At 42.6% G+C, this 144,179-nt stretch overlaps 1 protein-coding gene across 1 annotated transcript; it reads left to right on the top strand.

Annotated features, from left to right (window-relative positions):
- Positions 1-33,179: 33,179 nt before the first annotated feature.
- LOC148454024 (transcription factor COE1-A-like) lies at positions 33,180-116,665 on the top strand (the record flags this gene model as incomplete). The annotated part of the gene is made up of 5 exons (XM_088461334.1): positions 33,180-33,552; positions 112,930-113,086; positions 114,249-114,312; positions 115,921-115,976; positions 116,592-116,665. Coding segments are annotated over exons 1-5 (479 nt in total), but the record flags the coding sequence as incomplete, so codon positions are not given.
- Between the last annotated feature and the right edge of the window lie 27,514 nt (positions 116,666-144,179).

Below are 144,179 nucleotides of genomic sequence, written 5' to 3'. Positions count from 1 at the left end.
GTATCACAGTGTTAGTCACTGTTACAGTATTAGTCAGTATCACAGTGTTAGTCACAGTTACAGTATTACAGTCAGTATCAGTGTTAGTCACTGTTACAGTATTACAGACAGTATCACAATGTTAGTCACTGATACAGTATTACAGTCAGTATCACAGTGTTAGTCACTGTTACATTATTACAGTCAGTATCACAGTGTTAGTCACTGATACAGTATTACAGTCAGTATCACAGTGTTAGTCACTGTTACAGTATTACAGTCAGTATCACAGTGTTATTCACTGTTACAGTATTACAGTCAGTATCACAGTGTTAGTCACTGTTACAGTATTACAGTCAGTATCAGTGTTAGTCACTGATACAGTATTACAGTCAGTATCACAGTGTTAGTCACTGTTACAGTATTACAGTCAGTATCACAGTGTTAGTCACTGTTACAGTATTACAGTCAGTATCACAGTGTTAGTCACTGATACAGTATTACAGACAGTATCACAGTGTTAGTCACTGTTACAGTATTACAGTCAGTATCATAGTTAGTCACTGTTACAGTATTAGAGTCAATATTACAATCAGTATTACAGTATTAGTTTTACAGTTTTAATATCAGTCAGTATTAAAGTTTTACAGTCAGTATTACTATATTAATATCAGTCAGGATTAGTCACTGTTACAGTATTACAGACAGTATCACAGTGTTAGTCACTGTTACAGTATTACAGTCAGTATCAATGTTAGTCACTGTTACAGTATTACAGTCAGTATCAGTGTTAGTCACAGTTACAGTATTACAGTCAGTACCACAGTGTTAGTCACTGATACAGTATTACAGTCAGTATCACAGTGTTTGTCACTGTTACAGTATTACAGTCAGTATCGCAGTGTTAGTCACTGATACAGTATTACAGTCAGTATCACAGTGTTAGTCACTGTTACAGTATTACAGTCAGTATCACAGTGTTAGTCACTGTTACAGTATTACAGTCAGTATCGCAGTGTTAGTCACTGATACAGTATTACAGTTAGTATCGCAGTGTTAGTCACAGTTACAGTATTACAGTCAGTATCACAGTGTTAGTCACTGTTACAGTGTTACAGTCAGTATCGCAGTTAGTCACTGTTACAGTATTACAGTCAGTATCACAGTGTTAGTCACTGTTACAGTATTACAGTCAGTATCACAGTGTTAGTCACTGTTACAGTATTACAGTCAGTATCACAGTGTTAGTCACAGTTACAGTATTACAGTCAGTATCACAGTGTTAGTCACTGTTACAGTATTACAGACAGTATCACAATGTTAGTCACTGATACAGTATTACAGTCAGTATCACAGTGTTAGTCACTGTTACAGTATTACAGTCAGTATCACAGTGTTAGTCACTGATACAGTATTACAGTAAGTATCACAGTGTTAGTCACTGTTACAGTATTAGTCAGTATCACAGTGTTAGTCACTGTTACAGTATTAGTCAGTATCACAGTGTTAGTCACTGTTACAGTATTACAGACAGTATCAGTGTTAGTCACTGATACAGTATTACAGTCAGTATCACAGTGTTAGTCACTGTTACAGTATTACAGTCAGTATCACAGTGTTAGTCACTGATACAGTATTACAGTAAGTATCACAGTGTTAGTCACTGTTACAGTATTAGTCAGTATCACAGTGTTAGTCACTGTTACAGTATTAGTCAGTATCACAGTGTTAGTCACTGTTACAGTATTACAGACAGTATCAGTGTTAGTCACTGATACAGTATTACAGTCAGTATCACAGTGTTAGTCACTGATACAGTATTACAGTCAGTATCACAGTGTTAGTCACTGTTACAGTATTACAGTCAGTATCATAGTTAGTCACTGTTACAGTATTAGAGTCAATATTACAATCAGTATTACAGTATTAGTTTTACAGTTTTAATATCAGTCATTATTAAAGTGTTACAGTCAGTATTACAGTATTAATATCAGTCAGGATTAGTCATTGTTACAGTATTACAGACAGTATCACAGTGTTAGTCACTGTTACAGTATTACAGTCAGTATCAATGTTAGTCACTGTTACAGTATTACAGTCAGTATCAGTGTTAGTCACAGTTACAGTATTACAGTCAGTACCAGTGTTAGTCACTGATACAGTATTACAGTCAGTATCACAGTGTTAGTCACTGTTACAGTATTACAGAAAGTATCAAAGTGTTAGTCACTGATACAGTATTATAGTCAGTATCACAGTGTTAGTCACTGTTACAGTATTACAGTCAGTATCGCAGTGTTAGTCACTGATACAGTATTACAGTCAGTATCGCAGTGTTAGTCACTGTTACAGTATTACAGTCAGTATCGCAGTGTTAGTCACTGTTACAGTATTACAGTCAGTATCGCAGTTAGTCACTGATACAGTATTACAGTCAGTATCACAGTGTTAGTCACAGTTACAGTATTACAGTCAGTATCACAGTGTTAGTCACAGTTACAGTATTACAGTCAGTATCACAGTGTTAGCCACTGATACAGTATTACAGTCAGTAACACAATATCAGTCACTGTTACAGTATTAGTCAGTATCAGTGTTAGTCACTGTTACAGTATTACAGTCAGTATCAGTGTTAGTCACTTTTACAGTATTACAGTCAGTATCAGTGTTAGTCACTGTTACAGTATTACAGTCAGTATCATAGTTAGTCACTGTTACAGTATTACAGTCAATATTACTTTCAGTATTACAGTATTAGTTTTACAGTTTTAATATCAGTCAGTATTAAAGTGTTACAGTCAGTATTACAGTATTAATATCAGTCCGGATTAGTCAGTGTTACAGTATTAATGTCATAGTATCACATTGTTATACAGTGTTATAGTCAGTATTACAATATTAGTGTTACAGTATTAATGTCACAGTATCAGTGTTACAGTATGAGTGTTATGGAATTAATGTCACAGTCAGTGTTACAGGGGCCTATTCATCAACACTAAAATAAAATTTTTAAGGACATTTTCATTAATTACCATTATTTTAGTACTCATGAAGAGACTTAACACAGGAGCTATCACTGATATCACCTGGGTAAGTCCCCCTGCGTTAATTTCCACACTCCCCATACATGAGTACGTTAGTACATTAGTACGTTAGTATGGGGATATGGAAATTATGGTATTCATCAAATTCCGAAAATTATGTAATTTCAGAATTTGATGGAGGTACTATCCGCCACTGTTAGGTGGTGAATAGCAGGTAACACTTACCTGTGTCAGCATGGGCAGGTCCCCCGGCGTCTCCCTGCGGCGCTCTGGTCCGTTCTCTGGCTCCGGAGGCTGCTCTGACACGTGTTCTCCCAGCTGAACACAATAAAGCGTGCGCAGCACAGATTCCAGCTGCGGTAAGTTAGAGCAGACAGGGAAAAGTATCTATTTCCCAAAAAGCTGTCATCGCAACAATGACAGCTTTTCGGAATAGATAGTTATGGAGAGGAGGCATGATGAATTCCTCCGGTAATTAGGTAGAACTCTATGCGAGTTCTATACCTAATTACCTCCATCGACTTTTTTAGGTATGATGAATAGGCCCCACAGTCAGTACTACAGTTTTACAGTCAGTATTACAGTATTAGCGTTACAGTACTACAGTCAGTATTACAGTATTAGTGTTACAGTATTAGTCAGTATTACAGTATTAGTGTCACAGTCATCATTACAGTATTAGTGTTACAGTCTATATTCCAGTGTTACAGTCATTATTACAGTATTAGTGTTACATTATTAATGTCACAGTATCAGTGTTAGCCAGTGATACAGTATTAGTGTCACTGTGTTATTGACACAGTCAGTATCACAGTGTTAGTCAGGTTACAGTATCATGGTGTCATGGTTAATATCACAGTGTTAGTGTTACAGTATTGCAGTCAGTATTACTGTGTTAGTGTTACAGTAGTAATGTCACATCCAGTATCACAGTTTTAGTGTTACAGTATTATAGTCAGTATTACAGTATTAATGTCACAGTATCACAGTGTTAGTCAGCGTTACAGTATTACAGTCAGTATTACAGCATTAGTGTTACTGTTACAGTCAGTATCACAATGTTAGTGAAGTTACAGTATTAATGTCATGGTTAATATCACAGTGTTAGCATTACAGTATTGCAGTCAGTATTACAGTATTACTTTCACAGTCAGTATCTTAGTGTTACAGTATTACAGTCAGTATTACAGTATTAGTATTACAGTATTACTGTCACAGTCAGTATCACAGTGTTAGGTTACAGGATTAATGTAAAGGGTTAATATCACAGCTTTAGTGTTACAGTAGTAGTCAGTATTACAGTATTAATGTCACAGCTAGTATCACAGTGTTAGTCAGTATTACAGTATTATTGTTACAGTAGTATAGTCAGAATTACAGTCACTATTACAGTATTAGTGTTACAGCATAACTGTCACAGTCAGTATCATAGTGTTACAGTACTATCGGCAGCATTACAGTATTAGTGTTACAGTATTACTGTCACAGTCAGTATCATAATGTTAGTCAGTGTTACAGTACTATAGTCAGTATTAGTCTCACAGTCAGTATCATAGTGTTAGTCAGTGTTACAGTATTTTAGTCAGTATTAGTGTCACAGTATCATAGTGTTAGTCAGTGTTACAGTATTATAGTCAGTATTACAGTATTAATGTTACAGTATTACTGTCAGTCAGTATTATAGTGTTAGTCAGTGTTACAGTATTAGTGTTACAGTATTAGTCAATATTAGTGTTACAGTCAGTATCATAGTGTTACAGTATTAGTGTTACTGTCACAGTCAGTATCACAGTGTTACAGTATTATAGTCAGTATTACAGTATTAGTGTTACAGTGTAACTGTCACAGTTAGTATCATAGTGTTACTCAGTGTTATAGTATTATAGTTAGTATTACAATATTAGTGTTACAATATTACTGTCACAGTCAGTTTCATAGTGTTACAGTATTACAGTGTTAGTGTTAAAGTATTACTGTCACAGTCAGTATCAGAGTGTTAGTCAGGTTACAGTATTATAGTCAGTATTACAGTATTAGTGTTACAGTATTGTAGTCAGTATCATAGTGTTACAGTCAGTATTGTAGCATTAGTGTTACAGCATTATAGTCAGTATACAGTATTAGTGTTACAGAATTACAGTCAGTATTACAGCATTAGTGTTCCAGTATTATAGTCAGTATTACAGTATTAGTGTTGCAGTATTATAGTCAGTATTAGTGTTAGTCAGTATCATAGTATTACAGTATAAGTGTTTTACAGTATTACTGTCACAGTCAGTATCATAGTGTTACAGTATTATAGTCAGTACTACAGTATTATTGTTACAGTCAGTATCATAGTGTTAGTCAGTTACAGTATTATAGTTAGTATTACAGTATTAGTGTTACAATATTACTGTTACAGTCAGTATCATAGTGTCACAGTATTACAGTGTTTGTGTTACAGTATTACTGTCACAGTCAGTATCAGAGTGTTACGGTATTATAGTCAGTGTTACACTATTAGTGTTACAGTATTATAGTCAGTATTACAGTATTATTGTTTCAGTATTACAGTCACAGTCAGTATCAAAGTGTTACAGTATTATAGTCAGTGTTACAGTATTACTGTCACAATCAGTATCACACTGTTACAGTATTAGAGTTCCAGTATTATAGACAGTATTACAGTATTATACTCAGTATTAGTGTTACAGTATTACTGTCACAGTCAGTATCACAGTGTTAGTCAGGTTACAGTATTATAGTGAGTATTACAGTATTAGTGTTACAGTATTAGTCAGTATCATAGTGTTACAGTATTACAGTCAGTATTACAGCATTAGTGTTACAGTATAACTGTCACAGTCAGTATCATAGTGTTAGTCAGTGTTACGGTATTATAGTTAGTATTACAATATTAGTGTTACAGTCAGTATCATAGTGTTACAGTATTAGTCAGTATTACAGCATTAGTGTTACAGTGTAACTGTGACAGTCAGTATCATAGTGTTATTCAGTATTACAGTATTATAGTTAGTATTACAATATTAGTGTTACAATATTACTGTCACAGTCAGTTTCATAGTTTTACAGTATTACAGTCAGTATTACAGTGTTAGTGTTAAAGTATTACTGTCACAGTCAGTATCAGAGTGTTAGTCAGGTTACAGTATTATATTCAGTATTACAGTATTAGTGTTACAGTATTATAGTCAGTATCATAGTGTTACAGTCAGTATTACAGCATTAGTGTTACAGCATTATAGTCAGTATAACAGTATTAGTGTTACAGTATTACAGTCAGTATTACAGCATTAGTGTACCAGTATTATAGTCAGTATTACAGTATTAGTGTTACAGTATTATAGTCAGTATTAGTGTTACAGTCAGTATCATAGTATTACAGTATTAGTGTTTTACAGTATTACTGTCACAGTCAGTGTCATAGTGTTACAGTATTATAGTCAGTATTACAGTATTATTGTTTCAGTATTACTGTCACAGTCAGTATCATAGTGTTACGTTATTATAGTCAGTGTTACAGTATTAGTGTTACAGTATTACTGTCACAGTCAGTATTACAGTATTAGAGTTACAGTATTATAGTATTATACTCAGTATTAGTGTTACAGTATTACTGTCACAGTCAGTATCACAGTATTATAGTATTAGTGTTACAGTATTACTGTCACAGTTAGTATCACAGTGTTAGTCAGGTTACAGTATTATAGTGAGTATTACAGTATTAGTGTTACAGTATTACAGTCAGTATCATAGTGTTACAATATTACAGTCAGTATTACAGCATTAGTGTTAGAGTATTATAGTCAGTGTTACAGTATTGTTGTCAGTATTACAGTATTAGTGTTACAGTATTACAGTCAGTTTCATAGTGTTCCAGTATTATAGTCAGTATTACAGTATTAATGTTACAGTATTATAGTCAGTATTACAGTACTATACTCAGTATTACAGTATTAGTGTTACAGTATTGCTGTCACAGTCAGTATCACAGTGTTAGTCAGGTTACAGTATTATAATCAGTATTACAGTATTAGTGTTACAGTATTACAGTCAGTATCATAGTGTTACAGTATTACAGTCAGTATTACAGCATTAGTGTTACAGTATAACTTTCACAGTCAGTATCATAGTGTTAGTCAGTGTTACAGTATTATTGTTAGTATTACAATATTAGTGTTACACTCAGTATCATAGTGTTACAGTATTACAGTCAGTATTACAGCATTAGTGTTACAGTATAACTGTGACAGTCAGTATCATAGTGTTAGTCAGTGTTACAGTATTATAGTTAGTATTACAATATTAGTGTTACAATATTACTGTCACAGTCAGTTTCATAGTTTTACAGTATTACAGTCAGTATTACAGTGTTAGTGTTAAAGTATTACTGTCACAGTCAGTATCAGAGTGTTAGTCAGGTTACAGTATTATATTCAGTATTACAGTATTAGTGTTACAGTATTATAGTCAGTATCATAGTGTTACAGTCAGTATTACAGCATTAGTGTTACAGCATTATAGTCAGTATAACAGTATTAGTGTTACAGTATTACAGTCAGTATTACAGCATTAGTGTTCCAGTATTATAGTCAGTATTACAGTATTAGTGTTACATTATTATAGTCAGTATTAGTGTTACAGTCAGTATCATAGTATTACAGTATTAGTGTTTTACAGTATTACTGTCACAGTCAGTGTCATAGTGTTACAGTATTATAGTCAGTATTACAGTATTATTGTTTCAGTATTACTGTCACAGTCAGTATCATAGTGTTACGTTATTATAGTCAGTGTTACAGTATTAGTGTTACAGTATTACTGTCACAGTCAGTATTACAGTATTAGAGTTACAGTATTATAGTATTATACTCAGTATTAGTGTTACAGTATTATTGTCACAGTCAGTATCACAGTATTATAGTATTAGTGTTACAGTATTACTGTCACAGTTAGTATCACAGTGTTAGTCAGGTTACAGTATTATAGTGAGTATTACAGTATTAGTGTTACAGTCAGTATCATAGTGTTACAGTATTACAGTCAGTATTACAGCATTAGTGTTACAGTATAACTTTCACAGTCAGTATCATAGTGTTAGTCAGTGTTACAGTAATATTGTTAGTATTACAATATTAGTGTTACAGTCAGTATCATAGTGTTACAGTATTACAGTCAGTATTACAGCATTAGTGTTACAGTATAACTGTGACAGTCAGTATCATAGTGTTAGTCAGTGTTACAGTATTATAGTTAGTATTACAATATTAGTGTTACAATATTACTGTCACAGTCAGTTTCATAGTTTTACAGTATTACAGTCAGTATTACAGTGTTAGTGTTAAAGTATTACTGTCACAGTCAGTATCATAGTGTTAGTCAGGTTACAGTATTATATTCAGTATTACAGTATTAGTGTTACAGTATCATAGTCAGTATCATAGTGTTACAGTCAGTATTACAGCATTATAGTCAGTATTACAGTATTAGTGTTACAGTATTAAAGTCAGTATTAGTGTTAGTCAGTATCATAGCATTACTGTATTAGTGTTTTACAGTACTACTGTCACAGTCAGTATCATAGTGTTACAGTATTATAGTCAGTATTACAGTATTATTGTTACAGTATTACTGTCACAGTCAGTATCATAGTGTTAGTCAGTGTTACAGTATTATAGTTAGTATTACAATATTAGTGTTACAATATTACTGTCACAGTATTACAGTGTTAGTGTTACAGTATTACTGTCACAGTCAGTATCAGAGTGTTAGACAGGTTACAGTATTAATGTCACAGTGTTAGTCAGTGTTACAGTATTATAGTCAGTATTACAGTATTAGTGTTACAGTATTATAGTCAGTATTACAGTATTATTGTTTCAGTATTACTGTCACAGTCAGTATCAGAGTGTTACGGTATTATAATCAGTGTTACAATATTAGTGTTACAGTATTATAGTCAGTATTACAGTATTACACTCAGTATTAGTGTTACAGTATTACTGTCACAGTCAGTATCACAGTATTACAGTATTATTGTTACAATATTTCTGTCACAGTCAGTAATTACTGTCACAGTCAGTATCACAGTGTTAGTCAGGTTACAGTATTATAGTCAGTGTTACAGTATTAGTGTTACAGTATTACAGTCAGTATCATAGTGTTACAGTATTACAGTCAGTATTACAGCATTTAGTGTTACAGTATTATAGTCATTATTACAGTATTAGTGTTACAGTATTACAGTCAGTATCGTAGTGTTACAGTATTATAGTCAGTATTACAGCATTAGTGTTACAGTATTATAGTCAGTATTACAGTACTATACTCAGTATTACAGTAATAGTGTTACAGCATTACTGTCACAGTCAGTATCCCAGTATTACAGTATTATTGTTACAATATTACTGTCACAGTCAGTATCACAGTATTACAGTATTATTGTTACAAAATTACTGTCACAGTCAGTAATTACTGTCACAGTCTGTATCACAGTTTTAGTCAGGTTACAGTATTATAGTCAGTGTTACGGTATTAGTGTTACAGTATTACAGTCAGTATCATAGTGTTACAGTATTATAGTCAGTATTACAGTATTATACTCAGTATTAGTGTTACAGTATTACTGTCACAGTCAGTATCACAGTATAACAGTATTATTGTTACAATATTACTGTCACAGTCAGTAATTACTGTCACTGTCAGTATCACAGTATTACAGTATTATTGTTACAATATTACTGTCACAGTCAGTAATTACTGTCACAGTCAGTATCACAGTGTTAGTCAGGTTACAGTATTACAGTCAGTGTTACGGTATTAGTGTTACAGTATTACAGTCAGTATCATAGTGTTACAGTATTATAGTCAGTATTACAGCATTAGTGTTTCAGTATTACAGTTTTATAGTCAGTATTACAGTATTAGTGTTGCAGTATTATAGTCAGTATTACAGTATTAGTGTTACAGTATTAATGTCTGTGTTAAGCTGGGTACACACTAACCGATTTTTTGCATGAATTGGTGTATTCTGAGTTCTGACACATCGGAACGACAAATCGTGCAGTGTCCATGAACAGTAATGATAGCAATGCTCAGTCCCGAGTGTCTTTGGTCATATCCTAAGTTCTTCCCTACATGCAGTAAGATCTGGCAATCTCATTAACGATTTGGCGCAGATTGTTTGTGTTTTGGCAATAACAATCGATCAAATGATACATCGTCCGACCCGTAGGATGCGGCATCACTGTACTGGCATTGTGTGCAGCATCATGAGTGAGACCTGCAGCAGCAGCAGCAGGAGGAGCACACCCGATCAGCAGGCCCCATTCTTCAGTATTATTGGGTATGTGTGTACACGGTGCTGCTAGCCACCACTGTTTTTATTCCACTGTCCCCCAAATGTGTATTATAGGCTAATGACCCCCAAATGTGTAGTATACACTACTGACCCCCACATGTGTATTTCATTCAAACACTTGCTTGACACTGCTGTTTTATTTACATTTTTAAAAATTTTTTACTATGATCTTTTTTTTTTATTTTTTTAAACAATGACCTTTGTGAAAATTTTTCTTGTTTTGGCACTATTTAATACTCCTTAATTTTACCTACAGTAAACATTTCAAAGGCAATTATATACATATTAAACATTTAGACACAAGTAAACCAATTAAAACTTTATTAAAAACAAAATAAATAAAAACATACAACTCAAAATTAAAAACACTATAACTATTATCTCAACATTAAAAACACTATAACTATCTCCAAACTTTACAAAAAAAATTAAACAAAAAAATAAATAAAAACAACTTCAACATTAAAATCATATAAAAACTGCATTAATAACTTTTTCTTTTTTTAATTAAGTTTTAAGGCCCCCATTGATTACGGACTACACCAGGGGCCAAAAAACTGGCCACCGTCATTACTGGGGATAGCTAGATATCAGTTTGTATTTTTTGTTTATTTTGAGAGAAATGTATTTTAAAAAAAATGTCCCTTTAATTAAAGTTGTTTTTTTTTTAATTATTTTCTCATAGATATGACTTTGGACAAGGACCGAGAGTTAGCATTAGGCTTCCTTGAGTTGTATCGGGAGATGGAATGTTTTTGGAGGGTCAAGAGTCGCGACTACTCCATCAAGCAGAAAATGTCGTGGCACTGTAGGAATTGCAAACAAAAAATATGGTAGTTGCTCAAATCAGCTATAATGACATACCACAGGTGCTTGTAAAGGGCGGGGTTTACACTGAGCACAGAAAAAAGGTATTTTCCCTCCAGCACACTGTAGCAAAATCAAAAATACTTAAATCCTACATAATAATAGAGATTCAGAGGTATTAGTTACATACATTTGCAAATATATGAATAAGTGCCAGGCCAATTGTCAAGGCTCCTCTATACTGGCGTCCCTAACATTTAGGGATTCACGTCCGAGAAGCAAGGCACCCCAAAAAATTCTAGCCAAGGACCTTCCCCAGGGCATCACACAAAACGGGGAAAAAAAGGTGATAGTGAAGTGTAAAGGATAGGTGTGTAAGGATAAGTGTTAATAAAGTGTGAAAGAATTAAAATGACATAAATAATATACAAACAATTAGAGAAGTGATAAAAATATTCTATGTGAATTAAGTGGTGATGCCATGAGAAAGGTCCAGCCAGAACAACCCCAGGGGCCCCACTCCCAAACGCTCACTGTAGGAATTGCCAGATTTCAGGAAGCCATACCACAGTGCAGCATCTGTGGATTGGGTCCATAAAAAGATCAAGAAGCTACGCAAAGTGTTTCATAAGGAACACAAAAAGAGTGAAGACTCCAAGAAGTCTGGAGCAGGGGCAGAAGACATGTACCACCCCACCTTGTGGTACTATGACCCCCTCAAGTTCACACTGGAGCAAGACCCAGAGCACCCATCCCTTTGTCGATGGCAGAGGGTAAGGCAGCAGAGGAGGCCGAAGATGTCGGTGAAACATCTGAGGCAATTTGGTGAGTAGAGACACATTGCGGACACACCATGCTAAATGTTTTTGAGAAAACACATGTCAGGTAGCCCCCAATTGTCCACTCCACTTTATCTGAGATAGTCCTCCTGCCATGGCACTGCCCCCACTCCATTAAAATAGGCCAGGTATTACTCCCTGACCTGTTTTACCCGTGTATTGAAGTTCAGGTGCTGCCACAGATGAGAATTGAAGCATCTCCTCTGACTGGTCTTTTTCTTCTGGCATAGCTGTGCTAGATGTCCTTTGCTGGGTAGTTTTGCAGCGGAGAAAGTTGTGCAAGAGACAGCACACCAAGAGGACCGAGTCAGTCTTGTCCATGTGCCGGTTGATGGCCGCGTGGAAGTTGCGGAAGCGATTGCTGAGGATTCCAAAGACATTCTCCACAATACGGCATTCCCTGGAAAGCCTGTAATTGTAGATCTGTATCTCCTTGGTCAGTCCCCTTTGTGCCTATGGCTTCATGATGTGCTCATGTAGTGCGAACGCCTCGTCAGCGACAAACTCAAAATTTAGCTTGGTTTCCTCACAGTCGGCAATTAAGGGTCATGGAGGTGAGCCTCTCGTAGAATGCTGTATGTTTGAAGGACCCATCATCCGAAGCACGGCCATTCTTGCCAACATCAACAAAGATTAATTCATAATTGCCATTCACCAATGCCATGAGAACTATACTGAAGTACCCCTTATAATTGTAGTAGTAAGATCCGGTTTTGGCAGGTGGGGTTTTGCGGATATGTTTCCCATATCGATGGCTCCCCCGCAGTTAGGAAATTCCAGCGCTGTTCGAATTCCTCAGTAATGGTTATACACCACTCCACGTTTGTATGGAACTAAAAATAATAAAAATTGGTTAAAATATGATCTTTTTTTTTTATTTTTGTTTTTTTCTCAAGAGGCTCCCACCCCAGACCTGGACTTGGCGGATACCCCAGACCTCTCACTAGCCTGATAGGTGAAAGCGAGGGGGAATCCTCACTGCCATTTTGCCCACCACCCCCCAAAAGACAGCATCGCAAGCCCAAGAGCCAGCCGCAAACGGCGGACGACTTCCTACACAAGGCCGAAATGGACCCTGATATGCAAAGTGAGTTCAAGAGGCTTCTCTATGACCTAGTGATCCGGGATGAAAAAGCGACGCCTCACTCCGGAAACCTATGACACCTGCCCCTCCCACTAGAGTAATGACTCCCACCCCATCACAACATACTTCCCCACCCACCTACCCGTCGACCTCATCACAGGCAATATATAGTGCCTTACTAGAGGTAGAGGAGGAGACTCCTAAATTTTATAATTTGTAAATAATTTTTGTACCCCAATTATCAACAAGTTTTATCATCCCCTATAGCTACTCTATGATATATGGTGCTTTTGTCGCAGATTGAACTAGGGCCCTCATTCAGAGCCGTTCGCTATTTGCGGTCGTTCGTTCAAAAACAAGGTGTGGCTATTCAAATGATCCGTTCGCAAATTGCAGTCTGTTCACACCTCTAAGTCTGAACGAGCGAGCAAAACATACGCTCGTTTATTTGTTAAAAACGCCCCCTGGCCGCTCGCACCATACGTCATGTCCGCTATTTATAAGATTAATCGAGTACATCGACCAGCGTATGAACTGCTCGCTATTCTTGTGGTTGGTGTTTGCTACCACAAATTTGCGAGCAGTTCTGGCTATAAAATAACCCAGTGACGTGGTCAATGACGCTGCTGTATTAATTATGCACACCCATAATACGCCCGTTTTGACCTTTAAGCACGCCTGCGTTCGGATCTCCACTCCCCATTTTCAAGCACCTTCCCCTGTTACCACCCACATACGCCTCATTCTGTCACTCAAAATAGCAGGCACTCGCTATATAGCGTACAAACGATTTTTGCCCGCACTGACTGGTTCGCGCATGCGTACTAAAAACCGTATGCATGCGCAGATGTGCAAACATCGCTCGGAATGAGCGTACTGCCGCTAGCGAGCGGCTCTGAATGAGGGCCAAGGTCAATAGACACATGTTGTAAGGGCAGGTTGATGGGGCCGGGACCACAATTTGCACTTAAGGCATGTTTTTATTGACCTATTCAAATCAGCGCCAGAAGCACCGTATATCATAGAGCGCCATAGTTCTGGGACTGATAAACCTTGTTGATAATAGTTTTACTATTGTATTCGTGTTTATATTGTAAAGTTTTTTACATTTAATATTTCAAGCTTTATCAAAAAAAATGCAGCCATGTCGGCAGTAACATTTTCACAGTATTAAGGTGTTTTTACACTTTCATTTAAAAAAAATGTCTATGTTTAAAAAATATAAATTAATCTTAATAGAAAACTTTTTTTTCCTTTCTCAAGAAATAAAATTGTGGAGTGTTTTCTTACCATGCAATACTGGTACTGCCGCACATTCACAATAGCTTTGCAGGTCTCAGGGATGATGAGGCCCCAAAGCCTGAGGGGAGATAAGGGACCCAAACTTCAGGTCAGCCAGGGACCTTCCTGTAGCCAGGAACCTCAGGGTAGCCACCAGCCTCTCCTCAGCAGGGATGGCCCTCCTCAGCCTAGTATCCTGCCTCTGGATATAGGGGGTCACCAGACGCAGCAACTCCTGGAAGGTGCCTTCAACCATGAGCAGGAAGTTGCGGTAGTCATCCGGATTGTTTTCCCGAATCTCCATCAGCAGCGACATGTGAGAGCGAGTAACCCTCTGCAGTGGCCACTCCTTGGTCCAGCAGGCTGGCAGAACTCTGGGCCTGATTCAGAGCCGCTCGTAAGCGGCCGCTCGTTCGCTACGAGCGATGTTCGCACAACTGCGCATGCGTATGGGTTGTAATACGCATGCGCCAACCAGTCATTGCGGTTGGAAATCGAGCGCTCGCAAAACATCGAGTGCCTGCTACTTTGAGTGACAGGATGAGGCGTTTGTGGGTGGTAACAGGGGAAGGTGCTTGAAAACGGGGAGTGGTGATCCGAACGCAGGCGTGCCAAATGGTCAAAACGGGCATTTTAAGGGTGTGCATAATTAACAAAGCAGCATCATCGGCCACGTCACTTGGTTGTTTTTTAGCCTGAACTGTTCGCATGATTGCGGTAGGAAAATCCAACCACAAGCACTGCGAGCAGTTCAGACACCTTTCGGTGTACTCGATTAATCTAATAAATAGCGGAGATGACGTAGGATGCGAACGGCCAAGGGGCGTCTTTACAAAATAGCGAGTGCATGTTTCGTTCGCTCGCTCACACATAGAGGCGTCAACAGACCGCAAAGCGCGAGCGCTCAATTTAAATAGCCGGCCCCTTTTTCTGAACGAGCGAGCGCAAATAGCGCCCGGCTCTGAATCAGGCCCTCTGTACGGATAAGGATCCATCAGCACAATAGCAATGTACAGCGTTCAGCACGTATACACCAAACCTCACTAGTCACAGAGCAGAAGTGCGCAGAGCTAAAATGGCGCCTGCTTTATATACCCTCTAGTGTTAGTCCAGCACATTATTTAAATTTTGCAGAAAACTTTAAGATAATCGTCAGGTGTTTTGGTAATCATTAACGACAAATGATATATATATAGTTAGGTCGTTGGTAAGATTGCACAGTTTTATGCACTATATCGTTTGTCCGGGAGTGCCAGGGAGTTGCCTGGCAGGTCAAGGGAAATCATTGACAACATTGCATCGTTTGCGAGTCGTCTAGTGTGTAGTCACCTTTAGTGTTACTGTATTACAGTCAGTATTACAGTATTAGTGTTACAGTATTAATGTCACAGCCAGTATCACAGTGTTAGTCAGTATTACAGTATTAGTGTTACAGTAATAATGTCACAGCCAGTATCAGTGTTAGCAAGTGTTACAGAATTAGTCAGTATTACAGTATTAATATTTCAGTATTAATGTCACAGCCAGTATCAGTTAGTCAGTGTTACAGTATTAATATTACAGTATTAATGTCACAGCCAGTATCAGAGTTAGTCAGTGTTACAGTATTAATGTCACAGCCAGTATCAGTGTTAGTCAGTGTTACAGTATTAATGTCACAGCCAGTATCACAGTGTTAGCCAGTGTTACAGTATTAATATCACAGCCAGTATCAGTGTTAGTCAGTGTTACAGTATTAATGTCACAGCCAGTATCAGTGTTAGTCAGTGTTACAGTATTAATATCACAGCCAGTATCCGTGTTAGTCAGTATTACAGTATTAATATCACAGCCAGTATCAGTGTTAGTCAGTGTTACAGTATTAATATCACAGCCAGTATCACAGGGTTAGTCAGTGTTACAGTATTAATGTCACAGCCAGTATCCGTGTTAGTCAGTGTTATTCAGTGTCACAGTATTAATGTCACAGCCAGTATCACAGTGTTAGTCGGTGTTACAGTATTAATGTCACAGCCAGTATCAGTGTTAGTCAGTGTTACAGTATTAATGTCACAGCCAGTATCAGTGTTAGTCAGTATTACAGTATTAATGTCACAGCCAGTATCCGTGTTAGTCAGTGTTACAGTATTAATATCACAGCCAGTATCAGTGTTAGTCAGTGTTACAGTATTAATATCACAGCCAGTATCCGTGTTAGTCAGTATTACAGTATTAATGTCACAGCCAGTATCACAGTGTTAGTCAGTGTTACAGTATTAATGTCACAGCCAGTATCAGTGTTAGTCAGTGTTACAGTATTAATGTCACAGCCAGTATCAGTGTTAGTCAGTGTTACAGTATTAATGTCACAGCCAGTATCAGTGTTAGTCAGTGTTACAGTATTAATATCACAGCCAGTATCAGTGTTAGTCAGTGTTACAGTATTAATATCACAGCCAGTATCCGTGTTAGTCAGTATTACAGTATTAATGTCACAGCCAGTATCACAGTGTTAGTCAGTGTTACAGTATTAATGTCACAGCCAGTATCAGTGTTAGTCAGTGTTACAGTATTAATGTCACAGCCAGTATCAGTGTTAGTCAGTGTTACAGTATTAATGTCACAGCCAGTATCAGTGTTAGTCAGTGTTACAGTTTTAATGTCACAGCCAGTATCCGTGTTAGTCAGTATTACAGTATTAATGTCACAGCCAGTATCAGTGTTAGTCAGTGTTACATTATTAATGTTACAGCCAGTATCAGTGTTAGTCAGTATTACACTATAAATGTCACAGTCAGTATCATAGTGTTGCAGTATTATAGTCAGTATTACAGTATTAATGTCACAGCCAGAATCAGTGTTAGTCAGTGTTACATTATTAATGTCACAGCCAGTATCAGTGTTAGTCAGTGTTACATTATTAATGTCACAGACAGTATCAGTGTTAGTCAGTGTTACAGTATTAATGTCACAGCCAGTATCAGTGTTACAGTATTAATGTCACAGCCAGTATCAGTGTTAGTCAGTGTTACAGTATTAATGTCACAGACAGTATCAGTGTTAGTCAGTGTTACAGTATTAATGTCACAGACAGTATCAGTGTTACAGTATTAATGTCACAGCCAGTATCAGTGTTAGTCAGTATTACACTATAAATGTCACAGTCAATATCATAGTGTTACAGTATTATAGTCAGTATTACAGTATTAATGTCACAGCCAGTATCAGTGTTAGTCAGTGTTACAGTATTAATGTCACAGCCAGTATCACAGTGTTAGTCAGCGTTACAGTATTAATGTCACAGCCAATATCAGTTTTAGTCAGTGTTACAGTATTAATGTCACAGTCAGTATCAGTGTTACAGTATTAATGTCACAGCCAGTATCAGTGTTAGTCAGTCTTACAGTATTAATGTCACAGCCAGTATCAGTGTTAGTCAGTATTACAGTATTAATGTCACAGCCAGTATCAGTGTTAGTCAGTATTACAGTATTAATGTCACAGCCAGTATCAGTGTTAGTCAGTGTTACAGTATTAATGTCACAGCCAGTATCAGTGTTAGTCAGTGTTACAGTATTAATGTCACAGCCAGTATCAGTGTTAGTCAGTGTTACAGTATTAATGTCACAGCCAGTATCAGTGTTAGTCAGTATTACACTATAAATGTCACAGTCAGTATCATAGTGTTACAGTATTATAGTCAGTATTACAGTATTAATGTCACAGCCAGTATCAGTGTTAGTCAGTGTTACAGTTTTAATGTCACAGCCAGTATCACAGTGTTAGTCAGCGTTACAGTATTAATGTCACAGCCAATATCAGTTTTAGTCAGTGTTACAGTATTAATGTCACAGTCAGTATCAGTGTTACAGTATTAATGTCACAGCCAGTATCAGTGTTAGTCAGTGTTACAGTATTAATGTCACAGCCAGTATCAGTGTTACAGTATTAATGTCTCAGCCAGTATCAGTGTTAGTCAGTGTTACAGTATTAATGTCACAGCCAGTATCAGTGTTACAGTATTAATGTCACAGCCAGTATCAGTGTTAGTCAGTATTGCAGTATTAATGTCACAGCCAGTATCCGTGTTAATCAGTGTTACAGTATTAATGTCACAGCCAGTATCAGTGTTAGATAGTGTTACAGTATTAATGTCACAGCCAGTATCAGTGTTAGTCAGTGTTACAGTATTAATGTCACAGCCAGTATCAGTGTTAGTCAGTGTTACAGTATTAATGTCACAGCCAGTATCACAGGGTTAGTCAGTGTTACAGTATTAATGTCACAGCCAATATCACAGTGTTAGTCAGTATTACAGTATTAATGTCACAGTCAGTATCAGTCAGGCTACAGTGTTACAGTATTATTGTGAGTATTACAGTATTAGTCAGTATTATAGTATTAGTGTTACAGTGTTAATGTCACAGCCAGTATCACAGGGTTAGTCAGTGTTACAGTATTAGTCAGTATTACAGTATTAGTCAGTATTATAGTATTAGTGTTACAGTGTTAATGTCACAGCCAGTATCACAGGGTTAGTCAGTGTTACAGTATTAATGTCACAGCCAGTATCACAGGGTTAGTCAGTGTTACAGTGTTAATGTCACAGCCAGTATCACAGGGTTAGTCAGTGTTACAGTATTAATGTTACAGTCAGTATCAGTCAGGCTACAGCGTTACAGTATTAGGTGCTTATTTATTAATAAATGTGGCCAGCCGCCAATAATAAGGGTTCATTGCCACAATTTGCTGCAATAAGGAATCCTTATATATGTCTCCTAATAATATTAGTAGTAAGTCTCTGTGGGAGGAGCCTTTCCTGGCGATCAGTGAAGGTCTGTGATCACTTTACTTTCTATATCAGCCAGCTGCACTGACTTGGTTGGCGCATATGCGAGCGGGCAGCCGAATGTAGTCCAAAGGCTACAATGGGCTAACACCATTTAAAGATGGCGTTAGCTGATAGAGTTTGGTAAATCTGACTGCAAATATTATTTGATACATTGTACCCTCGGTGTCACAGTCACTATTACTGTATTACAGTCACTATCACAGTACTAGTAAGTGTTACAGTAATAGGCCCGAATTCAATATGTTTCACAGCCGCGATACTTTTTCGACTGGTGGACTTTTGTTTTATTTTCTGGAGAAGATAACTAGTTCTAGCAAATTTGGGGTACCTGAAAATGGTGGGTAGCTTATTTTAAAGTTGTTAAAGTATCATTTAAAAATACTTAAAAAATCCATCTGCCGCAAACACCTGCAATCAAAAAATCACCTGGGGCATACTCGGGGACCCCCCTTGAATCTATTTAGCTAGTTTTTAACTTTGTCCCCCAACTATTTTTTTTGTCACCCCCAAAATGAAAGTAATTTTTTGGGGTGTTCTTAAGTCTTTTTTAAAAAAAACTTGATGAAGTTTACCTTCGGGGGACTGTCTTAAGGGTGCTTGGGGGTTTCCATAACGTTGCACCCCAAAAACCCAATTCTGCACTATTTTCCACCTGCTATTCATAAGCGAAATGTTTTTGCCTATTACATTGCATTGACTTTCCGGAAAGTCTTTCAAATTGAATAGGGCACTACTTTTCCACCTAGCGAAATAACGTCATCAGCGAAACTTTTTCGCCGATATCGGCTTTTCGCTCCAATTTGAATACAAGCCTCAGTGTTAGAGTCAGTATCACAGTGTTACAGTACGAGTGTTGGAGTCAGTATCACAGTGTTACAGTATTAGTGTTAGTCAGTATCACAGTGTTACAGTATTAGTGTTAGAGTCAGTATCACAGTGTTACAGTATTAGTGTTAGAGTCAGTATCACAGTGTTACAGTATTAGTGTTAGAGTCAGTATCACAGTGTTACAGTATTAGTGTTAGAGTCAGTATCACAGTGTTACAGTATTAGTGTTAGAGTCAGTATTACAGTGTTACAGTATTAGTGTTAGAGTCAGTATCACTGTGTTACAGTATTAGTATTAGTCAGTATCACAGTGTTACAGTATTAGTGTTAGAGTCAGTATCACAGTGTTACAGTATTAGTGTTAGTCAGTATCACAGTGTTACAGTATGAGTATTAGTCAGTATCGCAGTGTTACAGTATTAGTGTTAGTCAGTATCACAGTGTTACAGTATGAGTATTAGTCAGTATCACAATGTTACAGTATTAGTGTTAGAGTCAGAATCACAGTGTTACAGTATTAGTGTTGGAGTCAGTATCACAGTGTTACAGTATTAGTGTTAGTCAGTATCACAGTGTTACAGTATGAGTGTTAGTCAGTATCACAGTGTTACAGTATGAGTGTTGGAGTCAGTATCACAGTGTTACAGTATGAGTGTTGGAGTCAGTATAACAGTATTACAGTATTAGTGTTAGTCAGTATCACAGTGTTACAGTATGAGTGTTAGTCAGTATCACAGTGTTACAGTATGAGTGTTAGAGTCAGTATTACAGTGTTACAGTATGAGTGTTAGTCAGTATCACTGTGTTACAGTATTAGTGTTGGAGTCAGTATCACAGTGTTACAGTATTAGTGTTAGTCAGTATCATTGTGTTACAGTATGAGTGTTGGAGTCAGTATCACAGTGTTACAGTATTAGTGTTAGAGTCAGTATCACAGTGTTACAGTATTAGTGTTAGAGTCAGTATCACAGTGTTACAGTATAAGTGTTAGTCAGTATCACAGTGTTACAGTATTAGTGTTAGAGTCAGTATCACAGTGTTACAGTATTAGTGTTAGTCAGTATCACAGTGTTACAGTATTAGTGTTAGTCAGTATCACTGTGTTACAGTATTAGTGTTAGAGTCAGTATCACAGTTACAGTATTATTGTTAGTATCAGTGTTACAGTATTATTGTTACAGTCAGTACCACAGTGTTATAGTATTAGTGTTAGAGTCAGTATCACAGTGTTACAGTATTAGTGTTAGAGTCAGTATCACAGTGTTACAGTATTAGTGTTAGAGTCAGTATTAGTGTTACAGTATTAGTGTTAGAGTCAGTATTACACTGTTACAGTATTAGTGTTAGAGTCAGTATCACAGTGTTACAGTATTAGTGTTTGAAACAGTATCATGGTGTTACAGTATTAGTGTTAGTCAGTATCACAGTGTTACAGTATTAGTGTTAGAGTCAGTATTACAGTGTTACAGTATTAGTGTTAGAGTCAGTATCAAAGTGTTACAGTATTAGTGTTAGTGTCAGTATCACAGTGTTACAGTATTAATGTTAGAGTCAGTATCACTGTGTTACAGTATTAATGTTAGAGTCAGTATCACTGTGTTACAGTATTAGTGTTAGTCAGTATCACTGTGTTACAGTATGAGTGTTGGAGTCAGTATCACAGTGTTACAGTATGAGTGTTGGAGTCAGTATCACAGTGTTACAGTATGAGTGTTGGAGTCAGTATCACTGTGTTACAGTATGAGTGTTAGAGTCAGTATGACAGTGTTACAGTATGAGTGTTGGAGTCAGTATCACTGTGTTACAGTATGAGTGTTAGAGTCAGTATGACAGTGTTACAGTATTAGTGTTAGAGTCAGTATCACAGTGTTACAGTATAAGTGTTAGTCAGTATCACAGTGTTACAGTATTAGTGTTAGAGTCAGTATCACAGTGTTACAGTATTAGTGTTAGTCAGTTTCACTGTGTTACAGTATTAGTGTTAGTCAGTATCACAGTGTTACAGTATGAGTGTTAGTCAGTATCACTGTGTTACAGTATTAGTGTTAGAGTCTGTATCACTGTGTTACAGTATTAGTGTTAGAGTCAGTATCAGTGTAACAGTATTATTGTTACAGTCAGAACCACAGTGTTATAGTATTAGTGTTAGAGTCAGTATCACAGTGTTACAGTATTAGTGTTAGAGTCAGTATCACAGTGTTACAGTATTAGTGTTAGTCAGTATCAAAGTGTTACAGTATTAGTGTTAGAGTCAGTATTAGTGTTACAGTATTAGTGTTAGAGTCAGTATTACACTGATACAGTATTAGTGTTAGAGTCAGTATCACAGTGTTACAGTATAAGTGTTAGTCAGTATCACAGTGTTACAGTATTAGTGTTAGAGTCAGTATCACAGTGTTACAGTATTAGTGTTAGTCAGTATCACAGTGTTACAGTATTAGTGTTAGTCAGTATCACAGTGTTACAGTATTAGTGTTAGTCAGTATCACTGTGTTACAGTATTAGTGTTGGAGTCAGTATCACAGTTACAGTATTATTGTTAGTATCAGTGTTACAGTATTATTGTTACAGTCAGTACCACAGTGTAATAGTATTAGTGTTAGAGTCAGTATCACAGTGTTACAGTATTAGTGTTAGAGTCAGTATCACAGTGTTACAGTATTAGTGTTAGTCAGTATCACAGTGTTACAGTATTAGTGTTAGAGTCAGTATTAGTGTTACAGTATTAGTGTTAGAGTCAGTATTACACTGTTACAGGATTAGTGTTAGAGTCAGTATCACAGTGTTACAGTATTAGTGTTTGAATCAGTATCACGGTGTTACAGTATTAGTGTTAGTCAGTATCACGGTGTTACAGTATTAGTGTTAGAGTCAGTATTACAGTGTTACAGTATTAGTGTTAGAGTCAGTATCACAGTGTTACAGTATTAGTGTTAGTGTCAGTATCACAGTGTTACAGTATTAATGTTAGAGTCAGTATCACTGTGTTACAGTATTAGTGTTAGAGTCAGTATCACAGTGTTACAGTATCAGTGTTAGTCAGTATCACAGTGTTACAGTATGAGTGTTGGAGTCAGTATCACAGTGTTACAGTATGAGTGTTGGAGTCAGTATCACTGTGTTACAGTATGAGTGTTAGAGTCAGGATGACAGTGTTACAGTATGAGTGTTGGAGTCAGTATCACTGTGTTACAGTATGAGTGTTAGAGTCAGTATGACAGTGTTACAGTATTAGTGTTAGAGTCAGTATCACAGTGTTACAGTATAAGTGTTAGTCAGTATCACAGTGTTACAGTATTAGTGTTAGAGTCAGTATCACAGTGTTACAGTATTAGTGTTAGTCAGTTTCACTGTGTTACAGTATTAGTGTTAGTCAGTATCACAGTGTTACAGTATGAGTGTTAGTCAGTATCACTGTGTTACAGTATTAGTGTTAGAGTCTGTATCACTGTGTTACAGTATTAGTGTTAGAGTCAGTATCAGTGTTACAGTATTATTGTTACAGTCAGTACCACAGTGTAATAGTATTAGTGTTAGAGTCAGTATCACAGTGTTACAGTATTAGTGTTAGAGTCAGTATCACAGTGTTACAGTATTAGTGTTAGTCAGTATCACAGTGTTACAGTATTAGTTTTAGAGTCAGTATTAGTGTTACAGTATTAGTGTTAGAGTCAGTATTACACTGTTACAGTATTAGTGTTAGAGTCAGTATCACAGTGTTACAGTATTAGTGTTTGAATCAGTATCACGGTGTTACAGTATTAGTGTTAGTCAGTATCACGGTGTTACAGTATTAGTGTTAGAGTCAGTATTACAGTGTTACAGTATTAGTGTTAGAGTCAGTATCACAGTGTTACAGTATTAGTGTTAGTGTCAGTATCACAGTGTTACAGTATTAATGTTAGAGTCAGTATCACTGTGTTACAGTATTAGTGTTAGAGTCAGTATCACAGTGTTACAGTATCAGTGTTAGTCAGTATCACAGTGTTACAGTATTAGTGTTAGAGTCAGTATCACAGTGTTACAGTATTAGTGTTAGTCAGTATCACAGTGTTACAGGATTAGTGTTAGAGTCAGTATCACAGTTACAGTATTGTTGTTAGTATCAGTGTTACAGTATTATTGTTACAGTCAGTACCACAGTGTTATAGTATTAGTGTTAGAGTCAGTATCACAGTGTTACAGTATTAGTGTTAGAGTCAGTATCACAGTGTTACAGTATAAGTGTTAGTCAGTATCACAGTGTTACAGTATTAGTGTTAGAGTCAGTATCACAGTGTTACAGTATTAGTGTTAGTCAGTATCACAGTGTTACAGTATTAGTGTTAGTCAGTATCACAGTGTTACAGTATTAGTGTTAGTCAGTATCACTGTGTTACAGTATTAGTGTTAGAGTCAGTATCACAGTTACAGTATTGTTGTTAGTATCAGTGTTACAGTATTATTGTTACAGTCAGTACCACAGTGTTATAGTATTAGTGTTAGAGTCAGTATCACAGTGTTACAGTATTAGTGTTAGAGTCAGTATCACAGTGTTACAGTATTAGTGTTAGTAAGTATCTCAGTGTTACAGTATTAGTGTTAGAGTCAGTATTAGTGTTACAGTATTAGTGTTAGAGTCAGTATTACACTGTTACAGTATTAGTGTTAGAGTCAGTATCACAGTGTTACAGTATTAGTGTTTGAATCAGTATCACAGTGTTACAGTATTAGTGTTAGTCAGTATCACGGTGTTACAGTATTAGTGTTAGAGTCAGTATCACAGTGTTACAGTATTAGTGTTAGAGTCAGTATCACAGTGTTACAGTATTAGTGTTAGTCAGTATCACTGTGTTACAGTATTAGTATTAGTCAGTATCACAGTGTTACAGTATTAGTGTTAGTCAGTATCACTGTGTTACAGTATTAGTTTTAGTCAGTACCACAGTGTTACAGTATTAGTGTTAGTCAGTATCACAGTGTTACAGTATGAGTGTTGGAGTCAGTATCACAGTGTTACAGTATGAGTGTTGGAGTCAGTATCACAGTGTTACAGTATGAGTGTTGGAGTCAGTATCACTGTGTTACAGTATGAGTGTTAGAGTCAGTATGACAGTGTTACAGTATGAGTGTTAGAGTCAGTATCACAGTGTTACAGTATAAGTGTTAGTCAGTATCACAGTGTTACAGTATAAGTGTTAGTCAGTATCACAGTGTTACAGTATTAGTGTTAGAGTCAGTATCACAGTGTTACAGTATTAGTGTTAGTCAGTTTCACTGTGTTACAGTATTAGTGTTAGTCAGTATCACAGTGTTACAGTATGAGTGTTAGTCAGTATCACTGTGTTACAGTATTAGTGTTAGAGTCAGTATCACTGTGTTACAGTATTAGTGTTAGAGTCAGTATCAGTGTAACAGTATTATTGTTACAGTCAGAACCACAGTGTTACAGTATTAGTGTTAGAGTCAGTATCACAGTGTTACAGTATTAGTGTTAGAGTCAGTATCACAGTGTTACAGTATTAGTGTTAGTCAGTATCAAAGTGTTACAGTATTAGTGTTAGAGTCAGTATTAGTGTTACAGTATTAGTGTTAGAGTCAGTATTACACTGATACAGTATTAGTGTTAGAGTCAGTATCACAGTGTTACAGTATAAGTGTTAGTCAGTATCACAGTGTTACAGTATTAGTGTTAGAGTCAGTATCACAGTGTTACAGTATTAGTGTTAGTCAGTATCACAGTGTTACAGTATTAGTGTTAGTCAGTATCACAGTGTTACAGTATTAGTGTTAGTCAGTATCACTGTGTTACAGTATTAGTGTTGGAGTCAGTATCACAGTTACAGTATTATTGTTAGTATCAGTGTTACAGTATTATTGTTACAGTCAGTACCACAGTGTTATAGTATTAGTGTTAGAGTCAGTATCACAGTGTTACAGTATTAGTGTTAGAGTCAGTATCACAGTGTTACAGTATTAGTGTTAGTCAGTATCACAGTGTTACAGTATTAGTGTTAGAGTCAGTATTAGTGTTACAGTATTAGTGTTAGAGTCAGTATTACACTGTTACAGTATTAGTGTTAGAGTCAGTATCACAGTGTTACAGTATTAGTGTTTGAATCAGTATCACGGTGTTACAGTATTAGTGTTAGTCAGTATCACGGTGTTACAGTATTAGTGTTAGAGTCAGTATCACAGTGTTACAGTATTAGTGTTAGTGTCAGTATCACAGTGTTACAGTATTAATGTTAGAGTCAGTATCACTGTGTTACAGTATTAGTGTTAGAGTCAGTATCACAGTGTTACAGTATCAGTGTTAGTCAGTATCACAGTGTTACAGTATTAGTGTTAGAGTCAGTATCACAGTGTTACAGTATTAGTGTTAGTCAGTATCACTGTGTTACAGTATTAGTGTTAGAGTCAGTATCACAGTTACAGTATTGTTGTTAGTATCAGTGTTACAGTATTATTGTTACAGTCAGTACCACAGTGTTATAGTATTAGTGTTAGAGTCAGTATCACAGTGTTACAGTATTAGTGTTAGTGTCAGTATCACAGTGTTACAGTATTAATGTTAGAGTCAGTATCACTGTGTTACAGTATTAATGTAAGAGTCAGTATCACTGTGTTACAGTATTAGTGTTAGTCAGTATCACTGTGTTACAGTATTAGTGTTAGTCAGTACCACAGTGTTACAGTATGAGTGTTGGAGTCAGTATCACAGTGTTACAGTATTAATGTTAGAGTCAGTATCACTGTGTTACAGTATTAGTATTAGTCAGTATCACAGTGTTACAGTATTAGTGTTAGTCAGTATCACTGTTACAGTATAAGTGTTAGTCAGTACCACAGTGTTACAGTATTAGTGTTAGAGTCAGTATTACAGTGTTACAGTATGAGTGTTAGTCAGTATCACAGTGTTACAGTATGAGTGTTAGAGTCAGTATCACAGTGTTACAGTATGAGTGTTAGAGTCAGAAGGCTTTTTTTGCATATATGCATAAGTGGTGAAGAATAGCATTTTGTTTTATTTTCTGGAGAAAATAACTAGTTCCAGCAAATTTGGGGTACCTGAAAATGGTGGGTAGCATATTTTAAAGTTGTTAAAGTATCGTTTAAAAATACTTAAAAAATCCATCTGCCGCAATCACCTGCAATCAAAAAATCACCTTGGGCAAACTTGGGGACCCCCCTTGAATCTATTTCGCTAGTTTTTAACTTTGTCCCCCAACTATTTTTTTTGTCACCTCCAAAATGAAAGTAATTTTTTGGGTGTTCTTAAGTCTTTTTTAAAAAAAAACATGATGAAGTTTACCTTCGGGGGACTGTCTTAAGGGTGCTTGGGGGTTTCCATAACGTTGCACCCCAAAAACACAATTCTGCACTTTTTTCCACCTGCTATTCATAAGCGAAATGTTTTTGCCTATTACATTGCATTGACTTTCCGGAAAGTCTTTCAAATTGAATAGGGCACTACTTTTCCACCTAGCGAAATAACGTCATCAGCGAAACTTTTTCGCCGATATCGGCTTTTCGCTCCAATTTGAATACAAGCCTCAGTGTTAGAGTCAGTATCACAGTGTTACAGTACGAGTGTTGGAGTCAGTATCACAGTGTTACAGTATTAGTGTTAGTCAGTATCACAGTGTTACAGTATTAGTGTTAGAGTCAGTATCACAGTGTTACAGTATTAGTGTTAGAGTCAGTATCACAGTGTTACAGTATTAGTGTTAGAGTCAGTATCACAGTGTTACAGTATAAGTGTTAGAGTCAGTATCACAGTGTTACAGTATTAGTGTTAGAGTCAGTATTACAGTGTTACAGTATTAGTGTTAGAGTCAGTATCACTGTGTTACAGTATTAGTATTAGTCAGTATCACAGTGTTACAGTATTAGTGTTAGAGTCAGTATCACAGTTACAGTATTGTTGTTAGTATCAGTGTTACAGTATTATTGTTACAGTCAGTACCACAGTGTTATAGTATTAGTGTTAGAGTCAGTATCACAGTGTTACAGTATTAGTGTTAGAGTCAGTATCACAGTGTTACAGTATTAGTGTTAGTCAGTATCTCAGTGTTACAGTATTAGTGTTAGAGTCAGTATTAGTGTTACAGTATTAGTGTTAGAGTCAGTATTACACTGTTACAGTATTAGTGTTGGAGTCAGTATCACAGTGTTACAGTATTAGTGTTTGAATCAGTATCACGGTGTTACAGTATTAGTGTTAGTCAGTATCACGGTGTTACAGTATTAGTGTTAGAGTCAGTATCACAGTGTTAAAGTATTAGTCTTAGAGTCAGTATCACAGTGTTACAGTATTAGTGTTAGTGTCAGTATCACAGTGTTACAGTATTAATGTTAGAGTCAGTATCACTGTGTTACAGTATTAATGTAAGAGTCAGTATCACTGTGTTACAGTATTAGTGTTAGTCAGTATCACTGTGTTACAGTATTAGTGTTAGTCATTACCACAGTGTTACAGTATGAGTGTTGGAGTCAGTATCACAGTGTTACAGTATTAATGTTAGAGTCAGTATCACTGTGTTACAGTATTAGTATTAGTCAGTATCACAGTGTTACAGTATTAGTGTTAGTCAGTATCACTGTTACAGTATTAGTGTTAGTCAGTACCACAGTGTTACAGTATTAGTGTTAGAGTCAGTATTACAGTGTTACAGTATGAGTGTTAGTCAGTATCACAGTGTTACAGTATTAGTGTTAGTCAGTATCACTGTGTTACAGTATTAGTGTTAGTCAGTACCACAGTGTTACAGTATTAGTGTTAGAGTCAGTATTACAGTGTTACAGTATGAGTGTTAGTCAGTATCACAGTGTTACAGTATGAGTGTTAGAGTCAGTATCACAGTGTTACAGTATGAGTGTTAGAGTCAGAAGGCTTTTTTTGCATAGATGCATAAGTGGTGAAGAATAGCATTTTGTTTTATTTTCTGGAGAAAATAACTAGTTCCAGCAAATTTGGGGTACCTGAAAATGGTGGGTAGCATATTTTAAAGTTGTTAAAGTATCGTTTAAAAATACTTAAAAAATCCATCTGCCGCAATCACCTGCAATCAAAAAATCACCTTGGGCAAACTTGGGGACCCCCCTTGAATCTATTTCGCTAGTTTTTAACTTTGTCCCCCAACTATTTTTTTTGTCACCTCCAAAATGAAAGTAATTTTTTGGGTGTTCTTAAGTCTTTTTTAAAAAAAAACATGATGAAGTTTACCTTCGGGGGACTGTCTTAAGTGTGCTTGGGGGTTTCCATAACGTTGCACCCCAAAAAAACAATTCTGCACTTTTTTCCACCTGCTATTCATAAGCGAAATGTTTTTGCCTATTACATTGCATTGACTTTCCGGAAAGTCTTTCAAATTGAATAGGGCACTACTTTTCCACCTAGCGAAATTACGTCATCAGCTAAACTCTTTCGCTGATCACTGTTTTTCGCTCCAATTTGAATACAGGCCTCAGTGTTAGAGTCAGTATCACAGTGTTACAGTATTAGTGTTAGTCAGTATCACAGTGTTACAGTATTAGTGTTAGAGTCAGTATCGCAGTGTTACAGTATAAGTGTTAGTCAGTATCACAGTGTTACAGTATTAGTGTTAGAGTCAGTATCACAGTGTTACAGTATTAGTGCTAGTCAGTATCACAGTGTTACAGTATTAGTGTTAGTCAGTATCACTGTGTTACAGTATTAGTGTTAGAGTCAGTATCACAGTTACAGTATTATTGTTAGTATCAGTGTTACAGTATTAGTGTTAGAGTCAGTATCACAGTGTTACAGTATTAGTGTTAGTCAGTATCACAGTGTTACAGTATTAGTGTTAGAGTCAGTATTAGTGTTACAGTATTAGTGTTAGAGTCAGTATTACAGTGTTACAGTATTAGTGTTAGAGTCAGTATCACAGTGTTACAGTATTAGTGTTTGAATCAGTTTCATGGTGTTACAGTATTAGTGTTAGTCAGTATCACAGTGTTACAGTATTAGTGTTAGAGTCATTATTACAGTGTTACAGCATTAGTGTTAGAGTCAGTATCACAGTGTTACAGTATTAGTGTTAGTGTCAGTATCACAGTGTTACAGTATTAATGTTAGAGTCAGTATCACTGTGTTACAGTATTAGTATTAGTCAGTATCACAGTGTTACAGTATTAGTGTTAGTCAGTATCACTGTGTTACAGTATTAGTATTAGTCAGTATCACAGTGTTACAGTATTAGTGTTAGTCAGTATCACTGTGTTACAGTATTAGTTTTAGTCAGTACCACAGTGTTACAGTATTAGTGTTAGAGTCAGTATTACAGTGTTACAGTATGAGTGTTAGTCAGTATCACAGTGTTACAGTATTAGTGTTAGAGTCAGTATCACAGTGTTACAGTATTAGTCAGTATCACAGTGTTACAGTATTAATGTTAGTCAGTATCACGGTGTTACAGTATTAGTGTTAGAGTCAGTATCACAGTGTTACAGTATTAGTGTTAAAGCATTAGTCAGTATCACAGTGTTACAGTATTAGTGTTAAAGCATTAGTCAGTATCACAGTGTTACAGTATTAGTGTTAAAGCATTAGTCAGTATTACTCTGTTACTTTATTAGTCAGTGTTACAGTATTAGTGTTATAGTTTTACACTCACTGTTACTGTCAGAATTAGTTTTACAGTGTCACAGTGTTACAGTATTAATGTAACAGTATTGTAGTGTTATAGTTTTACAGTATTACAGTCAGTGTTACTGCATTTCAGTGTGACAGTCAGTGTTAGCAGCGTTACAGTTAGTGTCACAGGCAGTATCACAGTATTAGTGTTATATTCAGCATTGCAGGCAGTGTTACCATACAACAGTGTGATAGTGTTAGTCGGTGATAGTGTTACAGGTCATTGTTACAGTATTATAGTTTTATAGGCAGTGTTACCATACAACAGTGTCACATTGTTAGTCGGTGTTAGTGTCACAGGCAGTACTACAGTGTTACAGGTCATTGTTACAGCATTATAGTGTTATAGGCAGTGTTACCATACAACAGTGTGACAATGTTAGTTATGATAGTGTTACAGGCAGTGCTACTGTGTTACAGGTCATTGTTACAGTATTAGTGTTATAGGCAGTGTTACCATACAACAGTGTGACAGTGTTAGTTGTGATAGTGTTACAGGCAGTGCTACAGTGTTACAGGTCATTGTTACAGTAATATAGTGTTACAGTCAGTGTTACCGTACAACAGTGTGACAATGTTAGTTGTGATAGTGTTACAGGCAGTGCTACAGTGTTACAGGTCATTGTTACAGTATTATAGTGTTATAGGCAGTGTTACAGTATTATAGTGTTACAGTATTATAGGCAGTGTTACCATACAACAGTGTGACAATGTTAGTTGTGATAGTGTTACAGGCAGTGCTACTTTGTTACAGGTCATTGTTACAGTATTAGTGTTATAGGCAGTGTTACCATACAACAGTGTGACAGTGTTAGTTGTGATAGTGTTACAGGCAGTGCTACAGTGTTACAGGTCATTGTTACAGTAATATAGTGTTACAGTCAGTGTTACCATACAACAGTGTGACAATGTTAGTTGTGATAGTGTTACAGGCAGTGCTACAGTGTTACAGGTCATTGTTACAGTATTATAGTGTTATAGGCAGTGTTACAGTATTATAGTGTTACAGTATTATAGGCAGTGTTACCATACAACAGTGTGACAATGTTAGTTGTGATAGTGTTACAGGCAGTGCTACAGTGTTACAGGTCATTGTTACAGTAATATAGTGTTACAGTCAGTGTTACCATACAACAGTGTGACAGTGTTAGTTGTGATAGTGTTACAGGCAGTGCTACAGTGTTACAGGTCATTGTTACAGTAATATAGTGTTACAGTCAGTGTTACCATACAACAGTGTGACAATGTTAGTTATGATAGTGTTACAGGCAGTGCTACAGTGTTACAGGTCATTGTTACAGTAATATAGTGTTACAGTCAGTGTTACCATACAACAGTGTGACAATGTTAGTTGTTATAGTGTTACAGGCAGTGCTACAGTGTTACAGGTCATTGTTACAGTAATATAGTGTTACAGTCAGTGTTACCATACAACAGTGTGACAATGTTAGTTGTGATAGTGTTTCAGGCAGTGCTACAGTGTTACAGGTCATTGTTACAGTAATATAGTGTTACAGTCAGTGTTACCATACAACAGTGTGTCAGTCAGTGTTTCAGTATAGAAGCACCAGTACATCTCCCATGTCACTGCCAGGTAGCGGTACACAGAGGGGACAGGTTAGAGGGGGGATATGGTTGGGCAGTGAGGGGGTCACTTAGATGATAGGGATATGGTTATGGGGGAGCAACTGACAGTGGGGATATGGGAAATGAGCAGTGAGGGGGTCACAGTGGTGACGGGGGAGGTACAGGAGGAGGGAGGAGGTGATACTGGGGATACGAAAGAGGACTGATCTGGGAGACATGCCGGGCTGTGGGATGCAGGAGAATGCAAGGGTGAGAGAGTACAGGAATGGAAGAGACTGCAAGCGAGAGTGAGAGAGCAGAGATGGAGGAGAGTGCAAGGGAGGGAGAGCAGAGATGGAAGAGATTGCAAGGGAGAAAGAGAGAGAACAGGGATGGAAGAGACTGCAAGTGAGAGTGCAGAGATGGAGGAGAGTGAGAGAGCAGAGATAGAGGAGAGTGCAGGGATGGAAGAGACTGCAAGTGAGAGTGCAGAGATAGAGGAGAGTGCAGGGATGGAAGAGAGTGCAAGTGAGAGAGTAGAGATGGAGGAGAGTGAGAGAGCAGAGAAAGAGGAGAGTGCATGGATGGAAGAGAGTGCAAGTGAGAGTGCTGAGATGGAGGAGAGTGAGAGAGCAGGGATGGAGGAGAGAGAGCAGAGATGGAGGAGAGTGAGAGAGCAGGGATGGAGGAGAGAGAGCAGAGATGGAGGAGAGTGAGAGAGCAGGGACGGAAGAGAGTGCAGGGATGAGTGCAGGGATGAAGAAGAACACATGAGAGGAGGGTGTATGTTACGGGAGAGAAAGAGGGGGGGGGGGGAGTCAGCTGTACTTCTCACTCCCCTTATGCCTCCCCTGGGACAGTTGCCTCCCAGCCTCCTGCCGGAGGATCTCTCAGCCTCAGTCCTGCCCTGCTCTGCGTGAGAGGCGCATCCTCCGCCAGGCGCACCTTCTGGATGGTACCCGGATACTTGTGCGCCCCGGGATAGTCCTCTGTGCGCCCCGGGATAGTCCTCTGTGTGATCCGGGATAGTCCTCTGTGCGCCCCGGGACTCTCACTTGTGCGACCCGGGATAGTCACCTGTGCCCTGGATACACCTGCACCGCTGCACACCGGGGGCTACGCCGCGCTCCGGGATCCGGGAGTTGTGGCTGCTGTTTGTTCTCATGTTCTCCATCCAGGACACTCTCTCCAGGGGGGGACTCAGCATGAAGGAGGAACCTCTGTCTGCCGGACTCTCCCGGTCCTGGATGCAGTCTACAGGGATACTGGACTCCAACACCGCAGCGCAGAGGTAAGACCCCTTCCCCAACGTCTGCAGAGCCCCCCATACTGTGCATCATACAGAGCCTTCACACAATGTACATCTGCAGAGCCCCCCATACTGTGCATCATACAGAGCCTTCACATACATCTGCAGAGCCCCCCATACTGTGCAGCATTCCAAGCCCTGGTACTGTACTTCTCTGATTACTGTGACTTTCTGTAACTTCTGGCAGTACAAGTGTATGACTGTGATACAGCTTTCACAGCAAGGAGCCAGGGTCATAGACTGACATTAATAGTCCCATCCAGGACTAACACAGGACACGCGGACCCAAGACCACCACAGGACATGTTCCACTGACACTGAGTGGTCTATTTAGTAAGCATTGGATGGAGATAAAGTAGACAGATGTAAAGTACCAGCCAACCAGCTCCTATCTGTCATTTTTCAAACAGACTGTGACATGGCAGTTAGGAGCTGGTTGGCTGGTTCTTTATCTAAAGCTTAGTAAATAGACCCCTGAGACCCAAGACCATCACAGGACATGTCCTACTGACAAAAAAAGCCCAGGACTGTCACTACTGACACTGAGACCCAGGATTATCACAGGTCATGTCCTACTGAGTCTGAGACCAGTATTATCACAGGTCATGTCCTACTGACACTGAGACCCAGGATTATCACAGGTCAAGTCCTACTGACACTGAGACCCATGATTATCACAGGTCATGTCCTACTGAGACCCAGGATTATCACAGGTCAAATCCTACTGACACTGAGACCCATGATTATCACAGGTCATGTCCTACTGAGACCCAGGATTATCACAGGTCAAGTCCTACTGAGACTGAGACCCATGATTATCACAGGTCATGTCCTACTGAGACCCAGGATTATCACAGGACATGTCCTACTGACACTGAGAGCCAGGATTATCACAGGACATGTCCTACTGAGACTGAGAACCAGGATTATCACAGGTAATGTCAACTGACACTGAGACCCAGGATTATCACAGGTAATGTCCTACTGACACTGAGACCCAGGCTTATCACAGGACATGTCCTACTGACACTGACCCAGGATTATCACAGGTCATGTCCTACTGACACTAAGGATTATAACTTGTATGTCCTACTGACACTGAGAATCAGGACTTCACAGCATGTGTCCTACAAACACTGAACCAGGACTACCACAGGACATGTCCCACTGACACTGAGCCCAAGGATTACCACATGCCATGTACTACTGACACTAAAGCCCAGAACTATCACAGGACATGTCCTACTGACACTGAGACCCAGGATTATCACAGGTCGTGTCCTACTGAGACTGAGAACCAGGATTATCACAGGTCATGTCCTACTGACTGAGACCCAGGATTATCACAGGTCATGTCCTACTGACACTGAGACCCAGGATTATCACAGGACATGTCCTACTGACACTGAGAGCCAGGATTATCACAGGACATGTCCTACTGACACTGAGACCCATGATTATTACAGGTCATGTCCTACTGACACTGAGACCCAGGGTTATCACAGGTCATATCCTACTGACACTGAGACCCAGGGTTATCTCAGGACATGTCCTACTGACTCTGAGACCCATCGTTATCACAGGTCATGTCATATTGACCCTGGCTAAGGACTATGACTTGTATGTCCTACTGACACTGAGAAACAGGACTTCACAGCATGTGTCCTACAAACACTGAACTAGGACTACCACACGACATGTCCCAATGACACTGAGACCAAGGACTACCACATGCCATGTCCTACTGACACTGAAGCCCAGGACTATCATAGGACATGTCCTACTGACACTGAGAACCAGGACTGCCACAGGACAAGTCTTACTGACTCTGAGACCCAGGACTGTCACAGGACAAGTCTTACTGACACTGAGACCCAGGACTGTCACAGGACAAGTCTTACTGACACTGAGACCCAGGGCAGGTCATTCTGACACTGAGACCCAGGGCCTGTCATTCTGACACTGAGACCCAGGATTGTCACAGGATATGTCCTACCGACACTAACCCAGGATTATTACAAGACATTGAGAAACAGAACATGTCCTACTGACACTAACCCAGGACTATCACAGAACATGCCCTAATGACAATGAGAAATAGGACATATCCTACTGACACTGAGACACGGGACTTACACACCATATGTCTTACTGATTTTAAAACCCAGGACTGTCACAGGACAAATTCTACTGACACTGAGACCCAGGACTGTCATGAACAAATCCTACTAACACTGAGACCCAGGACTGTCATTGGATAAATCTCACTGACACTGAGACCAAGGATTATGATAGGATCTGTCCGACAGACACTAAGACCAAGAACTATCACAGAACATGTCCCACAGACACTAAGAACCAGGACTATCACAGAACATGTCCTACTGATACTGACCCTGGACTACCACAGAACATATCCTACTGATACTGACCCTGGACTACCACAGAACATGTCCTACTGATACTGAGACACGAGACTAGCATAGAACATGTCCTACTGATACTGACCCTGGACTATCACAGAACGTGTCCTACTGATACTAACCCTGGACTATCACAGAACGTGTCCTACTGATACTGACCCTGGACTACCACAGAACATGTCCAGAGACATGGGACTAGCACAGAACATGTCCTACTGATACTGAGACATGGGACTAACACAGAACATGTCCTACTGATACTGACCCTGGACTATCACAGAACATGTCCTACTGCATCCAACTCAAGGACAAGCACAGGACATGTCCCACGGACACTCAGACTCAGGACTACTATGTGCCGTGATATGTGCCTCTCAGAAATCAGACCGTGCATTTTATTGTTAGATTTTATTTTTATTATTGTGTACATTGAAGATACTGGAATAGAGATGGGAAGCAGAGGAATAAGAAGTGTGTGTAAAATGCCATGAAATGATTCCGTGTGTCACGTAGTTATTGGCGTTTGTAGGCTGTGCAGGTATTTTCCAGGTGCCAGCAGCAGGCAGGTTGGTGCTATGGAAGTAACGGTCCGTGAGCCTGATTCAGATTTGGGAATAGAGTAAGATAGAGCTCTAGCCTCCTGGCCAGCGCGGTCTCCCCAAGTTGGAGGGGTGAAATCACTGAGGGGTTCCCATTACTTTCCTGGATGCTCCATGTGTACTAAACAGCTGCTGAATCATCCGAGCATCTCAGGGGAAAGTCACCGCCAGGACCGCGTCTATCATAGAGGCAAATGCCTGAGGCAGCAGCCGTTAGTGCGCTCCATACAAATGGTCTGAATGATTTTGATAGTTAACTTTTTGTTTTTCTAATTAGTTTATTGGAATTTTCCAACCATGCTGGTGTTGGATAAAAGGACGTGACCGTTATCCCTCAGCGCAGCGCACACAAGGATATATACAGATATATATCTGTAAGGACTTGTGCGCAGAACTTTAACTTCTCCAACATTTGGCTTCTGCCGTTTTACTGTCCTTACTTCTAGAATAATCCATTTCTCCTACAACAGTGTGACCATCAGAAGCCAGTAATCCCAGTAATGGGCACACATTGGAGGTGACGCCGCAGATAGTGCTGGGATCATTGTCACCCACAGACATAAAGGGATTTTACCAGCCGGGTGTAATTATTTCCAAGGGCAGCGCAATATGAAAACTCTCTCTTTCCATCCTATCTGAGATTGATCCCACTGGGATGGCGTAAATCCGGCCTCGTGTTCTCCCAGTAACATGACAGCCTCACCATCTGGCTAGTCTCATTGTATCATTAATTGTTGCTTAATTGTCTTGGCCTCCTGACTACAAAAACATGGGCCCGTTAGAAACAGCAGCATATTAGTATTGTTTGCAGGCTGACACATTACAATAAACAGACTTTAATAATTAGCCCACAGCAAGCAAACACACGGTCCTCAGGACGGCTGTCTATCTGATCTCCTCTGTCACAATGCGGGCCGGTCAGAGCCAACATGACATACAGAATATCTATACATAATTGTATCCAGCTATATATATATATATATATATATTTATATATATATATTATTACACTCCTAAATCCCATCTCATTCACTGCTACATGCTTCAATATTTTACAGTCGTTTTTACATTTAGATGTTATCAGTCCATACATTCATCCTCATGTTAGTACATTTGTGAGATATTATAAATAGGGAAAATCAATCCTAAAAACTGTTGGTACACAAACAATATACACAATATACACTACTGTATGTATTAGTAGAAAAAAATTATAAATATGTGGCTGCTTTATTCATATATTTATAGGCGGATAAAGTAACAAGTAAAGGAACATGGTAATATTATACATAGAATAAGGAGAACATTTCTTTTGTGCTTAATCAGTAAAATAAGCATTCACTTTCTGTTTGAAATATTATTTAAAAAATTATATATATAAAGCACTAATCCTCGGCACTCACCATTCCTAGATTTGGGGTGCAACATGGTGTGTGACCAAATTGCTTAAATAGAAATCACCTCACCTTGAAAGGTAAAGTTGCTGTGAGCTTTAAACCAGAGACCATACCCCGAGTATAACACTAATGTGATGGCTATGTCCATGTTATAATTCTGAACAATAGAGTAGGGACTTGCAGTAAAGTGGGGTCCCGTGATGGGGGCTGCAAGCTTACATGCATCGATCAATTCATGAACCAAAACCCCACTGTTTATTATTATTGTTAGTTATTATGGTGAGTGCAGAGCCCCTGTGATATATATATATATATATATATATATATATATATATATATATATATATACATTAAATGTAAAAAAAACAAAAGTTTGGGCATTCCTTTCTGTGTGGTAGACGGATGAATCAACACACTTATACATTATAACTGAGAAAACAGGGAAGATAATTAAAATTAAATAAATGTTTTCATATGAAAAAATATATAGTTTGGGAAAAGAGAAAAATTTGCTAAAAATCACAAACAGGAGAATTTTGTATCACCGGAAATAACAGGAGATTTATTATCAGAATAGGAGAGAGAAATACTGACACATTCAGTTACTGCTATAAAAGCCAAATAAAACCTTAGTATAATCATGTCTCTGCTCACTCATGATAGACAGAAGAATAATGAATACTAATAATAATATGTATAATAATAATGTAGCACATGTCTTTTATATAACTGTAGGTAGTGTGCAGATATGATACCTATACACAGCAAATAATAAAATGTGTGCGCACTGTCTGTGAGCGTGGCTCTTGGACTGGACCCAACAATCAGCCTGAGCTGCGCCATTACAGGGGCACAGGGGGGTGCTCTGAGCATTCGCTCTCTGTCAGTAAGACCCTGATACTGACAGCGCTTTGCTAATCATGGTCCCTTTGCATTGTGCATAATCTGCCAATAACAAGTGATAGAGAATATAAAGTCATATCCTTTAATGAAGAATATTCATAATAATATTATATTTTAGCCCTTTTTTGGTTAATTGAGGTCAGGCACAAGTTTCTTTTGTGGTGCTGGCAAACTGGTGGCAGCCGGTGGGACAGATCACATGTGTCGTCTCTCCTGGTCCTCTGGCTGAGATTGGAAGGTTTCACTTTTATTCAGTTTGCATATGAGGGGAACGGGATGTAGTTATGAGACCGCCGGCCGCAAAGTGGTCTCAATACGACACCCGAATACAGACAAGGGACTTAAGACAGGTGTCGAAATACCGACGCCTACAGTATCTTAATGACAATGCCGGAATGCCGAAGGACGCTGGACCGAACGAGGAAAGCCACGGGGGAGTTAGGTTTAGGGAGTGTAGCAGGGTTAGGCTATGGTGGGAAGTTAGGGTTAGACACCCCTAGATGGGGGGTTAGGGTTAGGCACCTCCCGGGAGCATAAGGTTAAGGGTGCGGTAAGGGGGGGTTAGGGTTAGGCACCCTCGGGAGAGGTTAGGGTTAGGCATCACTAAGGGAGGGTTAGGGGGGAGAGGGGTAGGAATTGGGTACTTACCTGCCCTGTTGGAATCAGCTCATGTCATTTTTTAAGCAGAGCCTGTAAAGTGAGAGGAGCTGATTGGTTGGTACTTTGTCTCTCTCCAAGGCTTAGTGCATCTTCCCCGGAGTGAGGATTAAATTCCCTAATTCTGGAGTCTCCTGCGTTTTACACTCCGAGGGTTGGATCAGCTGCAGACAGCGGAGCAGGGAGGTGAAGGGTCAGATATGAGTAAAGAGACAGACGCGGTTCTATTGAGATTAGACCCATTAACCAATCTGAGACACTGAGGAACATGCAGAAGAGTGAAATGGAGAAACCGAGACACCAACTTCAGGACAGAACTATGTCTGACATTGAGAGACATGATTCAAACAGGCCATCCTGTAACCCTATCAGTGACTCCCATCTATGCCATCCTGTACCCCTATCAGTGACTCCCATCTATGCCATCCTGTAACCCTATCAGTGAATCCCATCTATGCCATCCTGTAACCCTATCAGTGACTCCCATAAATGCCATCCTGTAACCCTTTCAGTGACTCCCATCTATGCCATCCTGTAACCCTATCAGTGACTCCAATCTATGCCATCCTGTACCCCTATCAGTGACTCCCATCTATGCCATCCTGTAACTCTATCAGTGACTCCCATCAGTGCCATAGCTATCAGGACTTGGGCAACACAAGTGACTCCCATCAATGCCATAGCTATCAGGACTTGGCAGTGCCAGTGACTCCCATCAATGCCATAGCTATCAGGACTTGGGCAGTGCCAGTGACTCCCATTAATGCCATAGCTATCAGGACTTGGGCAGTGCCAGTGACTCCCATCAAGGCCATAGCTATCAGGACTTGTCCGATTTCACTGCTTTATTCACATCATAAACATTTATTTTTATTCTGCTACCTTGTGGTGGAAAAGAACATAATTTATAATCACTGGCTTCATTACAGCACAAAGGGTTAACATACTCACAAAGAACTCTGAACTTATTTCAAAAACCCTTAAACTTAACTTTTACAGAGAGCTGCAACATTACTATAATACATAGGGTTAACTGCTTTACAAAGAGCTGCAATATTACTATAATAATACAAAGGGTTAACTGCTTTACAAAGCTGCAATATTAGTATAATAACACAAAGGGTTAACTGCTTTACAAAGAGCTGCAATATTACTATAACACAAAGGGTTAACTGCTTTACAAAGAGCAGCAACATTACTATAATAACACAAAGGGTTAATTGCTTTACAAAGAGCTGCAATATTACTATAATAACACAAAGGGTTAACTGCTTTACAAAGAGCTGCAACATTACTATAAAAACACAAAGAGTTAACTGCTTTACAAAGAGCTGCAATATTACTATAACACAAAGGGTTAACTGCTTTACAAAGAGCTGCAATATTAGTATAATAAGACAAAGGGTTAACTGCTTTAGAAAGCTGCAATATTACTATAACACAAAGGGTTAACTGTTTTACAAAGCGCTGCAACATTACTATAATAGCACAAAGGGTTAACTGCTTTACAAAGAGCTGCAATATTGCTATAATAACACAAAGGGTTAACTGCTTTACAAAGAGCTGCAATATTACTATAACACAAAGGGTTAACTGCTTTACAAAGAGCTGCAACATTACTATAATAACACAAAGGGTTAACTGCTTTACATAGAGCTGCAATATTACTATAATAATACAAAGGGTTAACTGCTTTACAAAGCTGCAATATTAGTATAATAACAAAAAGGGTTAACTGCTTTACAAAGAGCTGCAATATTACTATAACACAAAGGGTTAACTGCTTTACAAAGAGCTGCAACATTACTATAATAACACAAAGGGTTAACTGCTTTACAAAGAGCTGCAATATTACTATAATAACACAAAGGGTTAACTGCTTTACAAAGAGCTGCAACATTACTATAATAACACAAAGAGTTAACTGCTTTACAAAGAGCTGCAATATTACTATAACACAAAGGGTTAACTGCTTTACAAAGAGCTGCAATATTAGTATAATAACACAAAGGGTTAACTGCTTTACAAAGAGCTGCAATATTACTATAACAAAGGGTTAACTGCTTTACAAAGAGCTGCAACATTACTATAATAACACAAAGGGTTAACTGTTTTACAAAGAGCTGCAATATTACTATAATAACACAAAGGGTTAACTGCTTTACAAAGAGCTGCAATATTAGTAAAATAACACAAAGGGTTAACTGCTTTACAAAGAGCTGCAATATTACTATAACACAAAGGGTTAACTGCTTTACAAAGTGCTGCAACATTACTATAATAACACAAAGGGTTAACTGCTTTACAAAGAGCTGCAACATTACTATAATAACACAAAGAGTTAACTGCTTTACAAAGAGCTGCAATATTAGTATAATAACACAAAGGGTTAACTGCTTTACAAAGAGCTGCAATATTACTATAATAACACAAACGGTTAATTGCTTTACAATGCGCTGCAATATTACTATAATAACACAAAGGGTTAACTGCTTTACAATGCGCTGCAATATTACTATAATAACACAAAGGGTTAACTGCTTTAGAAAGAGCTGCAATATTACTATAACACAAAGGGTTAACTGCTTTACAAAGCGCTGCAACATTACTGTAATAACACAAAGGGTTAACTGCTTTACAAAGAGCTGCAATATTACTATAATAACACAAAGGGTTAACTGCTTTACAAAGAGCTGCAATATTACTATTATAACACAAAGGGTTAACTACTTTACAAAGAGCTGCAATATTAGTATAACACAAAGGGTTAACTGCTTTACAAAGAGCTGCAATATTACTATAACACAAAGGGTTAACTGCTTTACAAAGAGCTGCAACATTACTTTAATAACACAAAGGGTTAACTGCTTTACAAAGAGCTGCAATATTATTATAATAACACACAGGGTTAACTGCTTTGCAAAGAGCTGAAATATTACTATAATAACACAAACGGTTAATTGCTTTAGAGAGAGCTGCAATATTACTATAACACAAAGGGTTAACTGCTTTACAATGCGCTGCAACATTACTATAACAACACAAAGGGTTAACTGCTTTAGAAAGAGCTGCGTTATTACTATAACACAAAGGGTTAACTGCTTTATAAAGCGCTGCAACATTACTGTAATAACACAAAGGGTTAACTGCTTTACAAAGAGCTGCAATATTACTATAATAACACAAAGGGTTAACTGCTTTACAAAGAGCTGCAATATTACTATTATAACACAAAGGGTTAACTACTTTACAAAGAGCTGCAATATTAGTATAACACAAAGGGTTAACTGCTTTACAAAGAGCTGCAATATTACTATAACACAAAGGGTTAACTGCTTTACAAAGTGCTGCAACATTACTATAATAACACAAAGGGTTAACTGCTTTACAAAGAGCTGCAACATTACTATAATAACACAAAGGGTTAACTGCTTTACAAAGAGCTGCAATATTACTATAACACAAAGGGTTAACTGCTTTACAAAGAGCTGCAACATTACTATAATAACACAAAGGGTTAACTGCTTTACAAAGAGCTGCAATATTACTATAATAACACAAAGGGTTAACTGCTTTACAAAGAGCTGCAATATTACTATAATAACACAAAGGGTTAAATGCTTTACAAAGAGCTGCAATATTACTATAATAACACAAAGGGTTAACTGCTTTATAAAGAGCTGCAATATTACTATAATAAAACAAAGGGTTAACTGCTTTAGAAAGAGCTGCAATATTACTATAACACAAAGGGTTAACTGCTTTACAAAGCGCTGCAACATTACTATAATAACACAAAGGGTTAACTGCTTTACAAAGAGCTGCAATATTACTATAATAACACAAAGGGTTAACAGCTTTACAAAGAGCTGCAACATTACTATAATAACACAAAGGGTTAACTGCTTTACAAAGAGCTGCAATATTACTATAATAACACAAAGGGTTAACTGCTTTACAAAGCGCTGCAACATTACTATAATAACACAAAGAGTTAACTGCTTTACAAAGAGCTGCAATATTACTATAACACAAAGGGTTAACTGCTTTACAAAGCGCTGCAACATTACTATAATAACACAAAGGGTTAACTGCTTTACAAAGAGCTGCAATATTACTATAATAACACAAAGGGTTAACTGCTTTACAAAGAGCTGCAATATTACTATAATAACACAAAGGGTTAACTGCTTTAGAAAGAGCTGCAATATTACTATAACACAAATGGTTAACTGCTTTACAAAGCGCTGCAACATTAGTATAATAACACAAAGGGTTAACTGCTTTAGAAAGCTGCAATATTACTATAACACAAAGGGTTAACTGTTTTACAAAGCGCTGCAACATTACTATAATAGCACAAAGGGTTAACTGCTTTACAAAGAGCTGCAATATTGCTATAATAACACAAAGGGTTAACTGCTTTACAAAGAGCTGCAAGATTACTATAACACAAAGGGTTAACTGCTTTACAAAGAGCTGCAACATTACTATAATAACACAAAGGGTTAACTGCTTTACAAAGAGCTGCAATATTACTATAATAACACAAAGGGTTAACTGCTTTAGAAAGAGCTGCAATATTACTATAATAACACAAAGGGTTAACTGCTTTACAAAGAGCTGCATTATTATATAACACAAAGGGTTAACTGCTTTACAAAGAGCTGCAATATTACTATAACACAAAGGGTTAACTGCTTTACAAAGAGCTGCAACATTACTATAATAACACAAAGGGTTAACTGCTTTAGAAAGAGCTGCAATATTACTATAACACAAAGGGTTAACTGCTTTACAAAGTGCTGCAACATTACTATAATAACACAAAGGGTTAACTGCTTTACAAAGAGCTGCAATATTACTATAATAACACAAAGGGTTAACTGCTTTACAAAGTGCTGCAACATTACTATAATAACACAAAGGGTTAACTGCTTTACAAAGAGCTGCAACATTACTATAATAACACAAAGGGTCAACTGCTTTACAGAGAGCTGCAAATTAAGTCTAGTAATACTAAGGGTTAACTTGTTTAAAGAGAGCCGCACCATTATTGTAACCACACTCTAGCTGCATACACACACGATTCTGTTACCAACAATTTGATGAGCGATTTTATGAACGATTATCTGTCAGATTTTTAAAAGTGTAATGAACAAATTTTTTGAAGTACAAATGAGTTTTGCATATTTCCTTAATGAAAATCGTTGAGTTGGTCAGTCTGACTGAACTACAAACTACAAACGTGAACGCGCATGAACGATAATCGTTCATTGTTTTAACTTAGACAGTGAACGATTTTTTCAATGATTGAACGATAAACAAAATCGTTAACGATAATCGATCAAAAAATCGTTGTGTATGCATCTTAATGGTTAACTGATTTACAGAGCACTGCGCCATTACTATAATCACACTAAGGGTTAACTATTTTACAGAGAGCTGCAACATTATTATTAAAGCAATAAATGGTGAGTGTTGTACAATAAGGGTTACCTGTGTGCCAGAGCTTAGTAACATTATAAGGTTTACCTGTGTGCCAGAGCTTAGTAACATTATAAGGGTTACCTGTGTGCCAGAGCTTAGTAACATTATAAGGGTTACCTGTGTGCCAGAGCTTAGTAACATTATAAGGGTTACCTGTGTGCCAGAGCTTAGTAACATTATAAGGGTTACCTGTGTGCCAGAGCTTAGTAACATTATAAGGGTTACCTGTGTGCCAGAGCTTAGTAACATTATAAGGGTTACCTGTGTGCCAGAGCTTAGTAACATTATAAGGTTTACCTGTGTGCCAGAGCTTAGTAACATTATAAGGGTTACCTGTGTGCCAGAGCTTAGTAACATTATAAGGGTTACCTGTGTGCCAGAGCTTAGTAACATTATAAGGGTTACCTGTGTGCCAGAGCTTAGTAACATTATAAGGTTTACCTGTGTGCCAGAGCTTAGTAACATTATAAGGGTTACCTGTGTGCCGGAGCTTAGTAACATTATAAGGGTTACCTGTGTGCCAGAGCTTAGTAACATTATAAGGTTTACCTGTGTGCCAGAGCTTAGTAACATTATAAGGGTTACCTGTGTGCCGGAGCTTAGTAACATTATAAGGGTTACCTGTGTGCCAGAGCTTAGTAACATTATAAGGGTTACCTGTGTGCCAGAGCTTAGTAACATTATAAGGGTTACCTGTGTGCCAGAGCTTAGTAACATTATAAGGGTTACCTGTATACCTGAACTTAGTAACATTATAAGGGTTACCTGTGTACCGGAGATTAGTAACATTATAAGGGTTACTTGTGTGCCAGAGCTTAGTAACATTATAAGGGTTACCTGTGTGCCAGAGCTTAGTAACATTATAAGGGTTACCTGTATACCTGAACTTAGTAACATTATAAGGGTTACCTGTGTACCGGAGCTTAGTAACATTATAAGGGTTACCTGTCTGCCGGAGCTTAGTAACATTATAAGGGTTACCTGTGTGCCAGAGCTTAGTAACATTATAAGGGTTACCTGTATACCGGAGATTAGTAACATTATAAGGGTTACCTGTGTGCCAGAGCTTAGTAACATTATAAGGTTTACCTGTGTGCCAGAGCTTAGTAACATTATAAGGGTTACCTGTGTACCAGAACTTAGTAACATTATAAGGGTTACCTGTGTGCCAGAGCTTAGTAACATTATAAGGGTTACCTGTGTGCCAGAGCTTAGTAACATTATAAGGGTTACCTGTGTGCCAGAGCTTAGTAACATTATAAGGGTTACCTGTGTACCGGAGCTTAGTAACATTATAAGGGTTACCTGTGTGCCAGAGCTTAGTAACATTATAAGGGTTACCTGTGTACCGGAGCTTAGTAACATTATAAGGGTTACCTGTGTGCCAGAGCTTAGTAACATTATAAGGGTTACCTGTGTACCGGAGCTTAGTAACATTATAAGGGTTACCTGTGTACCGGAGCTTAGTAACATTATAAGGGTTACCTGTGTGCCAGAGCTTAGTAACATTATAAGGGTTACCTGTGTACCGGAGCTTAGTAACATTATAAGGGTTACCTGTGTGCCGGAGCTTAGTAACATTATAAGGGTTACCTGTGTGCCAGAGCTTAGTAACATTATAAGGGTTACCTGTGTGCCAGAGCTTAGTAACATTATAAGGGTTACCTGTGTACTGGAGCTTAGTAACATTATAAGGGTTACCTGTGTACCAGAGCTTAGTAACATTATAAGGGTTACCTGTGTGCCAGAGCTTAGTAACATTATAAGGGTTACCTCTGTGCCAGAGCTTAGTAACATTATAAGGGTTACCTGTGTGCCAGAGCTTAGTAACATTATAAGGGTTACCTGTGTGCCAGAGCTTAGTAACATTATAAGGGTTACCTGTGTACCGGAGCTTAGTAACATTATAAGGGTTACCTGTGTGCCAGAGCTTAGTAACATTATAAGGTTTACCTGTGTGCCAGAGCTTAGTAACATTATAAGGGTTACCTGTGTGCCAGAGCTTAGTAACATTATAAGGGTTACCTGTGTACCAGAACTTAGTAACATTATAAGGGTTACCTGTGTACCGGAGCTTAGTAACATTATTGTGGGGCCCATTTATCATTTCATATTTGCCGTTTATTCCCCCCAATACACTCGTTTTCAGGAGATACCTGCAGATATGAAGTATCCCCTAGATGTATTATGGAGGGATTTTTGTAGGTATCTCCCATATCTGCTGCTGTCCCTCCAGGTTTCTATGGAGGATGCGATGCTGTTAGATTTACCAAATTCCGGAAATTCATCCCCGCGCAATCTGAAGATGACATAAGCTGCTTCTGCCTACGGGCTACATATAGCACAACTAGCCGGGAGAGAGGTCCATAGGAATCTCCCCCAGCAATGGCTGCCACGCATGTGTGGTCTGTAGACTGCGCAGGGTCCCCGGTCACAGGAGTAAAAAGAAGCTGATGCTGTCACATCACTTCTAGCACATTGCAGGGAGGTGCCACTTTCAGGTGCCCATGTGCCTGCAGGATGGCGCCCAGATCACATTGCTGGGATGTGCCCCTATCAGATGCCCATCTCCTTGCAGGATGGCGTGCAGATCACATTGCAGGGACGTACCCCTATCAGATGCCCATGTCCCTGCAGGATTGCGCCCAGATCACATTGCAGGGACGGGCCCCTATCAGATGCCCATCTCCCTGCAGGATGGCGCACAGATCACATTGCAGGGACAGGCCCCTATCAGATGCCCATGTCCCTGCAGGATTGCGCCCAGATCACATTGCAGGGACGTGCCACTTTCAGATACCCATGTGCCTGCAGGATGGTTCCCAGATCACTTTGCAGGGACGTGCCACTTTCAGATGCCCATGTGCCTGCAGGATGGCGCCCAGATCACATTGCAAATGCAATACGTACTTAATTGTACCTGTTTTGTTATTACCATGACTTAGGGGGTAATTGTCTGACAGAGCCGTCACATTGTCCTGTCCCATAATAAAGTTCTATTACAAAGAGCCAACAGAAGTGTGTGATTGCAGGCGAGTCGCTTGATACAAACCAGCCGATAACAGTAATTTAAAACCCGTTATTATCAGTTGAGGGATATAAATATAGTAACACTATATGTACAGGGTAAGGAAGGTAGATACATGGGACAGGTCTCCAGAGGGAGAGGTCACATAATGCCGCAGTGAGGAGACACTTTATCACATTCTGAGGTTTACTGACATTATCCAGAACGTGAGACTTATATACAGCAAAGTATAATCTGCAGGTGACACAGAACCGATCAGCAATATTTTATATAGAGGGTGGAATTACTTGGATTATCTATCTATTTTATTTATTTATTAACAGTTTCTTATATAGCGCAGCATATTCCGTTGCGCTTTACAATTGGAACATTAATAGAACAAAACTGGGTAATAGCAGACGTATATATAGGTAGGAAGGCCCTGCTCACAAGCTTACAATCTATAGGGAAATAGGCATTGATACACAAGGATAGGTGCTATATATTGCATTTTGGTCCGGCCAGAATGCAGAGTTTCTTGGTGGCTGCATGATCCAGTCACACAGGAATGTCGGCCAAATGTCAGGAGGATGTGAGAGAAAGACGATGTGTGAGGTTATGTGTGGACTGTAAAAGGGGATGTAATTAGATATGGAAGCTATGAAGGTTATGTGGGCGGTTCTGGGATCTGATAAGCTTGCCTGAAGAGGTGAGTTTTCAGGGAAAGCTTGAAGGATTGGAGACTAGAGGAAAGTCTTATTGTGCGAGGTAGTTCATTCCACAGAGTGGGTGCAGCGCGAAGAAAGTCCTGTAACCGTAAATGGGAGCAAGTAATGCGCGGGGATGAGAGAGGTAGATCTTGTGCTGAGCGGAGAGGTCGGGTTGGGAGATATTTTGAGATGAGTGAAGAGACGTATGTTGGTGTGGTTTGTTAATAGCCTTATATGTAAGTAACAGTATTTTGTATTGAATACGGTAGAAAACCGGCAACCAATGGAGGGCCTTACAGAGCGGGGCAGCAGATGATGAACGTTTGGCAAGGAAGATAAGCCTCGCAGCTGCATTCATAATGGATTGTAATGGTGATAGCCTGTTTTTGGGAAGACCAGTAAGGAGGCTATTGCAATAGTCAATGCGGGAAATAATAAATGCATGGATTAGAGTTTTAGCAGTGTCTTGTGTGAGATCTATCTATCTATCTATCTCATATCTATCTATCTATCTATCTATCTATCTATCTATCATCTTTCTATCTATCTCATATCTATCTATCTATCTATCTATCTATCTATCTATCTATCTATCTATCTATCTATCTATCTCTATCTCATATCTATCTATCTATCTATCTGTCTATTTCATATCTATCTACTTCTAATATATCATTATTAATCTGCACATCTATCTTTATCTATCTATCTTATTTATCTATCTATATATTCATTATCTCTCTCTATCTGATATCTATTTCATATCTCGTTGTCTAATATCTCATATCTATTCATCTTTATAGTTGTGTGCATAATAAAATAATATATATATATATATATATATATATACTGTATCTATCTAATATCTTATATCTGTGTCTCTACTGTATAATATCCATTTATCTATCTACCTATATGTGTCATATGTAGCTGCTATGTACTGTAGTTAGGATAGAGAATGATCACTCAGCGGCATTGCCCAGCACTGTACAGATATTATGTTATAGAGACCGGTATCCTGGGTTAGTAGTTACAGTATAACGCGCAGTTACTTCACCACTGATGTCTGTAGAGTTGTGCAGAGCATTGTTCTCTTGCACCTATCGCTGACATACTGGTATATCCTGCAGAGCATCTCATGTGTATATCATCCATTACTTGTCCATCAGTCACTTACATGACATGACGGGGTGCTTGGTTACACGCTATCACCTTTAATACGCTGAAATACTACAACCTTGTGTCCAGCATGGCTGCAGTGATCCGCTCAGCAGCTAGGGGGCACTGGAGATCAGGACAATCCTGTGCTGTGTTATTGGCCGTACCCCAGATTAGATAACGGGCGCTGAAGGTGACACTCTAATGCCGTACATCAGCAGTCTTCACGTTCCTGCATTTAATACAAATAGATTATTACATTACTGGGGATTTGGCAAGAAGCAGATAATATGCTGAATATTTAGTTGATTTATCATCGCCGAATGTAGGAAAGAAAATGCACAAAATATTATGTAATAGAAACATTGGGCCAGAGGTGGGCGAGACGCAGATTCCGCTACCAGCCCTTCCCTGGTGTATGTCCGTGTGTAATACTGTGCAAGGACTGAGGCGTCCGCGGTCCGCGGCAGGAAATGCTGTAATACCGCCTGGTGCATCTAGATGCTAGATGCAGGTTCCCCGTCTGGGTACGGCCTCCGATGTGAATGGTTGACCATCTGATTACACAACTGCAGCGACACACGCCCGAGACACTCCCATAACGCCCGTAAGACAGACCATGCGTCTGCTAAACCGCTCAGGAACGCCCAGCACTTCTCCTAGAGAATTCCGATACCGCGCATCTCAATGGCAACAGCGCCTGTGTGCGTAGACGCTGTGTAATGCATGTTTTTGGCGAGTAGCCCATAGTCACTCACCTTACAGATCCCCATCTTACAGATCCCCATCTCACTGACCCCATCATACTGACCCCCATCATACTGACCCCCATCTTATAGATCCCATCTTACTGACCCCCATCTTTGTGACTCCCATCTTACTGACCCTCATCTAACTGATGCCATCTTACTGATCCCCATCTTACTGATCCCCATCTCACTGACCCCCATCTTACTGACCCCCATCTTACTGACCCCATCTTACTGATCCCATCTTACAGATCTCCATCTTACAGATCCCCATCTTACTGACCCCCATCTTACTGACCCCATATTACAGATCCCATATTACAGATCCCATATTACAGATCCCCATTTTACTAACCCCAGCTTACTGATCACCATTTTACTGACCCCATCATACAGATCCCCATCTTACTGACCCCCATCATACTGATCCCCATCTTACTGATCCCCATTCAATTCCAAAAACTTTTCTCCGCTGCGGAAACTCAACGAAAAAAGATTCGTCTATGAATAGGTGTCGAAAAAAAGTGCAGGATTGGGGTTTTGGGGTGCAAAGCTGCGGGAGCCACCCTGCACCCTTGGGACAGTCTCCCAAAGGTAAACTGTGTCACAAAAAGTAAAAAAAAAAGTCTTTAAATCACCCCAAAAAAGTACTTTCATTTTGGGGTGAAAAAGTTCAAAGTTGGGGGACAAACTTAAAAACTAGCGCAATAGACTCCAGGGGGGGGGGGTCCCCAGGTACGCCCCAGGTGTTTTCAAGTTTGCAGGTGCTTGCGGCAGGTGGATTTTTAACGATTTTTAAACAATTTATCCATTTAAAAATATGCTAGCACCCATTTTCAGGTACCCCAAATTTGCTGGGACTAGTTATTTTGAACTAAAAAACCTGGTAAATGCTTTTCTTCACCACTTCTGCAAAGATGCAAAATAGCAGCTATTGAGAGCATTTAAGTACCCCAAATACCTTCATCAGGCCTATTCGGGGGTATCTATAGTGATCCACAATGTCAGTGCATCTTTTGGGGGGTGTCAGGCTGATCTCCCCAAATCTGACAGTACGTTTCGCCTGTTACAGTTTTGCCGTCTCCCATTTTCACCGATTTCTAATTGAATCCAGCGAAAAGTGGGCACGTGCGCGATACTTTTTCACACTGAAAAGCAGCGATTTAGGCGAAAAGTCGAGCATGCAAAAAGTATCGGACTTTTCACATCTAATTGAATATGCCCCTTGGTGGGAAGACTCCCCCACTACCCCCTATACACAACACACACACATAGACACAGACACATAGACACACACACACACAGACACACACACACACACATAACACACACACAGACACACACACACACACACATAACACACACATAGACACACACATAGACACACACACACATAGACACACATACACACATACACACATAGACACACACATAGACACACACACATAGACACACACACACACACATAGACAGACACACACACACATAGACACACACACGCACACATAGACACACACACACATAGACACACACATATACTGTTACCTGGGCATGATCATTCTGGATCAGAATAAACAATATCTGGCTGATCAGTAACAGAATTACATTAATTAGAGGAGAACAGCAATTAGCAACAGACAGTAAAAACCCAGATAATAGGTCATACTCTCAGAGGAGGCGTTTTACACTCTCCGCTAGCAGCTGAGCTCCAATCTCCGTACACCCAGCATTTCTGCTCTGATCTCTGTGATGGTACAGGGTCCTGCCGTGAGCACAGTACGAGGGGCGGCTTCTGCTGACATTGGCGCTATCTGCTGCAGTCCCTCCACGGTACATTCAGGAGATACTTATTATTTGTGGGTACCCAAGCCCCCCCCCACGGTTGTTTGCAGGGGATATCTTACAGATATTATTTGATAAACAGGCACTTTAACCTCTCTGATGATACATTGAGGTGTGCTAATAGATAGATAGATAGATAGATAGATAGATAGATAGATAGATAGATAGATATGAGAGTGATAGATAGATAGATAGATAGATAGATAGATAGATAGATATGAGATAAACAGATAGATAGATAGATAGATATGAGATAGATAGATAGATAGATAGATAGATAGATAGATAGATATGAGAGATAGATAGATATTAGATAGATAGATATGGCATAGATAGATAGATAGATAGATAGATATGAGATAGATAGATAGATAGATAGATAGATATGAGAGATATTAGATAGATAGATATGAGATAGATAGATAGATATGAGATATATGAGAGAGAGATAGATGGATAGACAGATAGATAGATATGATATAGATAGATGGATAGATATGAGATAGATAGATAGATAGATAGATATATAGATAGATATGGGATAGATATGAGATAGATAGATTTGATATAGATAGATGGATAGATATGAGATAGATAGATAGATAGATAGATATGACATAGATAGATAGATAGATATGACATAGATAGATAGATAGATAGATATGACATAGATAGATAGATATGAGATAGATAGATAGATATGAGATAGATAGATAGATAGATAGATAGATAGATATGAGATAGATAGATAGATAGATGGACAGATATGAGATAGATAGATGGATAGATATGAGATAGATAGATAGATAGATAGATATGACATAGATAGATAGATAGATAGATAGATAGATAGATATTAGATAGATCAGTGATTCCCAACCTCGGTCCTCAAGGCACACTAACAGTCCTGGTTTTGGTGATATCCATGCTAAAGCACTGATGGTTTCATCAAAATAACTGAGGTACTAATTAAGTTGCCTGTGCTCAAGTATGGTTATCTTTAAAAGCTGGGCTGTTAGTGTGCCTTGAGGACCGTGGTTGGGAACCCCTGAGATAGATAGATAGACAGATAGATAGATAGATAGATAGATAGATAGACAGATAGATATGAGAGATATGAGATAGATAGATAGATAGATAGATAGATAGATAGATAGATAGATAGATAGATAGATAGATTTGAGATAGATAGATGGATAGATATGAGATACATTGATATGAGATAGATAGATATGAGATAGATAGATATGACATAGATATGTGATAGATAGATAGATAGATAGATATGAGATAGATAGATAGATAGATAGATAGATAGATAGATATGAGATAGATAGATAGATAGATAGATAGATATGAGATAGATAGATAGATAGATAGATATGACATAGATAGATATATAGATAGATAGATAGATAGATATGACATAGATAGATAGATAGATAGATATGAGATAGATAGATATGAGATAGATAGATAGATAGATGGATAGATATGAGATGGATAGATAGATAGATAGATAGATAGATATGACATAGATAGATAGATAGATAGATAGATAGATATGAGATAGATAGATAGATATGAGATAGATAGATAAATAGATATGAGATAGATAGATATGAGAGATAGATAAATAGATAGATAGATATGAGATAGATAGATAAATAGATATGAGATAGATAGATATGAGATAGATAGAAGGATATATATGAGATAGATAGATAGATAGATAGATATGAGATAGATAGATAGATATGACATAGATAGATAGATATGACATAGATAGATAGATATGAGATAGATTGATAGATATGAGATAGATAGATAGATAGATATGACATAGATATATATGAGATAGATGGATAGATAGATATGACATAGATAGATAGATATGACATAGATAGATAGATAGATAGATAGATATGAGATAGATAGATATTAGATAGATAGATAGATAGATATGAGATAGATAGATATGACATAGATAGATATGACATAGATAGATATGAGATAGATAGATAGATAGATAGATAGATATGAGATAGATAGATATGAGATAGATAGATAAATATGAGATAGATAGATAGATATGAGATAGATAGATATGAGATAGATATATAGATAGATATGAGATAGATAGATAGATAGATAGATAGATATGAGATAGATATGACATAGATAGATATGACAGATAGATATGAGATAGATAGATAGATAGATAGATAGATATGAGATAGATAGATATGAGATAGATAGATATGACATAGATAGATATGACATAGATAGATAGATATGAGATAGATAGATAGATATGACATAGATAGATAGATATGACATAGATAGATAGATATGAGATAGATTGATAGATATGAGATAGATAGATAGATAGATATGACATAGATATATATGAGATAGATGGATAGATAGATATGACATAGATAGATAGATAGATATGACATAGATAGATAGAAAGATAGATAGATAGATAGATAGATAGATAGATATGAGATAGATAGATATGAGATAGATAGATATGACATAGATAGATATGAGATAGATAGATATGAGATAGATAGATAAATATGAGATAGATAGATAGATATGAGATAGATAGATATGAGATAGATAGATAGATAGATAGATAGATAGATAGATAGATAGATAGATAGATAGATATGAGATAGATAGATATGACATAGATAGATATGACATAGATAGATATGAGATAGATAGATAGATAGATATGAGATAGATAGATATGAGATAGATAGATATGACATAGATAGATAGATATGAGATAGATAGATAGATAGATAGATAAATAGATATGAGATAGATAGATATGAGAGATAGATAGATATGAGATAGATAGATAAATAGATATGAGATAGATAGATATGAGATAGATAGATGGATATATATGAGATAGATAGATAGATAGATAGATAGATAGATATGACATAGATAGATAGATAGATATGACATAGATAGATAGATATGAGATAGATTGATAGATATGAGATAGATAGATATGACATAGATATATATGAGATAGATGGATAGATAGATATGACATAGATAGATAGATAGATAGATATGACATAGATAGATAGAAAGATAGATAGATAGATAGATATGAGATAGATAGATAGATAGATAGATAGATAGATATGACATAGATAGATATGACATAGATAGATATGACATAGATAGATAGATATGAGATAGATAGATATGAGATAGATAGATAGATATGAGATAGATAGATAGATAGATAGATAGATAGATATGAGATAGATAGATATGACATAGATAGATATGACATAGATAGATATGACATAGATAGATAGATAGATAGATAGATAGATATGAGATAGATAGATATGACATAGATAGATATGACATAGATAGATAGATATGAGATAGATAGATAGATAGATATGAGATAGATAGATAGATAGATAGATAGATAGATATGAGATAGATAGATATGAGATAGATTGATAGATATGACATAGATAGATATGACATAGATAGATAGATATGAGATAGATAGATGGATATATATGAGATAGATAGATAGATAGATATGAGATAGATATGACATAGATAGATAGATATGACATAGATAGATAGATATGAGATAGATTGATAGATATGAGATAGATAGATAGATAGATAGATATGACATAGATATATATGAGATAGATGGATAGATAGATATGACATAGATAGATAGATAGATAGATATGACATAGATAGATAGAAAGATAGATAGATAGATAGATAGATATGAGATAGATAGATATGAGATAGATAGATATGACAGATAGATATGAGATAGATAGATATGAGATAGATAGATAAATATGAGATAGATAGATAGATAGATATGAGATAGATAGATATGAGATAGATAGATAGATAGATAGATAGATATGAGATAGATAGATAGATAGATATGAGATAGATAGATATGACATAGATAGATATGACATAGATAGATATGAGATAGATAGATAGATATGAGATAGATAGATATGAGATAGATAGATATGACATAGATAGATAGATATGAGATAGATAGATAGATAGATAGATAGATAGATAGATAAATATATATGAGATAGATAGATATGAGAGATAGATAGATATGAGATAGATAGATAAATAGATATGAGATAGATAGATATGAGATAGATAGATGGATATATATGAGATAGATAGATAGATAGATAGATAGATAGATATGACATAGATATATAGATAGATATGACATAGATAGATAGATATGAGATAGATTGATAGATATGAGATAGATAGATATGACATAGATATATATGAGATAGATAAAATAGATAGATATGACATAGATAGATAGATAGATAGATATGACATAGATAGATAGAAAGATAGATAGATAGATAGATATGAGATAGATAGATATGAGATAGATAGATAGATAGATAGATATGACATAGATAGATATGACATAGATAGATATGACATAGATAGATAGATATGAGATAGATAGATATGAGATAGATAGATAGATATGAGATAGATAGATAGATAGATAGATAGATAGATAGATAGATATGAGATAGATAGATATGACATAGATAGATATGACATAGATAGATATGACATAGATAGATAGATAGATAGATATGAGATAGATAGATATGACATAGATAGATATGACATAGATAGATAGATATGAGATAGATAGATAGATAGATATGAGATAGATAGATAGATAGATAGATAGATAGATATGAGATAGATAGATATGAGATAGATTGATAGATATGACATAGATAGATATGACATAGATACAGTATATAGATAGATAGATAGATAGATAGATAGATAGATAGATAGATAGATATGACATACATAGATAGATATGAGATAGATAGATAGATAGATAGATAGATAGATAGATAGATAGATAGATAGATAGGTGTTAATAATGAGTAATAATAATCACAATGAATATACTGTATGTGTGTGAAAGCTGATTGGCAAAGAAGGGAGAAGAATTTATAGCAATAATGATGAAATAAAGACTATGTAATAATAGTAGTGAGATTTATTGAGGCGAGTTACTGTATGCAATAATTCATTGTCTCCTCTGCACAGAGTTACACTTATAAGTCATTTCTTGTTACCATGTACTTACACTCACTTTGTTAGTGTATTAATGCCTGAGGGGGCTCATGTGCAGCGTACCCTACCTCTAAGCAGATCCGATCGGATCCCTCCCAGCATGCCCCGCGGCCGCCGCGTCACTCTGCGCATGAGCAGATGGACTCCCGGGGCATAAACCCGGATGTCCGCGGCACACAGCACATCGCAAAGGACAGATCTTATCGGAAGAGCTGTCCTTTGCGCTACTGATCACATATATTAGTACATATGAGATCAATAGGGATGCTTAGCATGGCGGGATGTATTTCGCAAGGTTAGTACATCCCGCCCAGGCTGTGTTTGAAAAATTACAGTTAGGTGCTGATTGGCTAGTACTTTATCACTTTTTACTCTGTCTCCTAACACTGCTTAGTAACTAGACCCCTGTATCACTAAGGTTACCGTCCTGTGCTCTACATCATCCTTGTGGAGTCTATGTATCACAGCCTTTATAACACCCTGCTGTTCCTGCACCATATAAGTGTCAGAGCTATGTAATAGCCAACTGCAGGAAATGTCACATAAATCTCTTTATTCCCTATGGGGACCGTGGCCTGGCCCCTATGTACTAATCTGTAAGTAGCATTGCGTTTCAGAGTTTGCTCCATCCTCAGGTATGGCCGCTTTATGTCTATAGAGGCATTTTTCAGGGTGGAGGGATCTTGTAGTCCCTCTACTGCAGCCTCCACCCTGCACTGTAGAGTTACGGATAACCGTGCGGTGCACATGCGCGGTGACCTAGACTGTGAATATACGCTGGGATGTCATTCACAGGGGCAGCGTCGTATTGAAGTCAGGGTCCATGTAGACATCTTTAATACATAATTTTTAATACATAGGGCGGTATTCAATTAGTTTCGCACCCGCGGAAAAGTTTCGCCTGTCGGACTTTTCGCCGCCGCCGCATGTTTTTAACGCGGGAAACTAATTGTGCGATTCCCATGCTTTCCGCCGTATTCAATTCCAAAACAAGCGAAAACGGCAAACGGCGGTGGAAAGTACTGTCAGACTTGGTGAAATCAGCCTGAACCCCCCCAAAAAATATGCACTAAGATTGGGGATCAATGTAGAGGTGTTCCAGTAGCCCTAATACAGCTATTTGGGGTACTGAAGTTGTTTAAAGTCCTCGTTATTAGCATCCATGCAAAAGTGGTGAAGAATGGCATTAAGCAGCGTCTCTTGGTGAAAATAAGTACTCCCATCAAATTTTGGGTGCATGAAAATGGGTACCAGCACATTTTACTGTCTCTAACAAGAAGTTTTAGAAAAGTGAAATTCCTCCGACATACAAGCACCTGCAATCCCAAAAACACTTGGCCCCTTCTTAGAGCACCCCTAGAAGCTTATTTTGCTAGTTTTTAAGTCCCCCCCCCCACACTTTGGTCATTTTTGCCCCCGATTTGAAAGACGTTTTTTGGTAGGAACCGGGAATTTTTTCATTTTTTTTTTGGGTGCATTGTCCTTTGGGGGGGAGGGTGTGTACCAAGGGTTTTGAGTGGTCTGCTTCCCAAAATATAGATTTTACACTTGTTTTCTCCTACTATTTTGTGTTGAAAAAGTATCGCCTGTCTCAGTGCCTCGACTTTCCGCATAGGCGAAAACAGGATGGAATTGAATACGGAGTAAAAAAAAAACGCCAAAACATCGCTAAAAACCACGCGAAAACGGCTTTTCGTTTCTAATTGAATACGGCCCATAGCCGGGATTATCGTATTAGATATTATTATTCTTGCCATCATCAGGATTGTTAGTACATAGGGGCCTTTGGGCCTGATTCAGAGCCGCTCGTAAGCGGGCGCTCGTTCGTTCTGAGCGATGTTTGCACAACTGCGCATGCGTACAGATCGTAATACGCATGCGCGAACCAGTCAGGGCAGCCGAAAATCCTTTGTTCGCTAAATAGCGAATGCCTGCTATTTTGAGTGACAGGAGGAGGCGTATGTGGGTGGTAACGGGGGAAGGTGCTTGAAAACGGGGAGTGGAGATCAGAACGCAGGCGTGATTAAAGGTCAAAACGGGCGTTTTAAGGGTGTGCATAATTAATACAGCAGCGTCACTGACCACGTCACTGGGTTATTTTATAGTCAGAACTGCTCGCAAGATTGTGGTAGGAAAAACCAACCACAAGAATAGCGAGCAGTTCATACGCTGGTCGATGTACTCAATTAATTTAATAAATAGCGGACATGACGTAGGATGCGAGCGGCCAGGGGGCGTAGGTTTCCAAAAAACGACCGCAAGTTTTGTTCGCTCGTTCAGACATAGAGGCGTGAACAGACCGCAAAGAGCGAACGGTTCATTTAAATAGCCGGCCCCTTTTTCCTGAACGAGCGAGCGCAAATAGCGACCGGCTCTGAATCAGGCCCTTTGTCTCTTACAGCCTGGTTTGTGTTAGTGGCAGCCCATCGCCTCATCCGATATACAGGAGAGAATAGTCCTGGTGCGGCTGTTCTCCTTACACCCCTGACTGAGCCACCAGGTAGACAGCACTGTAATCAGTGTATAATCATTGTCAGCAGTAACCGAGTCTGTGATGAGGGAACAGATGTCGGCACTAATGTATCAGAGAAACACTTGTATTCCTGTGTCCCTATGCAGTTCTACAATGACTGTGGGTGATGTCCACAAAATCCAGACACTGCTAGCATCATCCAGGAGATAATCATAGTAAATGCCATGGATTCCGAACATATATTCAGTGTTTTTTTACTACAATAAATCTGCAGATATTATTATTATTATTTATTAATATTATTATTATTATTATTAACTTTATTTCAAAGTGTATGCAGCGCCATCATCAGCGTTATCTACAATCCGATCACTATCCGTAACACCACCCAAACTGCGCTCTGGTCATTATTCATTGTAAAACATTGCTGTTATGTCAGTCACTCTCGATTGTCAGCTCTTCTACACAGCCTTAAAAGCCACGCTGTCACGTCCTTCCCTACCTAAGTGTCTTCTCCCCCTTATTTCATCCCCTCTATTGTATCGGCAGAATGTAGTTTACCCCTCTGCCCTGTAAGGAACACACAGAATTTAGGGAAGGGCCACGGTACAGTTTATGCTGAAGATACCAGTACCACAATCTCAGCCCACAGGACTGCCCACTCGGACGCCTACAGTCACTGACATACTTAGCAGGCGGATGGCCGGAAAGATAAATAATTAATGGGTTGTTAATCAGTGTGAGATCATTCAGAAGCATCTCGGTCATGTAGGCACCGAGGGGATCACCACAGGGTCCCGGGATCCGAGGAGGGGATGCTGAGGCCTCTCACTACTTATCTATTTTACTGCTTCTAATTGTCTTTTATTAGTGGTTATACTGGATGTAGCTACATCTCTCTGTACTTCATATAACAAATCATATGTGTCCCTGATTACAGGGATAATATAGCACCCCTAACTGCGTCATGGTCCTTGAATCTGCTCCTCTAAAAGTGAAAGCACCTACTTCCACATGTATAATTATTAATATATTTAAGGGGGAGGTAGTGAGGTGTGTGAGGGGTTAAGGTATGATCTCTGGACCTGATTCAGAGCCGCTCGTAAGCGGCTGCTCGTTCGCTCTGAGCGATGTTAGCACAACTGCGCATGCGCAAAACAGTCATTACGGCCGGAAATCGTGAGCTCATAAAACAGCGAGGGGCTGATAATGTGAGTGACAGAATGTACCGTTTGTGGGTGGTAACAGGAGAAGGTGCTTGAAAACGGAGGAGTGGAGATCCGAACGCAGGCGTGCCAAACGGTCAAAGGGGCGTTTAATGGGAGTGCATAATTAGTAAAGGAGCGTCACTTGGTTGTCTTTTAGCCTGAACTGCTCGCAGTATTAGGGGAAAGAAAATCCTACCACAAGCACTGCGAGCAGTTCAGATGCCTTTCGATGTTCCCGATTAATCTAATAAATACCGGAGATGACGCGTGATGTGAACGTCAAAGGGGCATCTTTACAAAATAGCGAGCGCTTTTTTCATACGCTCGCTCAGACATAGAGGCGTCAACACACCGCAAAGAGCGAGCACTCAATTTAAATATCCGGCCCCTATTTTAGAACGAGCATCCGCTAATAGTGTCCGCCTCTGTACATAAGGAGCAGACAGTGAGGTGTGTGAGGGGTTAAGGCCTGATCTCTGTACATGAGGAGACAATGAGGTGTGTGAGGGGTTAAGGTATGTTCTCTGTACATAAGGAGGAGACAATGAGGTGTGTGAGGGGTTAAGATATGTTCTTTGTACATAAGGAGGAGACAGTGAGGTGTGTGAGGGGTTAAGGCCTAATATCTGTACATAAGGAGGAGGTAGTGAGGTGTGTGAGGGGTTAAGGCCTGATCTCTGTACATAAGAATGAGGCAGTGAGGTGTGAGGGGTTAAGGCCAGATCTCTGTACATAAGGATGAGGCAGTGAGGTGTGTGAGGGGTTAAGGCCTAAAATCTGTACATAAAGAGGAGGCAGTGAGGTGTGTGAGGGGTTAAAGCCTGATCTCTGTACATAAAGAGGAGACAGTGAGGTGTGTGAGGGGTTAAGGTATGTTCTCTGTACATAAGGTGGAGACAGTGAGGTGTGTGAAGGGTTAAGGCCTGTTCTCTGTACATAAGGATGAGGCAGTGAGGTGTGTGAGGGGTTAAGGCCTGATCTCTGTACATAAGGATGAGGCAGTGAGGAGTTTGAGGGGTTAAGGCCTAATATCTGTACATAAGGAGGAGGTAGTGAGGTGTGTGAGGGGTTAAGGCCAGATCTCTGTACATAAGGATGAGGCAGTGAGGTGTGTGAGGGGTTAAGGCCTAATATCTGTTCCTAAAGAGGAGGCAGTGAGGTGTGTGAGGGGTTAAAGCCTGATCTCTGTACATAAGGAGGAGACAGTGAGGGTTTAAGGCCTGTTCTCTGTGCAGTAAGGAGATGGTAGTAAGATGTGTGAGGGATTAAAGTCTGATCTATGTACATAAGGAGGAGACCGTGAGGTGTGTGAGGAAATAAGACCTGACCTCTGTACAGTAAGGAGGAGGTAGTGAGGCGTGTGAGGGGTTAAGGCCTGATCTATGTACATAAGGAGCAGACAGTGAGGTGTGTGAGGGGTTAAGGCCTGACCTCTGTAAAGTATGGAGGAGGTAGTGAGGCGTGTGAGGGGTTAATGCCTGACCTCTGTATAGTAAGGAGGAGGTAGTGAGCCGTGTGAGGGGTTAAGGCCTGATCTATGTACATAAGGATGAGACAGTGAGGTGTGTGAGGGGTTAAGGCCTGAGCTATGTACATAAGGAGGAGGTAGTGAGGCATGTGAGGGGTTAAGGCCTGACCTCTGTATAGTAAGGAGGAGGTAGTGAGCCGTGTGAGGGGTTAAGGCCTGATCTATGTACTTAAGGAGGAGACAGTGAGGTGTGTGAGGGGTTAAGGTCTGATCTATGTACATAAGGAGGAGACAGTGAGGCGTGTGGGGGGTTAAGGCCTTATCTATGTACTTAAGGAGGAGACAGTGAGGTGTGTGAGGGGTTAAGGCCTGACCTCTGTACAGTAAGGAGGAGGTAGTGAGGCGTGTGAGGGGTTAAGGCCTGATCTATGTACATAAGGAGGAGACAGTGAGGTGTGTGAGGGGTTAAGGCCTGATCTATGTACAGTAAGAAGTGCAGAGGTAGTGAGATGTGTGAGGGGTTAAGGCCTGATCTCTCTACAGTAAGGAGGAGGTAGTGAGGCGTGTGAGGGGTTAAGGCCTGATCTCTATACAGTAAGGAGGTGGTAGTGAGGCGTGTGAGGGACTAAGGCCTGATCTCTGTACAGTAAGGAGGAGTCAGTGATGGGTTAACGCCTGATCTCTGTACAGTAAGGAGGAGTCAGTGAGGGGTTAAAGCCTGATCTCTGTACAGTAATGAGGAGGTAGTGAGGCGTGTGAGGGTTAAGGCCTGATCTGTGTACATAAGGAGGAGACAGTGAGGTGTGTGAGGGGTTAAGGCCTGATCTCTGTACAGTAAGGAGGAGGTAGTGAGGCGTGTGAAGGTTAAAGCCTGATCTCTGTACAGTAAGGAGGAGTCAGTGAGGGGTTAAGGCCTGATCTCTGTACAGTAAGGAGGAGATAGTGAGGTGTGTGATTGGTTAAGGCCTGATCTGTGTACATAAGGAGGAGACTGTGAGGTGTGTGAGGGGTTAAGGCCTGATCTCTGTACAGTAAGGAGTAGGTAGTGAGGCGTTTGAGTGGTTAAGGCCTGATCTCTCTACAGTAAGGTGGAGACAGTGAGGGGTTAAGGCCTGATCTCTGTACAGTATGGAGGAGGTAGTGAGGTGTGTGAGGGTTTAAGGCCTGATCTCTGTATAGTAAGGAGGAGGTAGTGAGGCATATGAGGGTTAAGGCCTGATCTCTGTACAGTAAGGAGGAGACAGTGAGGGATTAAGGCCTGATCTCTGTACATAAGGAGGAGGTAGTGAGGCATGTTAGGGGTTAAGGCCTGATCTATGTACATAAGGAGGAGACAGTGAGGGGTTAAGGCCTGATCTCTGTAAAGTAAGGTGGAGGTATTGAGGCGTGAGAGGGGTTAAGGCCTGATCTATGTACATATGGAGGAGACATTGAGATGTGTGATGGGTTAAGGCTTGATCTCTGTACAGTAAGGAGGAGGTAGTGAGGCGTGTGAGGGGTTAAGGCCTGATCTATGTACATAAGGAGGACACAGTGAGATGTGTGAGGGGTTAAGGCCTGATCACTGTACAGTAAGGAGGAGGTAGTGAGGCGTGTGAGGGGTTAAGGCCTGATGTATGTACATAAGGAGGAGGTAGTGAGATGTGTGAGGGGTTAAGGCCTGATCTCTGTACAGAAAGGAGGAGACAGTGAGGGGTTAAGGCCTGATCTCTGTACAGTAAGGAGGAGGTAGTGAGGTGTGTGAGGGGTTAAGGCCTGATCTCTATACAGCAAGGAGGAGGTTGTGAGGCATGTGAGTGTTAAGGCCTGATCTCTGTACAGTAAGGAGGAGACAGTGAGGGGTTAAGGCCTGATCTCTGTACAGTAAGGAGTAGGTAGTGAGGTGTGTGAGGGGTGAAGGCCTGATCTCTGTACATAAGGAGGAGGTAGTGAGGCATGTTAGGAGTTAAGGCCTTATCTGTTTACATAAGGAGGAGACAGTGAGATGTGTGAGGGGTTAAGGCTTGATCTCTGTACAGTAAGGAGGAGGTAGTGAGGCGTGTGAGGGGTTAAGGCCTGATCTATGTACAGTAAGGAGGAGACAGTAAGGGGTTAAGGCCTGATCTCTATACAGTAAGGAGGAGGTAGTGAGATGTGTGAGGAATTAAGGCCTGACTTCTGTACAATAAGGAGTAGGTAGTGAGGCGTGTGAGGGTTTAAGACCTTATCTATGTACATAAGGAGGAGTCAGTGAGGTGTGTGAGGGGTTAAGGCCTGACCTCTGTACAGTAAGGAGGAGGTAGTGAGGCTTGTGAGGGGTTAAGGCCTGATCTATGTACATAAGGAGGAGGTAGTGAGGCATGTGAGTGGTTAAGGCCTGATCTATGTACAGTAAGGAGTACAGATTTAGTGAGGTGTGTGAGGGGTTAAGGCCTGATCTCTGTACAGTAAGGTGGAGGTAGTGAGGCGTGTGAGGGTTTAAGGCCTGATGAATTTACAGTAAGGAGGAGGTAGTGAGGCATGTGCGGGGTTAGGGCCTGATCTCTGTACAGTAAGGAGGAGGTAGTGAGGCATGTGAGGGGTTAAGGCCTGATCTCTGTACAGTAAGGCGGAGGTAGTGATGCATGTGAGGGATTAAGGCCTGATCTATGTACATAAGGAGGAGGTAGTGAGGTGTGTGAGGGGTTAAGGCCTGATCTCTGTACAGTAAGGAGGAGGTAGTGAGGCATGTGAGGGGTTAAGGCCTGATCTATGTACAGTGAGGTGTCTGTTTCTGTCTGCTGAGACCAATTGGCTGCTCGGTTCTGAGAAGCTGATATGATCCTCTCATTCCTCCATTTAGCAGCCTGTAAGAGGCCGGTGCCGTTAGCGCTGAGTTCTCCATGAGCTGTCTAATTGCATTAAGCCGGCTTCTGGCTGCTGGCATGTCAGGGAGGGCCCATGGGCTCAGGATGCTGCTTACTGTAACAGCCTAATTTACTAGAAAACGCAGCGATTTGCTTGAATAATTAATGGCAGCCGGTCACAGCACTCAGAGGAACTATAAGGGCTGAGCTGGAATTATGATGGATGAGATCTTTGTACGGATCATTCACCGTCTAGTGGCTGAGATACACCCTTTCCATCCCCTGTCAGGAACCGTCCTTACCCTCGGGGTCGAGCTCTGTCTTGGCAGGGATCCCGGCCTGGGGGCTCTCAGAGTGCAGTGTTGACGGGTCCTCAGCGTGGTGGTGGCCACAGGGACACGGAGCCCCGGTGCTGGTGCCACCAGCTCCGGGGACTGGGCGCTGCTATAGTGAACCCATCCAGCTTATTGCGTGGCTGACGTGCTCCCAGCATGGTGATGGTCTCAGGGGGCTCGGAGCTCTGGCAGCATTCCCTGCCGGCTCCAGACACTGTGAGCCGCCATATTGGTGGTGGTCAGCTGGTCATTAGTCTCCAGTGACAGTCAGGTCATTGTCTAGCTGACCACATCAGCCAATCCCTGCGAGACCCAGGGTATAAGTATCCTTCTCAGACAGCATTCTGTTCCCGAGCTTCATCGCTGATACATGTCCTAGTCTGTACTCTCGGCTAGCTGTCTAAGGCTCCTTGACAATTCCTACTCTGGCTCCAGTGTATGCTCCAAGTTCGATCCCACTACGGATCCAGTCTCTGCTCCAAGTCCAGTCCCACTCCGGCTCCAGTGTATGCTCCAAGTCTGGTCCCACTCTGGGCTCCAGTGTATACTCCAAGTCTGGTTCCACTCTGGCTCCAGTGTATACTCCAGGTCTGGTCCAACTCTGGCTCCAGTGTATACTCCAAGTCTGATCCCACTCCGGCTCCAGTGTATACTCCAAGTCTGGTCCCACTCCGGCTCCAGTGTATACTCCAAGTCTGATCCCACTTCGGCTCCAGTGTATACTCCAAGTCTGGTCCCACTCCGGCTCCATTCTGTTTTCCAAGTCCAGTCCCATTCTGGCCCCAGTGTATACTCCAAGTCCAGTTCCAATCTGGTCCTAGTGCCTGTTCTGTCCAACCCCAGTGCAGCACCCAGCTCCTGTCTCTGAGGGGGAGTCTGCACCTTGGTGTCACCCCTCGGTGGGTGACACCAGGGTGCAGCCCACACCCCCCTGGTGATGTCACTGCCCGCACCACCAGTGAGCAGGTATCTCGGTCTCTCCTGGGCCAGCCTGTGGATTACCAGTAAAAAGGTCAACAATGTCTAGATAGACACCAGGGGCCAAATGTAATAGGGTGAGAGTGTAGGAAATGGCAGAGTTTAGCAGTAACCTCTCACATTGGTCGAGTTTTATCTTCCAAATGGGAAAACATCTGGATGAGACTTTACATCGTGAGAGTTTTCTGAGTCTGATAATCCTGCGAGTTTGCTCTGTTACTTTGTTCTCGGACTCTATTATGTTGGTCGAATTTAAAAAGTGTGAGAAAACTCTCAGCCTATTACATTTGCCCCCAGATGTTAGACAGTCATTAGGTCGACTGGGACAAAAGGTTGACAGGGACAAAAGGTTGACACACTAAAGGTCGACATGTAAGAAGGGCGACAAGTACAAACAGTCAACATGATTAAAAGGTCGACATGAAAATGGTCAACATATACCACTTCCCTGCGCATGCGGCGCGAGTGCCTGAAAAGGGGGCATGGCCTGACTATAAAGGGGTGTGACCCGACGGTACACCTTCAGTTACATCACTAAGGGGCGTGTCCAGCATCCCCAATATGCTGGTCTGCCCTCGGGCATCCCCCCCGCACTGTGAATAGATGCCGTGTGCATGCTATGCAGAGCAACGGTGTGTGCTCCCCCAACTTCTCCCCCACTGCGGCCCGCGGGTGGGACAACGGGACAATCCCAGAAAAACGGGACTGTCCCACTGAATGCTGGATAGTTGGGAGGTATGCATTACGTCATAGTTAATGAGAGGTTCAGGAACTCAGGAGCTAATTCAGACCTGCTCGCTAGATGCGTTCACTCGCACGATGCGTATACAAATTGCATAGGCAGGGCGATCGCACGGCAAGGCAATAGCATGCCCACTATGTCTTAGAGTGCGATCGCATTGTGTATGCAGACGCCTACTTGTGCACGTCATCTCAAAGAAGTGTACACAACCATCAGTACATCGGGTAACATCGGATGTGATCGCAGCGCTTGAGGTTGACCATGCCCTGCTGCAAGCACTGCGAGCACTTCAGTGTAACAGCCAGCCAGGTGACGCGTACAATGACGCTCCCTCTAAATTATTTATGCCTCTAGAACGCCGTTAGGACGCTCCGGCACACCTGCGTTCGCACCTCCACTCCCCCGTTATTAATGGCCAGCCCCTGTCACCACCCACAAACGGCTTCTCTTGTCACTCACTCTGCAGGGCTGTCTATGCGCAGCGAGAAAACGCATTCTGATCTTTCGTGGTGGTTCGCGCACTGCGATGCCTACGCATGCACAGAATGTGAAAATCGGCCAGCTATGAGCGAACGCATCCTAGCGAGCGGGTCTGAGTCAGCTCCTAAGTTCCTGCTGAAAAATAGCAATATATCTCATCTGCCCACAGAACATTCTTCCAATAGTCTTCTGGATCCGCCATGAGGTCTTTGGCAGAGATTCGGAGTTCTTGGGGAGAGGGTGGTTTAATCTTTGGTTTCCTCCCATGATCTCCATTCTCCACTCATGACCATTAGACAGAACTGACTGCCCGGTGTGAGCTGACGTCTTTGTGACGTCCCGTTATATCTTATGCAGTACGATGTCCAATGTTGGACAGCCGCCCTCAGTAATGGTGACTGTGGTGTTGGATTGTCTCTTTGTACACTATCTGCCAGGCTGTGAACTGACGGAGTCCGAGGTCTATTGCAGAGCCCGTTCCTGCCACGTCAGCATTTACACCACCCGCTGCGGGTCTGGTTCTGAGTTGCAGAACAAATCTAGACACACTGGGAGATGAAAGAGGGCGGCTAAAATGGCGCACAGAGATTTTGCGTCTTATAGGAGTGCCGCAGGCGAGTTGCTGGAAGCGGTTACGTTCTCAGATGCTCATTCGCTCACATAGGAAGCCTTACTATGACCAAGTTACAAAACAATCTATTGATCTCGGTGCTTATTAAAAAATGTATCGAATGATGCTCTATAAACCAATACAAAATTTGGAAAATGTGTTAAATTATAGCAGCAAGTCTTTAAACATGGGACCTGTGAATAACCGTAGAACTCACAAAATGATATTAAACTTCGGACTGCGCTAATATAGAACTCCTTACTATGAGATGGCAGAACACACACAAATATATATATAGCAGTCAAGGCTCCGTTAAATAAAAAAGTATATTAATTTTAATAATGAATCAAATATTTAAAGGTGTATATATCTCTAATAATATACATGAAAAAATATTTTTAAAATAATAATACAACAATATTGCATAGTTCAGTTAAAGTTCCATAACCGTATCCAAAAATGACAATGATAATGGACAAGCCGAATGAGCGCAGAAAATGGATACAAAGTACCTGCGAATGACTGCTAGCAGCTGCAGCTTGTACAATGATAAGGCGCTTAGTAAATAAGGCTTCCCGTATCGTGTGAGCGGCCTCCGGAGCTGGGCTGACGTTGCACCAGCAATCGATCTGTCTCCCGTGCTCGTCTGCTCGGCGCGCTGTAATCGCTGGGCTGAGCCTCAGTACGGTCACCTCTGCTGGATGCTACTGTGCAAAGAAATATCCGCTTGTAGCAGTGAGAAATGTTCATCCAAATGGGCTTGTCGCATAGAACGGGTGCTTGTAAATCACGGGGGGTCCACTGACGCGTTTCGCCCCTTTGAAATGGGGGCTTCCTCAAAGAGTCACTATCACATACACTGATTGAACTGATATCGCACCACTTGATAATCCATTGGAGCATTCACTAGTGCTCCTCAGTGATCTCAGGTGTACCGCACATGGGCCCAATGGAAAGCAGGATAAATACTTAATTGGAAATCTCAACAAATAAAGTGTATTATTCATTTGTTGTATATAACACAAGTAGATATAAGTACACATAATAAACCTAATGCATATGCATAGAAATACGAATCTTATAAACGGAACACATGACTGCACAATCTTAATATAAAAAAATAATAATAACATACAAAATACAAATATAGCTTTATTGCTATCCCAGAGAATCGAACTGGTGACCCTTCTAACATTGATCGCTGGCAGTTACCTCTACACTCAGGGCCGGATTAAGGTCTGTGGGGGCCCCTGGACAACAAACTTGTGGGGGCCCCTACACACACACACACACACACACACATATATATATAATATGCACATATATACACATACATACACTCAGGCAAGGGACCGGCGCTCCTCTCCAATTCAAATATACTTGGTCTGGTGCCCCCACAAACAAATCTCACGTGACCTCCAAAGGTGTGGCACTCGGAGACAGATGCAGAGATGATGGAAGCACATCAGATGGGAATACTTATGATTGGCTGGCAGGTGGGATGCCGGTGGTTAGAAGACCGAGAGCGGCATCCCAATGTTCAACATCCCGACAGTGGCAGGTAAGTAGCCAAACCCTCTCCCTGTCCCCCTCCTAACCTCCCCCCAGGTGGTACCTAAAACACTCTGGGAGGTCCCTAAATGTACCCCCCCATCCCCCGGCTAACCCTAATCCGCATACTTACCATCGGGATGCAGACGTCGATATCTTGACCCCTTCGGGGTGGCGGCGTTGTCTTTCTGACGGGCGTCCGGATTCCTGCGTCGGCATATTGACGTCTGGCATCTGTGTCCCAGTGCCACACCTTTGGAGGTCATATATATATATATTCAAAACAAGGGGTGTCTTCAAAACAAGGGGTGTAATCACCAGTCTTCACGGAAATAGTTTATCATAGTGGTACAATGAGGTTACAGCAAATATGTGAATTTATAACATCACACACATATATATAGAGTTACCTACCTTTGTAAATCTCTTCCCGGGAGAAGCCCGGGTAAGAGAAGCAGGAGGGGGACGATGGGGGCGGGGCCTGACAATTAGCGTCATTAAGTCCCACCGCCTCCAGGTAAAATTGCTGCGATTGGCTAGAATTTGCATAGGGGTGGGGCCAAATGACGTGATTCATGTAGAATCACATTTTAAGCCCCGCCCCCTACACGGAGAGACGCGATCGCCGCTGGTATTCTCCTCATTCTGCCCACTTCAGTAGGAAGTGGGCAGAATGCGGGAGAAATGCCTACCCTTCCGGGGGTGCGGGGGGCTACCCGAAAAATCGTGAGCCTTCCGCGAAAACCCAGGAGGGTAGGCATGTATGTTAATATATATACACATATAAAACACAGTATATATATATATATATATATATAGATAGATAGATAATATTCCAGTGATTTTAAAGCAAATGTAATAAATACATATATATAATATACTAGGGGTGAGCGGGTTCGGATTTCTGAAATCCGAACCCCCCCGAGCCCCCCCGATCCGAGGCAGATCCGAGTCAGGCTCGACTTTTCCCGCCTGACTCGGATCTGAAATCGAGGCAAAACGTCATCATCCCGCCTTCCGAGTCTCGCGGGTTTTGGATCCTATATAAGGTACCCGCGTCGGCGCCATTTTCTCACTCGGCTGTGGACAGCGAAGAGGGAGGGTGGGAGTTAGGGCTGGCTGGGCTGTGTAGTGTAGTGTAGTGTAGTGCTGCTGTTGTCCACTACTTCAAAGTCCCTAGGGGCTGGCTGTGTTGTGCTGTGCTGCTGTTGTTAATAGGGGCTGTGTCCACTACTTCAAAGTCCATAGGGGCTGGCTGGACTGTGTTGTGCAGTCAGTTCTCCATAGGGGCTGGCTGGACTGTGTTGTGCAGTCAGTTCTCCATAGGGGCTGTGTCCACTCCAAAGTCCTGTGCAGTGTCCCAGTCCTAAAGGGGTGCTGTAGTGTTGTCCAGGGGGTGCTCTGTCCATCAGGGGTGCTCCCCCCAAGTGCTAAAAAAATAATATTTTTTGTGTGTTTGTGAATTGTGTGAGCAGTAGCCGCACGTGCATCAACAAAGTAGTGCCAAGCGTGCGCCTGTGTCATAAGTAAAGGGCCGGCTGGCTTGACCGTTAAAGGGTGCTGTAACCCCCAAAGTACACTCCAGTCCAAACCAAAAAAAAATTATTCTCTGTGTTTGTGAATTGTGTGCGCAGTAGCCGCACGTGCATCAACAAAGTAGTGCCAAGCGTGCGCCTGTGTCATAAGTAAAGGGCCGGCTGGCTTGACCGTTAAAGGGTGCTGTAACCCCTAAAGTACACTCCAGTCCAAACCAAAAAAAAAATTATTCTCTGTGTTTGTGAATTGTGTGCGCAGTAGCCGCACGTGCATCAACAAAGTAGTGCCAAGCGTGCGCCTGTGTCATAAGTAAAGGGCCGTCTGGCTTGACCGTTAAAGGGTGCTGTAACCCCCAAAGTACACTCCAGTCCAAACCAAAACAAAATATTTTTTCTGTGTTTGTGAATTGTGTGCGCAGTAGCCGCACGTGCATCAACAAAGGAGCAGCGCCAAGCGTGCGCCTGTGTCCATAAGTAAAGAGCCGGCTGGCTCATTTCTTAAAGGGTGGTGTAACCCACAAAGTGCACTACTCTCCAGGAAAAAAATAAAAAAATATTTTCTGTGTTTGTGTGCGCCTTAGCAGCACGTATATATCAATATAACATAAATGGAGGACCAAACTTTCTCCGATAAAAATAAAATAGGGAAAGATCAAGAACCACTTCCTGCTAGTGCTGTTGCTGCTGCTGGGAGTTGTTCATCATCCCAGAGAGGAAGTAGGAACATCACTACTTTTACTAAACAATTGACCCTCCAACAGTCCCTAGGATGAGGATGAAGTACGACAGCAGTCATCCTGAAGCAAAACGTATAACTGAGGCCTTGACTGCTATGTTGGTGTTAGACGTGCGTCCGGTGTCCGCCATTAGTGCAGTGGGATTTAGACAATTGATGGAGGTAGTGTGTCCCCGGTTCCAAATCCCGTCTAGATTCCACCTGCATCCTCAAAGCAGCAGCGACAAGCGTGCGTCTGTCTGTTAAAGGGTGGTGTAACCCTCAAAGTGCGCTCCACAAACAATAAAAATATTCTTCTTTTTTTTCTGTCTTTGTGAATTGTGTGGGCTGTAGCCGCACTTGCATCCTCAAAGCAGCAGCGACAAGCGTCTGTCTGTTAAAGGGTGGTGTAACCCTCAAAGTGCGCTCCACAAACAATAAAAATATTCTTTTTTTTTCTGTCTTTGTGAAATGTGTGGGCTGTAGCCGCACCTGCATCCTTAAAACAGCAGCGACAAGCGTGCGTCTGTCTGTTAAAGGGTGGTGACACCCTCAAAGTGTGCTACACAAACAATAAAAATATTGTTCTTTTTTTTCTGTCTATGTGAATTGTGTGGGCTGTAGCCGCACTTGCATCCTCAAAGCAGCAGCGACAAGCGTGTGTCTGTCTGTTAAAGGGTGGTGTAACCCTCAAAGTGCTCCAAAAAATAAAAAAATATTTTTTTAATGTGTTTGTGACTTGTGTGCGATGTAGCCGCACGTGCATCAACATAGTAGCAGTGCCAAGCGTGCGCCTGTGTCATAAGTCAAGGGCTGGTTTGGACATCTGGTCCGGACTGAAGGACGTGCCAACAATTTCTGACAAGTCTACTGTCACTGCATATGATACTGTCCTCAAAGCAGCAGCGACAAGCGTGCGTCTGTCTGTTAAAGGGTGGTGACACCCTCAAAGTGTGCTACACAAACAATAAAAATATTCTTTTTTTTTTTCTGTCTTTGTGAATTGTGTGGGCTGTAGCCGCACTTGCATCCTCAAAGCAGCAGCGACAAGCGTGCGTCTGTCTGTTAAAGGATTACATCGGTGACAGCATCCAAGTAGGCATGTCAGACAGTCCGTACCTGTACTGGCAGGAAAAAGAAGCAATTTGGAGGTCCCTGTACAAACTGGCTCTATTTTACCTGAGTTGCCCCCCCTCCAGTGTGTACTCCGAAAGAGTGTTTAGTGCAGCCGGGAACCTTGTCAGCGAAAGGTGTAGGAGGTTGCTTCCACAAAATGTGGAGAAGATGATGTTCATAAAATGAATTATCAACTCTTCCAGGGAGACCAGCCTCCAGAACGTACAGAGGGACCTGTGGTTCCAGCAGGGACGAATTAATACTCTGTGAGGATGAGGATGTACACACTGAAGATGGTGAGGAATCGGTGGATGAGGAGGATGAGGATGACATCTTGCCTCCGTAGAGCCAGTTTGTGCAGGGACACATTAATTGCCAGCTTGTTTTGTGGGGGCCCAAACGAACCAATCATTTCAGCCACAGTTGTGTGGCAGACCCTGGCGCTGAAATGATTGATTTGTTAAAGTGTGCATGTCCTGTTTATACAACATAAGGGTGGGTGGGAGGGCCCAAGGACAATTCCATCTTGCACTTCTTTTTTTTCTTTGCATTATGTACAGTTTGGGGCCTAGTTTTTCTAACTGCCATCCTGTCTGCCACTGCAGTGTCACTCCTAGATGGGTCACGTGTTTGTGCCGCCCACTCGTGTCGCTTAGCATAGTCATCCAGCTACCTCGGTGCAACCTTTTGGACATAAAAATACTATTGTGAGGTGTGAGGTGTTCAGAATAGACTGGAAATGAGTGGAAATTAAGGTTATTGAGGTTAATAATAGCATAGGAGCAGAAAAACCTACAAATTCTGTGATTTTAGCTGTTTTTATGCTTTTTTAAAAAAAAATACAGATCCAAAACACAAAACCCAGAACCCAAAACACGGAAGGGTGGTTTTGGCAAAACCAATCCAGATCCAAAAGACAAAGAAAGATCCAGATCCAAAACCAAAACACAAAACACGAAAAGTGGCCGGTGCACACCCCAGTATATATACACATATATATATATACACATAGTATATATGTATATTTAGCAGTATTATATAGAGCTATGATTACTGTATATATATTATATATATATATATATATATTGCCTCCAATCTGTTGTGGGACAGCAGTGCAGTGGTTACCTGTCTCTCCGCTCACCACTTTGCTGCACCATAAGGGAACGCTGAGGAGGACGAGCCGCCGAGGATAGTTCTCAGTCTATCCTGCAGGCTAAGTCACAGTCTTGCGAGACTCTGGGCCTGATTCAGAGCTGAACGCTCTGACCAGAGCGCTCGCTCTGAATCAGGGTCATCCTCCATGAAAATGGAGCGGCCTCCTGGCCGCTCGCATAGCTGTGGGTGACCACCCACAGTATATGCGAGCGGCCAAAAAGATGGTCGCGATGGTCTTGACTATTGCGACCATCAGACTTGCGACGGAGACCCTGCGGTAGGGTCTCCCTGCCACAAGCCCTGGAGTGATTTTGGCTCTATCAGAGCCAAAATCACTCCCACTGACATCACTAGTGATGTCAGTGGGGCCGGCTTCAGACGGTAGGCATTCCCATGGGAACGCCTCCGTCTGGCAGGCACGCCCACCAAAGGGGGCGTGCTGTCAATCAACATCGACAGCACGCCCCCTTTGGTGCGAGACCCGGAGCGATGGAAAGCCCGTCGCTCCCCGGGTCTCGCGCATGCGCACGACGGAGCTCCCTCCGTCCTGCGCATGAGCAGTGGGGAACATCGACCCGCTTGCGAGCGTACTGCCACTCGCGAGCGGGTCTGAATGACCCCCTCTGACATTAGTGACGCTGTAATCTGTAATCTGACAGTAGTGACGCTCTTCGGCGGCCGCTGTAGGGTGACAGCTGAACCGCTGAAGAGAAGCAGAGAGTAGACAGTGGTATGCTGTACTCTGGTTTTATGTGGGCAGTAGCAACAAGTCCGGGGACAGAGTGTGGGGGCCCCCTATATGTGGAGGCCCCGGGACGACCGCCCCTTCCGCCCCGCCTATAATCCGGCCCTGTCTACACTACAGGGATGTGTTAATTTGTTGGGCAATTATATTATATTTTTTAATTTATTAACAGTTTCTTATATAGCGCAGCATATTCCGTTGCGCTTTACAATTGTAAACATTAATAGAACAAAACTGGGTAATAACAGACAGATATATAGGTAGGAAGGCCCTGCTCGCAAGCTTACAATCTATAGGATTGCGCTCATTCGGCTTCTCCATTATCATTATCACTTTTGGATACGGTTATGGAACTTTAACTGGACCAGTCATTACGTTCGGAGCCAAATATCTATTCAATTCATTAGTTCAAACCAAGTGATGTGTGTACACACAAGAGACTGCTAATCAGTGTTCTTATCTTACTATGCAATATTGTTGTATTATTATTTTTAAAATATTTTTTCATGTATATTGTGAGCGATATATAGACCTTTAAATATTTGATTCATGATTAAAATTCGTAAACTTTTTATATTTAACGGAGCCTTGACTGCTATATATATTTGTCTGTGTTCTCCCATCTCATAGTAAGGAGTTCTATATTAGCGCAGTCCGAAGTTTAATATCATTTAAGACCAAGTTACGCCTGGCAGTGGAGTTACGCCCAGCATTTGGTTGTACAAAGACGTACCAATCAGTATTTCAGCATCAAAGGACGCTGTCCATGGGCATCGCAGTCCTGGCACATTCGGACGCACGGATGTGCACCAGGGAGGGGATTTGTAGCAGCATTAGCATAAAGTCACAGACGCCACTGCGGTAAATGACGTAAGGACGGACACAACAGCATCCGACTCAGAATCAGGCGCAATGTGTTTCCTAAGGTGTGATAGCACGCACAATATAGATAGAATATACAAATGTGGCGCAGGATCCGGCCGGGTGGTGATAGCCCAGCGGGACAGCCTGGAAGAAACTGGATTCAGAACGGCAGTAATAAGTCGGCGAGTCTGACGGGGGGCGTTTGTGGTATTAAAGCTGGAGCCGTATATACGGCGATCGCATAATCGAAAGAGGCCCAGAACTGATCACTGTGACTGTAGATGTTGGAAGATGTCCATTGTCTGTGTATAATATGCAGGCAGTGATTATATGTATAGAAACTCCTGTCATTGTGGGTAGCACAGATGGTGTAAAGAAAAAATATATTGAAAATACATATATATATCACAATCACGATCCACATTAAATAGGGCTGCCTGAGAGTAAAAGTGACTTTCACAGGTCACAAAGATAGAATGCAAATTATTACTTCCTAATGGGAAGTAATAATAAACAGTTCTCTGTGGACCAAATATATGAAGATATAAAGTCAATTTGTGGTAATACAGCACCACTGAGACGACATAGGGCCTGATGCAGAGCCGGACGCTATTTGCGCTCGCTCGTTCAGAAAAAGGAGGCCGGCTATTTAAATTGAGCGCTCGCTCTTTACGGTCTGTTGACGCCTCTATGTCTGAGCGAGCGAACGAAACATGCGCTCGCTATTTTGTAAAGACGCCCCCTGGCCGCTTGCATCCTACGTCATCTCCGCTATTTATTTGATTAATCGAGTACATCGAAAGGCGTCTGAACTGCTCGCTATTCTTGTGGTAGGATTTTCCTCCCGCAATCATGCGAGCAGTTCAGGCTAAGAGACAACCAAGTAACGTGGTCGATGACGCTGCTTTGTTAATTATACACACCCTTAAAACGCCCGTTTTGACCTTTTGGCACGCCTGCGTTTGGATCTCCACTCCCCGTTTTCAAGCACCTTCCCCTGTTACCACCCACAAACGCCTCATCCTGTCACTCAAATTAGCAGGCACTCGCTATTTTGCGACATCTCGATTTCCGACCGCAATGACTGGTTGGCGCATGCGCATTACGACCCATACGCATGCGCAGATGTGCGAACATCGCTCGGAGCGAACGAGCGGCCGCTTACGAGCGGCTCTGAATCAGGCCCATAGTCTGATGCTTCTTTATCAATGTCAATCCGTCTTTAAAATGAATAATTTTCTACAGTTCACCGTAGCTCCAACAATATCAGGTCATCACTCCAAAATCAGATATGAATCCTTCATCAGCGTTGAACCTCCTCTGTGCAGATTTTCCAGACAAAGAGGGGGCGGCCTCCATTAGGGTAAAATCTTTACAGTTTTATGTTGAAGTTTAAAACATACAAAATGAATGCGTACCACAAAAGACCTTTCAAGCAAGGCAAACTGTTCTGCATATAGGGGTATTAATCTGCTCCCCCTATAGAGCGTTACCTTCCCAGTCTGGGTACTTCAAGTGTAGTCACCACAAAACCAACGCGTTTCTACCTCATCTGAGGTCTTTATCAAGGTATATCTGAGTGTGGAGTGATGACCTGATATTGTTGGAGCTACAGTGAACTATTGAAAAGTATTCTTTTTAAAGACGGATTGACGTTGATATAGAAGCATCAGACTATGGCCCTCATTCAGAGCCGTACGCTCTGAGCAGAGTGCACGCTCTGAATGAGGGCCGTCCTCCATAACTATGGAGCGTCCTCCTGGACGCTCGTATAGCTGTGGGTCACCACCCACAGCCTATACGAGCGTGCAGTTTGATGATCGTGACCATCGCGACCATCGAAACTGCGAGCCGGAGCCTGCAGTTGAGGTTTTCAACCGCAAGGCCCGGAGTGTTTTTGGCTCTATCACAGCCAAAATCACTCCCACTGACATCACTAGTGATGTCAGTGGGCCGGCTTCTGATGGTAGGCGTTCCCTTAGGAACGCCCCCGTCAGGGAAGCACGCCCCCGGCACGCCCACCAAAGGGGGCGTGCTGTCAATCAACATCGACAGCACTCCCCCTTTGATCAGACACAACGAGCGAAGGAAAGTCCTTCGCTCGTCGCGTCTGGCGCATGCGCACGACAGAGCTCCCTCCGTCGTGCGCATGCTCAGTGCAGAACATCGACCCACTTGCGAGCGGACAGCCGCTCGCGAGTGGTCTGAATCAGGCCCTATGTCTTCTCAGTGGTGCTATATTACCACAAATTGACTTTATATCTTCATATATTTGGTCCACAGAGAACTGTTTATTAATATTTGCATTAGGAGCGCTGGAGAACATTCTTTATTTTTTCACAGACGGTGTAATGGTTAGCATTGGGCAGCACAGACGGTGTAATGGTTAGCATTGGGCAGCACAGACGGTGTAATGGTTAGCATTGGGCAGCACAGACAGTGTAATGGTTAGCATTGGGCAGCACAGACGGTGTAATGGTTAGCATTGGGCAGCACAGACGGTGTAATGGTTAGCATTGGGCAGCACAGACGGTGTAATGGTTAGCATTGGGCAGCACAGACGGTGTAATGGTTAGCATTGGGCAGCACAGACGGTGTAATGGTTAGCATTGGGCAGCACAGACAGTGTAATGGTTAGCATTACTGCCTCACAGCACTGAGGTCATGGGTTCGATTCTCACTACGGCCCTAACTGTGTGGAGTTTGTATATTCTTCCTGTGCTTGCGTGGGTTTCCTCTGGGTGCTCCGGTCTCCTCCCACACTCCAAATATATACTGGTAGGTTAATTGGCTCCCCACAAAAAGAAACCCTAGTGTGTAAGTGTGTGCGCATGTGATAGGGAATATAGAGTGTGAGCTCCACTGGGGCAGGGACTGATGTGAATGGCCAAATATTCCCTGTGAAAGCGCTGCGGAATATGTGTGCGCTATATAATAACTGGTAATAAATAATGTCTATTTAGTGCTCATTAAGGAAAGTTCTGCATTAAAGAGCAATTACGGATGTTATATGTCATCTTGTTACATTCCCCTGCCCTCAGATTGCAGTCTTTGCTTTTATATGGGTCCAAAGCTCACTAGTGACTTCTAATATGCACACAAATAACAGGAGTGTACTCAATATATATGCTCCATCAGCCAGTCACACTCATTGTGATCCAGTCATTGGTCAGACTGACAGATAATAACACATCTTCCCAATTCCCCACCGCTGTCCTGTAATCACACCCGACGGCCCGACCTTAGCGCCAGCTGTCAGAGTGACCAGACATTATGGCGCTGTGGCCTCATTCTCCACAATTCTATCCGGCTAAGGACAGATGTACTAAGCTCTGGGAAGTGATAAACCACCAGCCAATCAGCTTCCAACTGTCATTTATCAAACACAGCCTGTAACATGACAGTTAGGAGCTGAATTACTGGCAGTTTATCACGTTTCAGAGCTTAGTACATCTCTCCCTAAGGACAGGAAAGCCCCGGGTCACCCAGATATCCAAATACAAAGCTGTCCTCCATCCCATTTAGATCAGTGGTTTGCACAAATCACTGAACTGCCACAATACTGTACATATTGGAATGACCAACTATTGATTACAGACAGTAATCATTAATAAGTGTGAAAGACAGGTAAGGAGGTGGATCACCTCATTTATTATATAAAAAAGAGCTTAGTGGATGACAGTGAAGGGGTTAATGGATGATTGGCAGGTCATTGTGATGGAGATACTGTGATGATAGCGAAGGGGTTAATGGATGATTGGCAGGTCACTGTAGTGGAGATACTGTGGTTATAGTGAAGGGGTTAATGGATGGTTGGCAGGTCACTATAGTGGAGATACTGTGGTTATAGTGAAGGGGTTAATGGATGATTGGCAGGTCATTGTGGTGGAGATACTGTGGTTATAGTAAAGGGGTTAATGGATGATTTGCAGGACACTATAGTTGAGATACTGTGGTTATAGTGAAGGGGTTAATGGATGATTGGCAGGTCACTGTAGTGGAGATACTGTGGTTATAGTGAAGAGGTTAATGGATGATTGGCAGGTCACTGTAGTTGAGATACTGTGGTTATAGTGAAGGGGTTAATCGATGATTGGCAGGTCACTATAGTGGAGATACTGTGGTTATAGTGAATGGGTTAATGGATGATTGGCAGGTCACTGTAGTGGAGATACTGTGCTTATAGTGAAGGGGTTAATGGATGATTGGCAGGTCACTGAAGTTGAGATACTGTGGTTATAGTGAAGGGGTTAATGGATGATTGGCAGGTCACTATAGTGGAGATACTGTGGTTATAGTGAAGGGGTTAATGGATGATTGGCAGGTCACTATAGTGGAGATACTGTGGTTGTAGCGAAGGGGTTAATGGATGATTGTCAGGTCACTATAGTGGAGATACTGTGGTTATAGTGAAGGGGTTAATGGATGATTGGCAGGTCACTATAGTGGAGATACTGTGGTTATAGTGAAGGGGTTAATGGATGATTGGCAGGTCACTGTAGTGGAGATACTGTAGTTATAGTGAAGGGGTTAATGGATGATTAGCAGGTCACTGGTGGAGATACTGTGGTTATAGTGAATGGGTTAATGGATGATTAGCAGGTAACTGTAGTGGAGAAACTGTGGTTATAGTGAAGGGGTTAATGGATGATTGGCAGGTCACTATAGTTGAGATACTGTGGTTATAGTGAATGGGTTAATGGATGATTGGCAGGTCACTGTAGTGGAGATACTGTGATAATAGTGATGGGGTTAATAGATGATTGACAGGTCACTATGGTGGAGAGACCGTGATAATAGTAAAGGGGTTAATGGATGATTGGCAGGTCATTGTGGTGGAGATACTGTGGTTATAGAGAAGGGGTTTATGGATGATTTGCAGGACACTATAGTTGAGATACTGTGGTTATAGTGAAGGGGTTAATGGATGATTGGTAGGTCACTGTAGTGGAGATACTGTGGTTATAGTGAAGGGGTTAATGGATGATTGGCAGGTCACTGTTGTTGAGATACTGTGGTTATAGTGAAGGGGTTAATGGATGATTGGAAGGTCACTATAGTGGAGATACTGTGGTTATAGTGAGGGGGTTAATGGATGATTGGCAGGTCACTGTAGTGGAGATACTGTGGTTATAGTGAAGGGGTTAATGGAGGATTTGCAGGTCACTGTAGTGGAGATACTGTGGTTATAGTGAATGGGTTAATGGATGATTGGCAGGTCACTGGTGGAGATACTGTGGTTATAGTGAAGGGGTTAATGGATGGTTGGCAGGTCACTATAGTGGAGATACTGTGGTTATAGTGAAGGGGTTAATGGATGATTGGCAGGTCACTGTAGTGGAGATACTGTAGTTATAGTGAAGGGGTTAATGGATGATTAGCAGGTCACTGGTGGAGATACTGTGGTTATAGTGAATGGGTTAATGGATGATTAGCAGGTAACTGTAGTGGAGAAACTGTGGTTATAGTGAAGGGGTTAATGGATGATTGGCAGGTCACTATAGTTGAGATACTGTGGTTATAGTGAATGGGTTAATGGATGATTGGCAGGTCACTGTAGTGGAGATACTGTGATAATAGTGATGGGGTTAATAGATGATTGACAGGTCACTATGGTGGAGAGACCGTGATAATAGTAAAGGGGTTAATGGATGATTGGCAGGTCATTGTGGTGGAGATACTGTGGTTATAGTGAAGGGGTTAATGGATGATTGGCAGGTCACTGTAGTGGAGATACTGTGGTTATAGTGAAGGGGTTAATTGATGGTTGGCAGGTCACTATAGTGGAGATACTGTGGTTATAGTGAACGGGTTAATGGATGATTGGCAGTTCACTACAGTGGAGATACTGTGGTTATGGTGAAGGGGTTAATGGATGATTGGCAGGTCACTATAGTGGAGATACTGTGGTTATAGTGAAGGGGTTAATGGATGATTGGCAGGTCACTATAGTGGATATACTGTTGTTATAGTGAAGGGGTTAATGGATTATTGGCAGGTCACTATAGTGGAGATACTGTGGTTATAGTGAAGGGGTTAATGGATGATTGGCAGGTCACTATAATGGAGACACTGTGGTTATAGTGAAGGGGTTAATGGATGATTGGCAGGTCACTATATTGGAGATACTGTGGTTATAGTGAAGGGGTTAATGGATGATTGGCAGGTCACTATATTGGAGATACTGTGGTTATAGTGAAGGGGTTAATGGATGATTGGCAGGTCACTATAGTGGAGATACAGTGGTTATAGCGAAGGGGTTAATGGATGGTGGTAAAGCTGCAGTATACTCACCTGCTCTCCTGGAAGGTGCAGTTCAGTGGGTAGATCTCCCCCATCCCATCCACTTCCTAGACCATATCGAGGGGGTGTGGCTATCATTATGCAAATAATATAGTTTTTGCCCCGATTTTCAAGGCCTGGGCTTACTGACATGAGAGCTTAGTCCTTCCTATGAAGTGATCAGCTGCATCTCCTCTCCATGCTTCTCCCGGAGAGGGGATACATAACGTCCTCAAGTGTTTGCTGAAGTGCAATGTTGACACTTGTAGTGCTGTATTAGAAGAAGTGGTAGTGTTGCTGCAGTGCCGTGTTAGAAGAAGTGGTAGTGTTTCTGCAGTGCTGTATTAGAAGAAGTGGTAGTGTTGCTGCAGTGCTGTGTTAGAAGAAGTGGTAGTGTTGCTGCAGTGCGGTGTTAGAAGAAGTGGTAGTGTTGCTGCAGTTGGGTGTTAGAAGAAGTGGTAGTGTTGCTGCAGTGCCGTGTTAGAAGAAGTGGTAGTGTTGCTGCAGTGCTGTGTTACAAGAAGTGGTAGTGTTGCTGCAGTGCTGTGTTAGAAGAAGTGGTAGTGTTGCTGCAGTGCTGTGTTAGAAGAAGTGGTAGTGTTTCTGCAGTGCTGTATTAGAAGAAGTGGTAGTGTTGCTGCAGTGCTGTGTTAGAAGATGTGGTAGTGTTGTTGCAGTGTAGTGTTAGAAGAAGTGGTAGTGTTGCTGCAGTGCTGTGTTAGAAGAAGTGGTAGTGTTGCTGCAGTGCCGTGTTAGAAGATGTGGTAGTGTTGCTGGTGTGCTGTGTTAGAAGAAGTATTAGTGTTACTGCAGTGCCGTGTTTGAAGAAGTGGTTGTGCTGCTGCAGTGTAGTCTTAGAAGAAGTTGCAGTGCTAGTACAGTGCCATGTTAGAAGAATTGGTAGTGTTGCTGCAGTGTAGTGTTAGAAGAAGTGGTAGTGTTGCTGCAGTGCTGTGTTAGAAGAATTATTAGTGATACTGCAGTGCAGTGTTAGAAGAAGTGGTAGTGTTGCTGCAGTGCGGTGTTAGAAGAAGTGGTAGTGTTGCTGCAGTGTAGTGTTAGAAGAAGTTGCAGTGCAAGTACAGTGTGGTGTTAGAAGAAGTGGCAGTGTTGCTGCAGTTCGGTATTAGAAGAAGTGGTAGTGTTGCTGCAGTGCCGTGTTTGAAGAAGTGATAGTGTTGCTGCAGTGCTTTTTAGAAGAAGTAGTAGTGTTGCTGCAGTGCCATGTAAGAATAACTATTAGTGTTGCTGCAGTGCCATGTTAGAAGAAGTGTTAGTGATGCTGCAGTGCCATGTAAGAAGAAGTGGTAGTTTTGCTGCAGTGCCGTGTTAGAAAAAGTGAAAGTGTTGCTGCAGTGCCATGTAAGAAGAAGTGGTAGTGTTGCTGCAGTGCCATGTTAGAAGAAGTGGTAGTGATGCTGCAGTGCCATGTAAGAAGAAGTGGTAGTGTTACTGCAGTGTCTTATTAGAAGAAATGGTAGTGTTGCTGCAGTGCCATGTTAGAAGAAGTTGTAGTGTTGCTGCAATGCGGTCTTAGAAGAAGTGGTACTGTTGCTGCAGTGCCATGTTAGAAGAAGTGTTAGTGTTGCTTCAGTGTGGTGTTAGATGAAGTAGTATTGTTGTTGCAGTGCCGTGTCAGAAGAAGTAGTAGTATTGCTGCAGTGCTTTGTTAGAAGAAGTAGTAGTGTTGCTGCAGTGCCATGTAAGAAGAAGTGGTAGTGTTGCTGCAGTGCCGTGTTAGAAGAAGTGATAGTGTTGTTGCAGTGCTGTGTTAGAAGAAGTAGTAGTGTTGCTGCAGTGCCATGTTAGAAGAAGTGATAGTGTTGTTGCAGTGCTGTGTTAGAAGAACTATTAGTGTTGCTGCAGTGCCATGTTAGAAGAAGTGGTAGTGATGCTGCAGTGCCATGTAAGGAGAAGTGGTAGTGTTGCTGCAGTGCCATGTTAGAAGAAGTAATAGTGTTGCTACAGTGCCATGTAAGAAGAACTATTAGTGTTGCTGCAGTACTTTGTTAGAAGAAGTAGTAGTGTTGCTGCAGTGCCATGTAAGAAGAAGTGGTAGTGTTGCTGCAGTGCCGTGTTAGAAGAAGTGATAGTGTTGTTGCAGTGCTGTGTTAGAAGAAGTAGTAGTGTTGCTGCAGTGCCATGTTAGAAGAAGTGATAGTGTTGTTGCAGTGCTGTGTTAGAAGAACTATTAGTGTTGCTGCAGTGCCGTGTTAGAAGAAGTGGTAGTGATACTGCAGTGCCATGTAAGAAGAAGTGGTAGTGTTGCTGCAGTGCCGTGTTAGAAGAAGTGTTAGTGTTGCTACAGTGCAGTGTTAGAAGTGGTAGTGTTGCTGCAGTGCCATGTTAAAAGAAGTTTTAGTGTTGCTGCAGTGCCGTGTTAGAAGAAGTGGTAGTGTTGCTGCAGTGCCATGTAAGAAGAAGTGGTAGTGTTGCTGCAGTGATGTGTTAGAAGAAGTATTAGTGTTGCTGCAGTGCCATATAAGAAGAAGTGGTAGTGTTGCTGCAGTGATGTGTTAGAAGAAGTTGTAGTGTTGCTGCAGTGCCATGTAAGAAGAAGTGGTAGTGTTGCTGCAGTGCCGTGTTAGAAGAAGTGGTAGTGTTGCTGCAGTGCCGTGTTAGAAGAAGTGGTAGTGTTGCTGCAGTGCCATGTTAGAGAAGTATTAGTGTTGCTGCAGAGCCGTGTTAGAAGAAGTGGTAGTGTTGCTGCAGTGCCGTGTTAGAAGAAGTGGTAGTGTTGCTGCAGTGCCGTGTTAGAGAAGTATTAGTGTTGCTGCAGTGCTGTGTTAGAAGAAGTAGTACTGTTGCTGCAGATAGCAAGGTGTGTGCCTGGAGTGTCCAAAGGATGCCCCAGGCGGCACTGCTGCAGTGATATTGGGTGCAGGGTGTTGTTCCATGCACCCTGCTAGCCAGAAGCATGGGCTGTGGAGCAGCGATGATTCACAGGTCACACACCCCTAGTTATGGCCCTGGTTGGGGCATTTTTGCCAACTCTCCCTGATGGTCATGCAGACTCCCTGAAGTACTAGCAATCTCCTTGTCTCCCTGGTTGCACCTTACCCCCATTATGAAGCTGTTGACCATGGTGTGAGAACCGCTCTTGGCATCTTCCCAAACACTGATATTTGGCAGCCTAAGAATTTTCCCTCTTATATTAATTTTCTCCATGTTCTCAGAGTGCGGCACAGAGAGAAACTCCAGTAAGATGTAACTTTCCCAATGGTGTCACCCCAGAGTCTGCCACTTATACAGAGAATGGACATTATCGCCCCATAAGGGTGAGCGATGCCCTGGCACCACCAGCTGCTGCCTCATAGTGTTACCATATATCAGCTGTATACTGAGGGAGGAATGTATATGACGCCGGTAATCAGCTTTATACTGAGAGAGGGATGTATATGATGCCGGTAATCAGCTGTATACTGAGGGAGGGATGTATATGACGCCGGTAATCAGCTTTATACTGAGGGAGGGATGTATATAACGCCGGTCATTACCTGTATAGCGAGGGAAGAATGTATATTACGCCGGTCGTCAGCTGTATACTGAGGGAGGGATGTATATAACGCCAGTTGTCAGCTGTGTAGAGAGGGAGGGATGTATATAACGCCAGTCATCAGCTGTATACCGAGGGAAGAATGTATATAATGCCGGTCGTCAGCTGTATACTGAGGGAGGGATGTATACGACCCTGGTCATCAGGCTTGCCCAGTCTTCCGTGCTGTTGGAACGCCACGCCATTTCCTGGAGCCTCTCCGCTGTTTTGGGAGCGTAGGCATTATGGTCCCCTCTTCCTGTGGATTCCCTGGCCTGGGCTTACTAGTGTGGGTTGTGAATGCTTTGGTCGGGGGACCCCATCAACTGTGTCCCCCGGCTGTGGCATTGCACCCTGACTAGTTTGAGCCTGGTGCTAGCTGTTGATAATACGGAGGACCCATACTCATTAATTTCCACAGTCAGGACCTGGTTCTGGTTATGCTTTTAGGGAGTGGGGGCCTCACATAATTTTTATTCTCTTTTTTTTTAACACTTTCATTCCTTTTTAACACAGAAGCCTGCACGGATCTCACTTATCTGTGCATGCTTCTGCTAAACACGCTACGCCAATGGTTAGATATTGTAACTCGCACCTTGTAATGAAACAAGTTGTCCCCCAGTAACAATAGCATAAAACTCGCATTTCAGATCAACTCACACCTTCCAACTCGCAGCGATATGATGCGAGTCCATACAAAAACGTACAAAAACTCAGACTCTATTACATATGTCCCACAGTATGCAGAGAATGTACATGACCCCACCACTAGGGGGCCTGTCACTAGAAGCCACGCTGCAGAGGACTTACAGTATGTACCACTATTACCCAGCACAGGTAGCTCCCAGCCTGGATGCCTGAGCACAGTGACATCAGATTATAGGAGACGGCAGGGAGCTGGATGTCCGGGAAAGGCTCCTGACTGACTGTTTGTAATCAGTGATTCCCACATACATTTATTCATAGACTTACACAGCTGATTGCTCTAAAGAGCTCTCTGCCTTAGAAGTGGCTTACAAGAGCCTGGTAATGTAGCTGCAAACTAAATTGCTGCTGTCAGAGCTCCGGTAGCATTGGAGGAAACCAAATCAGGCATGGAAATGTGTTGTATAATATTATTACATGGGCGCAGCTTGTAATGACAACTGTGAGAGCTGTAAGCAGTGATAAAGTACATACTGTAATACATACAGGAAAAGGAGAAACCCCCTGTCAGTCATACAGTAATACATACAGGGATTGGAAAAAAACCCTGTCAGTCATACTATATACATACAAGGATAGGAGAACCCCCCCGTCAGTCATACTGTATGCATACAGGGATAGGAGAACCACCCTGTCAGTCATACTGTATACATACATGGATAGGAGAACCCCCCTGTCAGTCATACTGTATACATACAGGGATAGGAGAACCCCCCTGTCAGTCATACTGTATACATATACATACAGGGATAGGAGAACCCCCTGTCAGTTATACTGTATACATACAGGGATTGGAAAACCCCCCTGTTAGTCATACTGTATACATACAGGGATAGGAGAACCCCCCTGTCAGTTATACTGTATACATACAGGGATAGGAGAACCCTCCTGTCAGTCATACTGTATACATACAGGGATAGGAGAACCCCCCTGTCAGTCATACTGTAATACAGGAGAACCCCCCTGTCAGTCATACTGTATACATACAGGGATAGGAGAACCCCCCTGTCAGTCATACTGTATCCATACAGGGATAGGAGAACCCCCCTGTCAGTCATACTGTAATACATACAGGGATAGGAGAACCCCCCTGTCAGTAATACTGTATACATACAGGGATAGGAGAACTCCCCTGTCAGTCATACTGTATACATACAGGGATAGGAGAACCCCCTGTCAGTCATACTGTATACATACAGGGATAGGAGAACCCCCCTGTCAGTCATACTGTATACATACAGGGATAGAAGAACCTCCCTGTCAGTCATACTGTAATACACCCCCTGTCAGTCATACTGTAATACATACAGGGATAGGAGAACCCCCCTGTCAGTCATACTGTAATACATATAGGGATAGGAGAACCCCCCTGTCAGTCATACTGTATACATACAGGGATAGGAGGACCCCACTGTCAGTCATACTATATACATACAGGGATAGGAGAACCCCCCTGTCAGTCATACTGTATACATACAGGGATAGGAGAACCCCACTGTCAGTCATACTATATACATACAGGGATAGGAGAACCCCCCTGTCAGTCATACGGTATACATACAGGGATAGGAGAACCCCCCTATCAGTCATACTGTATACATACAGGGATAGGAGTACCCCCCTGTCAGTCATACTGTATACATACAGGGATAGGAGAACCCCCCTGTCAGTCATACTGTATCCATACAGGGATAGGAGAACTCCCCTGTCAGTCATACTGTATACATACAGGGATAGGAGAAACCCCCTGTCAGTCATACAGTAGTAGATACAGGGATAGGAGAACCCCTGTCAGTCATACTGTAATACATACAGGGATATGAGAACCCCCTGTCAGTCATATTGTAAAACATACAGGGATAGGAGAACCCCTATCAGTCATACTGTAATACATACAGGGATAGGAGAACCCCCCAGTCAGTCATACTTTAATACATACAGGGATAGGAGAACCCCTGTCAGTCATACTGTAATACATACAGGGATAGGAGAACCCCACTGTCAGTCATACTGTATACATACAGGGATAGGAGAACCCCCCTGTCAGTCATACTGTATACATACAGGGATAGGAGAACCCCCCTGTCAGTCATACTGTAATACATACAGGGATAGGAGAACCCCCCTGTCAGTCATACTGTATACATACAGGGATAGGAGAACCCCCCTGTCAGTCATACTGTATACATACAGGGATAGGAGAACCCCCCTGTCAGTCATACTGTATACATACAGGGATAGGAGAACCCCCCTGTCAGTCATACTGTATACATACAGGGATAGGAGAACCCCCCTGTCAGTCATACTGTATACATATATATACAGGGATAGGAGAAGCCCCCCTGTCAGTCATACTGTATACATACAGGGATAGGAGAACCCCCCTGTCAGTCATACTGTATACATATACATACAGGGATAGGAGAAGCCCCCCTGTCAGTCATACTATATACATACAGGGATAGGAGATCCCCCTGTCAGTCATACTGTATACATATACATACAGGTATAGGAGAAGCCCCCCTGTCAGTCATACTATATACATACAGGGATAGGAGAACCCCCCTGTCAGTCATACTGTATACATACAGGGTTAGGAGAACCCCCCTGTCAGTCATACTGTATACATATACATACAGGGATAGGAGAACCCCCCCTGTCAGTCATACTGTAATACATACAGGGATAGGAGAACCCCCCTGTCAGTCATACTGTATACACACAGGTATAGGAGAACCCCCTGTCAGTCATACTGTATACACACAGGTATAGGAGAACCCCCCTGTCAGTCATACTGTATACATACAGGTATAGGAGAACCCCCCTGTCAGTCATACTGTATACACACAGGTATAGGAGAACCCCCCTGTCAGTCATACTGTAATACATATAGGGATAGGAGAACCCCCCTGTCAGTCATACTGTATACATGCGCACTCCCGTCATTGATCCGAAAGGAGCAGTGAAAAGATTCACTACTCTGAAAAGGAGCAGTGAAGTCACTCGTGGTGACTAGGTACCAAGGATTTCATGGGGGGACCCGGCAATAGGTATGTCAGGGGGGACCCGGCAGTAGAGATGTCAGGGGGTGACCCGGCAGATGGGAAGTCAGGTGGGGAGGTGGTGACCCCGGCAGTAGGGATGTCAGGGGGTGACCCGGCAGTAGAGATGTCAGGGGGTGACCCGGCAGTAGAGATGTCAGGGGGCGACCCGGCAATAGGGATGTCAGGGGGTGACCCGACAGTAGGGATGTCAGGGGGTGACCTGGCAATAGGGATGTCAGGGGGTGACCCGGCAGTAGGGATGTCAGGGGGTAACCCGGCAGTAGGGAAGTCAGGGGGTGACCCGGCAGTAGGGATGTCAGGGTGTGACCCTGCAATCGGGATGTCAGGGTGTGACCCTGCAATAGGGATGTTAGGGGCTGACCCGGCAGTAGGGAAGTCAGGTGGTGACCCGGCAGTAGGGATGTCAGGGTGTGACCCTGCAATAGGGATGTCAGGGTGTGACCCTGCAATAGGGATGTCAGGTGGTGACCCGGCAGTAGGGATGATAGGGTGTAACCCTGCAATAGGGATGTCAGGGGGTGACCCGGCAGTAGGGAAGTCAGGTGGTGAGGTGGTGACCCCGGCAGTAGGGATGTCAGGGGGTGACCCGGGAATAGGGATGTCAGGGTGTGACCCTGCAATAGGGATGTCAGGGGGTGACCCGGCAGTAGGAAAGTCAGGTGGTGAGGTGGTGACCCCGGCAGTAGAGATGTCAGGGGGTGACCCGGGAATAGGGATGTCAGGGTGTGACCCTGCAATAGGGATGTTAGGGTGTGACCCTGCAATAGGGATGTCAAGGTGTGACCCTGCAATTGTGATGTCAGGGGGTGACCCGGCAGTAGGGATGTCAGGGGGTGACCCGGCAGTAGGGATGTCAGGGGGTGACCCGGCAGTAGGGATGTCATGGGGTGACCCGGCAATAGGGATGTCATGGGGTGACCCGGCAGTAGGGATGTCAGGGTTTGACCCGGCAATAGGGATGTCAGGGGGTGACCCGGCAGTAGGGAAGTCAGGTGGTGAGGTGGTGACCCGGCAGTAGGGATGTCAGGGGGTGACCCAGCAGTAGAGATGTCAGGGGGTGACCCGGCAGTAGAGATGTCAGGGGGTGACCCTGCAGTAGAGATGTCAGGGGGTGACCCGGCAGTAGAGATGTCAGGGGGGGACCCGGCAGTAGGGATGTCAGGGTGTGACCATGCAGTAGGGATGTCAGGGGGTGACCCGGCAGTAGGGATGTCATGGTGTGACCAGGCAATAGGGATGTCAGGGGGTGACCCAGGAATAGGGATGTCAGGGTGTGACCCTGCAATAGGGATGTCAGGGTGTGACCCTGCAATAGGGATGTCAGGGTGTGACCCTGCAATAGGGATGTCAGGGGGTGACCCGGCAGTAGGGATGTCAGGGGGTGACCCGGCAGTAGGGATGTCAGGGGATGACCCAGCAATAGGGATGTCATGGGGTGATCCGGCAGTAGGGATGTCAGGGTGTGACCATGCAGTAGGGATGTCAGGGGGTGACCCGGCAGTAGGGATGTCATGGTGTGACCAGGCAATAGGGATGTCAGGGGGTGACCCAGGAATAGGGATGTCAGGGTGTGACCCTGCAATAGGGATGTCAGGGTGTGACCCTGCAATAGGGATGTCAGGGTGTGACCCTGCAATAGGGATGTCAGGGGGTGACCCGGCAGTAGGGATGTCAGGGGGTGACCCGGCAGTAGGGATGTCAGGGGGTGACCCAGCAATAGGGATGTCATGGGGTGATCCGGCAGTAGGGATGTCAGGGTGTGACCCTGCAATAGGGATGTCAGGGTGTGACCCTGCAATAGGGATGTTAGGGGCTGACCCGGCAGTAGGGAAGTCAGGTGGTGACCCGGCAGTAGGGATGTCAGGGTGTGACCATGCAATAGGGATGTCAGGGGGTGACCCGACAGTAGGGATGTCAGGGTGTGACCATGCAATAGGGATGTCAGGGGGTGACCCGGCAGTAGTGATGTCAGGGGGTGACCTGGCAGTAGGGATGAACAAATTCTAATTTCCCTTTTGTATACTGAATTTCCTGGTGGAATTTTGACCTTGAATGTCCTTATAGAAATCCCGTTACTAAGCCAAACACAGTATATTACAGAGCAGAATGTATGAACACCGGGCCTGATTCAGAGACGTATGCAAACCCCATGGTTTGTGTACAACTCCGATGGTATGAGGACTGCACATGCATAGAACGTACTCTGGGACATCGCACACATAGTCTGTTTGGGGGCAAAAAGGGGGCGGACATGGGGTCCATTTTACAAAAAGAGGTCACCACCCACATTTTATACATTTTATAGATGTGCCGAGGTCAGAGTCTGCGTCTTTCAACAAAGATTTTGTTGCCCCAGCAGAGGAGTTCCGGTGGCCATTCGGGTGAGTTAAGGCTTACTCAGATGGCTGTGACCGGTAGTGATGGTGATCTGGTGCTGCTACTTCGAACGGAAAAGGATCTGTGTGTAACTCTTCAGTGGCCATTATATCTGACAGACTATGGACATATCTTTCCTGCTTCTGTGACCATTGCTCTCCTCCTTCATGTTCTGATCTGTCCAGCTTCTCTAACCAGCCACCTTCACCTTCATTTCAGATCTATCTTCTCAAACACCCCCTATTCACCCTTATTGTCAGGGCATATCCAGCTTCTCTAAACATCCACCCTACCCTTGAAATCAGATCTATCCACTTCTTGAAACTGTCCATTATCACACTTATGGTCAGGGGCATATCCATCTTTTCTAACAGCCACCTCTACCCACATAATCAGATCTATCTACCTACTGGAACTGTCCCTATACACCCTCATTGTCAGGGCATATCCAGCTTCTCTAAACATCCATCCCCACCCTCATAATCAGATCTGTCCACCTTCTGAAACTGTCCCTCTTCACACTTGTGTTCAGGTATATCCAGCTTCTCTAACTACCACCCCGATAATCAAGTCTAACACCTACCCAAACTGTCCCTTTTTACCCTCATGGTCAGGGTATATCCACCTTTTCTAACCAGCCACCTCCACCCTAGTAGTCCAATGTATCTACCTTCACAAACTGTCCCTCTCACCTTCATTGTCACGGCATATCCAGTTTCTCTAACCATCCACCATTCCCTTGTAATCAGACATGACCACCTAAAGAAACTCCCTCATCACCATCATGGTCAAATATATCCATCTTCTGTAGCCATACACTTCCACCCTTGTAATCTGATCTATTTACCTCTAGAAACTGTCCTTCTTCACACTCATGGTCAGGCAGATCTATCTCCTCTAACCAGCCACCTCCACCCTACCAAAGTATCCTTCTTCACACTCATGGTCAGGCAGATCTATCTCCTCTAACCAGCCACCTCCACCCTACCAAACTGTCTTTCTTCACACTCATGGTCAGGCAGATCCAGCTTCTGTAGCCATCCACTTCCATCCTGATGATCTAATGTATTCACTTCTAGAAACTGTCCCTCTTCATCTTCATGGTCAGGTAGATCCATCTTCTCTAACAAGCCACCTCCACAATCGCAATCAGACCTATCCACCTCTACAAACTGTCCTTCTTCACACTCATGGTCAGTCAGATCCATTTCCTCTAATCAGCCACCTCATCCTCATAATTTGATCTGTCTACCTCCACAAACTGTGCTTCTTCACACTCATCGTCAGGCAGATCCATCTCCTCTAACCAGTGACCGCCACCATTGTTATCAAATCTATCCACCTCTACAAACTGTCCTTCTAATCTTCTCTAACCAGCCACTTCCACCCTCATAATCAGATCTATCCACCTCTACAAACTGTCCTTCTTCACACTCATGGTCAGTCAGATCCATCTCCTCTAACCATCCACCTCCACCCTCATAATTTGATCTATCTACCTCCACAAACTGTCCTTCTTCACACTCATGGTCAAGCAGATCTATCTCCTCTAACCAGCCACCTCCACCCTACCAAGCTGTCCTTCTTCACACTCATGGTCAGGCAGATCCAGCTTCTGTAGCCATTCACTTCCACCCTGATGATCTAATCTATTCACTTCTAGAAACTGTCCCTCTTCACCTTCATGGTCAGGTAGATCCATATTTTCTAACCAGCCTCCTCCACAATCATAATCAGATCTATCCACCTCTACAAACTGTACTTCTTCACACTCAGGGTCAGTCAGATCCATCTTCTCTAACCCGTCACCTCCACCCTCATAATCTGATTTATCTACCTCTACAAACTGTCCTTCTTCAACCTCATGGTCAGGCAGATCTATCTCCTCTAACCAGCCACCTCCACCCTACCAAACTGTCTTTCTTCACACTCATGGTCAGGCAGATCCAGCCTCTGTAGCCATCCATTTCCATCCTGATGATCTAATCTATTCACTTCTAGAAACTGTCCCTCTTCACCTTAATGGTCAGGTAGATCCATCTTTTCTAACCATCCTCCTCCACAATCATAATCAGATCTATCCACCTCTACAAATTCAGGGTCTTCTTCACACTCAGGGTCAGTCAGATCCATCGTCTCTAACCAGTCACCTCCACCCTCATAATCTGATTTATCTACCTCTACAAACTGTCCTTCTTCAACCTCATGGTCAGGCAGATCTATCTCCTCTAACCAGCCACCTCCACCCTACCAAACTGTCTTTCTTCACACTCATGGTCAGGCAGATCCAGCCTCTGTAGCCATCCATTTCCATCCTGATGATCTAATCTATTCACTTCTAGAAACTGTCCCTCTTCATCTTCATGGTCAGGTAGATCCATCTTTTCTAACCAGCCACCTCCACAATCGCAATCAGACCTATCCACCTCCTCTAACCAGCCACCTCCACTCTCATAATTTGATCTATCTACCTCCACAAACTGTCTTTCTTCACACTCATGGTCAGGCAGATCCAGCTTCTGTAGCCATCCACTTCCATCCTAATGATCTAATCTATTCACTTCTAGAAACTGTCCCTCTTCACCTTCATGGTCAGGTAGATCCATCTTTTCTAACCAGCCTCCTCCACAATCATAATCAGACCTATCCACCTCTACAAACTCAGGGTCTTCTTCACACTCAGGGTCAGTCAGATCCATCGTCTCTAACCAGTCACCTCCACCCTCATAATCTGATTTATCTACCTCTACAAACTGTCCTTCTTCACACTCAGGGTCAGTTAGATCCATCTCCTGGGGTGTGGTTAGGTTTGGTTAGCCTATAGGATTGGGCAGGGGGTGTGTCAGTACCATTTCAGAGTTGCTGCTTGGCAGCCATTTCATTGAAATGTCTCTGGTCGGCTGTTTCCCGCCCTCCCTCCATTATTCATTGAGTTGTTTGGTGTCGGATTTTCTTGTGGCGGGAAAGAACGGTAGCAGTCGCCATCTGTCTTTGGAGCTTGAGGTGCTCTCCCTTCCCATATATGGCTTAGGCTGATTCTACCCTACTGGGGTCAGCGGCAACCACCTAACCAGGTGTGCCTCACGTCGTGTCATTGGGGTGGGAGGTGGACACCTTGGGCGTGGTAATGGGCTGGCTGCTCGCCTCCCATTTAGAAGATCGATGTGAGTATGCAGTTGGTGATCTTGCATTGTGGGGCCGTTCTTTCTGCGCCACCATACTTTGTCTGTCTTTCTTTATTCTTCTATTAGTTCAGTTATACATTAAATAGGTTAATTAGTTTAAAAATAATTAAAGCTGACCTTCCATTCCCCTTATACAAGTCTGTATCGTTATTTCATTATGATTATGGTTGATGGTTTAAACTGCACTGTTAGGATGGAGCACTCATCAGGCCAGGGGCATATCTATAATGGGTGCATGGTGTGTGGGGAACACGGGGTCCCGGGGGTCCCATATCTCACACTGCACCCATAATTACAAATACTTATCTCTCCTGAGTCCCACGTTGGCTGGAGAGGCGCTAAACAGAAAACCCAGAATGTGGCTGCAGTGGCCACTTTCCCGGCGTTCTGCGCAAGCGCATTAGGGAAATCGCTGGGAAAATGGCACGACAGCCATTTTCCCAGTGTACTGTGCATGCGCAGTAGACTCCTGGCACAGACTAGTGCCCGGAGTCAACTGAATGGGTAAGTACGCCACGGCCGCTGGAGAGAGAGTGAACCATCCGGGCTCCCTCCTCTCTACATACGCCCCTGCATAAGGCGATGGGGAGTTTATGAGTTGTAGCTGGTTTGACCCTTTGCCAACTGTCTGTAACAGGCAAAAATGTTATTACATTTGTTTTAATCGATCTAAAGTTCAAGAAATTCCACCGAGCTTCTTAGATTCCAATGACTTTAGGTGCTGACCTGGTTAGTGAATCCGTGTACGTCTGGTTTGAGTTTCTGGTCCCATAACTGTGTCAGTCTATGTGGGTTACATTTGCGGACTATTTGTTCTGCAGACAATCTGAGGGGGGACACACGGATTATTCCCCCCTAATGAGTGATCATGTATGCAGGCAGCCGTTTCCATCTGACACATTAAAAAAAATTTATTTAGTTCAAAACAATTGCAGTGATTTCAATCCTTCTGAAATCCCAAACACTGATCTGACTGTATAACAAGAAATTAAATATATTTATTTGAAACCAATTTGGCTTCGTATTAGATCATATATTTAGTTTGCTAATTCTTGGGTAACTTACAGATTTACTCTCTATTAATAATATATTCATATTCTCTGTAGTTACATCCATAAATATAGTGTTTTATTGCAGCCTTCCGCTGTCTACCACTGGTGGTTTATGTGATTCCCATGGCTGTAAGGAAAGCAGAGTCTTGGGTCATGGGTAAGGAGCAGTATCGGGTATATCTGGACACGGCACATATGTGCTCCATCTCAGATGTCAGACCTGCTGCTCCCTGCGCAACGTGACAGAACGAGAACTATTGTCGGAGCTGTCCCAGCCGCATGTTTGTGAATTAGAGATGTCACACAGCATTAGGGAGAGATTAATAGATGAATCATCCAATATTATTACTCCTGTAACCGGATTTTGAACTTTTATGGAAAAAAAAAATGAGAGGAATATAATATTCTCATGGACTGGGATTCAGCCAGTGCCAGTGTGCGGGGACACATGGCGGCTTCATTCCTCTCTGGCTCTGTTTGCCACTGTAAGAAGAAGGAAACCATGCAGCACCGCGGCGTAGGAGAGAACCATAGTATTGCCAGACCCCAAAGCAAAATCGTGGGGAGACCCCAGCAATCATAGAAGTGAAATACATAAAGCTGATATACTGCCATGCAGGGTCATTGTGCACACACACCTACAGCTGTATAAGGCTGATATACTGGCATGCAGGGTCATTGTGCACACACAGGCCTACAGCTGTATAAGGCTGATATACTGGCATGCAGGGTCATTGTGCACACACAGGCCTACAGCTGTATAAGGCTGATATACTGGCATGCAGGGTCATTGTGCACACACAGGCCTACAGCTGTATAAGGCTGATATACTGGCATGCAGGGTCATTGCGCACACACAGGCCTACAGCTGTATAAGTCTGAAATACTGGCATGCAGGGTCATTGTGCACACACACCTACAGCTGTATAAGGCTGATATACTGGCATGCAGGGTCATTGTGCACACACGCCTACAGATGTATAAGGCTGACATACTGGCATGCAGAGTCATTGTGCACACACGCCTACAGCTGTATAAGGCTTATATACTGGCATGCAGGGTCATTGTGCACACACACCTACAGCTGTATAAGGCTGATATACTGGCATGTAGGGTCATTTGTGCACACACCTACAGCTGTATAAGGCTGATATACTGGCATGCAGGGTCTTTGTGCATACACACCTACAGCTGTATAAGGCTGATATACTGGCATGCAGGGTCATTGTGCACACACACCTACAACTGTATAAGGCTGATATACTGGCATGTAGGGTCATTGTGCACACAACTACAGCTGTATAAGGCTGATATACTGGCATGCAGGGTCTTTGTGCATACACACCTACAGCTGTATAAGGCTGATATACTGGCATGCAGGGTCATTGTGCACACACACCTACAGCTGTATAAGGCTGATATACTGTCATGCAGGGTCATTGTGCACACTCAGGCCTACAGCTGTATAAGGCTGATATACTGGCATGCAGGGTCATTGTGCACACACACCTACAGCTGTATAAGGCTGATATACTGGCATGCAGGGTCATTGTGAACACACAGGCCTACAGCTGTATAAGGCTGATATACTGGCATGCAGGGTCATTGTGCACACATGCCTACAGCTGTATAAGGCTGATTTACTGGCATGCAGGGTCATTGTGCACACACAGGCCTACAGCTGTATAAGGCTGATAGACTGGCATGTAGGGTCATTGTGCACACACACCTACAGCTGTATAAGGCTGATATACTGGCATGCAGGGTCAATGTGCACACACGCCTACAGATGTATAAGGCTGATATACTGGCATGCAAGGTCATTGTGCACACACACCTACAGCTGTATAAGGCTCATATACTGGCATGTAGGGTCATTGTGCACACACGCCTACAGCTGTATAAGGCTGATATACTGGCATGCAGGGTCATTGTGCACACACGCCTACAGCTGTATAAGGCTGATATACTGGCATGCAGGGTCATTGTGCACACACGCCTACAGCTGTATAAGGCTGATATACTGACATGCAGGGTCATTGTGCACACACACCTACAGCTGTATAAGGCTGATATACTGGCATGCAGGGTCATTGTGCACACACCTACAGCTGTATAAGGCTGATATACTGGCATGTAGGGTCATTGTGCACACACGCCTAAAGCTGTATAAGGCTGATATACTGGCATGCAGGGTCATTGTGCACACATGCCTACAGCTGTATAAGGCTGATTTACTGGCATGCAGGGTCATTGTACACACACACCTACAGCTGTATAAGGCCGATACACTGGCATGCAGGGTCATTGTGCACACACGCCTACAGCTGTATAAGGCTGATATACTGGCATGCAGGGTCATTGTGCACACACAGGCCTACAGCTGTATAAGGCTGATAGACTGGCATGTAGGGTCATTGTGCACACATGCCTAAAGCTGTATAAGGCTGATATACTGGCATGCAGGGTCATTGTGCACACACGCCTACAGCTGTATAAGGCTGATTTACTGGCATGCAGGGTCATTGTGCACACACACCTACAGCTGTATAAGGCTGATATACTGGCATGCAGGGTCATCTTGCACACACGCCTACAGCTGTACAAGGCTGATATACTGGCATGCAGGGTCATTATGCACACAGGCCTACAGCTGTATAAGGCTGATATACTGGCATGCAGGGTCAATGTGCACACACGTCTGCAGTTGTGCAAGCCTGATATACAGGCATGCAGGGTCATTGTGCACACACGCCTACAGCTGTATAAGGCTGATATACTGGCATGCAGGGTCATTTGTGCACACACGCCTACAGCTGTGCAAGCCTGATATACAGGCATGCAGGGTCATTGTGCACACACACCTACAGCTGTATAAGGCTGACATACTGGCATGCAGAGTCATTGTGCACACACGCCTACAGCTGTATAAGGCTTATATACTGGCATGCAGGGTCATTGTGCACACACACCTACAGCTGTATAAGGCTGATATACTGGCATGTAGGGTCATTTGTGCACACACCTACAGCTGTATAAGGCTGATATACTGGCATGCAGGGTCTTTGTGCATACACACCTACAGATGTATAAGGCTGATATACTGGCATGCAGGGTCATTGTGCACACACACCTACAACTGTATAAGGCTGATATACTGGCATGTAGGGTCATTGTGCACACAACTACAGCTGTATAAGGCTGATATACTGGCATGCAGGGTCTTTGTGCATACACACCTACAGCTGTATAAGGCTGATATACTGGCATGCAGGGTCATTGTGCACACACACCTACAGCTGTATAAGGCTGATATACTGTCATGCAGGGTCATTGTGCACACACAGGCCTACAGCTGTATAAGGCTGATATACTGGCATGCAGGGTCATTGTGCACACACACCTACAGCTGTATAAGGCTGATATACTGGCATCCAGGGTCATTGTGAACACACAGGCCTACAGCTGTATAAGGCTGATATACTGGCATGCAGGGTCATTGTGCACACATGCCTACAGCTGTATAAGGCTGATTTACTGGCATGCAGGGTCATTGTGCACACACAGGCCTACAGCTGTATAAGGCTGATAGACTGGCATGTAGGGTCATTGTGCAGACACACCTACAGCTGTATAAGGCTGATATACTGGCATGCAGGGTCAATGTGCACACACGCCTACAGCTGTATAAGGCTGATATACTGGCATGCAAGGTCATTGTGCACACACACCTACAGCTGTATAAGGCTCATATACTGGCATGTAGGGTCATTGTGCACACACGCCTACAGCTGTATAAGGCTGATATACTGGCATGCAGGGTCATTGTGCACACACGCCTACAGCTGTATAAGGCTGATATACTGGCATGCAGGGTCATTGTGCACACACGCCTACAGCTGTATAAGGCTGATATACTGACATGCAGGGTCATTGTGCACACACACCTACAGCTGTATAAGGCTGATATACTGGCATGCAGGGTCATTGTGCACACACCTACAGCTGTATAAGGCTGATATACTGGCATGTAGGGTCATTGTGCACACACGCCTAAAGCTGTATAAGGCTGATATACTGGCATGCAGGGTCATTGTGCACACATGCCTACAGCTGTATAAGGCTGATTTACTGGCATGCAGGGTCATTGTACACACACACCTACAGCTGTATAAGGCCGATACACTGGCATGCAGGGTCATTGTGCACACACGCCTACAGCTGTATAAGGCTGATATACTGGCATGCAGGGTCATTGTGCACACACAGGCCTACAGCTGTATAAGGCTGATAGACTGGCATGTAGGGTCATTGTGCACACATGCCTAAAGCTGTATAAGGCTGATATACTGGCATGCAGGGTCATTGTGCACACACGCCTACAGCTGTATAAGGCTGATTTACTGGCATGCAGGGTCATTGTGCACACACACCTACAGCTGTATAAGGCTGATATACTGGCATGCAGGGTCATTTTGCACACACGCCTACAGCTGTACAAGGCTGATATACTGGCATGCAGGGTCATTATGCACACAGGCCTACAGCTGTATAAGGCTGATATACTGGCATGCAGGGTCAATGTGCACACACGCCTGCAGTTGTGCAAGCCTGATATACAGGCATGCAGGGTCATTGTGCACACACGCCTACAACTGTATAAGGCTGATATACTGGCATGCAGGGTCATTTGTGCACACACGCCTACAGCTGTGCAAGCCTGATATACAGGCATGCAGGGTCATTGTGCACACACACCTACAGCTGTATAAGGCTGATATACAGTCATGCAGGGTCATTGTGCACACACAGGCCTACAGCTGTATAAGGCTGATATACTGGCATGCAGGGTCATTGTGCACACACCTACAGCTGTATAAGGCTGATATACTGGCATGCAGGGTCATTGTGCACACACACCTACAGCTGTATAAGGCTGATATACTGGCATGTAGGGTCATTGTGCACATATAGGCCTACAGCTGTATAAGGCTGATATACTGGCATGCAGGGTCATTGTGCACACACAGGCCTACAGCTGTATAAGGCTGATATACTGGCATGCAGGGTCATTGTGCACACATAGGCCTACAGCTGTATAAGGCTGATATACTGGCATGTAGGGTCATTGTGCACACACCTACAGCTGTATAAGGCTGATATACTGGCATGCAGGGTCATTGTGCACACACAGGCCTACAGCTGTATAAGGCTGATATACTGGCATGCAGGGTCATTGTGCACAGACACCTACAGCTGTATAAGGCTGATATACTGGCATGCAGGGTCATTGTGCACACACAGGCCTACAGCTGTATAAGGCTGATATACTGGCATGCAGGGTCTTTGTGCACACTTGCCTACAGCTGTATAAGGCTGATATACTGGCATGCAGGGTCATTGTGCACACACAGGCCTACAGCTGTATAAGGCTAATAGACTGGCATGTAGGGTCATTGTGCACACACACCTACAGCTGTATAAGGCTGATATACTGGCATGCAGGGTCATTGTGCACACACGCCTACAGCTGTATAAGGCTGATATACTGGCATGCAGGGTCATTGTGCACACACACCTACAGCTGTATAAGCCTGATATACTGGCATGTAGGGTCATTGTGCACACACGCCTACAGCTGTATAAGGCTGATATACTGGCATGCAGGGTCATTGTGCACACACGCCTACAGCTGTATAAGGCTGATATACTGGCATGCAGGGTCATTGTGCACACACGCCTACAGCTGTATAAGGCTGATATACTGACATGCAGGGTCATTGTGCACACACACCTACAGCAGTATAAGGCTTATATACTGGCATGCAGGGTCATTGTGCACACACACCTACAGCTGCATAAGGCTGATATACTGGCATGTAGGGTCAGTGTGCACACACGCCTAAAGCTGTATAAGGCTGATTTACTGGCATGCAGGGTCATTGTACACACACACCTACAGCTGTATAAGGCTGATACACTGGCATGCAGGGTCATTGTGCACACACGCCTACAGCTGTATAAGGCTGATATACTGGCATGCAGGGTCATTGTGCACACACAGGCCTATAGCTGTATAAGGCTGATAGACTGGCATGTAGGGTCATTGTGCACACATGCCTAAAGCTGTATAAAGCTGATATACTGGCATGCAGGGTCATTGTGCACACACGCCTACAGCTGTATAAGGCTGATTTACTGGCATGCAGGGTCATTGTGCACACACACCTACAGCTGTATAAGGCTGATATACTGGCATGTAGGGTCATTGTGCACACACCTACAGCTGTATAAGGCTGATATACTGGCATGCAGGGTCATTGTGCACACACACCTACAGCTGTATAAGGCTGATATACTGGCATGTAGGGTCATTGTGCACATATAGGCCTACAGCTGTATAAGGCTGATATACTGGCATGCAGGGTCATTGTGCACACACAGGCCTACAGCTGTATAAGGCTGATATACTGGCATGCAGGGTCATTGTGCACACATAGGCCTACAGCTGTATAAGGCTGATATACTGGCATGTAGGGTCATTGTGCACACACCTACAGCTGTATAAGGCTGATATACTGGCATGCAGGGTCATTGTGCACACACAGGCCTACAGCTGTATAAGGCTGATATACTGGCATGCAGGGTCATTGTGCACAGACACCTACAGCTGTATAAGGCTGATATACTGGCATGCAGGGTCATTGTGCACACACAGGCCTACAGCTGTATAAGGCTGATATACTGGCATGCAGGGTCTTTGTGCACACTTGCCTACAGCTGTATAAGGCTGATATACTGGCATGCAGGGTCATTGTGCACACACAGGCCTACAGCTGTATAAGGCTAATAGACTGGCATGTAGGGTCATTGTGCACACACACCTACAGCTGTATAAGGCTGATATACTGGCATGCAGGGTCATTGTGCACACACGCCTACAGCTGTATAAGGCTGATATACTGGCATGCAGGGTCATTGTGCACACACACCTACAGCTGTATAAGCCTGATATACTGGCATGTAGGGTCATTGTGCACACACGCCTACAGCTGTATAAGGCTGATATACTGGCATGCAGGGTCATTGTGCACACACGCCTACAGCTGTATAAGGCTGATATACTGGCATGCAGGGTCATTGTGCACACACGCCTACAGCTGTATAAGGCTGATATACTGACATGCAGGGTCATTGTGCACACACACCTACAGCAGTATAAGGCTTATATACTGGCATGCAGGGTCATTGTGCACACACACCTACAGCTGCATAAGGCTGATATACTGGCATGTAGGGTCAGTGTGCACACACGCCTAAAGCTGTATAAGGCTGATTTACTGGCATGCAGGGTCATTGTACACACACACCTACAGCTGTATAAGGCTGATACACTGGCATGCAGGGTCATTGTGCACACACGCCTACAGCTGTATAAGGCTGATATACTGGCATGCAGGGTCATTGTGCACACACAGGCCTATAGCTGTATAAGGCTGATAGACTGGCATGTAGGGTCATTGTGCACACATGCCTAAAGCTGTATAAAGCTGATATACTGGCATGCAGGGTCATTGTGCACACACGCCTACAGCTGTATAAGGCTGATTTACTGGCATGCAGGGTCATTGTGCACACACACCTACAGCTGTATAAGGCTGATATACTGGCATGCAGGGTCATTGTGCACACACGCCTACAGCTGTACAAGGCTGATATACTGGCATGCAGGGTCATTATGCACACAGGCCTACAGCTGTATAAGGCTGATATACTGGCATGCAGGGTCAATGTGCACTCACGCCTGCAGTTGTGCAAGCCTGATATACAGGCATGCAGGGTCATTGTGCACACACGCCTACCGCTGTATAAGGCTGACATACTGGCATGCAGGGTCATTTGTGCACACACGCCTACAGCTGTGCAAGCCTGATATACAGGCATGCAGGGTCATTGTGCACACACGCCTACAGCTGTGCAAGTCTGATATACAGGCATGCAGTGTCATTGTGCACACACGCCTACAGCTGTGCAAGGCTGATATACTGGTATGCAGGGTCAGTGATAACACTCATTATATTGGCAATCAAATTAAAGCAATTTTGGGGTAACTTTGTGCTGCTGATTATGAATATGACTTTGATTTCGCTAGATTGGGTCTAATTTTTGAGATTCACAGACAGGATACAAGAAAAGCACATTATACTACTAACTGGTCAGGTGTCAAAGCCCTTATACCCGGAGAGGGAATAATAATTAGAGATTTGCGGTTCGGTTCAACAGAAATCCGAATCCATCTGAATTTTGTGAATCTGTTGCATTTTTGATCTTTTTGCAGTTCGGAATTTGGAATTTAAATTTGAATTTTGGGTTTTAGGTTGCATAAATAGCTGTTTTTAAAAACTTTTTATCTATTTTTTTTTTCAAATCAAGATCCAAATCCTGAAGCAAAATACTTGAGGGTGGTTTTGCAAAACCAAAACATTAACTATAAATCTACATCCAAAACCAAAACACAGGGGGGGGGGCAGCACACATATCTAATTCTAATTTAATTGCTCAGTGAACACCCAAAATATTTGCGTGTCTCATCTCCTAGAGACAATGGGAAGACATTTCCATGTGCACATGTTATTATGGCAGGGTATCTCAGGAACTAGAGCAAATTAAAAAAAAAAAACTTTCATTTTTGAATTCAGCAACCCCAAAATACCACTTAGGCTGCAAAAAGGGAAGTAAACAATTTTTGTTATTGTTGTTGGGCTGTGTATTAGAAATAGCCTGCACTGGTAATAATTTCACTGAAGCTGAATATCTGCAGACAATAATACAGTAAGAGCAGGCAGTAAGGACAAGCAGTAAGAGCAGGCAGTAAGAGCAGGCAGTAAGAGCAGGCAGTAAGGACAAGCAGTAAGAGCAGGCAGTAAGAGCAGGCAGTAAGAGCAGGCAGTAAGGACAAGCAGTAGGAGCAGGCAGTAAGAGAAGACAGTAAGAGCAGGCAGTAAGAACAGGTAGTAGGAGCAGGCAGTAAGAACAGGTAGTAGGAGTAGGCAGTAAGAACATGTAGTAGGAGCAGGCAGTAAGAGCAGGCAGTAAGAACAGGTAGTAGGAGCAGGCAGTAAGAACAGGTAGTAGGAGCAGGCAGTAAGAACAGGCAGTAAGAACAGGTAGTAGGAGCAGGCAGTAAGGACAAGCAGTAAGAGCAGGCAGAAAGGACAAGCAGTAAGAGCAGGCAGTAAGGACAAGCAGTAAGAGCAGGCAGTAAGGACAAGCAGTAAGAGCAGGCAGTAAGGACAAGCAGTAAGAGCAGGCAGTAAGAGAAGACAGTAAGAGCAGGCAGTAAGGACAAGCAGTAAGAGCAGGCAGTAAGGACAAGCAGTAAGAGCAGGCAGTAAGAGAAGACAGTAAGAGCAGGCAGTAAGGACAAACAGTAAGAGAAGACAGTAAGAGAAGACAGTAAGAGCAGGCAGTAAGAGAAGACAGTAAGAGAAGACAGTAAGAGAAGACAGTAAGAGAAGACAGTAAGGACAAGCAGTAAGAGAAGACAGTAAGAGAAGACAGTAAGGACAAACAGTAAGAGAAGACAGTAAGGACAAGCAGTAAGAGCAGGCAGTAAGGACAAGCAGTAAGAGCAGGCAGTAAGAGAAGACAGTAAGAGCAGGCAGTAAGGACAAACAGTAAGAGAAGACAGTAAGGACAAGCAGTAAGAGCAGGCAGTAAGAACAGGCAGTAAGAGCAGGCAGTAAGAGAAGACAGTAAGAGAAGACAGTAAGAGATGACAGTAAGAGAAGACAGTAAGGACAAGCAGTAAGAGAAGACAGTAAGAGAAGACAGTAAGGACAAGCAGTAAGAGCAGGCAGTAAGAACAGGCAGTAAGAGCAGGCAGTAAGGACAAGCAGTAAGATCAGGCAGTAAGAGAAGGCAGTAAGAGCAGGCAGTAAGAACAGGTAGTAGGAGCAGGCAGTAAGAACAGGTAGTAGGAGTAGGCAGTAAGAACATGTAGTAGGAGCAGGCAGTAAGAGCAGGCAGTAAGAACAGGTAGTAGGAGCAGGCAGTAAGGACAAGCAGTAAGAGCAGGCAGTAAGGACAAGCAGTAAAAGCAGGCAGTAAGGACAAGCAGTAAGAGCAGGCAGTAAGGACAAGCAGTAAGAGCAGGCAGTAAGGACAAGCAGTAAGAGCAGGCAGTAAGAGAAGACAGTAAGAGCAGGCAGTAAGGACAAGCAGTAAGAGCAGGCAGTAAGGACAAGCATTAAGAGCAGGCAGTAAGAGAAGACAGTAAGAGCAGGCAGTAACCACAAACAGTAAGAGAAGACAGTAAGAGAAGACAGTAAGAGCAGGCAGTAAGAGAAGACAGTAAGAGAAGACAGTAAGAGAAGACAGTAAGGACAAGCAGTAAGAGAAGACAGTAAGAGAAGACAGTAAGGACAAACAGTAAGAGAAGACAGTAAGGACAAGCAGTAAGAGCAGGCAGTAAGGACAAGCAGTAAGAGCAGGCAGTAAGAGAAGACAGTAAGAGCAGGCAGTAAGGACAAACAGTAAGAGAAGACAGTAAGGACAAGCAGTAAGAGCAGGCAGTAAGAGCCGGCAGTAAGAGAAGACAGTAAGAGCAGGCAGTAAGAGCAGGCAGTAAGAGAAGACAGTAAGGACAAGCAGTAAGAGCAGGCAGTAAGAGCAGGCAGTAAGAGAAGACAGTAAGAGCAGGTAGTAAGAGCAGGCAGTAAGAGCAGGCAGTAAGAGAAGACAGTAAGAGCAGGCAGTAAGGACAAACAGTAAGAGAAGACAGTAAGGACAAGCAGTAAGAGCAGGCAGTAAGAGCGGGCAGTAAGAGAAGACAGTAAGAGCAGGCAGTAAGAGCAGGCAGTAAGAACAGAACAGGTAGTAGGAGCAGGCAGTAAGAACAGGTAGTAGGAGTAGGCAGTAAGAGCAAGCAGTAAGAGCTGGCCAGTAAGAGCAGGCAGTAAGAGAAGACAGTAAGAGCAGGCAGGAAGAGGAGACAGTAAGAGCAGGCAGTAAGAGCAGGCAGTAAGAGAAGACAGTAAGAGCAGGCAGTAAGAGCAGGCAGTAAGAGAAGACAGTAAGGACAAGCAGTAAGAGCAGGCAGTAAGAGCAGGCAGTAAGAGAAGACAGTAAGAGCAGGTAGTAAGAGAAGACAGTAAGAGCAGGCAGTAAAAGCATGCAGTAAGAGAAGACAGTAAGAGCAGGCAGTAAGAGAAGACAGTAAGAGCAGGCAGTAAGAGAAGAGCAGGCAGTAAGAGAAGACAGTAAGAGCAGGCAGTAAGAGAAGACAGTAAGAGAAGGCATATGTGGCAATTTTTTTTCTCTTTTATATACAATATGTGGCAATTTTTTTTCTCTTTTATATACATCCGAAATATATGCCTGGCGGCAATTATTGTGGAACAAGGAAGAAGAATCATTTATAAAGAACTTTTATTCTAAAGGACCTACAGGAGGGAATAACATTTTATATTGACCTAGGAGGAAGCGCTGGGACTTTATCGTTTTTGTTTATGTCTTTGATTATAGAGTTTTGTGACCTCTATTTATCGTTCTAGCTGCATCCTATCTTGAAGCGCATTGTTATTTCAATATAATTTTTGTAAGCAGTAAGAGCTGGCCAGTAAGAGCAGGCAGTAAGAGCAGGCAGTAAGAGAAGACAGTAAGAGCAGGCAGTAAGAGAAGACAGTAAGAGCAGGCAGTAAGAGAAGACAGTAAGAGCAGGCAGTAAGAGAAGACAGTAAGAGCAGGCAGTAAGAGAAGACAATAAGAGCAGGCAGTAAGAGCTGGCCAGTAAGAGCAGGCAGTAAGAGCAGGCAGTAAGAGAATACAGTAAGAGCAGGCAGTAAGAGAAGACAGTAAGAGCAGGCAGTAAGTGCAGGCAATAAGAGAAGACAATACGAGAAGACAATAAGAGCAGACAGTAAGAGCAGGCAGTTATAGTAGGCAGTAAGAGCAGGCAGTCAGAGCAGGCAGTAAGAGTAGGTAGTAAGAGCAGGTAGTAGGCAGTTGGAGCAGGCAGTAAGAGTAGGGAGTAAGAGTAGGTAGTAGGCAGTAGGAGCAGGCAGTAAGAGAAGGCAGTCGAAGCAGGCATTTAGAGCACACAATAAGAGCAGGCAATAGGAGCAGACAGTAGTCTAAGCAGGCAGTAATAGCAGATAGTAAGAGCAGGCAGTAAAAGAAGGCCGTAGGAGCAGGCAGTAGGAGCAAACAGTAAGAGAAGGCAGTAAGAGCAGTCAGTAGAAGCAGGCATTTAGAACAGACAGTAAGAGCAGGCAGTAAGAGAAGGCAGTAAGAGAAGGCAGTAGGAGCAGGCAGTAAGTAAGTCAGTTAGAGCTGGGCTGTAAGAGCAGGCAGTAAAAGCAGTCAGTAAGAGCTGGGCAGTAAGAGCAGGCAGTAAGAGAAGGCAGTAAGAGCAGGCAGTTAGAGCAGGCAGTATGAGAGAGCAGTATCAGCGGGCAGTATGAGAGGGCAGTAAGTGCAGGCAGTAAGAGCTGGGCAGTAAGAGCAGACAGTAAGAGAAGGCAGTAAGAGCAGGCATTTAGAGCAGGCAGTACGAGAGGGCAGTAAGTGCAGGCAGTAAGAGCAGTTAGTTAGATCAGGCAGTAAGAGCTGGGCAGTTAGAGCAGGCAGTAAGAGAAGGCAGTAAGAGAAGGCAGTTAGAACAGGCAGTAAGAGCAGGCAGTAGGAGCAGGCAGTAAGAGAAGGCAGTTAGAGCAGGCAGTAAGAGCAGGCAGTAAGAGCAGGCAGTACGAGAGGGCAGTAAGAGCAGGCAGTAGGAACAGGCAGTAAGAGAAGGCAGTAAGAGCTGGGCAGTAAGAGCAGGCAGTTAGAGCAGGCAGTTAGAGCAGGCAGTAAGAGAGGGCAGTAATTGCAGTAAGAGCAGGCAGTATTATCAGGCAATATACAAACAGATACTGGTATTTACACCACTTGGAGTACAGCAAGGTTTCCTTAACTGTATATCAGTCAGTTGGTTGGGTATTTGTGTGGTAGATAGACAGTAACTAGACAGACAGTCAATAGATAGACACCATAAGGTAGACAGTGAATAGGTTGACAGGGACTTAGGACTCAACAGGTCAAAGGTCAAAATTTCAACATGGTGAAAAGGTGGACATGCATGTGGTTAAGACACGATTTTTAGGATTAGGGTTAAGCACATGGCAGAGGGTAAGTCTTAGGCTGCTGAAGGGGATGGTAAGGTTTAGGCACCAGGGGAGTGTTAGGGTTTGATTAGAGTTAGATGTCCTCTATATCTCAGTGGGATGTGTGTTACTGTGTATATATACTATGACTAGATGTCCTCTATGTCTCTCCTCCCAGTGGGATATGTGTTACTGTGTATATATACTGTGACTAGATGTCCTCTATGTCTCTCCTCCCAGTGGGATGTGTGTTACTGTGTATATACTATGACTAGATGTCCTCTATATCTCTCCTCCCAGTGGGATATGTGTTACTGTGTATATATACTATGACTAGATGTCCTCTATATCTCTCGTCCCAGTGGGATATGTGTTACTGTGTATATATACTATGACTAGATGTCCTCTATGTCTCTCCTCCCAGTGGGATATGTGTTACTGTGTGTATATACTGTGACTAGATGTCCTCTATGTCTCTCCTCCCAGTGGGATGTGTGTTACTGTGTGTATATACTGTGACTAGATGTCCTCTATGTCTCTCCTCCCAGTGGGATGTGTGATACTATGTAAATATATATATACATATACTATGACTAGATGTCCTCTATGTCTCTCCTCCCAGTGGGATGTGTGTTACTGTGTATATATACTATGACTAGATGTCCTCTATGTCTCTCCTCCCAGTTGGATGTGTGTTACTCTGTATATATACTGTGACTAGATCTCCTCTATGTCTCTCCTCCCAGTGGGATGTGTGTTACTGTGTATATATACTGTGACTAGATATCCCACTGGGAGGAGAGACATATAGGACATGTGTTACTGTGTATATATACTATGACTAGATGTCCTCTATGTCTCTCCTCCCAGTGGGATATGTGTTACTGTGTATATATACTGTGACTAGATGTCCTCTATGTCTCTCCTCCCAGTGGGATGAGTGTTACTGTGTATATACTGTGACTAGATGTCCTCTATGTCTCTCCTCCCAGTGGGATATGTGTTACTGTGTATATATACTGTGACTAGATGTCCTCTATGTCTCTCCTCCCAGTGGGATGTGTGTTACTGTGTATATATACTGTGACTAGATGTCCTCTATGTCTCTCCTCCCAGTGGGATGTGTATTACTGTGTGTATATACTATGACTAGATGTCCTCTATGTCTCTCCTCCCAGTGGGATGTGTGTTACTGTGTGTATATACTATGACTAGATGTCCTCTTTGTCTCTCCTCCCAGTGGGATGTGTGTTTCTTTGTATATATACTATGACTAGATGTCGTCTATGTCTCTCCTCCCAGTGGGATATGTGTTACTGTGTATATATACTATGACTAGATCTCCTCTATGTCTCTCCTCCCAGTGGGATGTGTGTTACTGTGTATATATACTATGACTAGATGTCCTCTATGTCTCTCCTCCCAGTGGGATGTGTGTTACTGTGTATATATACTGTGACTAGATGTCCTCTATGTCTCTCCTCCCAGTGGGATGTGTGTTACTGTGTGTATATACTATGACTAGATGTCCTCTATGTCTCTCCTCCCAGTGGGATATGTGTTACTGTGTATATATACTATGACTAGTTCTCCTCTATGTCTCTCCTCCCAGTGGGATATGTGTTACTGTGTATATATACTATGACTAGATGTCCTCTATGTCTCTCCTCCCAGTGGGATATGTGTTACTGTGTATATATACTGTGACTAGATGTCCTCTATGTCTCTCCTCCCAGAGGGATGTGTGTTACTGTGTATATATACTGTGACTAGATGTCCTCTTTGTCTCTCCTCCCAGTGGGATATGTGTTACTGTGTATATATACTGTGACTAGATGTCCTCTTTGTCTCTCCTCCCAGTGGGATGTGTGTTACTGTGTATATACTGTGACTAGATGTCCTCTATGTCTCTCCTCCCAGTGGGATATGTGTTACTGTGTATATATACTGTGACTAGATGTCCTCTTTGTCTCTCCTCCCAGTGGGATGTGTGTTACTGTGTATGTATACTGTGACTAGATGTCCTCTATGTCTCTCCTCCCAGTGGGATGTGTGTTACTGTGTATATATACTGTGACTAGATGTCCTCTATGTCTCTCCTCCCAGTGGGATGTGTGTTACTGTGTATATATACTGTGACTAGATGTCCTCTATGTCTCTCCTCCCAGTGGGATGTGTGTTACTGTGTATATATACTGTGACTAGATGTCCTCTATGTCTCTCCTCCCAGTGGGATGTGTATTACTGTGTGTATATACTATGACTAGATGTCCTCTATGTCTCTCCTCCCAGTGGGATGTGTGTTACTGTGTGTATATACTATGACTAGATGTCCTCTATGTCTCTCCTCCCAGTGGGATGTGTGTTACTGTGTATATATTCTATGACTAGATCTCCTCTATGTCTCTCCTCCCAGTGGGATGTGTGTTACTGTGTATATATACTGTGACTAGATGTCCTCTATGTCTCTCCTCCCAGTGGGATATGTGTTACTGTGTATATATACTGTGACTAGATGTCCTCTATGTCTCTCCTCCCAGTGGGATATGTGTTACTGTGTGTATATACTATGACTAGATGTCCTCTATGTCTCTCCTCCCAGTGGGATGTGTATTACTGTGTGTATATACTGTGACTAGATCTCCTCTATGTCTCTCCTCCCAGTGGGATATGTGTTACTGTGTGTATATACTATGACTAGATGTCCTCTATGTCTCTCCTCCCAGTGGGATGTGTGTTACTGTGTATATATACTATGACTAGATGTCCTCTATGTCTCTCCTCCCAGTGGGATGTGTATTACTGTGTATATATACTGTGACTAGATGTCCTCTATGTCTCTCCTCCCAGTGGGATGTGTGTTACTGTGTGTATATACTATGACTAGATGTCCTCTATGTCTCTCCTCCCAGTGGGATATGTGTTACTGTGTATATATACTATGACTAGTTCTCCTCTATGTCTCTCCTCCCAGTGGGATGTGTGATACTATGTAAATATATATATACTGTGACTAGATGCCCTCTATGTCTCTCTTCCTAGTGCTAATGATCTCACTCTGTGCCCAGTTTGTCGCTGATTGTCCCCAATGTCTCTCCTCACAGTGGTATCGGCCTGGCCAGAGCTCACTTTGAGAAGCAACCGCCTTCAAACCTCAGAAAGTCTAACTTCTTCCATTTTGTCCTTGCACTATACGATCGCCAGGGTCAGCCAGTGGAGATCGAGAGGACGTCTTTTATCGACTTTGTGGAAAAAGACAAAGTAAGGCATGTCCATACATCTCCTATTCCCCATAACATCCCTTCCTTCAGGTGTAAGAATGCAGGGAAGGTCATAGGCAAACGCAAGGGGGGGGGTTCCGGTTGCCTGGAAAGCCCCCTCCCCAGCCCATAACCACAGTAGAAATTGTAAAATAATAGAATTTTACTGCATGTTCTTCTCAGAATCACAAATGAAATAAATAGCACCCCCTGTTGATCTTTTAATATGTGTCAGCCAGTATTAAATACACCTCTGCACCAACTAGGAGATCTGAAAAACATACACTGTTATGGGTGCACTGCTGTAGACCATCAATAGGGTATATTATTAATGCAGTATAATACACTATTCAGTGTATAAGAAGACCAATATGTACATATATGCCCAGGGTAGTGCTAGGTTCTTCTGCTGCTCCCCCAGACTCTCGGACTTGCTCCCATGCTCTGGAATGGTGCCCACTTCTGAAATAAAAACATTTAGCTCAGGCAGGATGTCCCTACTGCCACATCTAATGGCTTACTGTGATCACTGGTCTTGGATATGCTGGAATTATAATGCACATTACACTTTGTATGACACATATTAAAGATGGTTAAGTGCTAATTATTCATGGACTGGCCATACTCACTCTAAAATCAAGCATTTGGAAACCCCCCTCTAAAAATCCTGCGTTTGCCACTGAAGGTACATTCGTTTCATGTGTGCTTGGCTGTATCACCCTATGCTTGGGCTGGTCTTCATCCAAGTTAAACTGCACGATCTATCTGACAAGTCAGGAGAGAACTCACAATCCACTTATAATGAGGGCAGTTATATGTACTGAGAAAGTAGGAAGGAAACATTAGAAATTCTTTTGTGGGTGCAATATCATTTTATCATTGTACAGTATTAGGGGGCATTTATATATAATTTTATTAAGAGAGCAATATTATTTATTAATTCAATTAAAGTGGCAACATTACTTAATTGTTAATTTAAAAGTGCTAAAATAAATTATTGTTAGATGGAGAATTTTCAGCCATGTATCAATTAAATGCACACGGGATAATTATATTGTATGTAATAAATATATAAATTAATTATCCCTGTATTGTTAGAGGGAATGTGTTCATTCCTTAGCACACTAGTAGTCGCTCTTTGATGAATGTTTTGTGATTTACAGGAGCAGAGTGGTGAGAAGACGAACAATGGAATTCACTACAGACTGCAGCTTCTGTACAGTAATGGTGAGATGTCCACCAGCTCCCAGGCATGATTAACCAATGCACGCATGGGCCCCAGTGATCAGTACCTGGGTTGTATAAGGTTTACAGGTTCCTCTATAAGCTGCAGTGATCTGTAGCAGGATCATAGGAGAATCAGTAGCTCCCAAGCATAGCTAACCTTGAGCTAGGTAAACCCTAATGATGAATGTCTGTACAGAAAAGAGTGGATGCATTGTTTATCACCAACTTAATTTTATGAGACATGTGCACAATAGTAGTCTATTTCCACCAATATGCAGAGCTGTACACTCCCCAGTTTGTGCCTGTCCATTGCATCAGTAGCATATATGGCTAGTGTATGTCATCACTATCAGTGTGTATTTACCACCTAACAGAACTGGATCCATGTTACTGTGGCTCAGCATGGGGTGAACTTGTCTGAACACACCTTGTATGCATCCATTTATTTTACTGCATAATTTAGTTTATACATTTACATATACTAGGGATGGCCATGGGCACCAGATTTATGCCCAAGTTTGGTAGTCAATAGACTGTTAACATTTAAAATAACAAAATACAGTATATGGGATGGAGGTTTAAGACACATCTGGTTCTCTATAATGTAGTGTTGTTTTATGATGGAGATACCTTTCTACTTTGAAAAGGAATGACAATAATCTGAAATTTATGTTTATTTGTCACCGATCACTCTTATTTATCCCGATGCCTCAGTTTTATTCAGAGATAATTCCCCCTACAAGAAAGTAACCAAATAATTACCTAAATTATCATAGTTGTCACTTTTGAAGTTAGAAGGATAAAATGCCTTAGGGGCAATAACTACAAATATGGAGACATTGTTCTACGTTAGAAGGCTTCCAAAGATAAGCTGAAACATTTTTAACTTCATTAAAATATGAAGGTTATCTAGAAATTATTCTTTTGAATGCTCTGGAAGAAGATAGTAAATAAAATAGAAGGGTCCTACTTCCAAAAAGAAAAGTAGTAATACGAATACAGATGGACCTGTTCCCTTCATAATAAAATACAATGACTGCCACTAGGAAAAAAAATAGATTGGAAAGAAACATTTTGTTATTTTTAAATATAATCACACACTAAAGAAACAATGGTTATTATTTATAAGAAGGCAACAACTTTACAAAATATGCTCTACCTACCTGGCTGAGTTTTACAGGTCTCCAATTTTTTTAATTTTAAATAGATGTTTCAGCTTTACTGCAAATGTCACAAATATTTTAAAATCGGTAGTTTGATTCAAGTATCCTGGGAATGCTGGGACCTGTAATGTTCATAAATAAAAATGTTTAAACAGTTAATTTTACTTATTAAACCACACCTTCTGTACTGCCCAGGGGTGTGAGAATAGCCTTAGTATTTTTTTGTTGTTGTTCTTTTCTTTGTTAATGCAAGGTTGATGCTGATTATAATCATCAGCCCTGTGGATCTTGAAGCGGAGGGGAAGCAGCCACATTAGATACTCCTCCTGTGAATTGTATACAGTATATGGCTGTATCCCTTCAGATGGCAGAAATGCTGCTGTAATCCACACTTATTGAATAGATTAGGCCTATCAGACTAAATAGAAACTTATTATCTGTGCAGGTCTCAGAACGGAGCAGGATCTATACGTGCGACTCGTGGACTCCATGTCCAAACAGGTAACTGCTAATTTATAATAACCCCCCTCTCCCCGTACCTCACTTTCATTAACACATACAAGGAAGCCCAAGGCTTCTATAATATTAACACTAAGTTCAAATATACAGGAAAGAGAGATCCAGAGAGTCACACCTACTGTGTACAGTCAGCCAGATACCAGACCCCCATTCAGTGGCGTCACCCAGCTTTTGCCACACTGGGGAGCAAAGATGGTAAAATAGATGCCCCGGGCTAATCCAAACTATGGTATAATGAATGTGCATCCTCTGTAGAATGCATAGGTGCCAGCCTGTGTACCGGTTACTGCCGTCCTGAAAGCCAGATAAATTTGCCAGGGTGATCATGTTATCATCATATACAAAAACTATAGGTAGACTTAGTTTTATTCATGTATCCATATAGTTTTAGCAATAAAGATTTCAAAGCTGATGTCTTGATTCTCCATCACAGAGATGGGAAGAACACAGAGAAACACATCTTGCTGAAGGGGGTGAGGGGGGGTTGTGTCAGCAGATAATGTATAATTGTATAATTGTAAATCTCTATGGAATGTGATAGCGTCATATAACTAAATGCTAATAAATAATAACAAGTCCTTAATCTCTTGGTTCCAGGCAATCATCTATGAAGGACAGGACAAGAACCCAGAGATGTGCCGCGTTCTCCTTACTCATGAGATTATGTGCAGGTGAGACGGGTACGGATCAGCAGATATTGAATAGCTAACGCGTTTCTTAGGTTTAATCATCTGTATGAGGATCACTATTGCAAGTACAGTTCTGGCTATTGGGTCTAAGTAGATGATCTTACTGTAGACTTACCCTGATTTACTCCACTGAGGAAAATCAGGTGCAACTGACACTTTAGAAGGGAAAGCTATATACTGGTGTCAAACGCTTCCTCTCCTTACCTGTCCTGCATTGGATTGGCCATACACGGTGCCTCAGGTAGATGGAACTTTATTGATTGGTTTTAAAGTGGCATAAACACATAGTAGTTAAATGTTACCTGCTCCCATGAGTCCAAAGAGCCTGAAGGTTCTCTAATCTATGTAACGTCCACAAGAATTTGCAGACCAGGTTGGAATAGACCAGAGAGGCGAGCTGGGCGAAATGTGTTTCCCTTTTTATCAGACACTATGACAGACACAATTTCAAAGTGCAAAGCAATTTTATTATATCTGAAGCAACATTAGACAGGTTAAAGCTATGCAATAACTAACATTATACAGTACTCATGACTTAAAGAGCAATAAACCTCGAGATATTATCGACACTTGGTTATACAGCTGACACCTTTAACATGAGCACCTGCAGGCCACTGGAATATCAGTCTTTGCTAAGCTGAAGCCGTACAGTTCAATGGCAGGAAACAGTGCAGGAGAGAAGCAGAGAAACACTTTGTAATCACAACAAAAATAGATTGCAGCATTTCATATCACATAAATGACGGTGTGTGCGCCATGGCGGGCAACGGTTACCAACGTACTATAGGAAGTAAATGTAGTAATAACACTTTTTAACTTTCAATACTCTGAGGATAAATACAAGTCTACCTATAACTCTAGTTCTCTTGGGAGCTAACCTTAAATAGCCCCACCACTCAGTATACTAAAGGAATCAGTATGATATCACTGCTGCCGCATAGCCGAGAGTCCGAATCCCGGCAGCGGCAGCCCGTCAAAACAGCGGAAGCCCGACAGCACTGGAAATCCCGATCGTGGTAAGGTAAGTATCAACTAATCTAACCTAACCCTCCTAACCCTGCTTAGGGATGCCTAACCCTAACCCCCCCCATGCCTAACCCTAATCCCCCCTCTAAGTGCCTAACTCTAACCCCCACTCCCCGCTGCCTAAACCTAACCCTCCCAGGGGGGTGCCTAACCCTAAGTCCCCACCGGGTGCCCTAAACCTAACCCTCCCCACCCGCAGCTGTCCGCTCGCGACGCCCCTGGCATCCCTTCGATCGGGATGCTGGGCGCCGGTCTCCCAGCGTTGGGGAAATGATAGGCATTTAGATATAGACGCCGGTCATTTATCCCACGCCGGGATAAAGCAGTCGGGAAGCCGGCTGTCGGGGATCCGGCAGCCGGCACCCCCATTGTATACCATACTAAATGCCCCCTTGGGACTTAATAACAACTAGAGATGTGTGGCTCAGTTGTCCAGAAATCCGAATCCACCCAAATTTCGTGAATCCAGGTAAATCCGAGTCGCGGCTCTAATCTCCTGAGGAGATCCGGGTAAATCCGGGTCACGGTTCTGATCTTTTTGCGGTTCGGAATTCGGATTTTAAATCCGAATTTCGGGGTTTGGATTGCATAAATTACATGATTTTAGCTGTTTTTAAAACTTTTTATCTATTTTTCATTAAAAAAATCCAGATCCAAAACCAAAACCAAAACACTTGAGGGTGGTTTGCAAAACCATATCCAGATCCAAAACCTTGAAGGAGATACAGATCCAAAATCATAACCAAAACACGGGGGTTGTAGCACATCCCCAATAACAACTAAGTTCTACCCCAAGAGCAAACTCTCCAGAGGTCTGTAGCAATGGAAGGGTTACTATGACACATTCAGGAGATCAAAACCCAGACTGGCACGGGGTAACACTAACATACAGAGGAGAACCACAAATGAGGGAGTGCCCTAGGAGAGTAATCAGAGGGGAATGGGTAGGGCTAAAGGGACAGCACCAGAGGTCTCACCCCAGGAAAAAGGGGGTAGGCGCTCGTCAGTAGTAAAGTATCTTTAATAGCATATAAAAAAATAAACACATACAATATAAAAGAAATCTAAAAAAATATGTATTAGTCTAAAAAAAAACAACTCTGTTGCACTAGCACAATACAATAAGAAACTAATGATCATATGGTGTAAATGTCATCAAGACCACAAATATACAGTATATCTGCATTTATATTCCTACTGAAAAGATGAATGTAGCAGCAATAATACTCTACACAGTAAAAGATAATCGCTTATAGCTAAAATATTTGCAACATAGAAATTCCCAGATATGAAACCGATTAGAATAATGTAATTAGTATCTTTCTGTAGGGAAAAGTATGTACAGTATATTGTCTCCATACATCCGTGACAAAGTATCCTTGTGCCTAGAATACTTCAAGCAGCCACTTTTACTAGGCTGGAATAATAAACTGCATTTGGAGCTTGCAGCAAAAAAATAGTCCAAACAAATAGGTATATCGAGCTTAAAAATAGCAAAACTGTGGATTTTTTAGGCATGGATAGTAGGGAGATATAGACTTAGACAGCATGCACAGGGAGTTCTTATCCATCACAGGTGTTTTTAGAGACTCTTAGTCAAGAGACCACATGTTTTTACCGGATGATGATGGGCTGTAACTGGCCTATTGTATTGCTGAACACAGGGAACCACACTGTCCAGTACTGACCCGTATACATTCAGCCTCTCCACAAATGGGCACTTGTTACCCGTTTCTCTGCCTCTCAAGCCCGTGGCGGCCCCACCTTCTGCAGGTATTCTAAATTCTATACTAGCTACATGGCAGCACCTTCTGCCCAGCTCCTTCCCATCAGGCCCTCCCTTGCCCTCCGGGTCGCCATTTTTATTATCTCCCTGCACTCCTTTGCCTGCCCTCCTGGGTCCATCCCAACTCAAGGGGCCCCGGGGACAGACCGCCCCAGGGGTTTTCTGCCTGGCCACCCAGGCCACCAATAAATAAAGGGGCTTTATCCTGAGCTAAGGGGTTGCTGGCCAGAGGGAAAACTCTTCCCCTAGGGTACATATGCCTAGTAGGCATCAGGGCATACATGCCAACTCTCCCTCATTGTCAGGAGACTCCCTGAAATAGTAGTAATCTCCCTGACTCCCTGAATAGGCTAGTAGTCCCCCTGATTGCACCTTACCCCCATTATGAAGCTGTTATATAAAAAAAACCCAGAGCTACATACATTGGGATCATTAGTATAATTTCCCTGCATTGGGTATAAGGCACAATGATCCCTATGGCTACATGTATTAGTATAATTTCCCTTCATTGGGTAAAAGGTACAATGATCCCTATGGCTACATGTATTAGTATAATTTCCCTGCATTGGGTAAAAGGCACAATGATCCCTATGGCTACATGTATTTTCTGATAAATATCAGTGTGTTTTCATCAACAAATAGATCGTACTAACTGCTTTGGGGTTCATTTACATTTGGATGTAAGTCAGGTTTATGACACGCCACTCAGATGTATGACACGCCCCTCAGATGTATGACACGCCCCTCAGATGTAGCAGTACACGCCCCTCAGATGTAGCAGTACACGCCACTCAGATGTATGACACGCCCCTCAGATGTATGACACGCCACTCAGATGTATGACACGCCCCTCAGATGTATGACACGCCCCTCAGATGTAGCAGTACACGCCCCTCAGATGTAGCAGTACACGCCCCTCAGATGTATGTCACGCCTCTCCGATGTATGACACGCCTCTCAGTTGTAGCAGTACACGGCCACTGTACCGCCACGCTCATAGGCGTTACTTTCACCTATCAGCTACATAGACTATTACCTATGTATGTTTTGAGGGGCAAGGGGACCCTAATAATAAAAAATGGGAGACCCCAAACTTAGTGGTATCACATATATATCAAGCAAAAAAATGTGATTGCCACTTTCAGGTGGCTGCGGAACTAGGACTGGGTGGTGTTAGCTTTGGGAAGACAATTAGAGATGATCTTGTTGGACCCAGCAAGCTGACGGCCAGAGCATTTGGTATCAGTGTAGGCTCCTCTCAGGGTACTTATCACTGCTTGTTTCATGAAATGTCTAATTTCCAAGTGTTTCTGGTGACTACAGTAACGATATAACGCTGGCAGCATCATTGTGTAACAATATTCAGGTCTTATTATTTCAGCTATAACATAATGTTTGCTGGCATCTGCTCAAGCTGTTACTTATTGTGCGTCTCACAGGTTTACACTTTCAGTAGCAATAGAGCTTTGTATTATAGGTATTAGAGCTTTGTATTATAGGTATTACAGCTTTGCGTTATAGGTAGTACAGCTTTGCGTTATAGGTATTACAGCTTTGCGTTATTGGTATTACAGCTTTGCGTTATAGGTATTAGAGCTTTGCGTTATAGGTATTACAGTTTTGCGTTATAGGTATTGGAGCTTTTAATTATAGGTATTAGAGCTTTGCATTATAGGTATTACAGCTTTGCCTTATAGGTATTACAGCTTTGCGTTATTGGTATTGGAGCTTTGTTTTATAGCTATTACAGCTTTGCGTTATAGGTTTTGGAGCTTTGTATTATAGGTGTTGGAGCTTTGTATTATAGGTATTAGAGATTTGCGTTATAGGCATTGGAGCTTTGTTTTATAGGTATTAGAGCTTTGTGTTATAGGCATTGGAGCTTTGTTTTATAGGTATTAGAGCTTTGCGTTATAGGTTTTGGAGCTTTGTATTATAGGTATTAGAGCTTTGTATTATAGGTGTTGGAGCTTTGTATTATAGGTATTAGAGCTTTGCATTATAGGCATTGGAGCTTTGTTTTATAGGTATTAGAGCTTTGAGTTATAGGCATTGGAGCTTTGTTTTATAGGTATTAGAGCTTTGCGTTATAGGTATTAGAGCTTTGTTTTATAGGTATTAGAGATTTGCATTATAGGTATTACAGCTTTGCGTTATAGGTATTGGAGCTTTGTTTTATAGGTATTGGAGCTTTGCGTTATTGGTATTACAGCTTTGCGTTATAGGTATTGGAGCTTTGTTTTATATGTATTAGAGCTTTGTTTTATAGGTATTAGAGCTTTGCGTTATAGGTATTACAGCTTTGCGTTATAGGTATTGGAGCTTTGTTTTATATGTATTAGAGCTTTGTTTTATAGGTATTAGAGATTTGCATTATAGGTATTACAGCTTTGCGTTATAGGTATTGGAGCTTTGTATTATAGGTATTAGAGATTTGCGTTATAGGTATTACAGCTTTGCGTTATAGGTATTGGAGCTTTGTTTTATAGGTAATAGAGCTTTGCATTATAGGTATTAGAGCTTTGTATTATAGGTATTGGAGCTTTGTATTATAGGTATTAGAGCTTTGCATTATAGGTATTAGAGCTTTGCAATATAGGTATTGGAGCTTTGTATTATAGGTATTGGAGCTTTGTATTATAGGTATTAGAGCTTTGCAATATAGGTATTGGAGCTTTGTATTATAGGTATTGGAGCTTTGTATTATAGGTATTAGAGATTTGTTTTATAGGTATTACAGCTTTGCGTTATAGGTATTGGAGCTTTGTTTTATAGGTATTAGAGCTTTGCGTTATAGGTAATGGAGCTTTGTATTATAGGTTTTAGAGCTTTGTGTTATACAGTAGGTAATCAAAGTTTATATTATAGTTATTAGAGTTTTGTATATAGGTATTGGAGCTTTGTAATATAGATACTAGACTTTTGTATTATAGGTATTGGAGCTTGGTGTTGCAGTAATGGGACTTTGTATTATTCAGTAGGGAGTGGAAATTTACATTACAGTTATTAGAGCTTTGTATTACAGATATTAGACATTTGTATATAGGTATTTGAGCTTTGTATTGCAGGTTATGGAACTTTGTATTATAGGATATATAGCTTTATATTATAGGTAGTAAAGCTTATATGCAGATATTGGATATTTGTATTATTCTATATTAGAGCTTTATATTGCAGATAATGTGACTTTATATTATAGGTAATAGAGCTTTGTATTATAGGAATTTTGGCTGTGTGTCGACCCCTGTGTTTTGGTTTTGGATCTGGATCTTCCCTGGTTTTGAATCTGGATTGGTTTTGCCAAAACCTCACCTCCGTGTTTGGTTTTTCGATTTTGGTTTTGGATCTGGATTTTTTCTTAAAAAATCATAAAAACAGCTAAATTCACATAAAGTGGGCCTGTTTTTGTTCCTACAGTATTATTAGCCTCAATAACATTTATTTCCACTCGTTTCCAGTCAATTTTGACCACCTCACAGCTCACTATATTGTTTTTATCATCTAGTTAATAGCCAAAAGGTTGCATCCAGCTAGCTGGCTCAAAACTGAGTGATAAATAGAGTTGAGGACTGTGCAAAGATGATGGTTGGGGTACCCCTTGAGGATTGAAGAATTGATTGTTGATAATTTATAGAGTCACTGACTGAAGGAGGAATTGATAGTTGATAATTGGTGCAGCCACTGGTTGAAGTAGGAATTGATAGATGATAGCGCAGGGACTGGCTGAAGTAAAAATAGTTGATACTTGATAATTGGTGCAGCCACTGGCTGAAGTAAGAATAGTTGATACTTTATAATTGGCGCAGCCACTGGCTGAAGTAAGAAGAGTTGATACTTGATAATTGGTGCAGCCACTGGCTGAAGTAAGAAGAGTGGATACTTGATAATTGGTGCAGCCACTGGCCGACATAAGAAGAGTTGATACTTGATAATTGGTGCAGCCACTGGCTGAAGTAAGAAGAGTTGATACTTGATAATTGGTGCAGCCACTGGCTGAAGTAAGAATTGATAGTTAATAGTTAATTGTTGATGCAGCCTCCAGGCTGAGTAGTACTGGAATACAGAGCTATGCTTAGGAACCAGTCCTGCAACATCCTTGAGGGCTGGAACTCTTGGCAAGTTGCTGCCATTACAGCCTTGAGGGCTAGTGAAAAGTGATGACAGGTGGCCTTTGGGCCATGAAGCAGGATGCAGCATATGGGCCATGTAGCAGCCTTGAGTGCTGAGAACTCTTGGTGGGATATGGCCTTTGGCCATGCAGCAGGATGCGGCCTTTGGGCCATGTAGCAGCCTTGAGGGCTGAGAATCTTTGGCTGAATGTCACTGTTGAGCGACTTGTGCTGCTGGGCTGACACAAGCAGCAGTTGGTTTAGAATTTTCTTTAAAAAAATGAAAAAAAAATGAAAATGAAAGGGGCATGCAGGAGATGCAGTCTGTGGCCATTGCAATTTCTGGACATTCATAAACCATAACATTAAAAATGTCAGGCAGCAATGCCCCAACCAGCACATATTGGAAAGGAAAAAGGTACAAGATGGAATTGTCCTTGGGTCCTCCAACACACCCATATGTTGTATATATGAAACAGGACATTCACAGTTTAACAAAACAATCAATTCAGTGACAGGGACTGCTACTTGTGGCTGAAATGATTGGTTTGTTTGGACCCCCCACAAAACAAGCTGCCAATGCACAGTGGACATTGGTGGCAATGATCCCATACACAAACTGGCTTTACAACATAGGTAAGATCAGATGTTGTCATCATCATCGTCATCCCCATCAGTGTGTACATCCTCTTCTTCACACAATATTAATTCGTCCCCGCTGGAATCCACCATTACAGACATCTTCCTCATTGAATTTGTTATTCATTTTGATGAATAGCATCTCTTCCAAATTCTGGGGAAGTAATCTCCTATGCCAATCACTGACAAGGTTCCTGGCTGCGCTGAAAACTCTTGGTGTACACACTGGAGAGTGGGAAACTTAAGTACAGCAAAGCCAATTTGTGTAAGGGACTCCAAATTGCCTATTTTTCCTGCCAGTAGTGAAACGGACTGACTGACATGCTTATTTGGATGCTATCCCTAAAAAAGTAATCCACCATTCTCTGAATGGTGACCGTATCAGACATAGTCACGGTAGACAAGTCACTCATTGTAGGCAGTTCTTTCAGACCCAACGAGATGTCATTAGGTTTTGCTGACTGATCTGCATCACCACCAGCAGTGGGTCTCTTAGGAAAATGTAGTTTTTTCCTGGCAGCTGCGGAAACTGAAGGAGGAGAAGATGCCGTGTCGTGTGCCGCTAGAGCTGACAATTTTTTTACTAACAGCTCTTTGCATCTTTTCAGATTTATGATCGTCAGAAAGAAGACACAAGGTATGACTTAAACCTAGGCTTAAGTATGGTCACCAAAATATAGTGATCTGATTTCAAGAGATTGACAACCCTTTGTTCCTGGCAAAGCGAGTGACATACCTAGTGGAATCACTCCGTTTCAGCTCCTCCTTCAGTTTCTCAGCTGCTTTTGCAAAAGTCTGATTAGGGGAATGACCTGACTCAAGCTGGCAGTGTCTGAGCTAACTTCACATGTGGCAATTTCAAAGGGTTTAAGAATGTTGCACAACAAGGAAATTATTCTCCACTGCACTTGACTAAGGTGCATTCCCACTCCTCTCCCTATGTCATAGGCTGTAGTGTAGCCTTGGATGGCCTTTTGCTGCTCCTCCATCCATTGAAGCATATAGAGGGTAGAATGTCACCTAGTTACTACCTCTTGCTTCAGCTGATGGCAGGGCAAATTCAACAGTTCTTGCTGGTTCTGCAATCTTTGACACGCAGTTGTTGAATGTCGAAAATGTCCAGAAATCTTACAGGCCACCAAGAGTATCTCCTGCACTCCCCTGTAATTTTTTTAAAAACGTTGCACCACAAAATTAATTGTGTGAGCAAAACATGGCATGTGTTTGAATTTGCCCACAAGTAATGCTCACACAATATTGCTGGCATTGTCAGAAATCACAAATCCTGAGCAAAGTCCAAGTGGGGTAAGCCATTTTGCAATGATTTCCCTGAGTTTTTCTAAGAGGTTCTCAGTGGTATGCCTCTTGGTGAAACTGGTGATACACAGAGTAGCCTGCCTCTGAATGAGCTGGCATCTGCTAGATGATGATGCTGCTGTTTGCACTGTTGGAGGCAATACACTTACCCAGTGGGCTGTCACAGTCATGTAATCTTTAGTTTGCCCTGTCCCACTTGTCCACATATCTGTGGTTATGTGGACAGTGGGCACAATGGCATTAATAAGGATTTCTTTAATGTCCTTGTATAGATTGGGAATTGCTATTCTAGAGAAGTGGAATCTAGAAGGGACATCGTAGCGGGGACACAGAACCTCCATTAACTGTCTAAAACCCACTGCATTAATGGCGGATACTGGACACACATCTAATACCAGCATAGCTGTTATTGCGTCAGTAATCCGCTGTGCAACTGGGTGTTTGCTGTCATACTTGCTCGCAAATGCAAAGGATTGTTTGAAAGTTAATTGTTTGGTTGAACTACTAAAAGTAGTCTTCTTCCTGGTTCCCTTCTGGGATGAAGTACCACTGAAAGCAACAGCAGCAGCAGGCATAGCACTCAAGGATTCTTCTGAGGAACAATGGATAGGAGAGGAGTCAGTTCTTATAAAATTGGATACAGGACTACTTCTGATCATGAATGAGGATGTTGATGATGATGCAGGTGTTGGTGGTGGAGATTGTAGGCAGTTGGATCCAGATAGAAGGGAGCAGCTAGGTGACACTGGACTGATTGTTATTCAATTTTTAGTCCCCAAACTTTCAGAATTTGAAATACCCTTTCCAATTTGATGAATGCGCTGCAAGTGATGTAACAGGGAGGAGGTTCTTAGATGATTAAGGTCCTTACCCCTACTCACTGTTACACGGCAATGGTTATAAATAGCTTGGCAAAGGTTGTCTGGATTTGGGTGGAAATAATTCCACACATGAAAAGTGGATTTTTTGGTCCTTTGCCCAGGCATGGCAACAATGGGATTTTTCCCACCATGGGCAACAACTGTTGCCTGATTTACAGTTTTTACACAAACATCCTCGCCATGAGCATCCTCATCATCATCAACATCTTCATCATCCTTGTTGTTATCGCCAACTACGTAAATATCCTCCTCATCCTCCTGGTGCAATTCCACAGAAGCATCCTCGATTTCTACATCAGCATGTTGACTTGTGCTGCTCATCCCCACATTTGCAGAGGGCACACAAATGGTGGAAGGAGGATCCTCTTCAAGTACAGTATTAGAAAGGTCAGGCTCAACATGGCAAACGCGGAGACACTTGGACCTCTCCTCAGGGATCTGTGACTTTTTGGAGACAATTTAAATTTTTGTTGTACCTCTCCTACAAGCAGAAGGGCTCAAATCATCACAACTAGAACCACCAGTCATAAATAAAGGCCAAGGCCTTATCCTTTCCTTGCCACTTCATGTAGTGAATGGCATATTGCCAATTTTTTGTTTCTCCAAATCTGACTTAGCTTTAGATTTTTTTTTCTTTAACAGGGTAAAAGTAGATTTTTTTACATGGCCTTACTTAAGCCCTGGTACATCGGCCTTCATAGATGACGTTGACGGCCTTGCATCATCACCATGACTGCTGCCGGCAGCTACAAGACTGGTATGTGGATCCCGCTCTCCTGCCCTCCATACTCACTGCGGTCTTACAGCAGTGTCACAAAGCAATTATAGTGCAGCAAAGTTGCGTTTAAAGCACACAACCACACTCAGAATTTTTTTTTTCACACTGAGGGAGGGGAAGCACCCCTGAATAAGGCAGCAGCCTCTTGATAAATGACACAGGCAGCGCAACATCCCTGCGCACCTACGTTGCTGATAAGTGTGGCTAACACGCACACATAATTTTTATTTATTTATTTTTTCACACTGGTGGGGGGAAGCACCCCTGAACGAGGCAGCAGCCTTTTGATAAATGACACAGGCAGCACCCCTGCACACCTACGTTGCTGATAACAGCCAGCCCCATAGGCAACAGCAAGCCCCTATGAATTGGACAGGACAACAGCCAGCCAGCCCCTATGAGTTGGACAGAACAGCCAGCCAGCCCCTATATATGGACAACAGCCAGCCTTTATATAATATATGGACAACAGTCAGCCCCACTCCCTATGGACATAAGCAGCCAGCCTCTATATATAGACAACAGCCAGCCCCGCCCCCTATGGACATAATCAGCCAGCCGCTGAGTGTATATGACACAGTAGCCAGCCTCTATGCACAGCGTCAGCAACAGCACATTCACAGCCCCCTCTCTCTTCACTCTCCACAGCCGGAATGAAAAATTGGCGGTGATTGCGGTACCTTTTATACAAAACCCGCGAGAATCCGACAGCGGGATGATGATGTTTTGAGATCCGAGTCAGTTGGGAAAATCTGAGCCGACTCAGATCTGCCACGTATCTCCTAAGTTCGGGTGGGCTCGGATCTCTGAAATCCGAACCCCCTCATCTCTAATAGAAATTAGTGCTTTGTATTGCAGGTATTGGTCTTTTGTATTATAGTTATTCTAACTCTGTATTGCAGGTAATGTTAATCTGTACTATAGGTGATGGAGCTTTACAGATATTGGGACTTTGTGTTATAGGTAAAGAAAAATATATCACAGTTATTAGAGCTTTGTATTATAGGTGTTAGATCTTGGTATTACAGATATTAGACCTTTGTAAATAGGTTTTGGAACTTTGTACTGCAGGTAATGGGACTTTACATTATAAGTAATAGAGCTTTATATTATATGTAGACTTTATAATGCCGATATTGGGACTTTGTATTATACGTATTATAGCTTTTAATTGCAGGTAATGGGACTTTACATAATATGTAATAGAGCTTTGTATTATAGATATAAGTGATTAGTATTACATCATCATATCCCACCAGACCCTCGGCACCCCAGCCCTTCCTTTCCCAGATCACCCATCTCCATCCTTCTTACCAACTCTGACATCTTTCTCCTCTGTATTTGGAGATGAAGTCATAGCCCTCATCTTGTCCCCCCCCCCTTGACCCTATCCCTTCCCACCGCCTCTGCTACCGCTCTCCTGTTGCCTGTTCCCTTCTTGCCCACCTCTTCAATCTCTCCCTCATATCAGGCACCGTCACCTCTGCATTTAAGCATGCCCTTGTCTCCCCCATTCTTAAAAAACCTTAATCCTAACACTCTCTCCAACTATCGACCCATCTCTCTCCTCCCATTTTCTCCAAATGGAATGTCTACAACCGCTTTACTGACTTTCTTTCCTCCCACTCACTGCTCGACCCATTTCAGTCTGGCTTCCATACCCTCTATTCCAATGAAACTGCCCTCACGATAGTCAGCAATGACCTCCTTACTGCCGAATCCAAGAGCCGTTACTCTCTGCTCATTTTTCCTAACCCCTCTGCTGCTTTTTATACTCTGGACCATCCTCTCCTCCTGCATATCCTTCACTCCCACAGTCTGCGGGATACTGCCCTCTCCTGACTGTCCTCCTACCTCTCTGACTGTTCTTTTTCCATCTCCTCTCAATACTCAACTTCACCCCCACTTCCACTAACAGTAGTTGTCCCTCAAGGTTCTGTTCTGGGACCTCTGCTATTCTCTCTCTATATGTCATGTGACCAGATGACCTCAGCCTCCACAGCAATCACAGATTAGTTTTGATCCCCACTGGATCTTGAGGTATCAGGGATTCCCTTATTCCATCAGTAACCACCTGTTGCTGACTCCGCCCACTGCACAGTGGGCGTGTAACTTTGCTGCCACCACCAAGTCTTTCCACTGTCCCAGGAACCACTTGCTGCTTTGTATGCGTAGACAAGTTGTGGCCACACCTCCTGCATGTTGTCGGCTGATACCCACTGATCCCTCACAATGGGCCAGGCTCTGCACAGTAGCTGGCAGAGGGCTTGAGCTTGGAGACACTGGACTGAATGCAAAACAGCCGGAGAATGGAATAGCATCTGGTGCAATTCTGTTGTTGCTCAAATAGTCTTAAAAAATACTTTTTCCCTTGGGGGTATCACAGCATACAAAGATGTTGCAGCAGTTCATTCCTTTTTAATGTCCAAAAAGATTCACCTCATACCAGGCTTGCAGGCCTTTTTTAGGTCACTCCAATGCACATTACCACAGGGGGTAAGTCCGCCCTGTGGCTTTTACCCAGTCAAATTAAGTGCATGTGCCTTGCATGCCCAAGGCATGCCCATGTTGAACATTGTCCTCTATGGACAGTGGAGAGTGGTCACTCTCCTCACGTCTTGGAAGAAAAATTGTTCCCTCCAAAATGTACCCGGAATCTGCTATGGGACCAAGCCTTCCACCTCTAGCCTAAATCTGAGTTCCAGAGGTGGTCAACCAAGGTCCCCGGGCAGGGTTTCCTGGTCACAGAGGGGAAGCTCTTTGGAGCTCCATGAAAATAATTAGATGGCTGCATTGGCCAGCTCCCCATGCACCTCCTCATACCACTTTCAGGCATGAGGCTGCATAGGAGGGCAGTTTATTTCTCTGGAAGTGGCTGGGGGATCCTGCCGACCACAGAGCACTCTGGATCTCCTGGTCTTCCAGAGAAATCAAAGGTAAGTGCACTTTACTTTTAAAATACATTTAAAACCATCATTTTATATACATATTATGGGGTCTATTCGTCATTACATGATTATCAATGGCGATAATTATGTTTTGAACTCGCTGCGAGTTCCAAGTAACGTTCAGAGGCATTCATTATGCCTCATTAACTAAAGTATCACTTCCGGAAAACTGCTTTTTCTGCGGAGTCAGTTTTTCGGAATTGTGATACTTTTCCCTACTTGACAAAGTGATGCAGGTTTGTGGAAAACAGTTGTGCAGATGTGGGGGAGACAAAGTGGCATGGTTTGGGAGAACAGAGCAACAATTATGGGTGTACAGAGTGGCATGAATGCGGGAAGACAGAGCAGCGCAGATAGGTAAAGACGGATTGGTGCAGATGAGGAATACAGACTAACACAATGGGAGAACACACAACAGTAGGGATTGGGGAAGACGGATTGGTGTAGATGGGGAAGGGAAGACATAGTGCCACGGTTGGGGGGGTGCAGAGTGGTGCAGATGGAGGAAGAAAGAGTGGCAGAGATGAGGGGAAGACAGAGTGGTGTGGCTGGGGAAGGAAGTGGTGCAGATGGAAGGAAACAGAGTGGCATGGAGGCTGGAAGACAGGGCAGTGCACATGGGGAAAAACATATTGGTGTGGATGAGGGCATAAAGTACTAGCAAAGATAGGAGACCACACAGCAGTAGGGATTGGGGAAGTTATAGCAGCATGGAGGAGAAGATAGTGTACATGCATAGACAGAGTATGATAAGATCTGTATTGGTTTACTGCTTTACAATACTTTAACACCTGATTAGCTTACTTAACTTAAGTTACAAATAAATAAAGACACGGACACCAGAGCTTGGCTAAAAAAGGTCACAGCTTTTTATTTATAAATTAAATTCAATCAACCTAACCAGGGTGGCCAAGAGACGCTGCAACTCAGTTCTAGCTTTCACCTTGCTCAATACTCGGAGGACGACTAAACGACCCCCCTTCAAGACGTACTAACGATGCGAGAGTCTCACTTCCCTCCTGGGCCAATCCGAGGTGCTTTCGCACTAAAACAGCACCCGGGTCCCCCCGCAAAGAGAAGGACAAATTCGCCAGGGGCAATGAGGGACAGTGCCCCCACAAAGTTGTCTTACGCCACCTAAAGCCACTGAGTTGCAGCGAACTCCCGCCAAAGCCAGGCCCTAAGGAAAGACTGGCCCGCCACCCAAAAACTACACCAAAAATGAGAATAAATCCTTCACAAACAAACTGGTCCCCACAGCATTCAAATGCACACCATCATGACGAAGGAACTTCCCAATATCACCAACCAAAAAGCCATGACTCACCAAAATTCCTCCAATTTTTTCCACATGCTTGGCAATTGCAACATTCGCTTTCTTACGTGCTCTCTCCAAAGCACCATACTTGCGCACTCCCCTCCATGTCAAACGAGGCATCATTTCAGACCATACAATCCGAATATTGGGCCACTGCAAACGTATCTCGTCCATCACTTCACGAATCCTGACAATCAGCTCCACACCTTTCAACTGGCCCACATCATTGCCACCAACATGTAAAACCAATATATTCGGAACTCCCCACTTAGCCACCGATGAAACTATCAGTGCCAACACAGATGCAACACGCAAGCCCCTAACACCAATCCAACGCACTCTAAACCTGCGAGGCCACAAAACCTGTTTTTGGGACAACACATATTTTTCCGCCCAAAAAATATATGAGTGACCAAGAAGCCACACCTGCCCCTCTTCTTCCGTCAATGCTGTGGAAAAAGAGAGACCCTAACCGTGAGAACCGCACCAAACCCAATTCCAACGGACACAACTTTAGTAACACATAGCAACTGACTAGCAGGGATGCAGAACTGGGGAAAACAGGAACCCGAGTGAAGAAGAAAAACCAAAAAACCTGCCCGTGAACCAAATGGGTCAAATCATGGCTAACGGGAGGAAAAATTAAAAATCCCTTCACACCCCCAATTGCTCAACGCTAACCGTTGACCAATTGGCGGGTAAGCAACGTTTTCGGGTTAACGCAGGGTGCGCCCCTATACCTTATCGCATCGCACGTACTTTTTATATGCAGCTGACTTCCAGCGCCCCACCTTCTGAATGTCCTGCACAGACGCCCCTGAGAGGGCCGCACAAGTAGCAGCGCCAATACGAAAAGAATGCGTGCCATACTCTGAAGGATTCAAACCCAATTCTAACAAACATTTCTTAAAAACCGCTGCAAATTGAAACTTGGTCAGAGGAGTGCCATCCGCATGAATTAGCCACTGCGCACCCCCACTAGGACGTAACTCCATAAACCTGGCAGCTAACTGAACTGGACAGATGTCTAAATCCCTATTCTTATGCAGAGTAACCCATTTCCCCCTGCCTGTTTGATCTGTTTTGGAGAAACGCAGCTTGCAAAGTATCGCTGAGTCACGAAAAACAATGTCTTTTAACAAAAGACCAGAAACTGTGGAAGTTTTATTGGTAGACACTACCTCGCTAACACGAAACGCCCCAAAAAATGCTACCGCAAAAGCAAGCCTAAAAAGAAAAGTTTCATACAAATCAACCGCTATCTTTCCCATTGAAGTCAACAAGCCAGACAAAAGCTGCAAATCGACTGGCCGGCGAGAGTCTGAACGAGCTGGCGACCCCTTAGCCCAACCCCTCAAAGCCTTCACTAACACGAAAGCCTTGGTGGGGTCATGCAAACCTTTTAATTTGCAGAAAAAGGAGATACCAGCAAGCGCGGAACCTATAAACGCTCTAGATCTGCCCTGCTGATAACGAAACCAAACAAAAGATGAAATCAACTGTTCCAGAGACTTACCCTCCACGTCTGGGAGAGCACAATGCGTGCACCAATCCCGCCAAGCGGCTGAGTAAGCCCGGAAAGTCGATGGAGCAAGCGACTTTAACGCCAAACCTTCTAAGCCGGCCTGATAATCTGCCACACAAACGAGGGGCAGACCAAACCAACGTTAGAAGCCGACGGCACAAGCGCCCGGAAGCGATCAAATTGAAATCGGGACAGCGCGTCTGCAATGTCATTACACACCCCTGGCACATGCTTTGCCCTGAATCTAATATTAAACTCCAAGCAGCGCAAAACTAAATGTCTGAGCAAACGTAAAACAAAATGCGAAGACGAACTCTGGTTGTTGATGGCATGAACCACACCCAAATTGTTGCACCAAAATACTACATGACAGTTGCTCAGTCGCACGGACCAAAGTTCAACTGATACGACAATTGGAAAAAGTTCCAGCAGCAACAAGTTATCCGTCAAACCCTCTTCACGCCAAGCTATCGGCCACGGAGCCGCGCACCATTCCCCATTGAAAAAGGCCCCAAAACCAGATGATCCGGCCGCATCCGTAAAAAGTTGCAACGAACTGTTCGCTAATGGAGGCGAAGGCCAAATGCGTTCACCATTAAAGTGTATCAAAAATCTATTCCACATGCGAAGATCCTCCTTTATCTCCGCGGACAGGCGAATGTAGTGATGCGGCCGAACCACGCCCGCTGTTGCCCTCTCCAATATTCTACAAAAGACCCTACCCACAGGAATAATACGGCAAGCAAAATTTAAAGAGCCGAGGAGAGACTGAACTCTACGTAACCTTACTGAATCCTCTGCTAAGCAGACCTCAATAAGACCACGCAGCTTCTCAACCTTATCAATGGGAAGTCTACAACAGCCCTCTATCGTATCTATCTCAATTCCCAAATAAGATAAACAAACAGACGGACCCTCTGTCTTCTCGTTCGCAACGGGAACACCTAAAACTCTAAATAAGGACTGCGCAGAAAAAAGGAGGTCAGCACAAACGTCACTTCTTCCTGGACCCATAAAGAGAAAATCATCTAAATAGTGTGCTATGCCCGTTTGTCCGGTCCCGGCATGGAGACACCACTGAAGAAAGGAGCTGAATTTCTCAAAATAGGCACAGGAAACCGCGCAGCCCATAGGTAAACACTTATCTACAAAATAGCCCGAATCTAACCTAAAACCCAGAAATCTCATGGCCTCAGGATGCATTGGTAATAAACGAAAAGCCGATTCTATATCTAATTTAGCCAACAAAGCGCCATGTCCAAAACTACGAACTAAATTCAAGGTATCGTCAAATGATTGGTAAACGACCCTACGACAATTCTCTGGTATGGCATCATTAACAGAACCTCCCTGCGGATATGAGAGATGCTGAATCAAACGAAACTTGCCCGGCACTTTTTTAGGAACTACTCCCACTGGCGAAATACAGAGATTATGCAAGGGAGGACAAGGAAAAGGACCCTCCATCCTCCCCAGCAAAACCTCCGCACACACCTTAACCCTCAATTCCCCTGGAAAATCCCTGGCAGAGCGCAAATTCTGGGATGCCCTAACAATCAACTGCCTGTCAATGGGTAAACGAAAACCTACTGAAAAACCTTCGTAAAGAAAAAGTGCATCCTCTCTACATGGGTATAAATGTAACCATCTAATAAGAGAATCTAAACGGACTGGAGAACAAGCCTTAACTAGCACTCTTGGGGCCCTCAGCACGGTCCTGGGAAATACCTCCTGCCCCACGTCGACAGTCCTTGGCCGGATGCTCACCTCCGCAGAGACGACAGGAGTGGCGAAAACGACACCCCGACCCCCTAGTACATTTGGAGTCGTTGTAGGCAAAGCATTTCCCTCTCCCCACTCCTGCCGACCCCTGTCTGTTGGCAGCATAGCTTTTCCGAGGAGGCGCACCGTCCAACGGAGGCCGACGCTTTTGAGAGACCTCTAACCAGACTTCAACATCCTTAACCCCGAAAGGAATAACTAAAGAACCGTCATGTTTTTTCCTAAATTGCGAATCATATTCACGCCATGCCAAGTTACGAGACCTGACGAACATGTCGAGCACTAAAAATAGATACCTGAGAATGTTAACGTGCTCCTGCGCCCTGGTCTCCAAATAACATGTCGCAAATATGAGCATGCCTTTCAACCACGTATTAAAGTTGCAAAAAGCATCTTCTCCTATGCCTCCTGATTTTTTAGCCTGCACCAAGCCCTTCCTCATGTCATCTGTGAGTGAAAACAGGTCTACAAATTTCCCTTTGCGAATTTTGCCTTTTACACTTTTCCGTAAGCCTCGTAGCACCGCAGTATTCGCGCAATGCACTGTATCTGCCCCTGCTTCCTGCGCTTTTGCCCCTGACTCATCAGATCTCCTAGTCTCGCCGCCTGACTTTTTCGCCAGCCGCCGCGCAACCAGTCTAGCAATTTTACGGGGGCGAGCGGGGGAACCAGAAGAGTGGGATGAAGAAGAAGAAGAGTCAGAAGAAGACAAAGGAGTTTCATACTCACCAGAACCAGATGGAAGCGGACCCGCTTCAGCAGACTTCTCCCTTGACGGCGCCACAGCTTCAGATACCGGTGCCGAATCTTCCTGTCCCGAAGCAGGCAATGAAAGAACTGCGGACACCTCACCACTTGGACCATCAGATACTTCAAGGCCTGGAACTAAGGAAGACGTGTGAGCCACCGCAGAAACGGACCCGGAAACCTCCGGGGTGGGAAGGGACAGGGTGACCGGCTTAGGAGGCGGAATGGCTGGCGCCCGCGGAGGAGGCGACAAACTGGGCGGGGGAAAAACAGAGGAAGTTTGGCCGGAGTGTGTGCTGAAAGAGGAAACTGGGGGCAAAGGCAGAGGCGCAGCCGCTGCAGGTGTGTAAACTTGCCAAGCTGGCAGGTACGGGTACTGAAACTGCGCATGCTGAAAAGCAGGAGGATATGCCGAAGGAGGGGCCGCGAAATGGGGAGAATAAAAGTGGGCAGGAGGAACAGCAACAGAAGATGACAAAATCGGAGGAGCTACGTCTGAGCTCCAAGAAGTCTGACCCCAAGAAGGGCCTGCCATAGAAAGGGGGGGTGGTGCATTAAAGGAGGGTGCCTGGCTGCCGGCTGGGGTGTACCATGGGGGTTGAATAGAAACCGGCACTACGTGCCCAAATGATACTCCAGCAAATGGAGTAGCGGGCAAAGTTGGGGAGCTTAATCGCTGCGCCAAACCCCCCGAAAAATGTGGAAAGGTGCCTGGGAAATAGGGAGACCCCGCACCTAAAATGGCCGCCTGAGACAAGATGGCCGCCGGGCCCGCCGCATGGGCCAGGCCGGCTGGGCCACCGGAAATCAAAGCGGCAGAGGCCGCAGCCGCGGTGGCCACGACACCACCGGACCCAACATGAGGCCAGGACGGGGCTGAGGTCAGGTGACCTCCGCTGCTTGCGTGGGGGAGACCCGCGGAAAATGCGGCGCCCACGTCACTGACGCCGCCGAGAGCCCCCGCCGGAGCCGCAGGCAAAGCAGGTGTGCAAGGGGACCCCAGCGGCGCCAAAGGAGACGCGACGCTGACCGGAGAGAGGGTGAGCGGACAGGGATGCGCAGACCCGTCGCGCGCTGGAGAAGCAGGGGCCGCGATGCTGCCAGAAGAGCTGGCGCCGGGGCGAGGTGGGGATGTAGGCGCGCCAGCAGCAGAAGCACGCGGGGAAAGAGTGCAGGCAGAGGAGGGAGCGGACCCAGCAGCCGCTGGAGGGCCGATGACAAGGGGGGCAGATCCGCTCGGGGTGGATGGTCGAAACTGGGAAGGGGAGGTTGGGGGAGATAAGCGAGCGGGAACAGAGCGCAGAGGGCACGAAAATTCAGCCAGCCGGCGGGGAGGGGGGGCATCGCGACGAGGACGAGACAGGGTGAAAAAAGACAGTGGTAACAAAGTAAATAGGATAAATATGCTAGAGATACTCAGCCTTTCCGAAATTCCACTGCAAAAGAGGCTGAGCTGCCCTCTAACCCTTCCTTATATATCCTCCATTTGACTCCTCCTATCCCTCTGCTTATAGGATGATCTGGCCACCTGACACAAACCCTTCACTCAGCCAACCAGGCTGTCATATACAAAAACACCTTGCAGAAACCATCAATCTTATCTATCCTCAATCCTATGCAGATTTCGTCTACCATAGTTTTAGAAATTAGGAAGCTGAATGTGTATTCTGAATGAGATGGATGTATGGAGTGAGAAGGATGTTGGAGCCCAGTGGGATTGTTGTGGTGACTGAATGGGAAGATTGTGGGCACTGAGTGGGATGTGGGAGCCACATAACTGCTGAGAGCTCAGTTGCATAGACTGCATGTGTGTATTCCTATGAGCACACAATTCTGTGAATTAGCAGCTCCACCATTTTGTGAGTGACAGCAATCTTACTCTGTGAGAGGTATGAATCTGCAGTTAACACAGGGTGTGATGGCATACCATATCTGTATTACGCAAGGAACACGTTCATTAAGGCGTCAGCCTTAATGATTGGAATTTCATTGCTTTTTTAAGTTAGAGTGGCACAAATTCAGTAGGTTTTGTGAAATTTCAGATCATGTCTAAGTAGCTTTAATGGGACATGTGAAACCGCAATATTAATATAGGTAATACATTTTTGTATTATAGTTATTAGTACATTGTACTGCATGTAGTAGTGCTTTGTATTGCAGGTATAGGGACTTTGTATTATAGATATCTGAGCTTTGTGTCACAAGTAACTGAAATGTGCACTAATGTTATTGAGCTTTCTACTGACTATAAAATTAATTTTTATTGTATTCTCCTGTATACTGTATCTTTCCCATGTAAATATATCCCACATGTTGTTTATGAAACTAATCTCCGCAGAGGTCTGTGGGCAGCTGTTGCGGCATCTGGGTGGGGTCTCCTCAATATCTACTGCTTAACAATGCACAAAGAATTTGTCCTCATCTGTGCAGAAATGCAGGGAGCGTCCCGGCTGGTGAGAAGCACAGAGAACGGGGGAGGCTGGGAGGGGGCTGCAGGATTTAGTTTTTTATTGTTTTGGAAAGTAAACTTAAGGAAAGAAACCATCTGCACATTACTCTATGGCCCGCACTGACATATCTCAGCACTAGTGTATATAGGTAGATAAATATGAAATAGATAGATAGATAGATAGATAGATAGATAGATAGATAGATAGATAGATAGATAGATAGATAGATATGAGATAGATAGATATATAGATAGATATGAGATAGATAGATAGATAGATAGATAGATAGATATGAGATAGATAGATAGATAGATATGAGATAGATAGATAGATAGATAGATAGATAGATAGATAGATAGATCAGTGGCGTAACTAAGCTATTTGGAGCCCAGGGCAAATTTGAAAATGTAGCCCCCCCCTCCCCTATGTGCCTGCGGCATGCGCGTGAAAAATGGGCGTGGCCACTGAAAAATGGGGCATGTCAACATGACACCCACACCTTTCTTGTCACTGGGAACATTTCTTTCCATTTGCACCTTAATGCAGTGCCCCTTATACAGTCCCCATTATGCAGTGCCCCTTATACAGTCCCCATTATGCAGTGCCCCTTATACAGTCCCCATTATGCAGTGCCCCTTATACAGTCCCCCCTATGCAGTGCCCCTAGTAGTGGTCCCTCTTATGCAGGCTCCGATTAGTTCCCCTTATACAGGCCCCCAGTAGTGGTCCCCCATATGCAGGCCCCCAGTAGTGATCCCCCATATACAGTGCCCCTTATACAGTGCCCCCTGTAGTGGTTCTACCTTTTCAGTGCCCCCTGTAGTGGACCCCCCTGTGCAGTGTCCCCAGTACTGAGCCCCTTATATAGTGCCCCCAGTAGTGCCCCCAATAGTAGTCCCTCCTGTACAGTGCCCTTTATATAGTTCCCCCAGTAGGAGTCCCCCTTGATGCAGTGCCCCCTGTAGTAGTCCCCAGTAGTGGTCCCCCATGAAGCAGTACCCACAGTAGTATCCCCCCCAGTAGTGGTCCACCCCTGAAGCAGTGTCCTCAGTAGTATCCCCCCCAGTAGTGGTCCCCCATGAAGCAGTACCCACAGTAGTATCCCCCCAGTAGTGGTCCCCCCCCCGAGGCAGTGCCCCAGGAGTATCCCACCCCAGTAGTTGTCCCCAGTAGTGGTCCCCCCCCGAAGCAGTGCCCCCAGTAGTATCCCCCACCCAGTAGTGCCCCCAGTAGTAGCCCCGCTCTTTGTAATAGAGCACGCCGCCCCCCGAAATACACACTAAAATGAAACAAAAGAAAAATACTTACCTGTATCCACGCTACTGCTCCCGCCGCCATCCGCACGTCCATCCTCCCGAGCCGCTCTGCATTACGAGAGAGACGTCAAGACATCACAACGTTTCTCCCATTACCACTGCAGGAGCTGGACGGAAGCCCGGGTCTTGCAGTGGGCGCGCCGCAGTCAATGAGAGTCTATCTGACTCTCATTGGCTGCTGATTAACATACACATCACCGCCAGTGCTGGCGGCGATGTGTGTGTTATGCACAGTCTGAGCCCGCCTGCCACCCGCCTCCTGGCTCTATTGGGCAAGCACTCAGGGGGAGGGAAGGGGCTCAGCTGTGCAGCACAGGACTGGTTCTGGGAGCCTAGCGCCGGTTCTGTGTAAATGTGTAGCGCTGACCGCACTCACTGCGGTCGGCGCTACACTGGCTAACTAGGGCGGGCTGGTACCGTGGCCGGCGGCGCCCCCCCCACACCGCCGGACCCACGGCGCCCAGGGCACGCACCCCGCTCGCCCTGCCCTAGCTACGCCACTAGATATGAGATAGATATGAGATAAATAGATAGATAGAGAGATAGATAGATATGCGATAGATAGAGAGATAGATATGAGATAGATTTGAGATAGATAGATATGAGATAAATAGATAGATAGATAGATAGATATGAGATAGATAGAGAGATAGATAGATATGAGATATATAGATATGAGATAGATATGAAATAGATATGAGATAGATAGATATGAGATAAATAGATAGAGAGATAGATATGAGATAGATAGAGAGATAGATATGAGATAGATAGATATGAAATAAATAGATAGAGAGATAGATACGAGATAGATATGAGATAGATAGATATGAGATAAATAGATATATGGATATGAGATAGATAGATAAATAGATAGATAGATAGATAAATAGATAGATAGATAGATAGATAGATATGAGATAGATAGAGAGATAGATAGATATGAGATAGATATTAGATAGATAGATAGATATATAGATATGAGATAGATATGAGATAGATAGATAGATAGATAGATAGATATGAGATAGATATGAGATAGATAGATATAGATAGATATATAGATATGAGATAGATATGAGATAGATAGATAGATAGATAGATAGATAGATATATAGATATGAGATAGATAGATATATAGATATGAGATAGATATATAGATAGATAGATAGATAGATAGATAGATAGATAGATAGATAGATAGATAGATAGATATGAGATAGAGAGATAGATAGATAGATAGATAGATAGATAGATAGATAGATAGACAGATATGAGATATATAGATATGAGATATATAGATATGAGATAGATATGAGATAGATATGAGATAGATATGAGATAGATATTAGATAGATAGATAGATAGATAGATAGATAGATAGATAGATAGATAGATAGGGGATGTTAGCCGCGGGGGTGGGAGGGTTAGGTTAGTGAACCCCCGAGGGGCCTTATGGGTAGGCACTTTTTTGTTAGGGTTAGGTTTAGGGTGCGGGGAGGGGAGGGGGGGTTATGGTTAGACACCACCCCAGGAGGGTTTGGTTTAGGGTGCTGGGAGAGGGGGTTAGGTTTAGGCATCACCGGGGGGAGGTTAGAGTTAGGCACAACCGGGGGGGGGGTGAGTTTAGGCACCACCGGGGGGAGGTTAGGGTTAGGCACCACTAAGGGAGAGCTAGGGTTAGGAGGGGGGAGAAGGGAGGGTTAGGGTACTTACCAGCCCCAGTAGGGATCCTGATGGTTCGTTCTTCCAGCGTCGGTATTTAGTCCGCCGACATTACATCCGGCGGCATTACGTACCGATTCCGATAGATAGATATGTAATAAAGGGTGACTGTGACATACCTACAGGGACAATGGACCTACCTGGGTGAGATGTACCGGGGCATAACTTTGATTAGTTGGGGCAGTTAATCATTTATTATTTCACACACATTTTTATTTGCAACCCAGGGATCAGACAGAGGATGGATGAAGGGGAGATATGTTATATCAGAGGATGGGTAGATGGGTTATACAATATCAAATGGAAGATGAGATGAGGGTTAATATAATTACATGCTTCATGTGTGTGTACACGTCATATATTATCATATGGAGAATGAGTGAAGAGGTCATTTTTGAAACACAGCCTTTGACAGTTAGGAGCTGGTTGCCTGGTACTTTATCTCTGTTCACTTTATCTCCATCCAAGGCTTAGTAAGTAGACCCCATAATTTTACATGGAGGATAAGTGATATAATATTATGTGGAGGATGGGTGGAGAGGTGATATATTTCATGGAGGATAAGTGATATAATATTACAGTACATACAGGATAAGTGATATAATATTATGTGGATGATGGGTGGAGAGGTGATATATTTCATGGAGGATAGGTGATATCATATTACATGGAGAATAAGTGATATAATATTATGTGGAGGATGGGTGGAGAGGTAATATATATCATGGAGGATAGGTGATATCATATTACATGGAGGATAAGTGATATAATATTATGTGGAGGATGGGTGGAGAGGTGATATATTTCATGGAGGATAGGTGATATCATATTACATGGAGGATAAGTGATATAATATTACATGGAGGATAGGTGATATCATATTATGTGGAGGATGGGTGGAGAGGTGATATATTACATGGAGGATAAGTGATATAATATCATATGCAGGATGGGTGGGGGTCATATATATTTATATGGAGCATGGGTAATATAGTATTAGATGGAGGAAGGGTGAAGTGGTTATATAGTATCACATGGAGCATGTATGCAGGGGTGATATAATATTACAGCACATGGAGGATGATATGACATGGACAAGTGGATATTTTATATAATATGAAGGTGGATGAATGGAGGAGTTATATAGTATAACATGGTAGAGTAATATAGTAACATATTGTAGATGGGTGGAGGGGTGATGTATGACATAAGGGTGGGTAGAGGTGTTATATAGCATCACATTGTGGATAAGTGGGAGAGTGACATAATATTACATGGGCAATCAGCAGATAGGTGATATCATATAACATGGATGGGTGGAGGGGTGCTATATTATGACATGATGGATGAGGGTTATATAGTAGGATGGCACATAAGCGGAGGGTTAATGCAGTGTCACATTGGGGAGGGGTGACAATGTATTGTATAAATTCTGCAATGATATAATACTCTATAAATGAGGCTGGAGCACAGCGCGATCTCCCTGGTACTGGCTACAAATGGTCATTTCTAATCTATCTAATCTGTTAAACATATATTGTAAAACACTGAGCCCTGGACGTACAGTAGAAGGAGGAGACAGCCCTGTATGACACAGAAAGAAGCTGAAGTTAATTCCCTGTTTTCTTACGTCTGCTCCTTGAAGTGACATCTCTGGTGGCCTGACGAGACCTCCTGCCTGGTAACTGTCGCTAACATCGCCACTTGTTTGTGCCAAAGGCAGAGTGTCAGGGGAAACGGTTACTATTACGTCTAGAAAGGATTTGGAATAATGAGGCGCGGATGAGCAGCGAGGACATTATCTGCAAAGCTCGGGGGATCACAACTTCAGTTACTCATTTAAAATGTTCAAAGTTAAAGATGGAAAAAACATTAAAGTTAAAATAAAATAATGAATTCATAATAAAAATCTAATATCACCGGAAGAAAGATTTGTACATGTGTAAATGTTGGCAGGTATTACTCATGTATAGGTAACACTTCCCACCACCATGGCTAGGCACAAATTCATCTTACCTAGACAGTTATCACAAGAACAGTGGCGGTTCTAAGGGCGGGCAAGCAGGGCTTTCTCCCAAGGTCCTGCGGCCTGAGAGCGCGGCCACAGTCACCCTACAAATGACTCCCGCCAGCAAATGTGCCCCCACCCATGCAGTATGCCCGCAATAATTTTTTTTTTTTTTGGGGGGGGGGCAGCCATGGCGAAGCCCCCTGTCAGGCCACGCCCCCTATAGCTCAGCACGCTAAAGGAGGCTCTCGCCCCGAGCTACACAGCACCAACGCTAGAACAGGCCCTGCAAGAACTGTGATGTAGGACGTGCATCTTACATTGTGCCTGACAGGTGGGTGCAGGGGTGGATCCTCATTCCTATTCCTGATCTGTGATGGGGCTGTTACACATGCAGAAATGCTGGTTTTCATGTGTTCTGTAACGGGCCCAATCATTATGAGGGGCCTGGTATTCAGCAAACTCCAAAAACGGAAACTTTTCAGAGTTTGTCTGTGGGAGCCAACGTCATCTTCAGATTCCCAGGGCTCCGATCCTTCCCATGGGATGGAGGTCTGAGATCCGAGCTGATCCTTCTGCCGCCTTCGCACTTGTGCCATGTAGCCGTGCACATGCGTGTACTCAGGTCACACTTGCGATATCAACCGGCACGGCACTGGTAGGTAGTGCTGCCATTCGGCCTATGATAATATGGGATCTGTGCATTGAGTACATACAAATGACAGACGTGTCTTGGAATGGTGGAATTGGTACAATGGTGCCGATAAAACTAACAAAAGTAATATGCAGGTGATATATGAGTATTTAGTACAGGTACCCTCATCAGACCTGGGGGTAGGTTACATATATAGCTGAGATGAGATAGTAATATACAGGTGATATATGAGTATTTAGTACAGGTACCCTCATCAGACCTGGGGTAGGTTACATATATAGCTGAGATGAGATAGTAATATACAGGTGATATATGAGTATTTAGTACAGGTACCCTCATCAGACCTGGGGTAGGTTACATATATAGCTGAGATGAGATAGTAATATACAGGTGATATATGAGTATTTAGTACAGGTAACCTCATCAGACCTGGGGGTAGGTTACATATAAAGCTGATATGGATAGTAATATACATGTGATATATGA

This window comes from Taudactylus pleione, unplaced genomic scaffold, assembly GCF_031769625.1.
Source record: "Taudactylus pleione unplaced genomic scaffold, aTauple2 ptg001036l, whole genome shotgun sequence".
Classification (NCBI taxonomy): domain Eukaryota; kingdom Metazoa; phylum Chordata; class Amphibia; order Anura; family Myobatrachidae; genus Taudactylus; species Taudactylus pleione.
This window is presented reverse-complemented; position numbering and strand designations above follow the sequence as displayed.